Source organism: Pipistrellus kuhlii, unplaced genomic scaffold, assembly GCF_014108245.1.
Source record: "Pipistrellus kuhlii isolate mPipKuh1 unplaced genomic scaffold, mPipKuh1.p scaffold_m20_p_11, whole genome shotgun sequence".
In the NCBI taxonomy this organism is placed as follows: Eukaryota; Metazoa; Chordata; class Mammalia; order Chiroptera; family Vespertilionidae; genus Pipistrellus; species Pipistrellus kuhlii.
The window spans coordinates 15,600,505-15,738,714 of NW_023425416.1; the positions used below are offsets into that span (position 1 = coordinate 15,600,505).

The window sequence follows — 138,210 nt, forward strand, 5'->3', positions numbered from 1 at the left end:
GAAGCAGGTGCCGCGTCAGTCTCCGACCTCGCCGGGCAGGAGCTCGGAGAGAGCTCGCTGGCAGCCTCGGTCCCGGCGCCGGGGCGATGCAGGCTGCGGGAAGGAAGCAAGGAAGCGCCGGGGGCCCCTGCCTGCCAGCTCCACCGTGTGGCCGCGGGCGCCGACCCGGCTCTGAGATCTAACGACGCCGGAACCCCGGTGCCTTGGATGTGGGCGCCGCGGAGCGTGATAGCTGACGGACCGCCCGGCCCGGAGGCCCCGCGGAGAGGCGGAAGTTGACGGCGCAGACTCTGCTGGGGGAACTTTTGCTGCGATGGCACCTTCCTGTTCTCGACTCCGCCCCGTCCAGAGGGGCTCGGCTGGAGAGTTTCAAGATGGAGTCGCTGAGTCGAGCTGGGCAGGAGATGAGCTTAGCGGCTCTGAAGCAGCACGACCCCTACATCACCAGCATCGCAGACCTCACGGGCCAGGTGGCTCTGTACACCTTCTGCCCCAAGGCCAACCAGTGGGTGAGTGCCCCCGGAGCCCTGAGGTCTGCCGCCGGGCCGCCGCCTCTTAAAGGGGCCGCGCGGGCCGCCCTGGGTGGGAGGGAGGTGATGCAGGAGGCCAGGGCGGCAGAGACGGGGCCAAGGACTGGAGAACCTGACAGGCGCCTGAGGAGTGTCGGGGACTCGGGATTGGGAAAGAGGAGCCGAAGGAATAGGCCCAAGAAGCCGACCGAGGGGAAGGCTGTAGGAGGATCAGTGCCTTGAGGTCGGGACCGGGGAGATGGGTGATCTGCCTTCTTTGCTGATGTGTAAGGGATATGAGACCTGTGAGGTCAGAAAGGTACCTGAAAGATGGAGGATTATCAGATAAATTACATAGACATAATCTACGAGTTAAACGCTTCTCCTCCTCCTCCTCCCTGCAACAGACGTAAATAGGAGCCCCCTTCGCAGAGGTCATTTGGATTTAAAGATTGAAACCCAGTAAGTTTCAGTTCTTGGAAGAGAGGTGTGGAAGAGCCCCGCTTTTATCGATCGACATTAGATTTCCAGAGGTTTGGAAAAGATTTCAAGGCACTTCAAAGGGCTTATCTGTTCATGAAATTACCTTGAAGTCTTTGGAAAACAGTGGCTGTACATGTGTCTCCTTCCAGCTGTGCTGCTCGTGATGTCATCCCTGAATGCTCCCATCAGACTAAATACTTTTTGGGTTTTATTTGTTTGTTTTCCCACGGTGGGGGGGGGGGGGGGGGGCGTCCGAAGAAGTTACATTCAGTCTGTTTACTGGCTTGGTCCCTGTTTGAAGCTTCCTTCATTGCTTTAATTACATAATTTCCCCTTTTCTAGTAATTGTCCTTCTTAATTAATGCATTCAACCATAGGTATTATCTACACTTAAAACAATAATCTGTAAATGTTTGATGAATTGGATTTATAAATTACTGATGTTCACACTTCAGTAAGAAATATACTAGCAAAACAGTGAAAGATTATCATCATAGCACATTCCTTACAATATTATACAGGTATAAGTTATATGTAACCAGTAATTTTGTGAAAAGCATTTGGTATTTATAAAGTTAATTCAGATGAAAACAGATGTCAGCCAAGACCGGTTTGGCTCAATGGATAGAGCGTTGGCTTTGGGACTGAAAGGTCCCAGGTTCGATTCCGGTCAAGGGCATGTACCTTGGTTGCCGGCATATCCCCAGTAGGGGGTGTGCAAGAGGCAGCTGATCGATGACTCTCATCGATGTTTCTAACTATCTCTCTCCCTTCCTCTCTGTACAAAATCAATAAAATATATTTTAAAAAAGAAAAAAAGAAAAGAAAACAGATGTCAAAATTATCTTGCTTTAGATCTTTAATTCGCCTCCTTGAAGAGGAGGACGTATAGGAAGCCACAAAGAACAAAATTATAGATTTTTTAAAAGTGGAACTGTTTTAGAAAACATTGGCTTAGTTTGTAATAGTTCTGAATAGTAAATTATAAATTTGTGAAATATGGATTGCAGACACATGTTAAAGACTTGGAATAGCATTTGAAAGTCAAGAAGTACAAGTTCCCTGATGATATTTAAGCTAAGGCAATCAAGATGATAAATATTTTTTTAAAAAAAGAAAAAAATGGCCCTAACTGGTTTGGCTCGGTGGATAGAGAGTCAGCCATTGGACTCCAGGGTCCCAGGTACGATTCCGGTCAAGGGCATGTACCTTGGTTGCAGGCACATTCCCGGTAGGGGGTGTGCAGGAGGCAGCTGATTGATGTTTCTCTCTCTTAAGTGTTTCTAACTCTCTCTCTCTCTCTCTCTTTCTCTCTCTCTCTCTCTCTCTCTCTCTCGCTTCCTCTCTGTAAAAAATTACTGAAATATATATTTTTTAAAGAAGAAAAAATGCTGCAGATTTTGGCATGTTGCCGAATTGAACATTGCATATACATTAATATGCATCAATAGCATAGAAAGGATACAAAAGAAATTGCTAAAAGTAGTTGGTGGAGTGAGAGGGTTAACTTGACCTGTTCAAAAGTTATTAATTTTAAAATAAATAAATTATCTTAAACATGAAGTATTTCTCCTTTGGAATATTTGGGATTGCATTATGAGGAAAAATTAATTGTTTAATTGTCTATTATAGGAGAAGACTGATATAGAAGGGACCTTATTTGTATATCGAAGGTAAGTTTTTTTTAAAAAGGTACATATTTTTAAATCCCATGGTGAACAAGTGTCACATGAAGTGGTTCAACCCTGTTGTACATTTGTCTTTGGAACCTTCCTGCTTGAATCTTCAAGTACTCATTCATCTCTAGCTGTGAGAGTCTCAAGTTATGTCTCGTCTTTGAGCCTTCCTGTGATTCAGAACAAACAGAACTAGACCTTATTTAGGAGCCTGGCAAAGTCATCTTAAGCAGAAAACATTTTATAATAATGAATGATTCTTAAAACACCTCTATTAAAAAAGATACATAGTTGAAATAAGTATAATACATTTCCTTAGCTCCATAAAATCATATAGTTGAAGATGAGTCCTGCTGCTCTGTAGTTACTAAATGAGAGATTATCTTCTGTTACTCTAGTTCTCCCCCCTTTTCTACTCTCTCCCTAAAAGTGCTGGATTGTGTACAATGTCTTTTATAATATGTATTTTTTAAAATATTTTTTTTATTGATTTTAATGAGAAAGGGAGGAGAGAGCTATAGAAACATCAATGATGAGAGAGAACCATTGATCCCATGTACTGAAATCACCCTGGAATGGGAGCCAAAGACATTTCTTACTGTAGGATTTGAGGCATTTTCTATCTAACTCAGGACTACTATGGAAAGACCTCTTTGGTACAAGAAAAATCATTATTGTATTGTCAAGTGATCCAGGCAGAGAGAAGTATTTAGGGAGAGTGGCAAGATGCTCATTGTGGCTGCAGCAGGAAGAGCAAAAGAGGCAAAGGAAACTGAGTGGGTAAAGGGGTGGACAACATTTCACCTAAGGCCTTATGGCCTTAATAATAAGGACTTTGGCCTTTACTCGGAGGGACTGAGTCCTTGGGAGCTTCTGAGAGGAAGAGGGTTATGATCTGACTTAAATTTTTTTGTTTACTATTGTAAATGCTAATATTGTGTAATGCGATAATATGTTCATTCTTAGAAACTGAAATAAATAACATTTCTGCAAACTAACAGTGACTATAGATTATTATTTTTCTTCTATTAAATCTAAGGTCAGCTTCACCTTACCATGGTTTTACCATTGTGAATCGATTGAATATGCACAATCTTGTTGAACCAGTGAATAAAGATTTGGAATTTCAGCTCCATGAACCATTTCTTCTGTATAGAAATGCAAGCTGTGAGTATATCTCTTTGTGTTTTTGTGTCTGTGTGGTTTTTTTTTTTTTTTTAATATTTTTATTGATTTTAAAGAGAAGGGAGAGGGAAAGAGAAAAACACCAGTGATGAAAATCATTGATTGGCTGCTTCCTGCACACCCTCTACTGGGATCCAGTCCCACAACCCGGGCATGTACTGTGACTTTCTGGTTCATAGGTTGATGCTCAACCATTGAGCACACTGGTCAGGCGAGTATGTCTGTTTTATTGTAGTTCATATATTTACAATTCAAGTTGGGTGACTTTATTATTTTATTTTTGGAATTTTAAGTTATAAAAAAGTTTGGTCTATACTCTTTTATAGTTATAAATCAGTCTCAGGTCAAATCTTTTAAATTGGGCTTCTAAAATTAAAATACTTTTGTATACAATAACTTATGTTATTTTAGTTTAACTAAACTATTCAATATAATGGTATTCCATTATATTCCCATTGTTTGAAGGTAAGTTTCACCCTTTGTTTTTCATGTGACACTGAATTATTGGCTGCTCATGCCCTTGAGCAATAGGACTTAGTTTGAGAGACATAGGATGTGGACAGACTGATATTTCTGTCCACAAAAAAGTACCATCTTTGCCCTGAGAGTGGTATTTTTCAATCTGTTTGTTTAGTTGAGTGTCTGCTGGGTGCAAGTGGTATTATACATTAATGTTGAGGTTACAATATCCTGTGTAGGGTAGGCAAGCAGTTAAGTCAACTGAGACTCAGAGTTGAGTGGTAGGTACTTAGTTTGGGGGGGGGCTTCATAGTATAGAGTCCTTTCAGGCATTTTATAGACACTTAACAGTGGATATAGTCGGCAAAACTAGGATGGTCCATTCAAGATGTAATGTACTAAAAAGTATGCAGTGCGTGGTTTCTGTATTTCAATATGGGTAATGAACGTATGAGTGAGGACAGAAGGTTATGCTGTAATTAACATCTAAGGAAATTGCTGGAGAGAAATGTTGCTTCTGACTTAAAAGTAAAAGTTACCTCACTTGACTTGGAGGTAACTAGAACTGGGGGAATGCCTTCTGTACAGAATATAAAAAGCTACTAGAAATTATGCATCTTTTCATTTCCTGAATGAGAAACAATGAGGTATATTTTGAAGCTAAACACCCCAAATTCTTCTTCCTAACTCACTTAGATTCCATCTAAGTAAAGTGGAATCTATCTCTTTTTAATAAACTATTTGTCCAGGTACTTGAATTACCTTTGAGATTTTAATTTCTGTGGACATACTAGACATGCCTTTTAATACCTAATAGTTCTGATGGATTTATTTAAACTAATGTTAACAGTAGGGTTATTTCAGATGGCTGTTTTCTTTGTGTTGAAAATTCTGTTAAAGGGGAAATTCTGCACAAGAACACATCCAATTTTTTAAAAAATGAGAAATTGATTTAATTCTGCTCTTTACTACCTGAAAACTTTATTTAGCTATTGCTTCTAAGAACAGATTGATCATTAAAATAATCAGTAGGAAATATTATCAGAGGCCCAAGGACTCAGTTACCATTCAGTTTAAGCCTCAAGTGAATGGCATTAGATTTCTTTCACAAGTAAAGTTTCCTTTAAAGTTGAAAGTGCAACTTAACACACATATAATGAAACCATGATTAACCAAAAGTAACTAATCAGAGCTTCAGTTATCTGGAAATATTTCTATGCCCATGTGTGGAAGAAATGAAGGCAAATTATAAGAAAGCAAGCAGGGCCCTAACAGGTTTGGCTCAGTGGCGAGAGTATCAGCCTGCGGACTGAAGGGTCCTAGCTCGATTTTGATCAAGGGCACACGCCCGGGTTACAGGCTTGATCCCACTGTGGGGCGAGCAGGAGGCAGCCAATCAATGATTCTCTCTCATCGTTGATGTTTCTATCTCTTCCTCTCCCTTCCTCTCTGAAATCAATTTTTTTTTAAATATTTTTTTTTTAAAGAAAGCAAGGTAATGTTAGATTTTTATTTTGTGAAAGTCTAGCAAATAAGTGTAATCTGGGGTCAGTATAAAAATACTATATCCTATAACTTTAAACCCAGCATAGTATCAGTATCATAGGTTAATTTGCTGTAATGTTAAGATCTTAAATTATCAGTAGTGTTTATTAGAGTATTCTTGAGCAGAAAACTGCACTGATGCATTTTGTTTTAGAGATTTTCAACTAAAGAGATGGAAACAAAGGTTTTCCTAGTTAAACAGAAAACTCACTTAACCAGATCATTTCACTTCCCATTTAATAGGACTCTGAGTCATCTCCTATCGGCCTTACAGTTTCTGAAATTGCTAATTAGAATTTCAGGAACACGTCAGCTTGTTTTCAGACTAGAGGAAGGCTGAAAAGGTCAAGTACAACACTGTGGGTATATTAGAAAGTCTAGAAAAGGAGCTTGGGGAATATTTAAAGGAATAGCTGTAACGAGGAAAAGTGACAGGATAGCATAAAGTGATTTGGGAGTGTAAGGCCTCTCTTCAGTAGTGTGTATCTTGTCTGTCTCACCTTAAGAGTAGAAGGTAGTCTTGTCAAGTCAGCAAACTGTTGAGTTGTTCAGGGATTTGTTCTTTAAATAAAAAGTTAATTAGTGTCTGATTGTATGTATAGGTAATTACACCTGATTCTGTAGCTGCTCTTCTGTCATTTTCCTGTGGGATATACCACCAAGACACCTGACCCATTTCATTTAGGTTACACCTTCAGATCCTGCTTCTTTCACTCAAGTCAGTTTTTATAGAGTTAATGTAATAGAAAATTGAACTATAATTTTTTCTAATTCCAAATTGTTTTTTTGTTTTTTGTTTTCATTTATATGTAATGCTCACCACCACCATCACACACCCCAGAAAGAAGATAAAAATCTCACAAAGAAAATGCTAACCCTATTCAAGGACTTGGGTTTGGTAATTGTCTTGAATCTGTCAGAATCAGTATGTTTTTATATACTGTGCTAGGGCCTTTTGGGAACCACAGAATCCCAGTGGGGCTGCAGTGAGGGCTGGGGAGACTGCAGAATCTGAAGTTACTAAGCAAAAATGATATTCCAAGCACCTTATTTCTGATTACTGACTTACAGATGGGGAAACAAGTCCAAGAAAAGTTAGGAAACTCACTCTAGTCACAAAGTTTATAAGTGATGGAGGCAGAATTCAAATCTAAGTCTGTCAAACAGACCTAGAACAAAGAAATTACTAAATAGAACAAAGCCAAAGTTCGTTCTATCCCCCTGCAGCAATGAAATTGCATCCTGGAGCAGCAGTCGCCAACCGTTGGTCCATGGACCACTGGTGGTCCGTGGGATGGGAAAGGTTTGCCACCGCTGTCCTAGAGCATAGCTATCCAGTAGATCTCTGATGTTCTATATCAATTCTGTCCCTCACAGCCACCACCAGCCACATGTGACTGTTGGGCATTTGCAATGTGGCTAGTGCAACAAAGGAAATTTTTTTCTTTAGTTTATTTACTTGAATCAATTTGCATTTAAATAGTCATGAGGTTAGTGACTGCCATATTGGACAGTGGAAATCTAAAGCAAGAATCCATGTATAGCCACATCCTTTTGTTCCCATATCTGAATTGAACAAGCACTTGCGAAGCTTTGGATTAGATTTTTATGCTTCCATTTAGTCATTTCTTTTTTTCTTTTTTTTAATATATTTTTTATTGATTTTACACAGAGAGGAAGGGAGAGGGATAGAGAGCCAGAAACATCGATGGGAGAGATACATCGACCAGCTGCCTCCTGCACACCCCCCACCAGGGATGTGCCCACAACCAAGGCACATGCCCTTGACCGGAATTGAACCTGGGACCCTCCAGTCCACAGACTAACGTTCTATCCACTGAGCCAAACTGGTTTCGGCATTTAGTCTTTTTTTTTTTTTTTTTTTTAATAAATGATTTCTAGATACAAAGACTGCAGAAGATATTCCTGAGGGTGGCTTTGCCATGGTAACACTCTTGGCATTGGATTTAGTTTGCAGACAAGAATTCTATTCTAGGCTTTGCTATTTTACCAATTGTAAACATGGATAAATCACTTAAACCACTGTTCTGTCCTGCTTATCTGAAAAGGGCATCATATATGTGAAGGTACTTTGTCAAGCACTTACATATATAAAATATAGACTGTGTCTCCATCTTTGACTCAAGCCAAATGATCTCATTAGTGGAAGTGTCATAAAGACTTTGATATTAGGTTCTTTTATCACCCAGGCCCATAGTATGCTTCTTCCCATCCCTTCTGATCTGCACCCTGACAAGCTGGGACTCTGCTTATCTTTACAGATATTCTTTTCAGATATTGTAGGGACCATTACTAGACAGCCTGAGCTATAACAAGCTGAAAATATAAATGTTTTAATGAATAATATAAAATATATTTTTATATAATATAAATATGTTATCTACACTAATAAAAGAGAATCATGCAAATTGACTGTACCTCCACTATGCCTACAAGCTATGCCCACAAGCCAATCAAGAGCAAGTATGCAAATTAACCCAACCAAGATGGCTGCGGCCACGGAGCGAGCAGGAGGCTTCGGTTTCCCCAGTGATAGAGGAAGCCAAGCTTCCTGGTCAGCTCTGGCCTCCGCTCAAGGCTACAAAGTTTCAATTAAAGAAGATAAATAAATCCCAGATACCAGGGCCTCTCCTTGGGTCACCAGGTGGCGTGGCTGGCCTGCAAACCACCACAGGCCCCTCACCCAGGTCACTCCACCCTGATCCGGGACACCCTTCAGGGCAAACTAGCTGACCCCCACCCGTGCACCAGGCCTCTAGCCGCCCTATCTAATAAGAGAGTAATATGCAAATTGACCATCACTCCAACACACAAATGTGGTCAAAGATGGCTGCCTCCATGTGGACACAAGATGGCCAGCAGGGTAGGGTAGTTGGGAAGTACCAGGCCTGCAGGGGAGGGCAGTTAAGGGTGACCAGGCCTGCAGGGGAAAGCAGTTGGGGAACTAGGCCTGCAGGGGAGGGTAGTTAGGGGCAATCATGCTGGCAGGGGAGGGTGGTTGGGGCAGGCTGGCAGGCAGAAGCAGTTAGGGGCAATCAGGAAGGCAAGCAGGCAAGCAGTTGGGAGCCAGCAGTCATGGATTGTGAGAAGGTGCAGGCTGGGCTGAAGGACACACACACCCTGTGCATGAATTTTATGCACTGGGCCTCTAGTATAATATAAACAAAAATGGAAAATCTTGGGACAAATTTTTTAAAACTCTTAGAAGAAGCATTTGAATTACAGTGGACATACAATATTAAATTAGTCTCAGGTATACAACATAGTGACTAGACAGTTATATAACTTATGAAATTATCACCTTAATAAGTCTAGTACCCATCTGAATGGTATTCATTTTTGTCAGAATACTGGGACACAACAGCCTCCTGGCTAAAACTTTATATTGTAACTAAAGGCCCTGTGCACGGGGGTGGGGGTCCCTCAGCCCAGCGTGTGCCCTCTCACAGTCTGGACCTTTTGCTCCTTACCGCCCCCCCTGCTCACTGCTCCTTACTGCTCAGCTCGCTGATCCTTAGCACTGCCACAGAGGTGGGAGAGGCCACCGCCACTGCACTCGCCAGCTATTAGCCCGGCTTCCGGCCGAGTGGCACTGCCCCTGTGGGAGTGGACTGACCGCCAGGGGGCAGCTCCTGCATTGAGCATCTGCTCCCTGGTGGCCGGTGCACATCATAGCAACGAGTTATTCTAGTCATTCTGTCGTAACAGTCACTTAGGCTTTTATTATATAGGTAGATGTTTTAATCTCCTTTAAAAAACATTGATGAGAGTTCTTATCTATGATTAGTTTGAAAAAACAACATAGTTCCTTTGCTGTGTGAACATGTGCATTGCTACCAATCTGCTGATCTGTGTTCATTTGTAAACAGTTCATACTACCTGGATTGTAAAATCATTCTTTGTAGATTCTGAACCTCTAGGAGTTCTGTGGCATAAGTATGTCAAGGAAAGTGTCCTTCAACTTCTGTCCAGCAATAGAAGGACATGAAATCTTCCTATAAACATTTAGAAATACTGTATAAAATATTAAATGCATAGTTTAGCCAAAAAGGAAATAGCGGTCATTGCAGTGGGCTAGCATCAAAGTGAAGACTGAAAGCTGAACTGGAAAGCCTGTGGCCTGACACTGGCTGCCAGCTGTTCAGGGTGCTTGGAGATGGGGAGCTGTACTTCAAATAAGGACTGCATTATAATTATATGGGATCAGAAGACAAGACCTTGAGGCCTAACGAGGTGCAGAGTTGGAGTTGAGACCCATATACAAGCCTATAGCCAGGTCCCCTAATAAGCTACATACGTAATAATAAAATAGAAAGAAATTGGCCCACCAATCTAGGGAGATGACAGGCAGATTTATCTCTCAGTCTGGACTGTGAGTCTCATGGACACATGTCTCTAAAAATAGTAACCATGAGACTCCTCTCATTCAGATTTGGAGTTTAAATTTTATCATTCATTTGGTGTAATTTCTTACCCAGGCCAAAAAATTAACATACAATTAATCCTCAACTGGTGATTCTAGGACACCTGACCAAAGCAAATGCAAAACCCTTCTGGACGGACACATCCTTAACCCAAATTGCCAAGGGGTCTCATTGATAAGTTTCATGGTCCAAAGTTACTACTAAATTTACAAGGAAATAATTCACAGTCAATGAGAGGTAGGATACAACAAACAACAAGATTGGCCAACCCTTCCCAAAAACTTCAGTTATTGAAATGGTCGGCCCTGGCCAGTGTGGCTCAAAGAGCATTGTCCCGTATATCAAAAGGCTTTGGGTTCAATCTCCAGTCAGGGTGCGTACTGATCAGGGAGGCAACTGATCAATATTTCTCTCTCATTTTGATGTTTCTCTCTCTCAACCTTCCTCTCTCTCTAAAATCATTGAAATGATCAGATAGAGACTTTAATGTCAGGTGTAGATTATAAAGTAACATGACAGGTATATGTAAAATATAACCAAGTAGAAGTTCTAGAAATAAAATTTTTAATTATTGAAATAAATTCTCTACCTGGACTCAACAATTGGAAAGAATATTGGGAAATTAGAGACATTGAAGGATAGTATCCAGAATGCATCTATAGTAGGAAAGAAATGAAAATTTTGATAGAGAAAATAGAATTAGAAAGTCTGACTGATGAGAGAGAAGAATTTCAGAATAATAAACTCTAGAGAAAGGTAGTATTTGAAGAGTGGAAATTTTCCAGAATCTAGAAATACCGTATTTTTCGGACCATAAGACGCACTTTTTTCCCCCCAGAAGTGGGGGGGAGGAAAGTCCCTGCGTCTTATGGTCCAAATATAGCCTACAAATATACTTTTTTAAAAAAGTTTTTTTACTTGCCCGGCTCTGTGTGGTCTCTGTGTGCTTGCCCGGCTCTAAAATGGTTCTAAATGCTGCTGTTTACTTTACAGGGTTGATTACTTGTGTTTATGACTGTGATGTTGGGTTTTAATGCACATAAAATATTTTAGGACACTATTTGTTTCAGAATCTTTTTTTCTTCATTTCCCTTCTCTAAAAACTGGTGCGTCTTATGGTCCGGAGCATCTTATGGTCCGAAAAATACGGTATATAAATTTCAGATGTAGGCAGTAGATTAAATCTCCAAACATAATAAATAGAAATAAATACAAACCTGAGCACATGGTAAATCATCAAAGGCAAAGAGACAGCAGCAACCAAAGGCTGTCTGAGGTTGATTATTTACCAAAGAGCAACACCCAGATAGACTAGTTAGTTGCAGCTACTGAATTTGGAAGACAAAGGAATAATCAGAGTATTGAGGAAGGAAAAATCAATCAACAATTTAGTAATTCAAGAGAACAAAGTGGCCTTGGCTGGTTAGCTCAAGGTTGGTTAAAAACATCACCCCTATATACCAACCAAGCTTGAAGGTTCAATCCCTGATTAGAGCACATGCAATTAGTCAATTAACCAATTAATGCATAAATAAGTGGAACAGAAAATCAGTGTTTCTCTCATTAAAAAAAAATTATATTTAAAATAATAGAACAAAATAAAGATTTTTTTTTTTTTTTTTTCAATAAAACAGAACTGTCTCCAACAGACCTGCAGAAGTCACTTGTAAAGCAGTGCTGTCTAGTATGGTAGCATTTAGTCACATGTTGCTTTTGGGCATTTGAAATGTGCCTAGTGGAACTGAATTTGTGATTGTATATAATTTAAATTGAATGGTACAGTTATAAAGGCTGTAGTTTAAAAGTAAAAAAGCTGAGCACAGGAATCGGAAATGAAATTTAAGAAATAATAATGAGCAATGAGAAGGAAGTACTGGTAAGTCAAAATAAACAGTAACTGTATAAAGCAATAAAAGCACTAGGTTGAATCGAGGTAATACAAAGGTGAAACAAAAATACTAAATAACAACAACAAAAAAGCTGTTGAAATCTAAAGCATAACAAAACTGAAGTGAAATAAATTAATCATAGACTTTTAAGTCAAGCTATATGTGTTCAAATGATTCAGGGTAACCACTGCATAATAAAAATAGGATGTCTTGACTTTTAAACCAGTACAAACCCAAATTGGAAAAAAAATAATAGACACTTGGGAAATGGCCCAAAATTAAATGGCTAAAATAAATGAATCAGTAATTAGAACAAATGTTAAGTGAACTAAACCTACCAGTTAAAAGACATTGGATAAAGATACAGAATTTGCCATTTTTACTACTTTTTTAAATCTTACAACTCGAAAACCTAGAAAAGTTGAAAGGTGAGGGATAGAATGAGGTATGTCAGGCAACTATTAACCAACCAAACACGGCTGATGTAGACATGATAGATTCTAAAATAAAAACACCAGGGATAAAATTTACCACTTAATGATAACAGGAGTAATTTTCTAGAAGATAAAATAATTCCAAACTGGTATATACCTACTATATGTCAGAAATAAATATGGAATGTTAAAAATATATAATTATAGTTGGCTATTTTAACAGGCCACCTTAGTAATTGACAGATAAAGTAGACAACTCAGTAAGGTTATGGTATATTTAAACTTAATCTAATGGATATGTACAGAATCCTGCTTCCAGGAATTCAAGAATGTGCATTTTATTCCAAGTACATATTAGAATTTTATAAAAATTATAGGCCATGTAGGCCACCCAGCCCAAGAAGTTAGAGAGGAAAAAGAGAAATCTGAGTTAAATTGAAGGAAAATATAAATGAGTAGAAATTAGTGGAAAATGTAGAAATTTCAATAGAAAAAATATTTAAAAATATTTTTTTTTAAACTTTCTGGCCCTGACTGGGTAGCTAAGTTGGTTAGAGCATTGTCCCATATGCCAAGGTTGTGAGTTTGATCCTTGGTCGGAGCACATATAAGGGCATAAATAAGTAGATAACAAATTGATGGTCTCTCTCTCTCTCAAAGTCAATAAATTAAATTAAATAAAAACTCTCCCCTATAACATGATTGATCCAATAGCAACAAAAAGAGTGAGGGGGGCATATAAGGCATATTAGGAATTTTACTATTGAAACTAAAGGTAGAAAACACCTAATTTTTTTAAAAAACAAAAACCACTATGAAGATTTTTTTTTTTTTTTCTGAAAGTTTAAAATTAGATTACATGGACAGTTTCCTGGGAACTCCAGTGTAGTAAAACTTACTCATGAATAAATAAGTCTGAATGGAGTCATGAACAACAACAACAACAAAAAATTGGGTCAGTAGTTTAAAATCTCTCCCATCATAATGAAAAAATGCTGAGAGTAATGTTCTCTTCAGTAAATGGTATTGGGACAGTTAGTTCTCCATAGAGAGGCCAGCCTCTGAAAAAGCAGATATAAGATCTGTACATTCTGACCTTATCATAGGACATGTATCTCCACAGACCACTTTTCTGCAGGGAAGAAATGATACTTCTATTTTCCACTATTCTTCAGCATTTGGTGAGCACCTGCTATAAGTAACATACCCCACTAATATGTTTCTCTGGAAAGTTGCTTTCCCCCAAAACCCGTCAGGGGTCCCTTGATTTCCATTTCTGTGGGCACCTTTCAGAATGGAAAGGGTGACCTGGAATCTGTGTTTATGAAGCACGTACTCACAACTTAATTATGAAGTGCCCCAAGCATATTTTTGTATAGTGGGTTCTGAGCAATTATTTTAAAATCCAAAATTTAGTGTTTGCATTATTAAAAAGGTAAAAGCAAGTAAAATTGGTATTTTTGTTACAACTAAACAGTTTACAATATAACTTGCTTAATTGAAAATATTAAGATAAAGGTTTTTGGTACTGTTAAGCTCTGCAAAATCAATTCTGTCATTTAATGATTTTCTTTGCAAAAACTATTTCAGTATTGTCTTTTACTTTGGTTTTAAACAAGTTGATTATAACTGTTGTGTGTGTGTTTTGTTTTGTTTTTTAATTTTTTAAGGAGAGAGAGTAACATCAATTTGTTGTTTTGGTTTTGGTTGATTCTTGTATGTCCCCTGGCTCAGTATGAAACCCACAACCTTGGCGTATAAGGACAATGCTCTAACCAACGGGCCTTCCCAGCCAAGGAGGAAATCTATAACTAACTGTGATCAATTAATTCTAGACACCACTACACTCAGACCAGCCTTAAAGAATTTTATTTGTCCTTTGGTTCTATTGTATTTTCTTTAAAAATTATTAGCAGAAGTCATAAAACTGGTTAAAAGTTTCAGTGTCAAACTCTGCCTTTCTGATAAGGGTCAGCATTCTTAATGAAATACACTACTGTATTAATCCCAGTGCTATGCTTATTTCTAAAACAATCCAATTAATTGAGATCTGTGATTTGAGAATTTTCCATTGTAAATCTGAATGATTAGGCTAATAATAATGAAAATCTGGTCCACCAGAGAGACAAGGACAGCTCTCCATGTTTCTCCCACCCAACACCTACGGCGTGATCGCCCACTGAATGCCACTTTTTGTATTTTAAAATGTTTTCTGAAACCCAGAAGTACTTTTGGGAAAATGAACAATGTATGTTGTTCCATAATCTGCTTAACAACAACAGAAAATCACCATAGCAAGAACAATTAAAAATAAAAATATTACTGCTTTTTAATATTTTTAAGAACTTACCTCCAAATGGCTGTGAGAAGTACCCCTTAGTTTCCGCTTCACTTACAACTTTTCCTTTATATCGGCCATCAGTCTCTTGATACAGAGCATTTTTAATTAAAATTAGATCACTGGCAAAAGCAGGGAGATTCATTTCCATGGTGTTGAAAATGCAGCTGCCAGATGGAAAGTTTTAACAGAAGAAATACTGTAGTGTGTGCCCTTTTTTTCTCTCTCTGCTTGTCCTTTCTCAGTTCAAGGGTAAGACTCAGAACGGTAAAGATGATAGGTGGCTGTTGGCATTTGGCATGAATCTTCACAGATTTAAAGCACAGTGCAGGAAATTTCCTTGCAAGAGAAGTTTATAATTTGTCAAGTCAAAAAGTGTGAGTTCTCCCTCCGAACTGAAAGAAATTTATAAACAATTTTAAAAGTTTCCCAGTTCGTTCTTTATGATCTTTGAATTCAGCACGGGACTTGTTACTGAGCCTGAGGAAAGGCCTGTCTTCCACCCTCAGCCGCAGCTCTGCTTGTGGTGGGTATGACTCTGTAATCGGTGAAGGAGAAAGGAGCTGTGGCAACTGCATTAGTCTGGCCTTCTGGGCCAAGATAAGGAAAGAGCCTTGCTGTTGCCACATTTGTAGATTGAAGAGGTAAAAACACCATGAAAAGGTAGAGAGACTTCGACTCCCAGGCTGACCTGCTGACACTGTTAGGTCAGACATTTCAGAAATGTGTATTGCTTTATATCTGCTATAGACTGTCGCTTAGTGTGCCTGGAGAGCCTCCACCAGGGGCCTTTTGTTAACTTTGTGAGTCCATCAACATTATAGAATTTCCCAAGCAGGTTTTCTTTTCGTTGTGCCTCATAATTACTGGCTTTTTTCCTCCCCTAAGGTAGTGTTGTCAAGTAAAAAGCAATTTTTAAAAAAAAAATTGTGGTCTTTCCTTAATTGTAAAGATTTTAGAAGTTAACCATGCTGCACCATTTATCTCTAATATTAGAGGCCCAGTGCACGGGTAGGTCCTTAGGTGTGGTCAGCATTCAGAGCCAATTGGGGCCTTCCTTCCCCCAGCTGCCACCTACCAGCCAAGGCCCTCCTTTGTTCTGCACTGCCCCCTGGTGGTCAGCGCACATCATAGCAAGTGGTCGAACTCCTGGCAGGTCAAACTCCCGAGGGGACAATTTGCATATTAGCCTTTTATTGTATAGGATTTTCTCTTTAGGAACTCACAAAGGAAAGCAACAATTACTTATTGCTGCCCTAAACAGTTAGGCTCAGTGGATAGAGCATTGGCCTGCAGACTGAAAGGTCCCAGGTTCGATTCCTGTCAAGGGCATGTACCTTGGTTGCAGCTCTCCCTTTTCTTACACCACTGTCTGACCTAACTGTTTTCCGAAGCCCAGGAAATAGGAACTCAACTCCATGGACACCAAGAGCCATACTTCCCACCATTTGTTGTCCCTTGTGATACATAAAAATTGGTATATTTGAGTGGGACACCGGAATGAATAGACCACCAGTGGTGGTTGGATGGCTCCAATATTTGGGCACATCCATTATCAATTACAGCGTCACTTAGCAGAGGTCAGCAAACTCACTAGTCAGCAGAGCTAAATATCAATAGTACAACAACTGAAATTCCTTTTGAGAGCCAAATTTATTAAACTTAAACTTCTTCTAACACCACTTCTTCAAAATAGACTCGCCATGGTATTTTGTAGAAGAGCCACACTCAAGGGGCCAAAGAGCCGCATGTGGCTCACAAGCCGCAGTTTGCTGACCATGAACTTAGGGGACACTCTCCTGATTTAGGCAGTGGCAAATACTATGTGGCAATAATGGTAGGAAATCCGAATAGAGAGAAAACCCTCATGTGATTCACTGTTTTATTTGGGTTTGCCTACCATTTAAGAATAAAAGTTTAGCCCTGGCCAGTTTGGTTCAGTGGATAGAGCGTAGACTTGCAGACTGAAGGGTCCCAGGTTTGATTCTGGCCAAGGGCGCATGCCTGGGTGGCAGGCTCGATCCCCAGTAGAGAGTGTGTAGGAAGCAGCCAAGCAATGATTCTCTCTCATCATTGATGTTTCTCTCTCTCCCTCTCCCTTCCTCTGAAATCAGTAAAGAAATATATATTTTTTTAAAAAAAGAATAAAAGTTTATAAATATAAATAGGAGTGATTAGTTGTGATATTATTAGGTTTATTTTCTTATCCCTAAAAAAAGTTCATTGGTTCCTTCATATGTCTGGATCCTATACTGAGTTTATATTAACAGGTACTGTAGAAGCAATATTGCTGGTAAATATTTTTTTACTTGATTTGATTTAGAGAGGGGTACCAAATTTCAAAATAATAAACCAAAGAGTTTGCAGAATAGCATTTTAAATTACCCGGCCCAAGTCGTTAATCAGTGTTCAATGAATATTTATTTGCAATTTAAATATTTTAAACTGGGCTCTATCTTCACCATCTTAGTATTCAGTGTTTTGTGTTTGTGTTTTTTTATTTTTATTTTTTTATTGATATTTTACAGAGAGGAAGAGAAAGGGATAGAGAGTTAGAAACATCGATGAGAGAGAATCATCGATCAGCTGCCTCTTGCGCACCCCCTAATTGGGATGTTCCCCAACCAAGGTACATGCCCTTGACTGGAATCGAACCCAGGACCTTTCAGTCCGCAGGCCGACGCTCTATCCACTGAGCCAAACCGGTTTCGGCATTGTGTTTTGGGTTGTTTTTTTTTAAATGAGTGTTATTTTGGCCAAAAGGAGTAAGCTACTAAGGTCATTGAAGAATACCTACCAGCCTTTCTTATATCGAATAGATAGACTAAAAGCACAGTGCACGAAATTCATGCACTTGACAGGCAGGGGGTCCCCAGCCTGGCCTGTGCCCTCTCACAGTGCAGGAGCCCTGTGATCAATCTCCCCAAAGAGGTAGGCCCTGCCCACACATCCAGGGCTCCTCAATGGATTGCTCTCAAAGAGTTAGGCCAGAGCCGCTGGGACCTGCCTCCACGCTGCACATGCAGCTTCAAGTCCCTGCCCACCCGGGTGCTCCTTCTGTGCACGCAGCTTCCTGGTGATGGATTGTTATGGTGTGAAGGTATCATGGCGTGAGGGTGTGGTGACCACAGCCTTTAATTAGTATAGATATACGGCCCCTCCTTGCCTGCCTGCTTGCCACCTGCCAGTCTCCCGTATGTGTGTGTTCTTACCTTACCTCAGAGCCTTTCTTTCCAACCTTTTGATGTTGATGTGGAACCACCAGGCTTATTCTTGTCTTAAATGGTCTGTCAAGGTAGTGGCATTTGATGTTTCACTCACCAGGGCAGGCTTGTGTCCCAATCTTACACTGTTTTTATAATCAGAAAGGTCGTATGTCGAGTAAATGGTCTGGCTGTGTTCAGAGTCCCTTTTCTTGTTTCCTTGTAGGGGTTTTGGTCAGTATCATCTTTAGAAATTTTGTTACTCTGAACTCCTTTGCCAAAAAGCTTTATCAAATCCCTTTTTCTGCTTGGCACCATACTGAGAAAATCTCCAGCCTCCTCAAATCCTTTTAGAATAGGTAAAAACTAAATAATAAATGAATCAAAACGACAACATGAGAGTGATTCTCAGCTCTGTTTTTGTGACATTTCACAGGATCGCTAGAAGTCTAAAGAGATTTTATAAAGGCTCCAAATTAATTTGGAATTTTTTTTTTTTTTTTTTTTACCTTGTGTATGCCATATAACACTCCAGATGAGCAGCAGAGTGAAGGATCACGTGAAATCACACTGGGCTTCTGGATCTTTAAACAGGCTCTCGAAAATTGAAACCTCTTGCCCCTCAGCTTTTAAAATATTCTCAATATTAAATAATCTAGATACTTTTCATCTTTGTCAGTTTTATTTTTCACACTTTCAAAAGAAAAGGAAACATTTAACTTTGGATATTTTTTCTGTATCTTGCTATTTTTCATGGAAGAACAAGCTAAAGGTCCTGTCACACTTCCTAACTCTTCAGTGATTTGCCTGTGCAGCATAACTTACCTGGGACAATAATTAGTTTCAATAATTAGTTTGCTCTTATCTTGAGAAAAGCCATATATAATACAGCCTGCCATTATTATTTGCCATAGAAAAGTAGTACTACCGTATTTTTCGGACCATAAGACACACCAGTTTTTAGAGAAGGGAAATGAAGAAAAAAAGATTCTGAAACAAATAGTGTCCTAAAATATTTTATGTGCATTAAAACCCAACATCACAGTCATAAACACATGTAATCAACCCTGTAAAATAAACAGCAGCATTTAGAACCATTTTAGAGCCGGGCAAGCACACAGAGACCACACAGAGCCGGGCAAGTAAAAAAACTTTTTTTTTAAAGTATATGTGTAGGCTATATTTGGACCATAAGACGCAGGGACTTTTTCCCCCCACTTCTGGGGGGAAAAAAGTGCATCTTATGGTCCGAAAAAATACGGTATATTGCCAAATCCCTAAATCCTCTGATATAGTTAATCAAGGGATATTATTTCAGTGGTTTCAGGCCCAATATATATTGTTGACAGAATATATTGGGCCTTACAGTGTAACTTCTCTTGGAAGAATACTCAGCTTTGGTTTGGAGACAGTGTTAGCTATCTGGCCAACTTGTCTGTCTTGCCTCACTAGTGACAGTGACAGGCTTAGTGGCAGGTCTTTGGACCTTCTTGCTAGTTGCATGCACTGAGTTGATACATTGGCAGACAGAACTGATTCTTGGATGCTTGTCTGAACCTCTACAGGTCTGCTTTTGGCAGAATCAAGTGTGACTGTTATCCCTTACCCATTAAGCTATCGTTACGGCTCCTTATCTTTATTTCTTCAGCAAACATGCCTTTGAAAGTGTTTGGCTCTTTCTGGCAGTTTACTTGATAATGTACAAGAGCGGAAGGCATGGGTCTTATTTCTAAATTATAGTGTATTTCTTCAAAGGAAAAGGGGAGGCCTAAGTGAAGATTTGTCTTAAGCTGACAGCTCTGATGGATTTATTTTGATTATTAATATGGAATTCTTTCCTAAGGTTTTGGTTTACAGTCTCCTATGAAAACATATTTAAATGCCTCCGCTTAACTAAAAAACACACACTCAAAAAGAGTTCCTCTTTGAGCCTGATGTATTGCATACCATAAACTTTTTCTCATCACTATCAGTTGTACGGGGGTATGCATTAGAGGAAAACTAGAATCATTTGTAGTTTGGATGTTCTTTAGCCAAAATTGGAGGAGACATATTTAAAGAAAGGCAGGTGCCTGTAATTGCCATATATGGAGTCTTTTCAAAGCCCACTCTGATTTACTCTATGTTGGAGCAGTCTTTAGCTTCTAAAAACATAGATAATACTTAGTAATTATCTCCTCTATGACAAGGCTGTTTCTGTGCTCCTCTATTGGGCTGTCAAAGCTAAATTTAATCTATGGATTTATATCATGTAAAATATTTCAAAATTACTTATTCATTGGATGTGATTCTGTTTGAAGCATCAGTAGTGTTTTAAAGTTCTGTGAACAGAAGAGGGACTACGAAAGTGGATTACAACAGCAGCCTCAGCTGCCTCATGGTAGCATGCAGTCACCTACAGGACACATAGCCAGACCTGGGGCCGGACAATTTAGGACAGTTTTAGTGTAACTGGGGGGTTTCCCTGCTAAAGAAGCCCCTTGTGAAAAGGGTAGGGAAAAATTCCCATTTGTACTCTTAATTCATTAAAATGATGCCATTCACTCTCTCTGTATATCGATAATGTTTTAATTCACTCTACAGTGAATCCAGTTAATTTTTTTTTCATTTAAAAGGGAATTTTGAAAGTTGTGATTGACCATGAAGTCTTGTAGAGAAATACAATTACCTTAATAGATGGTTTTAGATATTATCATCAGATCTCATTGTGCCTGAAATGCCATTAATTGTTAAATGAATTATTTTATGTATTATAAGTGACAACAATTAAACTAAGAATCAATATTGACAAGATACATTCCAAATAGAAAAAAGGGTCTTAATTATTGAAAACCAAGTTTACCGGCTAACTGAACACTAAAGCCTTTGTCTTTGCAACTGAAAATACAGAATATATGTCACAGCAAAAACTATTTTTGCAGGGGTTTTTTCTTGATTAATTTTTTAGAGAGAGGAAGAGTGGGAAGAGAGAGAGAGAGGAACATCAATTTTTGTTCCACTTATTTTTGCATTCATTGGCTACTTCGTGTATGTGCCCTGACCAGGAATCAAACCTGAAATCTTGGTGTATTGGGACAACACTCGAACCAACTGAGCTACCCTGCAGGTTTTGCACTTTTCATTTGAATAGTTTACCTATTCTATTTTTATTAAACATTTAGAGGAACCTTTAACAAGTTGAGAATTTGATGAAAAACGTTGTGGCATTCCATGGTAATACTGTGTTACTTACATATATGTTGAAACCTCATTTCCTCTTTTTTTCTTTTCTTTGTTTTTCAAGTGTCAATATACAGTATCTGGTTTTATGACAAGAATGACTGTCACCGAATAGCGAAACTCATGTCTGAGTAAGTATATTACTACACAGATTTATTAATGGCATAGGAGAGATGAAAAATTACTTTTCTCCTTACTTCCCTTTGTTACTAGAGTGTACTAATCTCCCTCTAATTATGTATTTCCTTCTAAAAATTACTTTTCTCCCTACTTCGCTTTGTTACTAAAGTGTACCAATCTCCCTCTAATTATGTATTTCCTTCTAACTTTCTGTTTATTCTCAAAATACAAATTGTCTTGGTAGCATTATCCATTTTCAGATTTCTTTACCATTTAGTTGACTGATTTTAAGATACTTAAAAAAAGAGAGAGATAATTTAGCAGAGCTTTTCCCCCCCATCGGGCAGGGCAAACTTCTAATTACTAAACATTTGCTCTTTTTACTGCCCTGCAGTGACCCTTTGAAGCCCCAGCGCACTTTACCTCATCCTTAGCTCCGAATGCTATATGTGTTTAATTTTTAACTTTCTATTCTTGAACCTCTCATGTATGTAGGATCTCTGACTTTCTCGTGTGTGCAGGGCTCCTATACATGATACATGTAATTAAATTTGCTGACTTTCTGTTGTTGATCGGTCTCAGGTCTTTATTATTGGAGCCAAAGAATTCTGAGGGCAGAGGAAAGTCTCTTCCTCCCACACACCTTCATACTTTCTGTGCTTTGGAGTTAAAAATTTGTTTTTGCAGATAGGGAAGCAAAATTTGCCACTGCAGAATGTATTACTTCGGCATGATAACTGTTTTAAGGAACAGTAGACTTAGAAGCTTTGGCCTTCCTTCCCACAAATTGCCTAAAAGAATTTAAGATAGAAGGCCTGCTCTGCAAGGAACTGTCACCATAGATGACTGCAGTCTGTGAACTGGTTGGGGCAGACAAATAGCAAAACCTATTTGATCAAAGTCCTTCTTGGAACTCATTGTCTTTAGAGGGCCCAGCAAATATTTATTTATTAAACATTAACTCATTTCCCTGTGAATTGCCTTACTTTCCTTTGAAGTCCCAGACCTTTACTTCCTTCTATTTAGGCCAAAATGACATATCTACCCCATTTTGCCTACTATTTTTAGAATTCGTCATGCTTATGTGAATCCCCCCATGCATATGTATTAAATCTGATTTCCTCCTGTTAATCTGAGTTGATGTAAGAACTATCCAAACCTGTGGAGAATATGTATATGAGTTTATTTGAACCAGACTGACAATATATGCCAGGGAGCAAGATCTCAAATGCTCTGCATAGAATTTTAATGTACCTATTTTTAACAATGCTGGTATGGAATTCTGTATTTTTTCCTCCTCACAGTGAAATATATTGGTTGGCAATGCTGTACCATAAATAAAATGATGAATTGGTCAGTCATATATTCCAGGGTGAGGTAACCAAGGCTCTGTTTTGTTTTGTATTGTGAGGACATTGTGATGGGGACATTTTCCCTGTACTCTTGGAAAATGACCCAGAAGAGTTCTTGGGTCAGAATGTGTTTTAACAGGTGTTTCTAAAGCCTGATTCTCATCTTGTAGGGTGGTAGAAGAGGAGACACGGCGCTCCCAGCAAGCTGCGCGGGATAAGCAGAGCCCCAGCCAGGCCAATGGCTGCAATGACCACAGGCCCATTGACATCTTGGAGATGCTCAGCCGAGCCAAGGATGAGTATGAGAGGGTGAGGCCGCATGCTCCTGGGAGGACCAAAGGGGAGGAGACTTGCAGGCGGCTCATGGACTGGGGAAGTCACCTCCAGGGCCAGCAGAAATAATTCAAAAAGAAAACCTGTCTTTTAGTTTTAAGCCTAAGAGATAATAAATTTGCTTACCTTATAGTCTTTGAATTGGCATGAAAATTGAGAATTTTCTCCCTATTCCTGTAAAAAAAATTTTTTTATATATTTTATTGATTTCTTACAGAGAGGAAGGGAGAGAGATAGAGAGCTAGAAACGTCGATGAGAGAGAAACATCGACCAGCTGCCTCTTGCACACCCTCTACCGGGGATGTGCCGGCAACCACTATACATGCCCTTAACCGGAATAGAACCTGGGACCTTTCAGTCCGCAGACTGACGCTCTACCACTGAGCCAAACCGGTTTCGGCCTATTCCTGTAAAATTACTATGGGAGAAAGTGACTGCAGAATGCAGAAGTTAGCTGCAACAGGTATTTCTGGAAAAGCTTCATGCCTCGTCTTCACCTCTGCAGCCTCTGCTAGGTCTTGGGAATGTATGTTTATTCAGTCTGTTATTGGTAGCAAGTGCGCTGCCTTCATTAAGTATCATTTGGAATTTTACCCAAATTGAGAAGCTTTTCTAGAATTTTTTTCTTTGTGTTTTGTATTTTAGTTTAAAAGTTAACTGATAACATTTTCTTCCCAAACTTGAATGAAGTACAAGCTGTAGGCATTGGTTAGTTTATTCAGTACTTATTTATGAGCTGTCCGTGTTGTACCAAGCAGTAGACATTTCCCCCGAGGTCCTCAGACCTTGTAGCTTTGGAACTCTTGACATCAGCATTTAAAAGCCCCGCGCTGTAAGGAGTGATACTAAAGGCTTCCACTTGGTTTCAGCAGAATTATAATTGTCACCTTATTCTACTAACATTGAGTTAAGCACTTTTTCTCATTTCTTGTTTAATCCTCACCAAAAGATCAGGGAACAAAATGTAAAAAGCACTGTCTAAACTATATTTCCCAGTTCTACTCTTAACACTGGCCTCTACGTCTTAACAGGCATTCCTTGAGGAGAGGTTCCAATTGTTCCAGTGAGTTAAAAACATGGTTAGCATGGCTCTTTTTTATAGGGCTCTTAAGTACTCAAGACTCTGAGAGGTCTTTGCAATAAGTAAAGCCGTGACACCAGTTTCCAAGTTGATTTGACGATAGCACCATCTTTCACATACTAACCTTTGAGAATCTAGAGGTCAAGGAACAGTGCTCTGGGAGGCAGTAGTTTCCACCATAAACTACAACAAACCAGCATTCAGCACCAAAGAAAGTCCCCCTTCCTGGGTAGAAAACTATACATTCGAGCCCATGAGAAGTTTCAAGTTGTACCAAACTCCTCAATGTCTCAGAGAGAATTAGGAGGAACCTATACATCTGTGAAGATTAATATAGGAAAGGCAGTCTTCTCTAAATGAATTCAGTGATTCTTAGGAAACTGGATGGAGAATAAATTTCTAGAGCCATTTTCTAAACTTTTAAGTTATCTTATATCCCCCAAATTTCCTTTCATATCCTTAATGAGGTCTATGTTATCTACATAGATGCCTTGTTCTGTTTTTATAGAGGGCTTTTAGGATTGTGGGGAGAACAGAAATTACTGTTGTAAGAAAATTCTTCCATGGTATGAAAGACGTAAAATGTTGTCTATGATTAGATTAAAACTAAATCTTTGGGTATTTAGTTAAAACTTTAATATTTACTTTTTAATATGTTCTGTTTTTTAAAATGCCTACAAATAGGTAGAGCTTCCATTAATGACAGTTTTGGTTTTTGTCTGTATTTGACCTATCATCTAACCAAATGGAGTTGGTGTTAGCAGTGACCTCTGAATTCATATCTTAGTGTTTGGATGGGTTCCCCTCAGCTGCCACATGGTTCCAGATGGCCCCTTTATTTATCTTTAAGGAGAGACTTGGAAGATTGTCACAAACAAGGGCAGGAGTACAAGCTAGGCCTCAGTGATAGAATTTAATCCCAATTCTAAATCTCTCCTGTTCGGTGTATATAATACAGTGAATGAAATTTCAGACTTTAAAAAAAAAAAACTTTTTATTTTTTTAATATATATATTTTATTGATTTTTTATAGAGAGGAAGGGAGAGGGGTAGAGAATTAGAAACTTGGATGAGAGAGGAACATCAATCAGCTGTTCCTGCACACCCCCTACTGGGGATGTGCCCTCAACCAGTGTACATGCCCTTGACCGGAATCGAATGTGGGACCCTTCAGTCCACAGGCCGAGGTTCTATTCACTGAGCCAAACCAGTTTCAGCAATTTCAGACTTTTTAGTGAGGTATTTATAATAGAGACTCTTTAAAATAAACATTTTCTCCTCAAGTTCTATAGTTAGTTTTAATCAACTTTTCTACTTTTAATGTAAAAAAAGATAGCTGAAATCAGTCTGTACATTTGGCCCAATCTGGGTTGCTCCTAGTCTGGATTTGTAATCCTGTATTTTGGCAGAGGTTATTTGTTTATTTTGTTTTAATTGAAATGCAAATGTCTTTTAAGTCCAAACTTTTTTGTTCTTGAAAAAATAGGAGCATCATTATTTTTCTTGTTATTAGCAGTACATATTAATTACAGAAACTTTTATATTTACAAGTTACAATAAAAGAAAAAAATTATAACCCTAGCCAGTTTGGCCCAGTGGATAGAGCATCAGCCTTCGAACTGGCAGGTCCCAGGTTCGATTCTGCTCAAGGGCACATGCCCGGGTAGTGAGCCCGATGCCCTGTAGGGGACTTGCAGGAGGCAACTGATCCATGATTCTCTCTCTCATGGATGTTTCTATCTCTCTCTCCCTCTCCCTTCCTCTTCGAAATCAATAAAAATATATTTTTAAAAAATTATAATTTCATCATTTAAAAATAACCACTGTTAATGCCTTGTTTATCCTTCCAGAAATATATATAAATATGCCCCAGTGTGTGTGGTATATTTGTGTATTCTAGCTTTATTAACTAATTTTATTATTATTTTTTTTTAATATATTTTATTGATTTTTCACAGAGAGGAAGAGAGAGGGATAGAGAGTTAGAAACATCGATGAGAGAGAATCATCGATCAGCTGCCTGTTGCACACCCTCTACTGGGGATGTGCCCGCAACCAAGGTACATGCTCTTGACCGGAATCGAACCCAGGACCTTTCAGTCCGCAGAGCGACGCTCTATCCACTGAGCCAAACCGGTCCCGACGTATTAACTAATTTTAAAAGTAGTTTTTATTAACTTTTGTAACCTGTTTTTCCCCCCAAAGAACAATATTTTGCATATTTAATTATTTATTTATTTATTTACTTTTCCCCAGAGAGGAAGGGAAGGGGAAAAAGAGATAGAAGCATCAGTGATGAGAAAAAAAATCATTGATCGCTCCTTCCTACATGCTTTGCACTGGGGGATCGAGCTATGGCCTCCTTGTTCATAGGTTGACACTCAACCACTGAGCCACCCCTGCCTGGCAGGACAATACATTTTTATGATAGTAATTACATAGGGAATCCCTGTGAGATTTCATTTGATAGAATGACAACTTAAAAAAAAAAAAAAAAAAGCTGAAACTGGTTTGGCTCAGTGGATAGAACATCGGCCTGCGGAACTAAGGGTCCTGGGTTCAATTCCAGTCAAGGTGATGTACATTGGTTGCAGGCACATCCCCAGTTGGGGGTGTGCAGGAGGCAGCTGGTCGATGTATCTCTCTCATCTATGTTTCTAGCTCTCTCTCCCTCTCCCTTCCTCTCTGTGAAAAATCAATAAAATATATTATATTAAAAAAAAAAAGAATTGTGGTGTTAATAGCCGTATATTTTTCTTCTGTTGTCTTATATGAACAAGAAGTTTAATTTTTACCATATATTAAAAATAAAGCAAAAAAGACCTTTTCTTTTCTTTCTATTGTACTTATATGAGAAGGTGGATGTTAGCTAAACCTGTTGTGATGATCACTTCACATTATGTGTAAATCAAGCCATCATGTTGTATGCCTTAAACTTACACAATGATATATGTCAATTATTATATTTCTCAGTAAAATTGGGGGAAATGTTTTTTAACTAAAAATAAAATATATGATGAAATAAAGCCATTGGTTTTTTCTTAAGAGAGTTATAAAAATAACAGTTGTTGCCAACCTTATTGTCTAAACTGAAGTGCTCAACTTGCTAGAAATTGTATAAGTTACATGAGAATCCAAAGCAAAACATTTGTTTGGTATGTGTTTTTTGTGCTTGTTTTTTAAAATAGCACATCTGATAACCTCTATTACTATTGTGTGAGCCAAATAATAGCACACTTTTTCACATGATATACTTTTCCTTTTAATTTAAGAATCAAATGGGCGACTCGAATATCTCCAGTCCTGGGCTACAGCCAAGCACTCAGCTCTCCAATCTGGGAAGCACCGAGACTCTAGAAGAGACGCCATCCGGGTTACAAGATAAGGTGTGTACAGCTAAAGCCCCAGCTTTGTCCAAGATAACAAAACACAGAGTAGCAATTTGTAAGGACTTTAATGCAGTACAAGTTTGAAATGTCATTTATCTTCAGTGCACGTATGAGCAGTGCATAGTGATATTCACTCATGTCATTTCCCCTCATCCACATAACCGTCCTTTATCTGGATTTTATAGTAGCCTGTCTGGTTTCCAGCTTTTGCCCTTGTCACTCTCTTACCTATTCTTAACCCAGCTGCCAGCATAATCCTGGCAAAAAAGTTAGATCATGGCACTCCTCTGCTTAAAACTCTCCAGTGGTATCCATCTCTCTCAAAAGCCAAGGTCGTGGCAGTGGCCCACAAGGCCCTATTTGATCTGGCCCCACACCCTGGTCTCATTATGTATCTCTGCCCTGCTCACTTGACCCCAGCCTTGCTGGCTCTTTTGCCTTCCCACAATGTGCCAGACTTGCTCCTGCCTCAGACAGGCCTTTGCACTTGTTGTTCTCTTGGCCTGGAATACTTTCCTTCTTTGTATGGCTTACTCCCTTTCTTCCTTCAGGTCTCAAGTATCCTCTATATAGATGAAGCCTTCTCTGACCTCTCTATTTTAAATAACAATCCTTCCCTACCCCTGTCCTGTGCTCTATTTTCTCCCAAGGACTTCTATCCTACTAATATGGTTGTGGTTTTCATATACATTCATTGTCTCCTCCCCACCAAAATGTAAGCTCCATGGGGGCAGGCCGTTAGGTCTGCCTTGTTCAGCATCTATTCTATCAGCATCTAGCATTGTAAACATCTGTTGACTGAGTTAGTTTTCTTTATAACTGATGGCTTGATAAATGAACAAATATCAACTAAAACCCATAGTTTTTTCATTAAACTTTTTATTTTGAGGTAATTATAGATTCATATGTAGTTATAAGAAATGATCCAGAAAGATCCCATGTAGCCTCCCCCATCCCCCATTGTTATCAGCTTGCAGAATATAGTCCATTATCACAACTAGGATGGGACACAGTCTACCATCTTCTTCGTATTTTCTCAGTTTTATTTGTATTCATTTGTGTGTGTGTGTGTGTGTGTGTGTGTGTGTGTGTGTGTACATATTTAGTTCCATGCAATTCTATCTAGTTTATTGCTTTGTGTATCTACCACCACCGTGAAGATACAGAAACGTCCATCACCACAAGGATTCTTTGTGTTGCCCTTTTATTATCATATGGACTTCCCTGTCATTTGGACTTCCTGCCTCCCCCCTCCTCATCCTTAACCCTAAACAGCCACTAATCTATCTCCAGTTCTATCGTGTTGTGATTTTAGGAATGGATAATGGATTAAATCCATAATCAGCCCCTACATGGAAATAGTACATCTCTTTGGTAACACTGCCATCTAGTGCTGAGGAGCAAGGAATGCTCTCAAGCCTTAATAGTATTAAATTCCCTGTTTCATAATTCATTTATTAGAATTCCTTTGGGACTGTTTTCCTAGTTGGTTTGGTTTGGTTTGGTTTTTATTCCTATGTTGGGAGTAATGCATACCTTCTTGTGTGCTCAGTTTACTGACCAGGTAGGAAATCTGACATGGACACAACAGAGCTAAACAAATACGAAATTCTCTAAACAGAGAGCTGTGGGGTGAGGAAAGAACAGTGTAAAACCTGATACAGTATATTAAAATTTTGCCATGTACCATATATGTTGTTCACTGAATTCCATCTCCCAAGGGAAATGGTCAGACTGACACTTGATTTAAGTGAAGCGTTATAAAACTCAGAATCCAAACCTGAAGCATATTCAGACATGAGGAAAGAGGAAGATTTAACCTTTTCTTGGGTCACGGAAGAGGAGTCCATGACTAAATAAGCCCAGTTTCTATAGGAGCCAATTTTTCTTGTCATGGGGTCCTCTCAGGCACAGAGACTGTAGAGCTGTTGGGAGCTTGTGTGGAGAAGCAGACTCTGCTTATAAAGTTCGGCCTCTGTGACTGATTCACCAGTTATCTATTCCATTAGTTGGTACATCTTGACCCGTAGCCACCTCTTAGTTCTTCAACCTTTAGCTTCACCTTTGTTTTCCAAGGGTTAATATTACTGTTCAGTTGGTTAGGTAACCTGTAGTCTGCTTAATTGATACCTCAGTGTGGTGGCATAATGGTAAGAATGTGAACTAAGTTAGAACTATATTAGAGACTGGTTATGTTGTACTTGGGCATCACCTGTAAAATGGCAGCAATAATAGTAATGCCCTACAGATTAACAGAGTAATGCACGCGTGTTAGAATCTGTTTCTGGACTGGCAGAAGTTACAGGGAGGCAGCACTGAGAAATCTGGAAACTTTCTGTTTCTTTTGTAGTCCAGGTTCAAAGTTTCGCCATATATTTTTATTTTTTAATATGAAGTAGGTTTTAAACCATTAGGAATAGCTATTTTTAGGTGTAAGTGTAGAAACATTCCGAATGTAAATACAAGTTATTTTAGTTCCAAAGTTGATTGATGTTCCACCAGGCAGGTAAAAATTGCTGCCTGGATCCTGACATTCTTGGAAGGTGTTTTTCATGCTGAGGCTTCTCCATGTCCTATTGTTTGTTCCTTTTCTTATAACATAAAAATGGTATTCCTTTTCTTATGACATAAAAATTGATTTTTAAAAGACATGTAGTCTTTTTTCTTTTCTTTTTAATTTTTTTTTATTTCAGAGAGGGAGAGAGAGAGAAACATCAGTGATGATAGAGAATGATTGGCTGCCTCCTAAATACCCCCTACTGGGGATCGAGCCTGAAACTTGGGAATGTACCCTAACCCAGAATAGAATCGTGACCTGGTTCATGGGTCAGTGGTTGAAATGACCCACACTGGCGGTCTTAATTTTCTTGTTTTCAGACTCCATCCATCCTTGCTTCTGCAAACTGTTTTTGACTGATGAAAAAGTGTAGTTACACTGGTTTGCAAGAGATGTCTTTCATTGGGTGGTTTTATTTGTTTTCCAGTCTGCTCCATCAGGACACAAACACCTGACAGTGGAAGAATTATTTGGAACTTCTTTGCCAAAGGAACAGCCAACAGTTGTGGGTCTGGATTCAGAAGAAGTGGAGAAGCTGCCAGGAGATGCCCCTCAGAAGGAACTCAGCTCATTCCTACCATTTTCCTTTGAGCAGTCAGGAGGGACTCCTCGGTCAGAAAACCTGGGTGTCCACCCTGCTGCCCACCACTCAGCCCAACCTGAAGTCAGCGCCCCGGTGCTAATCACTCCTACCTCCATCTCACAGCCCAGCGAAAAGCAGGTCTCAAGCTATGCGATCCTGTTGCACCCTGGGCTCAGTCCCACTCTACCAGCAGAAGCTCCTACTGTACAGGTCCCCCCCTGCTTACCCCGAAACACCACCATGATGCAGGCAGTGAAGACCACATCCAGACAGCGGTCTCCACTCCTGGGTCAGTCAGTCCCTGAGCTGAGCCATGCCAGTCTGACTGCCAGCCAGAGCCCCTTCAGGGCCCCACTGAGTGTGACAAACACTGCTGGTACAACCGTCCCAAGTGTTGATCTTCTCCAAAAACTCAGGTTGACCCAACAGCATGACCAAATACAGACACAGTCGCTTGGGAAGGGCGCCGTGGCACCCAGCTTTCCTCCGGCAGCAGGCCAGCTGGCCACCCCTGAGAGCTTCATAGAGCCTCCCCCCAAGACCGCAGCAGCAAGAGCCTCCACCGCCCTGAGCAACATGGTGCTTGCTCCCCCTCAGGTACTGGCAGGAGGGTGGGTGCTTGAACTGAGTGGGGGGAATTGGAAAGACCATATGCTTTTATCGATTTTAGAGGGAGAGGGATAGAGAGAGAGAAGCATTGATTGGCTGCCTCATGCAGGCCCCACACTGGGAGTTGAGCCTGGGCATGTGTTCTGATCAGGAATCAAACTGGTGACCCCTTGGTTCATGAGTCCATGCTCAACCACTGGCCGGGCAAGGCAGTAATTCATTTCATTTTTTCTCTTAAGTACACATTTTTATTGATTTTGGAGAGGAAGGGCGAGGGAGAGAGGGAGACGAGATGAGAATCAGAGATGAGAATCATTGATGGGCTGCCTCCTGCATGCCCCACATGGGATCGAGCTCCCAACCCGGGCATATGCCCTGACTTGGAGTCAAACGTGACCTCCTGGTTCATAAGTTGACACTCAATCACTGAGCCACACCAGCAGAGCAAGACAGTCATTTTGTTTATTTTTAATTTTCACCCAAGGATATTTTCCCATTGATTTTTAGAGAGGGAAAGACAGAAATATTGCTGTGAAAGAAACGCACTGATTTATTGCCTCCTGCACAGGCCCTGAACAGGGCCTGGGTCAGGGAGGAGCCTGCAACCAAGGTATATGTTCTTGGCCAGAATCGAACCTGGGACCCTTAGGGCCACAGGCCGACGCTCTGTCCACTGAGCCAAACTTTCTAGGGCCGCACCCAGCATAACTTAAACATACTATGTTCTTTTGAAAATGGGAGCTCTTACCAGGATGGCACTGGATAACGCCTTTGGCAGTTTCAGGATTCTGGTTTTGCTGCACAGACCAATGTTTAAAGAGAGAGATGAACAGATGTAGCACATTTCATTAAGGATTTCCTAGTTACTGAGGAAAAATGTAGGTTAGCAATAGGAAACATTAGCAACTAGTCCTAGATTCCTGAGCGAAGAGGCTGACAGGAACATGACAATGCAGCTGATGGTGCAACAGGATGAGAGCTTCAAGACAGATTCTGACCCTCTTCACTCAACAAGGAGGTGTGTGCAAAGCCTTAACTGTGTCTCTGAGGAAAAAACTGAAACCTGTGGCTTTTGTAAGAGCTGGGGCAGCCCAAGCATGTTGTTGCTGTTGAGTCTGCAGAGGCGCAAGGTCCTGGCAGCACACCTCTGGATAAGGCGCTTTCAACTTTGGACCGATAGCACTACACAGCCTTCATCCAGAGTCATGCTTACACATGCAAAACCTTATCCTCATTCACTGGGAGAGAAAGAACTTCCAGTTGTAGAGCACACACACTAGAACTCAATGGAGCCCCGGGCCCTAAAATTCGATACTGCCAGGTAATTGAGAGCGTGCACTTACATACGCTGCCCTTGAAAGGAGGCATTCAGATTGATGGCTGCACTCCCACAGCAACAGGAAGAGTGGCAGCAAATGCATTTAGGGCACAAATGTTACAAAGAACACGCTCCTTCCTCTTTGTGCTAGAGAGAACCCCAAGAGAATTGGCCCCAAGTGACAGTTTATTAAGTTCCAAACCTGGGATGCTTCTACTGAATGCTTCTCTGAACTCCAAATTGTTAGCGTTGGACTCTGTTCCAGTCTCCTTCTGCTTATCGGGTTATCAGGTGTTGCTTATTTTGAGCCTGGCTGCTGGCTTCTGCACTTTGATACAGAAATGACCATTGTTCCCCTGCAGGCTGTAGGTCCCCCGCTGGTTCCTGCAACAACCGCTGTAGTGTCTTCAGTGCTGCTGTCCCCGAGTGTTTTCCAGCAGACAATGACCAGGGCTACAGACCTGGAGAGGAAAGCAAGCTCCCCTTCGCCTCTGACTGTTGGCACGTCGGAAAATCAGAGAAAGCCTTCCATCATTCTCAGCAAGTCTCAGCTCCAGGATACATTAATACATCTAATAAAGGTATGTAGTCTTTGAATTTTCATTCTTTAATTTTAAAAAAATTACAAGTTGTTAGAAATTAGGTCAGTAAGTTAATTCAGGACTAGATAGGGGTAATGTTATTTTCTTCCTGAGCTTATAGGTGAAAAAAATACCTGGGTGAATTCCAAATTATTAATCATGGTCATTTCTGGGTGGTAAGATTCTATGAGTAACTAGTTATACAAATCATTTATACAGCTTTTTCCTAAGCTGTTATCAAGGATGTGAGTTCTGCCCTGGCTGGTGTGACTCAATTGGTTGAGCATCATATCATGCACCAAGATGTTGCAACCTGGTCAAAGCACAGGCCCAGGTTCCTGGTTGGTCCCTAGTAGTGGTTATGTAGGAGGCAACTAATTGTTTCTCTTCCTCTCCCTTTCTTTCTCTAAAAATCAATACAAACATATTTTTTAAAACATAATACGTGAGCTCTGATGCAGTAACTGACATCACCATCTCTTCCAGAATGACTCCGGCTTCCTCAGTACACTTCATGAAGTCTACTTGCAGGTTCTGACCAAGAATAAGGACAACCACAACCTATGACTGTAGCAGAAACCAGCCTGAAAACAGAATGTCAACCTCAGAAACATATAGGCCTCACCATGAGAACTTCTGAACAGAACATTGAGTTTCTAGAATCCTGAAATTGAGCCTATGAGAAAGAGACTCATTCCTTAAGAATGTTTTCCAAGTGACGTTCTCAGTGATAATGGAGGTTTCACTGTGAAGCATCACCAGCAGACCTTTGTTTTGAAAAAAAAAAAAAAAAAAAAGGCCATTGTGTTAAGTTGTGTGGGTGTTTAATCAGCTGTAAGCACCGGTGTGAATAAGGAGTCTGAGTTTCAACTGCTTTCGCTTTCGAGGTCTTAGAGAGGAGGGTCCCCAGCCTTGCTGCAGGCAGAGTTCAGCCCAGCCTGTTCCCTGCCCTCCCTTTCCCCCCAGGAACGTGAGCATTAGGCTGAGAGTCAAGTTTGAGCAGCGCAGGAGTCAGCTCTGTGCAATGTCGCTTCCAGTTGTAAGGATCAGAATTTAAATGGGCAAGTTAGGACTGGTTTGTTCAAACGAAGTATATTTTATATGAGTGCGCCATTTGGGCCTTTAAAGTTCTGAAAATGGTGTTTTGATTTTAAGGGTCCTTAGTGCTGACATGCAGCAGGTTCATTCCCATATGGTGGCGTGAGAGCAGGCACATCACGCCTCTGAAGCAAAGGCTGAGGCTGGTAAAGCTCAAATTCTATCAGAAATCTTCACTTTAAGTTAAACTCTCCAGTGGTTTTGAAAACATTACATTTGAGTGTGAAGCATAGCCTTATTTTCCTTTTCTGTGTAAGCACAGAAGTCTTTGTTGATTGTTTTCCTTAACATTTTGACAAAGAACCAGTGGACCAATCTGACAAAGCCATTCTGGTTCCATTCCTCAAGTCTACTGAGAATAAATTTGAAGCTATGCAGAAAAGGGAGCTGTTACTCACACTGCCCTTACCTTATTGTAGTATATGGAGTTCAAGCAAAGCGAATTTAGAACTTTACCAACGTATTCAGGCTGTGAGTACTTTTGCAGCCAAAGTGTGAAAATATGTAAAGATGCTTTGTTATGCTGCTATTAATCTGCCATGACTCATATTTATTCTTTTATGGCATGTAATGGTGACTAGTAATATTTTAATGTAGATTTCGGTTTATTTCAGCAATAGTAATTTTAAGATATTCTTTGAATGAAAGTGTCTTTGTTTCTATGATACAGGTCATTTTGTAGTATTTAACAAATTAAGATGCACTGCTTACTTTTCTGAGCACTATTTAATGATTGGGTAAAAACCCAAGTGGCTCAACCAGCTAGCATAAAGATTAGCTGTGAATATGCTGACAGATGTGATGGTTCCTCGGGAACAATCAGTTAAGCTTTAATGGTAACTCAGTCATAAGTCCATGGATTTTGTTTCCTAGTTGAGATTTTAGAAAATTGCCTGTGAATTACATATTTGTTTTAGTTTGGTCTTAGTTTTTTAGCATAAAGAATGCTTTGTTTGATTGGCTTTATTCATCTAAACTTGCTTCTCTGGCAACTTTTCTGCTTCTCAGTTTAGTGTCTTCTATTGTGTCTACCTAGTTACTTGTGAATTGTGCAAAAGTCAGGAAACCTTATAAATTCTCAATTAGGGATAGTTTGTTTTCAAAGGTAGTGTGTATATTCAGCAACCAAAAATAAATTGCTGGTGTATCACAGGGAAAGGGAGAGTTACAATAAGGTACAGAGAGTTACTGACACCAGGAGACTGTCCACGGAGCCACACGGCTGTTCTCAGAAAACAGTAGCACCAGTAGGTTTGATCACACACAAGAGTAATTTCAGTGGGCTTTGGTAAGCAAAGAATCAAGGAATTCTTGTTATGATTAATAGACATTTGAATTGATATGGTGATTTGAGTATGTATTAGAGAGTTAAGAGAGAATATACTAAGAGGGTCTATAATCAAATCTGTTAATTTTCTCCCTTTAATCTAAAGGAATAAATATGATAGATGGAAAAGAGAATCTGTAATAAGGTTTCCTTAATGTGAAGGTAAATTTTAAGTGCCCAAGTCACGGAGATTTGAAAAGGTGATGCCTGTTTCAACTCTCAAATTTAAATATTCAAAGCATGTATTTAAAGTTCAGAAGCCAGAACTTCACCATTATGATTACCTGGAAGTTTGGGCCAGAATGAGTTCCTAAGAAAGTCAGGCCAAGCCTGGATAGTTGCAGTTGGATGATCCTGGCCCGGAAGTCCATTCAGTTGCCTTATTCCTTTCAGGCTCACTGTGCAGACCTCATGCTAGCTTGGGTTGCATGTTTACATTGCTGCCGTGTCTTTTCTGGAACCTTAGTTGAATCATAATGGACACCAAAACAGAGAGGCTTCTTGCTGGGTTTTGCAGGGGGTGACACTCTTCTGTGGTAGTTAATGTGCTGTTTCTGAATGGACTCCTGCACCTCCCAGACGACCTTTATTCCTTTAGGCAGAAGCGCCTCCTCACTGTGCATCTCCTGAGATTTGTAAGGTGTGACTTTGAATCCTATGTTTTCAAATGACTGTCAGTGTCAGGAGAAGCATTCGTGCTGTCTGCATGTGGGTGTCCACACCTTTCCTTCCGAGGCTTTGGGTCACCGTCAGGCTGTTTTAAGAGCCTGAGGTGACCTGAGTCCTCTGCTGCCTGAAGATGGTGCAGGCTTCGTGTTGGCTATGTCTGACCCAATTTTGCATGTCAAGCATATGTTCTTTTTCCACCTGTTTTCCTGTAAAAATTGTAAACCCCATCAAATCCTCTAGTTAAATATTTTTAAACAATGCAGCTTTATTACTCTCCTCCCCAAAGAATGTAGTTTGAAATTTTCCCATTTTGGTAGTAGAGGCCATAACTGCCATTGTATTACTAATAATGCAACATGAAATTGAAGGTGCCTAACTGCTTAAAGAAACAAAATCAGCCATCATACTGTAACTCTGGGCAAATGCAGAAACACGGAGAAAGGAGAGGTGGTGCAGACACGCGTGGGCCCAGTCCGTGTGCGTGAGGACAAGGAACCACAGGGACGTGCGTTCTTACCGCACATTCGCTGTTGAGCGTGTGTTTCTCTCTCACCTGTTTTTTGGTTTTCTTTGCTTGTATTCTAAGTACCTTGCGCCCTGTGTTTTCAGGTGTCTAACGTATTAAGATCTGCACCAAGTAAAGCAGCTAACACTGGGCTTTTGAAAGCTGTGTCCCTGAGTGTGGTGGGGCCTCAAGGAGCCTGTTTCTCAGCAAGAGAGATGTGTGCAATGTTTCACTTGGTTTTATATTTGATTTGATATCTTCATTAAATGCTGAGATGCAATATCGTTCACTTTGAGCGGGGAAGATGCAAGATTGTGCTTCCCTTTTATCTGTGTGATTCTGTGTTCTAAATGGTTTTTATTCTGTACCACCGCTTTGGCCACGTGGCTCTCGTGACATTCGGTGTCCCAGAGTCCCAGCTCCCCCGAAACACAGGGAGGAGGAGCTCTGGAATTACAGTGAGATTTTTGTTCCATGAGGGCAATACTGCATCATTAACATTTTTAATGGTATGAATTTTATACCATCTGTGTATGTTTGCAAATATTAAGTTATTACATGTTTTCAAATGAGCATTTTTCATCCTAAATTTTATATGTTTGCAAATATATTTTTTTAATAAAAGTTTGAAACCAAGTTTTACCACCTAATAAATTTGAGTTGTGTTTTTATTTAATTTGTAGAAATGGAATCTTTTGAATGAGTTGCTCCACTTTGCTAGAGCCTAATTTTGGTGAGATGGGGTGGGGCGAGAGAACAAAAGTGACAAATCCTTTGTCTACCTGCTTCCACCCTGTTCCAGCCGGCTGGATTGCAGGCCACATGATTCCCAGGTCAGAAGCCGTGAATAGGTGGCCTTCCAAAGAATTCCATCTCCTCCTCTGAGGTTTCCCCACATGGAGGATACAGTGCTAATCACCACCAGAAACACAGTTTATAAGAAGCTTTACAGTCTGGGTCATTGTTTCCCAAAGTCATTGTTTCATGTGTATTGAGCCGTCAATGTGTGCCAGGTGTCTAGGAAGGTAAGGAAAGAAAGAAGTGAGGAAAGTAAAATGTGATCATCGTGGGAAATAAAAGTTTAGCTGGTTTGGCTCAGGGGATAGAGCATCGGCCTGCGGACTGAAGGATCCCAGGTTCAGTTCTGGTCAAGGGCATGTGCCTTGGTTGCAGGCACATCCCCAGTAGGGGGTATGCAGGAGGCAGCAGATCTATTTCTAACTCTCTATCCCTCTCCCTTCCTCTCAGTAAAAAATCAATAAAATATTTTATTTTTTTAAAAAGGAAGAGTTTAGGGGGAAAAAATGGTTGAGCCCTGCCATGTGGCTTGGTTGGAACATTGTCCTGTGCACCAAAAGGTTGTGAATTTGATCCCTGGTCAGATCTCATTGCATTTGGGATCTGACATCAATGTTTTTCTCCCTTCAACTGTCTCTCAAAGTCGATAAACATATCCTCAGGTGAGGATTAAAAAATATGATAATCGCTGAAACCGGTTTGGCACAGTGGTAGAGCATCGGTCCGAGGACTGAAAGGTCCCAGGTTCGATTCCAGTCAAGGGCATGTACATTGGTTGCGGGCATATCCCCAGTAGGGATTGTGCAGGAGGCAGCTGGTCGATGTTTCTCTCATCAACGTTTCTAACTCTCTCTCCCTCTCCCTTCCTCTCTGTAAAAAATCAATAAAATATCTTTTTTTTTTTAAATGTGATAATCATATATCCCCCTAATAATTGTTAACATTTAATGTTTCCAAATAAAATTCTTCCTAAAATGTTTGCTACACCTTCCTGCTTTCTTGGAGCAGAGCATATACTAACTTGCCTTATAACTATTTTTTATAAAAACACACCAGGCATCATTAATGTTGCATCCTTATTCAACAGGTAAGGATTGCTGTCTCATTATTTTCTTTTGATTTGTTGGGTGGTTGGTTTTTGTTTTTGTTATTTTTCACATTATTTTCTTGATCTGCACAATAACTCATTTTAGGGAGAAAAAAGTGGAAGATGAGAGTGATGGAGGTGTATGCCAAAGGTGAGTCAAGGACCTGAAGCCAAGCAAACTAGAGAGCTGGTCTAGAATTCCTTTTTTAAAAAATATATATATTTATTGATTTCAGAGAGGAAGGGGAAGGGGAAGAGAAAGAGAGAGAGAAACATTGGTGAGAGAAAATCATTGATCACTGCCTCCTGCACACCCCCTACTGGGAATTGAGCCCACAATCGGGACATGTGCCCTATCAGGGAATCAAATTGTGACCTTCTGGGAACCTCTGAGCAACATCGGCCAGGTGGTTTCTGGTTGTTTCTAATAATGTTTTCACTCACTGTTTAGGGATCCTGGATCATAGAGTAAATGTTGCTAAAAACTTAATCTTTAAGTAAGGAGGCTGAATAAGAGATTACTGAGGCTTCTGGGGAACTGTCTCAGAGAACTATCAGGAACCAGCCTGCCTGTCTTACTGATGAAGAACTAGAACTTGGATCGCTGGGTGGTCCCTGAGGAAAGCCCACCTTCAGACAAAAGCAGGTCCTCGGAAGGCGAAAAGAAGAGCAGAAATGGTCCTTCCAACAATCCCTGAAGCCCAGCTACCTCTCCACCTTTCAGACAGCTACCACGTGCCATGGGAACAGGCCTAACAGGTTCCCAAGGAGCTGAGCTCAAGACAAGATTCTAACCGCTACCTCTCAGAGTTGGCTAAATGGAGTTGGGCAAGAAGCCAGCTGCCACACAGGACTGGCAGTGAACCTCGCTGTCCACACACTGGCAGGAGGAGGGCAGGGCTCCCAGCCCCAGACAATCCTTACCCACAACTCTTTGGGGGCCCCATGGAACTTAGCTAGAAGTAAAGATGACTAGTACAAGATTTAGCCACCAGAAGTAGAATAGCTTGAATCGAGATAATACAGTGTGACATTCATTCATATCATGGATGCATTCTTATTTAACCCTCTCCACAGCCCTGAGGTGGAGGGGTGTGGAGACCCCAATATACAACACCAACTTCCCATCACCCAGGGAGGGGTCAGAGGCACTGGCCCTGGTTAGATTGGTGTCAGTCCATCCCATTGAAAAGGGCCCCAGAATATGGAGCAAGAAAGCAGCCACAGTTCACAGGGACTATTTTCTTACCAGGTCATTGTTACCCCAGAAAGATGGGTCAGGTGCTACCCGAGTCCCTGAAAAGCTCTAGGAGGCACCCTCAGCAAGCCACCTCTCACTTCCTATGGACTCCCTGGATGCTGGCAATGGTGCCCTGGCTTCTGAGGCAAGTACAAAACACGTTTTGCCACCCAGACCCCATTTTGTTGTTCCTATCTCTAATGTGTTTCTGCCCCCAGACATTGCCCTTCCCAGGCCTCTCCCAGGCCTGGTTCTTCCCCCAAATATCGCTAATAGAGAGGTTCCCACCCTGCCAGCACTGAGAAGAGCCCTGGCCCCTGTTTGACCTCCACTCCCCGACCTAGGCACTCCTGATGGGAAGGGGGACTCTAGCAATGGTGTGCAGTCAATGGCCTCCACTTCCCATGTGGTCTGCACCAGGAGCCTCCATCCCAGCAGGCACCTTGTCCCCTTTTAAACAAATACTTTGTAATTTCACCTTTATTATCCTGAGCTGGAATTTATAGAGAATGTTATCTATGCCTGCACATACAACTTTAATATGCCCTACATGGAATATAAAGAAGAAATTTAAGAGTACTTTATAACGAAATGCTCCATATTAAATACATAAACAGACACAACTGCAGAAATTCTCAACATGCCCCAGGAGAGAAGCCCTGGTCTTCACTGACACTTGTCCCCACCATACCCAAAATATGGCTGCTGTCCCACCAAGGGCCTGTCCAGGGCCCAACGTCCCAGTGAATCAGCTTCCCCCGCCCGCCGTGGCCCACAGCCCTGGATCGCGGCACTCACTGCCTGACTCACTGGGCTCCCGTCCAAAAGGAGACAGGAGTACTGTTTGCACTCCAGCCCAAGACGTGAGGTTATTAATTAATGCTCCCAAAGGACTTTGGAGTCCTTAAACGATGGCTCAGTGGATGCTGGAGGCTCAGTTCCTGGGTCAGCCAGCCTCTCAGGGAGAGGGCAGAGCAAGGTGGGCTGGAAGGAGGAAGGAGACCATGCAGGTGCTACCCGTTAATCTTCATCTGAACCTTGGGCTGGAGCAGCAGTTGTTCTGTCCCAGACAGTGTGCTTAACACCACACCTCACACACACACACACACATGCACACACACACATTTAAAGGGTTCCCATTAAATTGTGACCCCAGGGGGAACCGGAACTGCTTTTGCCCCTTTGTATTCCCAGTGTGTACAAGTAGAGGTGCCTGTCACTACTTGTGGAACAGAGTGAATTTCAACATCACGACCACCTGTGGTTCAGATGAGGGAACTGATGATTAACTTGCCAAAGGCAGTCAGTCCAAGTTCACCCAGACAGAGCCCAGCAGCGGGGAGAGCTGAACGGGGCTTGTTCAGGCCGCCTCCCTCTGGGCTTGCGGAAGGTGGAGGAAGCCTCTAGGTCCCTGGAGAATGAGGAAGAGCGTTTGTGAAATGGCAGCAGCATTGCTCCACGTGATGGGGCAACTGACTGGTTCACAGCTGCTACGCCTGTTGTGATTATTCCCAGTTACCCCTCGCAGGTGTGGGTTTCAGAGGACTTTCTCAGCCCTAGACCAGAGGAGGGCAAAGGAGGCTCAGAGGTGCCCTGCCAGGACACAGACCAAGCAGAGAAACTGAGGCCCAGGGTAGGAGGTGGGTGTGGACCCAGCACCCTTTACCCCACTACAGCTGTTGCTGCTCTCCAACTCAGTGTTTTCCAATTTGAAAAGGACTCACTGTCTCAGTCCCCCTCACCCATGCCAGCCTGCGAGGTACGGTTTTGTTGCAGGGAATACTATTATTTCACAACTTACTATCCATGGCCACCTCTGCCTTAGAGCCTTCTGATCTGCAGCCTCAGCAGGCAGTGCTTCTGCACAGATTGCAGCAGGAAATTCTTTTGTACACACAGCCCCTGCCAGCCCGTGACCTTTGACCTCTGCAGGGCCAAGAACCCAAAGGATGGTCCTTCCTGAGCCTCTGGCACAGCACCAGCACATGGGCCTTGGTAAACGGAACAAGCGGATGAATGGGTGAGTGAGTCAAAGGGTCCATGACGGCAAAACCATCCCGCTGTCCTGACTGGTGACCAGCAGCAGCAGCAGCAGCAGCAGCAGCAGCGCCTTTCTGTTTTGCACGGTAGACAGAGCAATGCTTCACCAGGCCTGGTCCAAGACCCCCGAACAGGAGGCCAGCTGGATTCTCTTGCTCATTCTGGGGTGGGGGTAGGGAGAGAGAGAGTAAAAGCCATTGTGTTCAGAAGGCAAGTAACTAACCTGGATTTGGGACCTTTTGTATCTCCTGACTAACCCTCCCACCCTTACTGGCTCCGTGTTTCCCTGGAGGAGCTGTTGCTGGGGACAATGAAACAGCCTCCCTATGTACCTTTCTCCAGAGCGCGTTAGTCCACCCTCAACTATCAGCATCCACCCAGAGAAAGCTCACTTCATCTCCCCACAACAAAACATGAGCATCTTCAATGTCCTCGGGGACAAAGGAGCCACTCGCCGCCCCGGCTTGCTTAGGGAAACTCAGGCGCTAGAAGAAAAGGGGACAAGGGTGAGGACCTCTCCCCACCCCACCCTGCAGACCACGCAAGGTGGGGCCCAACCGCCCTAAAAGTGCCTTGTCAATGGCATTGCCTGGCACAGCGCCCCTGGGAAGGAGCTGGCAGGGGCTGTTGAGGCGGCTCCCCGCTCCCCGCCCAGGGAGGTGCCCAGGCTCCACTGCTCAAGTTGCAAGCTACAATGACTAGGCACCTTTTCTTTATGCATGAGGAAAGAAGGCCTGGCAGGGCGGGGCCGGGCCAGATACTGGTGCTCACCTTTCCGGAATACCAAGGCCACCCAGCTCCAGGCCTTCTGGGGTGACCTGGGGGGCCTACCACCCAGTCTGGTCCTGGGATTGGCCAAGGACACACAGTGTCACCTGGGGAAAAGCCCTCTCTCCGGGAAGCCGGGCTGGCTGGAGTGCAAGCCCAAGTTTTGTTTGTTACGGGAGAAATGGAGAAAGGCAACAAACGTCCAGCCAGAGGGGAACAGCTACAAGAATAATCCAGGGGGAGGAAAGCATGCAGACTCTGTGGGGGAGGATTTAAGACCCACAGTGATGTAAACAGAAGCAAGACAAGCAGAGGATTCATGGCCTTACTTATATGTATGTTCATGGATAGAAGGGGAGAGAAAAAAAACGACTGGAAAGAAATACCAAAAAGTTGTTCATGGTGAACTCCGGATGGCGGGGAGGATTGACTTTTTCTGCTTTGTGTGCGTATCAGCCAGGGTTCAACCAGACAAGCAGAAGCCATAGGTCTATGTTAGGAGGTTTGCTGCAGGGAATTGCCAAGTCACAGACCTGCGGGGCAGGCTGTCAGGAAGGGGACGCTGGGCTCTCGGCATAGGCCACAGCTGCCAATCCAAATCGCTCTTCTGTTTTTAAATCGTCACCCGAGGATATGTTTTCATGGATATTTAATTATTTTTCAAACCATGGTTTGTTTGTTTTGTATGCATGTTTCTGGTTAATCCTCACTGGATATTTTTTCCCGTTTATTTTATTTTATTTTATTTTATTTTATTTTATTTTATTTTATTTTATTTTTGTAAAAATATATTGTATTGATTTCAGAGAGGAAGGGACAGGGAGAGAGAGAGGTAGAGATATCAATGATGAGAGGTAATCTTTGATCAGCTGCTTCCTGCACGCCCCCCATCAGGGATCCAGCCTGCAACCTGAGCATGTGTCCTGATTGGGAATTGAATGGTGATCTCCTGGTGCATAGGTCAACACTCAACCACTGAGCCACACCAGCTGAGGTTCCATTGATTGTGGAGAGTGGAAGGGAGTGGGAGAGAGGCGAGAGAGAGAAACATCAATGTGAAAGGGCCACATCAATTGGTAGCCCTGGGCATGAGTCAAGGAAAGGGCTCTGAGAAGTCAGGCTGGAACACTGGCTCTCTGCAAGCCCTGTGCTGGCCGGTAGCCCATAATGCTGTGGACAAAGGGGGCCACATGCTGACCTGACCAGCTCAAGCGAGGCCTGCATGGCAGTCTTGCAAACTCAGAAGACCTAAAGGAACCACAAAGGATGGTCTGAAATTAAACTTGAACTAAACGCAGTTATGGTGGGCAGTTATGTCCTAGACCAGTATCTTCACTGACAAGGTCAACCTTTACCTAACTGAGCCTATCTGTCTTTTTGCATCTATGATAACACACCCTTGAAATGTCTGGGTAAGTTGTAACTTCCCTTTTTCTGGAGCCCCTGGGGCACAACCTAATGTGATGGGCACCAGGACAGATGCCACAAATTCCTTCATTATCATGTTCATTGTTCCTGCACCCACCTAAGTGTGCGTCCATCATTTTACTTTTTATCCAATCCCAGGGGTTTCCCACTGATTTGCTTTATCCCACCTCCTTAATCTATCACCCAATTAATTTTATGTAACCTACCTATGTCCCTCTTTTGATTTGCAATGTATAAATACAAATGTAACCCGTCATTCTCCAGAGCATTAACTCAATTCTTTGAGGTTTTGCTTCCCGGCATATGTCGACAGTTTGGCTCAAATAAACTCACAAAAATTCTTTGCAGGCTTCAGTGTTTGTTTGTTTTGTGTGTGTTTTTTACGTTAACAAAGTGTACCAGGAGCACACAGAGAGGCTGACCCTGCCAAAGCGATGCCCAGCGCTGTCACTCAGGAACGCAGCTGCTCGGGGCCTGTGCACGCCTCATTGGTGCCCACTCTGTGGACATGCAGGAGACATCAGGACAGCTCCGTCCTGAGCTCCATGCGGATCGCAAAACAAGGGCAGGAGGAGCCCTCACTCACGGGCTTGTTCCCAACCCCAAAGCACGCATAAGCAGCCTGGCTTGTGAATCACAGGGGCAGCTTTACATAACCATGAGAAGTCAGGAAAGAAAGTGCATTCACAAATATGCATCAGGCCTCCCCAGTCTCAGCAGTATTTTTTTTTTTCTTTTTATTTTTTTTTAAATATATTTTATTGATTTTTGTACAGAAAGGAAGGGAGAGAGATAGAGAGTTAGAAACATCAATGAGAGTCCATCGATCAGCTGCCTCTTGCATACCCCCTACTGGGGATATGCCCGCAACCAAGGTACATGCCCTTGACCGGAATCGAACCCGGGGCCCTTCAATCCCAGAGCTGACGCTCTATCCATTGAGCCAAACCGGTCCCGGCAGCAGTATTTTTTTATTTTTTTTTCAAGATGGAACCTTGGTTTTACTTTTTTCGAAGTATGTTCACTGGCAAAAGTCATGCTCATTGGCACTAAGTTCCAACAAAAGAGAAATGTGTAAAATAGCGACTGAAAGTCCCCCTCAGCCTCAGCCGCACAGCTTGGAGCCTGCCCTTGTGTCCTTTCTGCTTTGCCCGTGCAAACACAGCCCACACACACACACACACACACACACACACAAGCACACACCTGCTTTTATTTATTTTTGGCAGAAATAGGATCACGCTCCCTCCTGTTTTATTTTTTTTTAATATATATTTTTATTGATTTCAGAGAGGAGAGGAGGGGGAAAGAGAGAGAGAGAGAGAGAGAGAGAGAGAGAGAGAGAGAGAGAGAGAAAGAAACATCATTGATGAGAGAGACCCATTGATTGGCTGCTTCCTACATGCTGCTTACTGGGGAGTGAGCCTGCAATCCAGGCATTGACTAGAATCGAACCTGGGATCCCTCAGTTCGAAGGCCAATACCCCATCCACTGAGTCAAACCAGTTGGGGCCTCCCTGGTGTTTTTTTGGTGATTTTTGTTAAATATGTTTTATTGATTTTTACAGAGAGGAAGAGAGAGGGGCAGAGAGAGAGAAACATCAATCAGCCACCTCCTGCACACCTACTGGGGTTGTGCCCGCAACCAAGGTATAGGCCACAATTGAACCTGGGACCTTTCAGTCCACAGGCCGGCACTCTACCCACTGAGCCAAACCAGCTAGGGCTCCCTGGTGTTTTATACCTTGCTTTTACCCTGTTGACAACAGATCACATCTTCCCACCATGCACTGGACTTTCAGTGCTTTCCCTGCCACACTGCACTCAGCCCCGTGGGGCACCCAGGGGGGCATGAATTCAGGTCCTAAGGGTCTCCCAGTGTTTTCCTCTGGAAAGTTCTCAGAACCTGCAACAAATCTGCCTGAGGGTCTTCTTCGCAAGGCAGAGTCCTGGGCTCTACCCCAGAGGTTTTGGTTCAGAAGGTTGGATATGCTGCCCCAGGATCTGTGTGTTTAACAATTGCTCAGGCAGTTCTGTGGTCATTGGGACTATTAAGGATCTGCATTTCCTCTCTCCCCAATCAATTTCTATCTCCAAGAGCAAGACCACTTCTCAGTTGTTTTGCTCTTCACACTGATGGGGTAAAAGACTGCTCAGGACCCCGCCAGCCTCTGCCCTCTGCTACTGTGGACATGTTCGCAGGCGGAGCTTCCCTTGGGATCACCTCAGAATTCCCCGTCGAAGGGCATGCGCATTGTGGGGGCCTTCAGGTCCGAAGGTCTGGCGGGGTGCCCAGGGCTGAGCAGCAGGAGGAGCTGGGCCGTGGCTCGCCCTGTGCTCTGGCTAAGGCACACAGGCTTTGCTGCAGGCCCAGCAGGTGCCATGGTGATGCCACCCTGCACTTTCCAGGATGGGCTGGGTCTCATTCATTTGGAACCCTGAGATGAGAAAAAGCTCCCCCAGGAGTCCCTAGAGCCCCTGGTATGGCTGATGAAAGAACATTTTTTTTTAATATATATATATTTTATTGATTTTGTACAGAGAGGAAGGGAGAGAGACAGAGAGTTAGAAACATCAATGAGAGAGAGTCATCGATCAGCTGCCTCCTGCACACCCCCCACTGGGGATATGCCCGCAACCAAGGTACATGCCCTTGACCGGAATCGAACCCGGGACCCTTCAGTCCCCAAGCCGACGCTCTATCCATTGAGCCAAACTGGTCTCAGCTGAAAGGACATTTTCTTTCCACCACAATGGGTCCCCAGAGCCACAGCGAGCCCCATGCCACCATCGAAGCGTGGGTGCGAGGGGAAAGGTAAGTCCAGTCAGGCAGATGGGGAAATGGAGGTTTGGAGAAGGAACCACTGCTCCGCGCGCTGCAGAGCTGGAAGGCATGGAGCTTCCAGGTGGTTTCCCAGGCGTGTCCTCTTCTCAGCCTGTGAGCAGCTTGAGAGCAGAGGTGGCATCCCCAGGGCTACCTCACTCTGATCCTGGCCGGCGGTGCTGGCCAGCGCGGGGGGCCAACCTCTGACGGCTGGGCCAGCAGGAGCCAAGTGCTGGAGGATGCCACACATGGGATCTGGCTGGGCATCTGGGAGCCAGGCCAGCAGGGAGAAGCTGAGGAGCGCCGAGGGGTGGGGTAGTTGTTCCAGAGCTCTGAGTGTGGGCGATGCAAAGGGCACAGAGGGAACACTGGCCGGGTTGGGCCACGGGTGCCTCCCAGGGCTTTCTCAGGGGCTCAGCGTGAAACCGATCTGGTGCAGGCCCCTGCTCAGGCACCGGTTTGAGGAGCCTACCTCTATCTCTCTCCCTATATCAGAGCTTCCTCCTGTGTAAGATATGGTATTGACCTCGTGGGGCATGAGGGGTAGACAGTGTCTGTGATGAAGGTCCCCTTCCTTTCCCCTCTCTGAGGACTCCCGTGGCAACAGCAGAGGTGGGTGGTACTGTCCCTACAGACTTGGGACCAGACCCTAAGGGTCAGCCGTGTTATTAGGCCCTAATAACTTGTGAAGGGCCTGCCGCTAGGGCGTTCTCAGTTAACATTAGCTGGCATGATCATTACTATTACTATTACTCTCATTGTCATAATCCCCATCCCCTTACAGGCCCCTCCAGTCCTGGCTCATTCTCTTGGGGCCAGTGCTTAAGGACGGGGCTGGTCGGCCAGGACAGAGCCCCACACCCACCAGCCCTGTGACCCCTTGGCTTTGCCAGTCTCCATTTGCTCACATGTAGCACATGGATTCCCAAGAAGCTTCCCTGCTCTATTCTACCCAGGGCCGGGCGGAGGAAGGAGGAAGACAGAGTGGTCTGCCATGAACAGGCGAACTCTGAGCCAAGCCTGGAACCTGGAATTCTTTTTATTTGTGTTTGATTAAGACCACAAAGCAGCCAAAAACGGTTTGGCTCAGTGGATAGAGCGTAGGTCTGTGGACTGAAGGGTCCCGGGTTCGATTCAGGTCAGGGGCATGTACTTTGGTTGCCTGCACACCCCCAGTGGGATTGTGCAGGAGGCAGCTGATTGATGTTTCTTTCTCATCGATGTTTCTAGCTCTCTATCCCTCTCTCTTCCTCTCTGTAAAAAAATCAATAAAATATATTCTTAAAAAAATAAACAAAAAGAAAAAAGAAAAAGAACTATATCAAGTTAAAAAAAAAAAAAAAAAAAGACCACAAAGCAGAGCCGCCTGAGTCACAGGAGCCTGGCAGCCCCCAGCTGCCAGCAAATGTGGGAGCTGGAGGAGGCGGAGGTCAGGCTGGAGGATAGCGCCCGGCCGGGTGTCCAGGTGACCCCACTAACCGGGGCTTCAGATCCCAGATCGGAGCCTGAGAGCTGAGCGCAGGCGGCGGGCGGGGCTGCGGACGCCGGGCCTGGGGTGATGCGGCGCCCCGCCCCCGGGGGCGGGCCAGGGGCGGGCCGGAGTCTTAACGCGCCCCCGCGCGGCGCCGGGCCCGGCCGCTGCCTGTCCGCCGGAGAAGCCGTGCAGCCCCGTCTTCCGCCTCCCAGCCTCAGCTCGCCGGCCGCGCCATGGACGGGTACCACAAGCCAGACCAGCAGAAGCTGCAGGCCCTCAAGGACACGGCCAACCGCCTGCGCATCAGCTCCATCCAGGCCACCACGGCGGCCGGCTCGGGGTGAGCGGGGGCGCGGGCCGGGCCGGGGGGCCGTGCTCTGCGGTCGCGGGCGCCCCGGGCACGCGGGCCCCGTGCACGAAGCCGCCGCGGGGGAGGCGGCCGCGCCCGGCCAGGGAGCGGAGACGCGCGCCGCGCCCGGAGCGCCGCGCCAGGAGCGGACCGGAGGCCCCTTTCTGCCCGCCGCGCCGGCGGCCTGGCTTCCGCCCTGCGGGCCGTGGCTCCCCTGGCGCCTCCGGGCGGCTCCTGCCCGGCAGGACTCCGGCTGCCCGGTGCGCTGCGGCGCCGGGGACGCGACCCTTTGGCGGCGAGGCCACCATTGCCGCGCGGTCGCGGAGAACCGGACCCTGTGCCCTGCGTCCTGCGCGCGCGGCCTCGGGGACCCTTTCCACCACCTGATGGGGAAACCGAGGCTCGGACTTAAGTCATTTGCCCAAGGTCACACGTGGTGAGAGCCGGAATTTGAACCCGACCTGCCCAACGTGAGAGTATCTTGCAGGGATCCTCCGGCCTGGCCTGCTCTCCTCCGCACACTGTTCCCCTTCCCAGCGCCACCTTCCACTCCTGCCACCGAGGTGGAGGGTCCGACTTTGCAGCAGGGGACTGCTGGGGCCCGGGGCTGGCGAGTGGGATTGGGGGAGAGTGGGGAGGAATGCGGCCACGTGGATGCAGAGCCCTGGCGCCCATTGTGAAGGGGAGGGAGGTCTTGGGTCGGACTTGGCGGGAGGTGGGGATAGGGTTGGGGAAGAGAGACTTCCAAGGCTAAGAGAACGGAGGCCTAGGCCCAGGGCCAGCAGCCAGATGCTGGGCCAGCCCTGGAGGTGGAGAAAGACTGTTGATCCCAAGAAACCTGCAAGGTAAGTGGCTAGTAACAGGGACAGTGATCATAACGGGGCCTCTATTCAGCTGGAGGCATTCAGTGGGATAGTTTCTCCTACTCTGAAATGGGAACAATAGTCGCTCCTACACACTGGGTGGTTTCAAGTATTCCAGCCGCTCCCTGGGGGCCTGGCGTGAGGTTGCAGAAACAGCAAAGTGCAGGGTTCATGAAATGAATTTGGGCCTGGGGGGAGGTGATTGCCAAGAACCATCCCGACCAAGATGTGTGCTTAGAACAAAGACAAGATTCCAGTTTCGGGCCCATTTTATACAGGCTACAATATTAATAAGTACACTTTTTTTTCCCCTCCTTAACCTTAAGGGTGAGTATGTGCCTTTAAGACACCCAGTTCTCTGAGGGATTAGACCTCTCTTGGCAGGCCCTTTCCTTCCACCCCACCCCCATGCACACTTTGGACCTATTATCTGCTTTGGGTTTATATGGGTCTTACCCATTGTGTGGAAGTGCCTGCCCAGGCAGGGTCCCAGCGTGGTCTCCAGGCCCCCTTCCCGGCCTGGCACACAGTAGGTCTGCACACTGCATTGCTTGCTGGATACAACAGATCCCTTCCCTTGGCCATTTCAGGGAGTGATTTGACCTGCATGGCCTTGTTAAGCCCTACTGTGTGCTAGGGGCTCTCTCGCCAGCCAGAGGTCTAGCTGGAGAGACATAGCAGTTACCATCTAAATAGTGTTACACTTTGAACATATTAACAGGGCCAGATGAGCCCTGTGGACAATTATAGGATTACTGAGCCAACTTGGTGTCCCTGGTGTGACACAGAGCATTCTTTATGGCTAATAGTGTCATACATTCTGAGAATGACCCTGTGAGAGAGAGATGCTATTGCAGATTTTATAGATGAGGAAACTGTGGCTAGTATATTAACTTGAGTTGCCTAAGCTGGTCGTTGGTAGCTGTTCCATGCTGCCCAGTGAGGGGCTTGCAGGATCAGGATGACTTCTTAGGCAGGTAGGAGAATGGAGAGAAATTGGAAATGGGAAGATCATGTGGTTTGATGGTAGATATCTCTACCATTTCTTGGGTCTTTGTTCGGTAATTAAACTCTTGATTTCTATGGGGGATGAGGGGGAGGGGGAAATACTATGTAGCAACTGAGACCCAGGTTTACATTGCAGTCTTAGGGAGGAACTCACTGAACTCTAAAGGTCCCTGTGCAAAAAGGAAAAAAAAAAAAAAAGTATAAAAGACAGGGATTTCTTAATGTGTGTGAGTGTGGTGAAAACTGCAGGAAGGAAATACTTAGCGAAAAACGTATTTTGAAGACGGAAGTAACATTGCTATGCAACCCCTGCCACAGAGGTTTTGAAAGGTGTTTAACAAGAGCTGTGTGTGTGTGTGTGTGTGTGTGTGTGTGTGTGTGAGTGAGTTTGGGGAGACTTGAGATGAGAGGAGGGCTCTGGTCACCAGATGTTTGTGTTGGAGCTCACTATTAACTCACCGAAGTGAGGGAGTGAGTGAGTGAGTGAGTTCCATCAAGTGAGGGCTCAGTCCTGAGGCCTTGGCCCAGTGTGGGCGGCAGTCACAGGATCTCCCTGTCGGGGTGCCCCTTTTCTGGGGGGCTAGTCAAGTCTTTCCTGGACCCACACAGGCGGGACTCAGACAGTCTATGTATCAGTGAGGACCCAGGCTGCAGGTTCAGAATTCGGGGAGGTCCTGCTTTCTCAGTTGCTTTCCCGTTCCTGTGCCATCCCTGGCCCTTGTCCGGGGACCTCACCAGGGCCCGGGGAGCGAGGACACTGGCTTCTGTGTCAGGGGAGCTGAGCGACAGAGGGCTCTTTGTGCGGGCAGCACCCACAGCGGCCCCGGCCTCTCCGGGGTCATCTTCCTCCACGCGCTGAGGGAGCTGAGGCCAGGGTCCAGCTCACCGGGGTTTAAAAAAACGAAATACTATGTAGCAACTGAGAGGGGCCTGGCTGCTGTGCTGGTGGGAATGCTTTTGTCGTTTTTTTGTAGTTCTCGCTGACCAGGGTGAGACTGTGGCATTGTCCAAGCAGGGCTAAGTGCCATCCGAGGGCAGCAGCGGTCCTGAGTCGGGAGGTGTGGGCTGTGCTTTAAACGCGTCCCCAGGGCTCTGAGCCACGGCCTGTGGGAGGGTACTTGGGTGCTAATGTCTGGTGGACCTGGCTATGGGCTTGAGACAGGAATCTAACCCCGGCTCCAGCTCCATTCTGAGGGGGCTATGCCTTCCATCCAGGGCCTTGATTTCCCCACCTTTACAGGAGAAGTTCATAGGTAGGTGGTTTTCAAACGGGGTCCATCCGGAGTGTGACAGGGGGAACAGAGTGAGCGAGATTGGAGTCCTGTCCCCTGCCTGTTGTAGGTTTCATTCTTTTTTTTTTTTTTTTTAATATATTTTATTGATTTTTTTACAGAGAGGAAGGGAGAGAGATAGAGAGCTAGAAACATCGATGAGAGAGAAACATCGACCAGCTGCCTCTTGCACACCCCCTACCGGGGATGTACCCGCAACCAACGTACATGCCTCTGATTGGAATTGAACCTGGGACCTTTCAGTCCGAAGACCGACGCTCTACCACTGAGCCAAACCGGTTTCAGCAGGTTTCATTCTTTTTATTTTAATATATTTTTACTGATTTCAGAGAGGAAGGGAGAGGGGGAGAGAGAGAGAGAGATCCATGATGAGAAAGAATCATTGATCGACGGCCTCCTGCACGCCCCATGCTGGGAATCGAGCTCCCAACTCTGTAACCTGACCGGGAATCGAACCGTGACCTGGTTCATAGGTTGATGCCACTGAGCCACACCTACCAGACTTGCAGGTGTCACATCTTGGTGACCCATGTGACTTGGAAGTGGCTGGAAGTAGGTCCCTGTAAAAGCTCCGGCATTCAGAGGTGCTTTGGCTGAGTGCCCAGAGCACCCCTTCCTGGCCCAGGCCCCTTCAGGTCTCTGGACAGAAAACCATTCGGGGGGTGGGGGTGAGGGGGTGGAGGCTGCTTCTCCATTCTGGCTGCCTTGCCCCCATCCTGAGTGAGGCAAGAGTGAAGCCCGTTGAGATTGCTCCAGCAGCAGCATTTCCCAACCTGTGTGAAGGTACCGGGCTGTCCTGCAGCTGACCACACTCTGGCCCTGTCACAGCTCTGACCCCTAGACTTCGCTGCTTTCGGCAGCCTGTTGTCCCTAGAGCCTGCTCCCACAAGGCCCGGGACTCCCCATGCCGCAGACCAGAGCCCGTCCTTCTGCAGACTCTGCTCTTATCCTAAGTCATGAGGTGGAGTCCGCTCAGGGGTGGGCCGGTGGGAGTCGGGGTGACCTGGCTCACACTGCAGTTTGGGCTCCCTGCTCACAAGCAGTGGCACCCATGGCCTGATGTAACTCCTGAAGGCTGCACAACTGGGCAGAGGGGTTGGGAACTCGAGAATTTTCTCGGCTGGGCTCTCAGCACCTTTTTCTTTTTAAAAACAAATCTTTAACAGCTCTATTAAGGTCTGATTTGCAGGTCATAGCACTTTAAGTTTACAGTTCAGTGGCTGTAGTAAGTAAACCGATTTTTACAGACGTTTTAGTGAATTTACCACGTCTAATTTTAGGGCACGTTATAACTCAAAGATCCCTTTGTGCTCATGTGTTGTCACTCCCCATCCCCACCTTCAATCCCAGCCCCCAGGCAACCACTCGTCTCCTTTCTGTCTCTAAGTGGAACTCTTCCGGACATTGCGTGTACATGCACTCAGGCAGAATGTGGTCCTGGGGACCTGGCCTCTTCCATTGAGCATGACGTTTGGACGGTCACACACACATGCCGTAGCATGAATCCGCACTTCGGTTCTTTTGATTGCCAAATTCTCCCCTGTGTGGATATGCCACATTTTGTTTGTCCATTCCTCAGTTCCTCCTTTTGCTCTTGACCTAGCTCTTCTGCGGGCAGACTGTGTGACCTTGGGCACGCCAGTTCCCTTCTGAGGCCCTTACAGGGCCCATCCTCCAAATGAGGAGGTTCTGTTTCATCTCCGGAATGTGAGGAGCTAATATTGACTGAGCAGCTGCCATTTGCCTGGGCACTGTGCCAAGCTCCTTACCCACACAACCTCCTCCAGGCAGATTCGATGAAGGTCTCCATTTTACCGGAGGAAACCGAGGCTCCTGGAGGCCACGCCCCTAGGGTCTGAGTTACATCATCCATTCCTTCGTGCACTTTGTGCAGGTGCTGTTAAAGAGACAGCCGTGAAAAGGCTCAAAGGCCCTGCCCTCTTGGACTCCAGTTGCAGGAGGATAGAAGGACAGCGAGTAGCCACATAAGGTCAGGTGCTGGCAAGTGTGTGAGGCAGTGCGGTCAAGGAGGGCTTCCTGGAGGAGGTGGCACGGGGCCGAGCTCTGAAGAAACCTCCTGAGGTATGGAGGCGGAGTTTTCCCAGGCAGAAGTCAGGGCATTTCAAAGACCAAGGACTGCTTCTGAGGTTCACTTCCTCCCTGGCAGCCTGGGACTCTAGCCTGAGAGAGAGAGAGAGTGTGTGTGTGTGTGTGTGTTTAATCAATGTATGCATTAAATATGTAATATGAATACTGTACATGTATCATAAATAATGAACCTGTGTGTACCTACCACCAGGCTTAAGAACTAGGACGTTACCGCCCTGGCTGGGTGGCTCAGTTGGCTGGAGCATCAACCCATATACCAAAAAAGTGCAGTTTGATGCCCTGTTGGGGCGCATACAGGAGGCAGCCGATTGATGGTTCTCTTTCTTTCTCTCTCTCTGAAAATCCATAAACACGCACCCTCAGGTTAAAAAAGAGAAGGAGTTAGGACAGTACTGAGGAACTCCTGCGCGGGCACCCTCCTCCCCCAGAATGAATTACACCCTGGATTCTGCATCATCAGTCCTTTTGTTTTCCTTTTTTATTTTTATTTTTTTATTTTTTCAGAGAGGAAGGGAGAGGGACAGAGAGTTAGAAACATCGATGAGAGAAACATCTGCCTCCTGTACACCTCCTACTGGGGATGTGCCCGCAACTAAGGCACGTGCCCTTGACCGGAATCGAACCTGGGACCTTTCAGTCCGCATGCCGACGCTCTATCCACTGAGCCAAACCGGTTTCGGCTGTTTTCCTTTTTTATAACATTTGTACATATTCCTGCTACACAGATCCTTCTCCAGTACACGTTGTTCACATTTATTTGCGGGATGTAGTGTTTGCTGTTGAATATATTGTGACGATTATTCTGTTGGTGGACAGTGGTGGTTTCTGGCCGTCACGCCCCGGGCAGGGACCTTCCTGTGCGTCTCTCACAGCCGCGTGACACACAGTCCAAGAGCTGCATTGCTGGGCCTTAGGGAATGTGCATCTGTAGCCCTTGGTTTGGTTTCATTTTAACGGTTAAAAAAGATTACTCAGGTTTTTTTTTCTTGAGTCAGTTTTGGAAACTTATTTTTTCCTTTTTTACATTTTTTTTTAATCAGGTTGTTCAGAGTATTTTATCGCCTATTCTTATGCTCTCTCTTCCATTTCTGACATTGCCTTTTTCTTTTTCTGGATCCTGCTTTATCAGATGTTTGATAAATTTTAGTGTGTTTTTTAATTTTTATTTATTTATTTTTAAATATATTTTATTGAGTTTTTTACAGAGAGGAAGGGAGAGGAATAGAGAATCAGAAACATCGATGAGAGACTAACATCAATCAGCTGCCTCTTGCACACTCCCTACTGAGGAGGTGCCCGCACCCCAGGTACATGCCCTTGACTGGAATCGAACCCGGGACCCTTGAGTCCGCAGGCCAACGCTCTATCCATTGAGCCAAACCGGTTTCGGCACTTGTAATACATTTTTATAATACATTTACAAGTTCCCTTTCTGTCCTTGGTCAGATTTAATTTCTCTTTTCTATTATATTGTTATACCTACTTTAGAGCTTTTTGTTGTCTGAGCTACATTATAATTATATGTGATTTCCCCCCCAGATATTAGCACTACATTTAGTCAGTTTTGTAAATGCAGCTAATGCATTTCAAATAGCTAGTATTTTTTCAATTGGATTATTATAAATAGTATGTTATACTTAAAAACAAACAAACTGCATTTTCTGTATGCTCAACACTTGACAGTTTATCGAGCCCTGTCTCAATCCTTGGCTCATTTCTTCTTTCCTGCCTGCCCCCCGGTGGGGGGCGGGGGGGGGTTCACAGTCCCAGCCTGCAGACGAGGAGCCTCTGAGAGGTTTGGCATCTGGTCCTCCAGCCGACGTGGAGACTGGTGAACCTGGGCATTCTCTTATTGGACTCCTGGACGCCCCCCCACCCCCACCCATTTTCTCTCTCTCTCTCTCTCTCTTTCTCTCTCTCTCACACACACACACACACACACACACACACACACACATCACTGCCCCATTTACAAGTGAGGAAGCTGAGCCTTGGGGAGGTGAGGCACTTGCTCAGGTCACACGGCTCACACTGCACTGGGACCCTTTGCAGAGGAAGGTCCCTGAAAGAGGGAGGCCCCTAAGGACCCTTTATTCCGTAAGTTTGTACCTGGTGGGTGTGAAGCAGCGTGGCCAGATGCAGGCTTCAGAAGGAAAAAAATACTGCAGCTCGCTCCCGCCACGTGCAGCAAGTGCTTGTATCTCCATTTATCTTTTTTTTCTTTTAATGTTTTTATTCATTTCAGAGAGAGGAAGGGAAAGGGGGAGAGAGAGAGAGAGAGACATCAGTGATGAGAGAGAATCACTGACCGGCTGCCCATCCCCCACTGGGGATCGAGCCCTCACCTGGGGCACGTGCCCTGACCGAGAATCGAACCGACCACCTCCTGGTTCATAGGTCAGTGCTCAACCGCCGAGCTACGCCCGCCGGGCTCGCCGTGTATCTCGGACAGCAGCAGGGCCGTCACTCTGGGATCCCCTGTGGACAGAGCCGCTCGCCTGCCTTGCTTTCTCCTCGGAGCTGTTTGGCCCTCTGTCTGCCCACATCCTTCCCCCGCTGCTCTCGTAACGGGATTCCTCAGGGGCAGGGCTGCCCGTGGAGGCAGGAAGGGCAGGGGGTCAGCCTGGCTGGCGTTGACCGCGATGTCCTCCCGCTGAGGTTGGGCACGGGGGACGGACAAGGAAGTTGGGTCCCTGCCAGGCAGAGAAGCTTCTCGTTTACCTTTCCTCACCTCCCTCTTTCAGGTCTAGTGTCTTTTCCCCACGACCAAGGAGCTCGTAGAAATGGTGAAGTATAAGAATGTGGGTACTAAACCAGCATGGACGGTTCCGAATTTCTCTACTAATGTGTCTGCGCTGGGAGTGACACTCACCCCTAATCCGGTGGCAGGGGTGGGGGCGGGGGGAGCGATTGGCAGGGGAGGAGGGAGGCATATGTGAGCTCCAGATGGTGCATGTGCCCTTGGGTTTGGCATCGGGCGTGTTTTAACGTGTGAGACCTCAGAGCATTGTCAGGGCCGCGTTGAGCTGCACGGTGGAGTGATGTGGAGGCATGTTCCCTCAACGAAACGGGGGGGCAGGAAGGCTTCAGGCAGGGTTAGGCAGGGATCACCCTAACTGCTGGCCCCATTCCTGGGGACAGGGACTAGCGTAGCCAAGTGGGTCCTGAGAGACCTGAACCTGACTGAACAAGTCTCATCCTAGGGTGTAATGCTTGCACTTTATATTGTTAATTCCTTTGCTCAGTAGCCATTCAAATAACTGTGCAATTAATAGGGTGCAAGGGGGATCCCGTAAGCCCCCCTCTCGGGCCTGGAAGGGGCAGCCCCACCTCAGCTCATGTCACAGGCAGAAGGGGTTTTTATATTTTTATGATTGTACAATAGCTTTGGCAGATAAGGTCGTGTGTCTTGCCTTTTAAGTTCTGCACGAAAGCATGATTCCTAATGGCCACACCAGCCCTCAGAGCTGGCGGAGCAGCCCAATGATGCTATCGGAGAGCCTAGAGCCCGAGTTGTCAGACTACCAGCCCCGGAGGCTGCTGGGAGGTTTGTGGTCATTCCATGAGCCTCAGGGCCTAACCCCTTGCCTGTGGCCTCGGGACCAGCAGCCCTGGCCTTGGGGGAGGGCAGCGTAATGGGCAGTCCCGCTGGGATGTAGCTGCCTGGTTAGTCACAGAGGGAGCACACTTCCTCATCGGCGGAGTCCTGGCTCCTGCTGGGAGCCACGAGGCCAGAATGGGTCTTCTCTGCCACAGTGCCGCCTTGCACGGGGTCTGTGCCAGCCGGCCCAGTCTCCTGGGTCCTCCTTGCTCCAGTCCAGCCCCGGACGCTTTCAGTTGTGTGACTCTGAGGGTGTGAAGTGCTGTCCCTGGGAGGGTGCAGCCCCCAGGCTGCCCGCAGCGGCCTCCCGGAGGCCGTGTGTAACCCTCCAGGGGGCAGGAGCACGTGGCTGTCCGTGACTCCCTGGGTCCTGCACCCCCGGGGCCTCTCACCTGGGGCGGGGCGAGCCCTGCAGGTCGGGGTCCGGGCCATAATGCTCTCTCCCCGGCCACAGCCACCCCACGTCGTGCTGCAGCGCCGCGGAGATCATGGCCGTGCTCTTCTTCCACACGATGCGCTACAAGTCCCAGGACCCGCGGAGCCCCCACAACGACCGCTTCGTGCTCTCCAAGGTAGGAGCCCGGCGGCGCCTCCCCCGGTCCCCGGGCGGGCGGGTGTGGGCTCTGGGCCCCGAGAAGGTGCCGGCAGGGAGCCATCGCCCCCACGTACGCCGGCCCTGGCCCACCCTCTCCCCTCACGGCAGCCCCAGCCCTCCCCTCGGGGTCCTGCGCTGTGCAGGCCCAGCTGGCAGACGTGGCCCACGTGAAGGAATAAGTGACTGGATTCACAGGGGACCGTGGGAACGGTCTGCCCGGTGCTGTGCCTGCTTGCTGCCTGCAGGCCTCGAGTCCAGGTCTGGGTGAGCCTTGTGGCTTTTCTTTTTTTTTTTAAAATATATTTTTACTAGAGGCCCTATGCACGAAAGTCATGCAGGGGGATTGGCCCTCACAGCCCCGACTTCCTCCGGGAAGGTTGGCCGGACAGTCGGTTGTCTGGATGGTGGTTCTGCTGTTCAGTCTAATTAGCACATTAGCTCTTTATTATGTAGGATTGATTGCAGAGAGGAAGAGAGAAGGAGATAGAAACATCGATGATGAGAGAGAATCGTTGATGGGCTGCCCCTTCCTGCACACCCTCAACTGGGAATTGAGCCTGCCACCCGGGCACGTACCTTTGACCGGAATCGAACCCGGGACCCGTCATTCGCAGGCTGACGCTCTGTCCACTGAGCCAAACCGACTAGGGCTTGTGGCTTTTTGCACGCGTTTTGGTTTTGTGTGTGTGTGTGGGTGTGTGTGTGTGTGCGCGCGCTGTCCCAGCACCCTTGGACCACAGCCTGCTCCCTCAGGAGTGATGGTGCGTTGCAGCAGGGTTTGGGATAGGCCACCTGGTCCTGCCCCCCCTGCATGAGAATCTCAGCGATACCACAGACCCTGGAATTCACCAGTGCCCAGGCCCAGCTCTGTGGCCTCATCTCTCGGGGCCTCCTAGCTTAGAAGTCTGTCCAAGCCTGCTCTCGTGCCAGAGACCAGGGATTAGGGCGGCGGGCTGCCTGCTGGGGTTTTGGCTGCTGCCGGCCTCACAGCTGTGCTCTCCCTGCACCTGTCCCGGGGCCTGTGCGGCCTTGGCTGGGGAGGCGGCCTGCACGTGGCTCCTTCCTGGAAATGGATCCCCGGGCGGGCAGGCTCTCCATGCCCCGGTTCTGAGTGTGGTGGGCACGGCTCCCCCTCTGACCCTCCCGCCCCGTCCCTCCCCGGCAGGGCCACGCAGCGCCCATCCTGTACGCCGTCTGGGCTGAAGCCGGCTTCCTGCCTGAGGCAGAGCTGCTGAACCTGAGGAAGATCACCTCCGACTTGGACGGGCACCCCGTGCCGGTGAGCGCACCCCGCCCGGAGCCGCACGGGCCTCTGTCTCCACTCCCTGCTTCCCGGGGCATGTGGGGAGGGGGCTGGGGTGCCCCCTGAAGAACCGGGGGTATTGAAAGGCAGAGAAGGGGGCATTGATAGGAGGAAGGCAAGAAGCGGGTGTTTCGAGGCTCGCTCCATTCACCCCAAGCTGGTGCTGAGGGGTGAGGCCTCTCGAGGCGCTCGGGGTCGACTGCAGAGATAAATTCTCCTAAAGCACCAAGCGCCCAGCCTCCCCTCCCCGCGGGGCCTCCCTGACCGTAGACACAGGCGGGAGAAGAGGTTCCCGGTGCCGGGAAGGGGGTTGCAGGTTCACCAGGGAAGGGACCCAGTTTGCTCCTCAGGGTGCTAATCCCTGCAGGTGTTTGGAGTTCATGGGTTACCATGGAAACTCACTCCTCCCGCCCCCAGTCTAGGCACCCACCAGGGCCATGCATTCTGACAGGGTTTTTTTTTTTGTTTTTTTTCTTTTTAAATATATTTTATTGATTTTCTACAGAGAGGGATAGAGAGTTAGAAACATCAACGAGAGAGAAACATTGATCAGCTGCCTCTTGCACACCCCCCACTGGGGATGTGCCCACAACCAGGGCACATGCCCTTGACTGGAATCGAACCCGGGACCTTTCAGTCTGCAGACCGACGCTCTATCCACTGAGCCAAACCGGTTTCTGTGCATTCTGTCAGCTTTGCCCTGCATTCTGGCCGCTGTGTGAGCTGGACAGTATGAGCTCCCTTTACAGCCGAGGGAACGGAGGCCCAGAGAGGTCCAGTCTCTGGCCTGAGGCCACGCCTCCCTGGTGGGCAGAGCCTCCTGCGGCCCCGGGCGCACGGCTCAGTCTGGGTGGGCGCGTGGCTGTCAGGCAGGCTCTCCGGGACCCCGGGGGGTGAGCTGCGGGCTTCCCTCCCCGGTGAGTGACCGTGGCTCTCTGTTACCACAGAAACAAGCGTTCACCGATGTGGCCACGGGCTCCCTGGGCCAGGGCCTGGGGGCCGCCTGCGGGATGGCCTACACCGGCAAATACTTCGACAAAGCCAGGTAACGCTCCCGCTCCCCACCCCCACCCCACCCTCGGCGGTTCTGGGAGGGGTTCCTCCCTCACTGCTGCCACCTGAATCGGAGCTGAGTAATAACAGTGTGTGTGTGGCTCAAGGCTGGCCCAGGACCAGAGGAGGAAATAGGCTCAGAGGAGTGAAGGAAACGCCCTCGGTCCCTCGATGGTGACTGGTGGGGCCGGAACTGAGCCCAGAGTCCGTGCTCCTGGCCACGTGCTCTTTGTCCAAAGGGCTTAGGCTGGCGAGTTCCTGTGTCACCCCCAAGCCTGGTTCTTGGACCCTGAAAGTCTCCGGGGGTCCCACCCTCCAGTGTCTGTCCACAAGCTCGGGCCCTGCTGCTTGCCTTTGCATTGGGAGGGAGAAGGTGGTGGATTTGGGGGGCTCTGGGCATCTCTGGCCCCCCCTGTCAGCCAGGGAAGACACACGTTGGAGAAGGTGACCCGATCACACAGACTTGCTGCTTCAGTGCCAGGTGGTGGAAGCAGATGTCAGCCACCAGGCTACCTGTCCCCATGTTTCTGCAGCCGGGCCTCTATGGCGGGCGGGGGAAGTGTTGGCCGCAGGCTTTAAGGAGATCACCTGCCAGCTGGTTTCTACACCGTTTCCGTCTGGGGCCTCTCACTCGGTGCTCAGAGCTTGGTAGGTTTTCACCTTGATTAGTACCCCCCTACGGGCTGAGTGGTGACTGAGCACAGTTCCTCCTCCCACCGAGGAGGACACTGAGGCAGGATGTGGTGGAGGCTGGGCTTAAACCCAGGGCATGCACCCGTGCATCCTGAGTCCATACTCAGAGTCCTCAGACTGTTCTGGGGGGCCTGGGCAGAGCCCAGGTGGCTCAGGGAGCCCTGTGGGTGGGACACTCCCTAGAGGAGGGGCTGATGGAGCCTGGCCTGCAGCCATGGCTTCCCCAGTGCCCTCCAGTCCGCCCCTGGCAGTGGGAGGGTGGTGGTGACTGCAGCCCACCAAGGACAGGTGGCTGCAGGGAGCCTGGCTGGATGCCACCCTGCGGGGAGCACCTGCTGCGTGCAGGGGGAGGGGGTCCTGAGACTGCTCTTCAGGAAGCGGCTGGGGCTGCGAGGTGTCCCAGACCCGCCCAGGCCAGTGTCGCCTGGCAGCACCGCATTTGCCTTCGGTCCCCAGAAATGGTTCACTGTGAAGTGAAGAGAATCAGAGATGTTCAGGAGTATTTTATTTGGCTCAGAACCAGAGATGCGAGCTAATTAGTCCCAGACGTTGTTGAAGTAATTCCCTGTGAAGGGTCTTTTCCTCGCCCTCGCCTAATGGAATGAGCCAGGGTAGGGAGAAGGGGTTCGGCCGGGTTCCCAGCAGCAGGGCTGGCTCAGGCTGGGCCTCGGACTGTACGTGGAGGGAGGGAGGGGGCAAGGGGGAGATAAGAGTCCCAAGGGGTTATCGGGCCATGCCAGGCTCCCGGAGGTGGCGTCCTGATAGAGCACACCTGGCCTCCAAGCATGTGGCCCAGCCACCACCAGGGACCACACATCAAATGGACTCCCATTTCTTTTTTGACAATTTCGTTTTGTTTCGATTAAACGGCTCATTTGAAAAATACAGACATTAAAAAGAAACGGACATTTTCCTTACTATTTTTAAAAATGTTTTGATTTTAGAGAGAGAGAAAGTAGAAGAGAGAGAGAATCATTGATCGGCTGCCTCCTGCTCACCCCCTACTGGGGATTGAGCCCACAGCCAGGCCTGTGCCCTGACCGGGAATCCACTGGTGACCTTTGGTGCATGGGTGGACCCTCCGTCTCTGAACCACGCCTGCCCTTGACCGGAATCGAACCCAGGTCCCTTCAGTCCCCAAGCCAACGCTCTATCCATTGAGCCAAACCGGTCTCAGTCCCCCCTTTAAATCTCAGTGTATCATAGTTCCTCCTCATCATCGTGAGAAGAAACTCACAATGCGCAGTCCCATACACAACTCTGAACGTTGTGAGCCTTTTCTCACAGTGATAGCTTGACGTTGGCGTTGTGTGACGGGCCTGCTGAGCCCGTTCGGCAGTGCTCTGGCCGGACGTGTGGGGAGGTTTGCAGACCCTCTGCCTTCCGTTGGCCTCTGTGGAGGGTCCCTGCCCTGTATGGTGGTCACTCCGAGCTTGGGGTGAGCCTGACTTCTGTGGGGCTCCAGTGTCTCCCCAGGACCCCGGATGCCCTCCTGACCTAAGCCTCTGAGCCGGTCGGATTCCTTGGAAGTGGGTGTGGGCTGGGAAAGCAGCCCGCCTGCCTCCCTGGAGTCCCTTTCTGGGAAGTGGTTCCTGCAGGCCTCTGGCTCCGCCCGTCAGGCTGGAGGCTTCTGGAGCTGCTGACCCGCAGGCGCGGCTTCAGATACGCCCCTGAGGGTGGGCCCCGGGACCTTCTTCCCGGTGGTGACCTGGCCTGTTGGAAGCCACAGAAGGGGAAAATGGGGGCTCCTCCTTAACCCGCTGGCCTGCGGAGGTGCTGAGTCATGCTGACAGTGCCATGGCGTCGCCGCCCCTTCTCTGGCTCCAGACCGGGTTCCTGCTGCCGGAACAGGGCAGCTGCGTCCCCTCTGAGCCCAGCCCGGCACCAGCCTCCCTCCCTGGGCAAGTCCTGCTGCCCCTCCCGCCGGGCCTGCCTTCCTGGACAGCAAGGAGTGGACAGTCAGGCCTGGGTTCAAATCCCTGTGTAGCTGCTCCCAGCTGCATTACCTTCACACGAGTCCCTTCACATTTGAGCCTATTTCCTTGTCTGTGTGTTCTGGGAATAACAACTGCATTCCCATTCCCTGCAGGATGAGTGAGTACAGGGCCCAGCACCTCGCTAGAGCCCCCTAGGGGCCCCACACGCTACGTGCCGGCCTGCGGGTGGGGTTCCTGCTTCTGTGCCTGTGGCTGCTGCTCCTCAGCCATTCCCTCACCTCTGGGGGATGCTGGGACCGGGAAGGGCGAGGCCAGATCCCTGAACTGGTCTTCCTACCTCTAGCCTCACCCCGTTGGTCCAGGGAAGGTTCGGTCAGCCGGGTAATGCCCAGCTTAGTGCTCTTGACCATGCCGCTCTGCCTTTGAAAAGACCGTGGTTGTCTATGTTAAGGGCAGGAGAGGCCCTGGGGTGGAGAAAGCGCAGGCCGAGCCCCTCTTGTCTTGGGCAGGAACCAGCCTCGACGCTTGGGGAGAGGCCACGGGTAGCGCCTGTCACAGCAGGAGTCCCCTCGGGAGCTGGTCCCGTTCTTTCCCTGAGGCCTCCCTCTAGGGTGCTGCTTGACACACCTCGGCCCCCCTCCCCCCAGTCCAGTTCAGCTTCTTAGAGCAGAAAGGCCCTTGTTCCCTCTGGCCCTCCAGCGAGCCCAGGGCTCCCCAGCCCTCCTGCTGATGGGAGGGAGGGAGGTGGGTGCCCCCTGCAGCAGGCCGTGGAAGGCCCTCCTGCCCGTGGGAGTCCTGGGCCCTGTGAACATTCCTTTTCCTGGTGCCCTGACGACCCCGATGCTCTGCTCTTACCAACCAGACTGAGCCTCCGGGAGCTCTGTCTCGGCAGCCAGCTCCTGACAGCGTCCTCCACAGCCATTTCCTCACGGTGCAGACTTGGCGCAGACTTTAGCGTGAGCGTCAGGCACCTGCCGGCATGATCGGACATCATGGGGAGCCGGGGAAAGGCTCCTTGGAAGGGACAGGCCTGGAGTGTGGTGGCCCGGGGCAGGGGCCAGTCTCATCCCCACCGTCTGTCTGTCTGTCTGTCTGCAGCTACCGTGTCTACTGCCTGCTGGGCGACGGGGAGCTGTCGGAGGGCTCCGTGTGGGAGGCCATGGCCTTTGCCGGCATCTACAAGCTGGACAACCTCGTCGCCATCCTTGACATCAACCGCCTGGGCCAGAGCGACCCGGCCCCGCTGCAGCACCAGCTGGACGTCTACCAGAAGCGCTGCGAGGCCTTCGGGTGCGTACGGGCCGCGGCCGGGCACCCCGGCCTGGGAGCCATGGGGCCGGGAGCGGGCAGGGGCAGGGCAGGGGCCGGAAGTGAATGAGTCCCTTTTTCAGGGTTTGACACCATTTCAGGCTCTGGGCATTTGGGCTTAACGTGGCAGCCCAGGCCACCACAGGCTGTGTCGGCTATGGCCCTGTTTTTTTTTTGGTGTGTGTGTATGTGTTTTTTTAATATATTATATTGATTTTGTACAGAGAAGAAGGGAGAGATAGAGAGAGCTAGAAACATCGATGAGAGAGAGTCATCGATCAGCTGCCTCTTGCACACCCCCTACTGGGGATGTGCCCACAACCAAGGTACATGCCCTTGACTGGAATCGAACCCGGGGCCCTTCAGTCCCCAAGCCGATGCTCTATCCACTGAGCCAAACCGGTCTCGGCTACGGCCCTGTTTTAAGTGAGTTGCTCTGTGTGGCCCGATAGGTAGTTCTCAGAGACGGCACATCACGCCTCACCCATGCTCACTTTGTTCCCGGGGGATGGGGGCGGGGGCCGGGGGCCAACGTCACGCTATCGCTGTGAGAAAAGGCTCACAACGTTCAGAGCAAGTTCTTACTTGCTCGTGAGGCTAAGGGGCATGAAGGGGTCTGAACGAACCTTGGTCCCCGGGCTGCCTCCTGTGCCCAGCTTCAGCCAGCCCCCTCTCCTGGTGAAATGGGAGGAAGGGTATGTGGATTCCGTCACGTGTTGCAAAGCAGGGAAGGCCATGTGGGTGGGTGTCAGCCAGCGGGACTCTCACCTCAGATACAAGCCACTCTGCAGTGGGAGCTCGGAGGGCCCAGGGCCAAGGCTCAGTCCAGGCTGAGGAGCCTGGAGGCCTCTGGGCGGGGCTGTGCAGGGCTCGGGCTGAGGGCCCTGTGTGGATGCATTTAAAAAATTCCACTACCGCCGGGACCGGTTTGGTTCAGTGGATAGAGCGTCGGCCTGCGGACTGAAAGGTCCCAGGTTCGATTCCGGTCAAGGGCATGTACCTTGGTTGCGGGCACATCCCCAGTGGGGAGTATGCAGGAGGCAGCTGGTGAATGTTTCTCTCTCATCGACGTTTCTAACTCTCTGTCCCTCTCAATTCCTCTCTGTGTAAAATCAATAAAATATTTTTTAAAAAAAATCTTTGTCTTTAAAAAAAAAAAATTAAAATAAATAAAAAATTCCACTACCTGTGGAGTGATCAAACAAATGAAAATTAGGCCAAAAAAAACCTCATTAAGAATCTAATGAATTCCACACCCAGTGCCTCGTCCCAAAAGCAGCTTTCAGTAGGAAATGAGTAGATCAGGAACAGAGGAGGCAACAAGTGAACTAAGCTTTGGATGACGTAGGAGGAGAATCTGTACAAAGGGAACAAGCGGAAGGGAAAGGATGTGAAGAGAAAACGGTGTTTTAGGCTCCCCGGCTCCTGCAGGCCTTCCCCAGGAGCCCGCTGGTGCTGAGCACTGGTCCTCGCCCCTCACCGCCCCCTCTCCGTCCCCAGCTGGCATGCCGTCATCGTGAACGGACACAGCGTGGAGGAGCTCTGCAAGGCCTTCAGCCAGGCCAAGAACCAGCCGACGGCCATCATCGCCAAGACCTTCAAGGGCCGAGGGATCTCGGGTCCGTACGCGCGGGTCTCCCTGCCGCCGCCCCTGGGAGGGGGCCCTGTGGCTGACGGAGCGGGTGGGGGTTCTCCTGAAAGGGGGGCATTTCTCCACGATCATGTGTCCGGGGAGGCTGTGGTAGTGAGTGCACCCTGGCTGGGGTTCGGTGGTCGGCATGGCTGAGTTAGGATTCACATCCAGGCCAGGCTGCCCTTGGCTGAGGGCATGTGTAGGCTGAAGGAGAGGAGGGACAGGGAGGGCCTGTGGATAAGGGGAAAGGAGACCATCTTACCTCCTCTCCCTGGCTGGCATGGCCCCAGCTGTCTGCCCTGAGCTGATGGGCCAGCAGGTCCCTGGGGGCCTGGGTTCCCCCCATGAGGGGTGGGCAGCCCTCCAGCAGTAGGAAGGGCTGAGCAGAGGCCTCTGCGGGTGGAGAGGGGGGGATCTGGAAGGCGGTTCCTGCGCCAGGCGGGCATGTTGCTCCTAGCACCCGGGTGGGAGATGGGGCTGGAGGTGGTCGGGGAATTGAGTGTGTGAGTGTGCACACGGGGAGTCTGTGGCCCCGGGGCCTGACTGCGGGCTCTGAGCTGGCTGCCTGTGGCAGGTGCCCTGGCTGTGCCCCCGTCTGCGTGGGGGCGCGTGGCTCCCTCTGCCTTAGTGGGCATTGAGGGCATCACCGCTGTCTGGAGAGGGGGTGGGGCTTCTGGGAGGTCACAACCTCGGTGCTACTGCCTGACCCTCCTCGGGTGTCTTTACCGGGTGGGATCTGGAAACCTCGAAGCTTCTGGGGGGAGACCTGGGGGTCCGTGGGGCTGCTGAGTGCTGCCTCGGAGGGTCAGTCCGAGGCCCCGCCCAGCAGAGGTGACCTCGGAGGTCCCCGCAGGGCAGTGCCCGGTGGTTCTGGTGGTTCTGGTGGGCCTGCTCTGTGGCTCTCAGGTGTGTCAGGGGACCGGGCAATGCTTGCCCTGCTCTGGGCCTCAGCATTCCCTCCTGATGGCCAGGATCCCAGCCCGGCCCAGAAACAGAGTAGCATCTCTACCGCACACGCCTCTGTGGGCGCGGGCTGGGGAGGTGACCCGGAAGCGGATGGGACAGGGCCCTCTGCCCGTGCCTGCGCCCTCCCCGTCTGGCTGTGAGCTGCCGGAGGAGGGGGTGTCTGGTCCGTGGGGTTGAGGCACGTAGAGTCCTGACTCTCGTGGTGCCCGGCTCAGGGCTCAGCTGGACTGCGATGACACTATTCCTCCCTCTCCCCTGACTGTCCCTCGATGGGTGGGGGCCAGGCCCCACGGGGTAGCTTCCTGGCCCTCGGGAATACCCGTCTTACCTGGCCCTCTGCCCTCCTCCATGGCACCCGCAGGGGTAGAAGACAAGGAGTCTTGGCATGGGAAGCCCCTCCCCAAAAACATGGCGGACCAGGTCGTCCAGGAAATCCAGAGCCTGATCCAGAACAAAAAGAAGATCCTGGCGACACCCCCGCAGGAGGACGCCCCCTCGGTGGACATCACCAACATCCGCATGCCCACCCCGCCCAGCTACAAAGCTGGGGACAAGGTAGAGTCCGGCTTCCCTTTTCCAGACGGGCGGGGTGGGGCGGCCGTGGTTCTCTGGCTCCCCGAGGTGGGGCCAAGATGGATCTGACCTAGGGGACTGGGGAAGGGAGAAAAGGGGTGATTTCAGGGGGAGGAGGACCCTGAGTGGTTGCTCCTGCCAATCCTTTCATGGAAACAACCAGCTCAGGAATCCTTTCCCTGCAGAGGCTCAGAGAGGGCAAGGGACTTGCCCACAGTCACACAGCAAGCTGCTGATACCCCGGGGGTCAAAGCATGCAGCTCCCGAGTCCCCCATCCCTGGCCCTCAGCCTTGCCTGAGCTCAGGACTGGCAAAGGCTGGGGAGGCCTGCCCTGCTCTGAGGCCTCCCGGGGGAGGGTAGGGGGGGGGGAGTGCATCTGTGCAGCTGGCCTCGGGCTTTCTGACCCCCACCTCAGTGCATTCCTGCACAGAGTGGGGCAAGTTCACGGTCTCCCTCATGTGCAGGGGGTGCTGTTAGGACATCTTCTGTAGCTCAAACCCCCTCGGCCAGCCCAGGGGTCGCCCAAGTTCATTGTATTGTACAAGTTAACTTTTCACAGGGTCGTGTGTTGTCGATCATCCTTTTTCCGCCCCAATTTTTCTTCTTTTCCTCCCGAAAAGGTGTCCTGTCGTCGTCATCGTGTGTCGTCCCCCACCCCCGGTCTGTGCTGGGCTCTAAGCTGCACCTCCCAGGGGCCCGGGCGGCGCTCAGCCTTCCCGCTCTCTCCCCACAGATAGCCACCCGCAAGGCCTACGGGCAGGCCCTGGCCAAGCTGGGCCACGCCAGCGACCGCGTCATCGCTCTGGACGGGGACACCAAGAACTCCACCTTCTCGGACCTCTTCAAAAAGGAGCACCCCGACCGCTTCATCGAGTGCTACATTGCCGAGCAGAACATGGTGGGTGCCGGGGCGGGCCGGTGGGCGCAGGGCCGGCCACCGCCTCAGGGGAGGGGTCTGAGGGGGGCAGGGGCAGGGCTACTGCCTTGTCTGTGCCAGGCGCCTCCTAGGTACCCAGAGAGACCTCAGAACAACTAGGACTCAGCACTGACCTTGACTTCAAGTAGTCACACTTGGTGGGGAGTGTAAGTGTCCTGGGTGAGTGTGTGGAGAGCTGGGTGGGCTGCAGGCCCACAGGAGCTCTGCACGTGAGCCGGGTGGGGTGGGTGGGCTCTGGGGGCAAAGGGCCTTCCCAGGGGAAGGTGGGCTGGAACACGAGGGGCCCACCAGCCACGTCTGCTGAGCCCTTTACGCTCAGGCTCTGGGCCCCTGCCATGCACCGTTGGGTTAGCAGCGCCTTATCAGGAACTGAGGTGGTAAAACGGGGCGGCTGTTTTGTCCTGTTTGTCAAAATACCCGCTTCTCCTGGCCAAGCAGCCCAGCCGGGCCTGCAGGCCTTTGGGGACCGAGAGCTCCTTCCACTGGAGGCCACTGGCTCTCACACGTACAAGGACTTCCCAGCGGAACCCGGATTCTCTCTGTGTGGCTTCTGGCCTTGGCTGCTGGCCCGGCCTAGGCTGGCAGGATGCGGAGGCTGAGGGGCCCCAGGATCTGGGGAGGAGGGTTTCCGAGCTGTGGGGGGACAGCCAGCCTGGAACCAGGGCCTGTATTGCTGCTGGGCCCGGTGGGAGGACTTGTCTCTGCAGAGGCCTTGGGGTTGGCCAGGAGGTGGGGGAGGGGGTTGCATAGGTTGGGAAGATGGGCCATCTGCACCCAGCTTAACTAGCCTGCTCTGTGAGCGGCTTTGCTTGCTGCTTGGGGGGGGGGGAATGTTCCCCAGGGCAGTCATTTTCAGGGAACTTCTGAAATGGTTATTTTCAGCCCTGGCTGGTGTGGTTTGGTTGGTTGGTTGCAGTGCCATCCAGGGCATCGAAAGGTTGCCGGTGCGAGTCCCTGTCCTGGCACATGCCCAGGTTGTGGGGAGGGGTTCGTACAGGAGGCAACCATCAATGCTCTCTCTCTCCCTTCTCTCTCAACTCAATAAAATAGATCCTGATGAGGATTTAAAAAAATTTTATTTTTTATTTTTAAAAAGACAACATGGTTATTTCAAGTGGAAGGAGTCCAGTGTTTGGAAACAGCCTGGAGCCCCTGGTGTGCAGGCCTCACTGGGATGACAGAACCCCCGCCACCCTCTCCCTGCTCTGCCCCCAGGTGAGCATCGCCGTGGGCTGTGCCACACGCAGCAGGACCGTGCCCTTCTGCAGCACCTTCGCCGCCTTCTACACGCGGGCCTTCGACCAGATCCGCATGGCGGCCATCTCCGAGAGCAACATCAACCTCTGCGGCTCCCACTGCGGCGTGTCCATCGGTGCGTTGAACCGGGGCCAGGTGGTCGGGGGGCCGGCGGGTCCACAGGGGGGGGGCCTTGCTTCAGCCCGTCCCTTCCCCCTTCCCAGGGGAAGACGGGCCCTCTCAGATGGCCCTGGAAGACCTGGCCATGTTCCGGTCAGTCCCCATGTCAACCGTCTTCTACCCCAGTGATGGGGTGTCTACGGAGAAGGCGGTGGAACTGGCAGCCAATACAAAGGTGGGTCACATTCCGTTCTGTTTTCTGAGAGGGATGGGGCCGGAGGGGAGGGGGGGAGGGGGAGAGGGGGAGGCCAGCCTGGGCGCACAGTGCTGGTCGTTTGCTGCCCTGGAGCGGTGTCTCCTGACCCTCCCCTGGTGTCGGTAGCTTGCAGGAGTTAGACTAGGGAAGTGAAGCACACGCCCTCCTTCCTGCCACTGGGCAGGTGTTGCTCCTTCTGCACCGAGACTCTGGCAGCCCTGCCAGTGTGGCAGGTGATGCCCGGCTTGCCCCCCCGAGTTGGAGTCACCAAGACATACTGAGGCCCTGACTGATTTGGCTCAGTGGATAGTGTGTTGGCCTGCGGACTCAGGGGGTCCCAGGTTCGATTCCAGTTGGGGCATGTACCTTGGTTATGGGCACATCCCCAGTGGGTGTGTGTGTGTGTGTGTGCGCGCGCAGGGGACAGTTGGTTGATGTTTCTCTCCCATTGATGTTTCTAGCTCTCTATCCCTCTCCCTTCCTCTCTGTAAAAAATCAATAAAATATATTTTATTAAAAAGAGAGAGAGAGAGAGAGAGACAGACACATAATGAGCTTGCTATGGTCCCGACCAAGGGCCGAGGGCCGGGCACCGGGAAGCATCCCAGGGAGCAGCCCCATGTGGTGGCCACTCTGCCTGATGGAAAACTCGGTTTCCGTCTGGGGCGTGGGGCTGGCAGAGTTGTTGGCCACTGTCCCTGGGAAGAGTGCGTGGAGAGGTGCAGGCTGCGGCGGGAAGAGTCCCCTCCCGCCAAGGGAGGAGCCGCCCGAGGCCTCTGACAGCTGCATGGGGATGGCGGGTGGGGACCTGTGCGGGTGGGAGGTGACAGCCTTCTAGAACAACCTCGCTATTTGAGGCGGGATGTCCTGCGTCCTGTCATCCTCGGTTACTGTTTCATCCCAGGGCATCTGCTTCATCCGCACCAGCCGCCCCGAAAACGCCATCATCTACAGCAACAACGAGGATTTCCAAATCGGACAAGCCAAGGTCAGTGTGGTTCGTGCCCGGTGAGACGCCCTGGGGCGCGCCCGAGGCCAGGGCCCACCAGTCCCCGAGCCTCACGGGCCCCGTGTCACCCCCAGGTGGTCCTGAAGAGCCAGGATGACCAGGTGACCGTGATCGGAGCCGGGGTGACCCTGCACGAGGCCTTGGCTGCTGCTGACCTGCTGAAGAAAGGTGAGGAGGGGGGACCCAAAGAGTTAAATCGGGCACCCACTGCGTACTAGGTCTCGGGGGTGGGGATTAATTTCGTCCAGTTAAATGGTAATCGCTACCCCGCCAGCACTTGCTGTGTGCCCGGCCTGGTGCTCAGTTCTGGGCTGCAGTGGCCACAGTCCCTGCCCGGTGGCCCTGGCGTGGAGGTGCCCAGCACAGTAGTGAGATCAGAGGCCCCCGGGCCTGCCAGTGGGGTTGAATCGCCACTCCTCTGGGCGCTAGTTAATAAGTTATTAAGCCTTGTTGTGCCTCCGTTTTCTCATCCGTGACATTGAAATACTGTAACCTTCCCCATGGGGCTGTCTTGGGATTCAGCAAATAATAACCTTGGTGGTATTATTATATTTTTGTTAATTTCAGAGAGGAAGAGAGAGGGAAAGAGATAGTAATATCAATGATGAGAGAGAATCGTTGATCAGCTGCCTCCCGCATGCCCCCTGCTGGGCACGTACCCTAACCAGGAACCAAACTGTGACCTCCTGGTTCATAGATCGACGCTCAGCCACTGAGCCACGTCAGCCGGGCCTCTCGTTGTCATCATCCAGAGCTTGAAAATGTTAGCTACTGCCGAAACCGGTTTGGCTCAGTGGTAGAGCGTCGGTCTGCGGACTGAAGGGTCCCAGGTTCGATTCCGGTCAAGGGCATGTACCTGGGCTAAGAGGCAGCTGGCCGATGTTTCTCATCGACATTTCTAGCTCTTTGTATCTCTCCCTTCCTCTCTGTAAAAAATCAATAAAATATATTTTTTTTAAAAAGAAAAAAAAAAGAAAACGTTAGCTACTGTAACGTAGGGGAGACAGGAATAGCTTCCCCTGCAACAGAACCGCTGTAGGTGTCTCTCAGCCGTGCAGAGCATGCAGGAGAGGCCAGATACGGGCATCCTCAGGGCAGTGACCTCAAATGCGATAGGACCGATGAGCCGATGGGTGAAGAGGCCCGGGCAGAAGGAGCTGCATGTACAGGGCTCAGAGGAGCTGGAGGAAGGCGGGGGCAGGTGGACTGGAGAAGCCGGGGGAAGCCCGGGGTGGAAGTCCAGGGCGAGGTGTGACGGAGGCGTGGCGGAGCTGGACTTGTCCTCCTGAGGCCGTTCTGCTGGCCGTCACCCCACCTGACACCCGCCGCCTGCCTGCAGTCACAGCTGCCGTCCCCGTCATCCCCTGAGTACACGGCTTATCCCGGACCAGGCTCCGGGAGCCCTCTGGCTTCCCCTCCATCCTCAAAGGCGTCTGGGAGGAGGAGGAGGAGGAGGAAGGAAAGCTCTGCGGGCCCCACACTTGCCACTCGGTGCTCTTTGAGCCAGAATCTCAGGAGTGTGTAGAAGCCCCCTGACGGTCCAGAGGCCGAGATCCTCTGGCCCCGGGCGTGAGGGAAGAGGGACCAGATGCTCCTGGACCAGCTGGGAAGGCTCCCCGGAGGAGGGGTGGGTGCAGGATGCTGGGGTGCCTGGGCACCACATGCCAGCAGAGGAGGGGGGCGAGCCTCTGGTGGCAAACATAAACAGTGGGAACAGGACCGCTGGCCCCCCAGGACTCCCCGGCCAGCCCCTCTCCCAGGGGCTCCTCAAGGGCAGACCCCCAGGACCCAGCCCGTCCCCCTCAGCACGTCCCTGCATCTTCCGCCCTCACAGAGAAGATCAACATTCGCGTGTTGGACCCTTTCACCATCAAGCCCCTGGACCGGAAACTCATTCTTGACAGTGCCCGGGCCACCAAGGGCAGGATCCTCACCGTGGAGGACCACTACTACGAAGGTGAGGGCCGCACCAGGGCCGCTGGGGCAGGGGGACCGGGCGCAGCTGGGCACCCCTCCTTTACCCCAGCCCTGGGAGGACTCCTGTGGCTCAGAGGCCCCGAGCTGTCCTCGGAGCAGCTGGGCCTGGAGACCCAGCAAGCTCTCAGCTGCTGGGATCGCCCCGCAGAGGCCCTGCCACCCAGGAAGCCGGTGGGGAGTCCCATCTCCCTGCTAAGAGTGGGAAAAGGTGGCTTGTGGCCCAGAAGTAGTTACCGCGTAGAATCAGACTGGGAGAGCCACACACAGTATCTGTCCCCGAGTCCTCGCAGAGCAGTCCTCCACGGCCCACACCACCTTCCCCCGCTGGAGAGGAGCTGGGCCCAGACTCTGGGGACAAGGGCAGAGGCCAGTCCGTTGGTGACAGCCGCCCAGATGATGTTGTTAAGATGGCTCGGATGCCCCATTTGGGCTTGTGAAGAGAAAATACAGGGGTTCATTCGTGAAGTCTGTTACAGCTTACTTGAGGGGCAAAGGGGTCATGTATAAGCCATCTCTGTCGTCGTTGGGTGTTTCCCAAACTTTTGACATATGTGTACCCCTTCTATAATTTTCGTAACGCTGAGTACCCCTCATACTCGTGAGAACGTAGAATTAGGCGCAGCTAAGCACGGTGCAGTGCGTACCCCCACCAAACTCTTCCCGTACCCCTGGGGGTACGCGTACCACACTTTGGGAAACACTGGTAGGGAATACACTCGGGCTGGCAGAGGGCCAGGGGGCCCCACCCTCTGCTCACCCCGAGACCGAATCACCTGAGCCCTTTCCCTCCCTCTGCCCAGGCGGCATAGGCGAGGCGGTGTCCTCCGCCGTCGTGGGCGAGCCGGGCGTCACCGTCACCCGCCTGGCTGTCAGCCAGGTTCCCAGGAGCGGGAAGCCGACCGAGCTGCTGAAGATGTTCGGCATCGACAGGGACGCCATCGCACAGGCTGTGAAGGGCCTTGTCACCAAGGCCTAGGAGGGGCTTCTACACATTCCTGAGAGATTCTGCCAGCTGCCCCGAGAGGTCCTGAGAGGAGTGGCAAATAAATCTTTTGTGGGAAATCAGTCTGCCTCTGAAATCTTTTCTTTCTGGATGCAGCCAGTGCTGCTGGTTCTGGGGAAGAAGGGAAGGGGAGGGAGGGAGGGGGGCGTAGAGGTTGGCACCCCTGGCTCTGGGCCAGGACCTGGAGTCCCAAGGCCTTCTGCAATCACCTACCTAGCACCCGCCTTACTCGCCACAGCTGCTGCCGCCCACCCAAGCACCACCAGGTGACAGTGGGCTGCAATCTGCCTTCTGACCCAGAGGTTGCAACCTGAACCACTCACACTCAGCTGCCTGCTCCAGGGGGCTGGGAGCTGCCACAGGCCCGAGCTGTCCAGGGTGCCTTCGGGCACCTCACCTTCCCCGGGGACCTACTACCCTGCAATCAGAGGTCTCCATAGAAGAGTAAGGAAATGCACAAAGGTCTGTAGGCAGCAGTCCTGGGAGCGGGAGCCAGAGTGCCACCTGGTGGTCTCTCCTGGTACTGCAATGCCTGGAACAGCGCCGCCGCTGCCTCCTTCCCTCAGTGGAGCTGAGAGGTCAGTGAGGAGGGGCTATTGTCAGGACTGGGCTGCAGCCAGCGGGGAACAGAGCAGCAGGACTGGGAGGTGAAGGTGACATGACTGAACACCTGCAAGCCAGTGCTTTTGGGCACACGTCTTATTTAGTCCTCACACCAGAATCCCCATTTTACAGATGAGCTAGAACTGAGGCTCAGGAGATACCCGTTACCCCAGCACAGTAAGGGATGGAGCTGGGATTAAAACTCAGGTCTCTATTACCCCCAGAGGGACCAGCCTCTTTACCCTACTGCCCCTGGGACCCCTGCAGAAGGGGTTGTGCAGCAGGCCCCCTGAAGAAGGGCCTTTGGGCCTACAGGGTAAGGGCGTGGGCAGGGAATGTGGAGGGAGCTCAGATCCTGTGCAGGTCCATCAGGCAAGTCGCCTGTGGTCCCCAGAGCCTCCAGGCCCTCGCAGAGGAGCAGGTGGGATAAGGCACCTGAACCGTGGGCATAGCGCCTGGTCTGCATGGAGGGAGGGTGGGCCTGCCGGGCCTATGTCCCCTGGGCAGCCATGGTCCCCAGGACTTGGGCAGGAGGGGCAGCTGTCCTCACACCAGCCTGCCCCCCTCATAGGCCCACACAGTCAGCTGGGCCCTCATGGGAGTTCGAGGAACCTATCCTTTCTCCCTGAGCAGGGAAGCCAGGACAGAGTGCCCGAGGCTCTGCATTGCCTGATGCTCAGCTAGGCCTCAGGGCTGAAGCTGCTGAGTGGGAGGTCAGCATGGCCCAGCGACAGCCTCAGGACAAACTTTCCTGGTCCCAAAGAAAGGCCCTCCCTACTCAGTGGGAAGGAGGGGAGGCCAGAGACCACTTTTTCTCACACCTCCACACAGCTGAGCCTGTGACGTGGCGATGAAGGTGTGGGTGTGGGCACCCTGGTCACTGCTCACAGCCCCAAGCCACTCAGGGGAGGCTGAGCCCAGCACGGAGCAGGAAGGGAGTCAGGCAGCGCTGGAGTCACCGCACAAAGCTCCACAGACCAAAACTCTAAGGAGTAACAGAGCCCTGATCCCACCATCACTGTTCCATCCTGTGTCACTGGGGGAGATCTGTTCCCAATCCTCAGTTTCCTCATCTCTCACTATTGTCATGCTATGAGGATTACATAAGGCATGTAGCAATGTTAGTAGGGAGATGAGGGCTGGGAAGACAGTTGTAGTGCCTAACACGTCTCAGGCAAGGGCACCTGGCAGGGCTGGTGGCTCTCAGCACCGGGCTCCGAGTGACCACAATCAATACCCAGGAAGCATGGGACTGGACTGCAGCAGCTCGGAATGCTGCTTAACAACTGTGGTTTCTGTGTTTTTGTTAATCCTCACCTACGGAAGATTGGGAAGGATGCAGCATGGAAGGGAGAGAGAGAAAAAAAAAGGGAGGGGGGGGAGAGAGAGAAAGAGAGAGAGATTGGTTGCCTCCTGCATGGACCCCAACCACGACCAGGGATTAAACTTGCAACCCAGGTACGTGCCCTTGACCAGGAATCAAACCCATGGCAATCCTGTGCATGGGCCCACGTTCCAACCACTGGTCCACACAGGCCAGGGCAACCGCTGTTGTTTTTTTAACAGCTTTGTTGAGAGGGAATTCGCTTACTATAAGAGCACAATTAAGTTTTGTGGACGAAAGGGGCCACATGCTGGCCTGACCAGCTCAGGGGAGGCCTGCATGGCAGTCTTGCAAACTCAGAGACCTAAAGGAACCACAAAGGATGGTCTGAAATTAAACTTGAATTAAACGCAGTTATGGTGGGCAGATATTGTACATCCTAGGTCAGTATCTTCACTGACAAGGTCAACCTTTACCTTAACTGAGCCTATCTGTCTTTTTGCATTTATGATAACACACCCTTGAAATGTCGGGGTAACTTGTAACTTCCCTTTTCTGGAGCCCATGGGGCACAACCTAATGTGGTGGGTGCCAGGACAGATGCCACAAATTCCTTCATTATCATGTTCATTGTTCCTGCACCCACCTAAGTGTGTGTCCATCATTCTACTTTTTATCCAATCCCAGGGGTTTCCCACTGATTTGCTTTATCCCACCTCCTTAATCCATCACCAATGAATTTCATGTAACCCACCTATGTCCCTCCTTTGATTGCAATGTTTAAATACAAGTGTAACCCGCCATTCTCCAGAGCATTATCTCAATTCGTGGAGGTTCTACTTCCTGGCATATGTCCACAATTTGGCTCAAAAAAACTCACAAAAATTCTTTACAGGTTTCAGTGTTGTTATTTTTTATGTTAACAGTTTAAACTCCACCAAAAATTTCATTTCAGCTAATCTCAGGGACATAGACCTCAACAATTAACTAGTCTCTTCATCATCCTCAGAGGCCTGAGTTGCAGTGGGCAGTGGCCCCTGTGGAGGAGAAACCTACACCCATGCCTGTAGGGCTAGGGACAGGTGGACTCATGGACCTGAGACCCTGGGCTGCCATCACCCAGCAGGGACATTGCTGAAATATGGTAGCAACCACACTTGGGTAAAAACCGCTGTTTGAATTTTAACCCTGCTATTCTGGCTTCAGCACTCGCTTACTTGCTTAAACAACATGGGTAGTTTGCCTCAGCTTCCAGATTGAGACCTGGAGGCTAAGGCAGTTTTCCTGTGCCTGTGGACCCACTGACTCAGTAGCTTCAGGAGTAGAAACTGTAGATAACCGTTAGAGATTAACCGCTGAGCTCTGCTTCTGAACTATCTGCTTTCTCGCAAGATTAGGGCCATATTCCAATGTCCAGGAGAATGTGGCTGGGAACGACCCTGCGGGCTGTTCCCAGCCTTTAGAATTCAGAATTCAGAACAAAGGGAAATTCTTGTGGTTTAGGCCTTTGAAAGGACTGCCTGCACCTGCAGCAGTGCGGTCCTGAGTGTGGCCACCTGCGTGTGGTGCTCTCGAGGCCGTCCTGGCCAGTTCAATAAATCCTTGCCTGCTTTTTTTTTTTTTTTTTTAAATAAATCATCAGCCTTCGGTGGTCTTATTTTGAACCCAGGGTTCGACCCCACAACAATTGCAACATGCAGTTACCCTTGAGCTACCGGACAGGGCTCTTCCCCAACCAGGTCCTGTAGATTTTACTTCCTAAACCATCCCAAATGGGCCCCCTCCTGCCCGCATCTCTGTGCATACCCCGGCACCTGCCTCTGCACGGAGCAGCAGTTAATGGCCTCCAGCTGCCTCTTGACCGCGCCCATTCTCTCCACAGCAGCCCCAGGGACCTGAGAACCTGACACACGCTCTCTCCTGTTCACACACACTCCCTCCCCCTGACTCACTGGATTAAGCCCAATCTCTGCTGAGGTCTTGAGTGGCCTCCTGCCCCCTCTGGTCTCAGCTTGCCGTAAAGGCCCCGGCCAGCTTCTTTCAGTTCCTCCTCGAATCTCCTACTTCCTCCTCTGCCTCCTATCCCTCCCCAGTCTGGGCTGGCGGTTGAACCCTTAGGAAGAAAACACGGGGCAGCTTGGCAATAGGAAGAAAATGGGGACCGAGGGGGAGGAGGGAGCTGGATGGTGGTGGCGGGGGAGGGGATCAAAAGAGGCTCTGGGAGAAGAGGGCCTCTAGGCCAAGCCTTTGGGTGTACACTGCGTTTTAATTTGTTTTTGTTTGTTTTTTTAATTGATTTGAGAGAGGGGGGAGGGAGGAGGGGAGTGGGAGAGAGAAATAGAAGCATCAATGATGAGAGAGAATCATTGATCAGCTGCCTCCTGCACGCTCCCCACTGGGGATCAAGCCCACAACCTGGGCATGAGCTCTGACCTGGAATCAAACCGGCGACCTCCTGGTTCACAAGACAATACTCAACCACTGAGCCACACCGGCTGGGCTGGGTTGTGACCAGGGTAAGCTGTAGGAGGGTGGGCAGCAGGCCAGGGCCTCCAGGAGGAGGGCACAGCTCCCTGGGCGACAGTGCACCTCTAGTTACACTGAGAGCACTGTGGGGGCTGGGGTGGTGCTTACGTCATCACTTAGGCCCCAGCTGTGCCTGGAAAGACTTTCATTTTCATTTTTGCAGGAAGAGGAGCTTCTCTTTTTCCTTTTCTGACTAACATTTTATCGAACGCTTCCCACTGCCCAGGCCGAGGAATCCAAAGACCAACCCAGCCCTAATTCATATCCTCCAGGCCCAGGGTGTCCCCGACCGGGCTGAGGACCAGAGCGGGAGATGGTCACGGGTGCCAATCCCCACCTTCCTGTGGCTTTTCTTAGCCAAGACAAGAAGGGCTAGAATCCTCCAAGAAGGGTCTCCTAAGCCAGTGTTTTTCAACCTTTTTTGGGCAAAGGCACACTTGTTTCATGAAAAAAATCACGAGGCACACCACCATTAGAAAATGTTAAAAAATTTAACTCTGTGCCTATATTGACTATATATAAAGTAATTCTCTTGAATAGGAATCAAATAAACACAAAGAAAGTATTTTATAATTACTTTATTATGAAATATTAAGTAAACAAAATAGTGAAAAATTATAAAATTCTTGTCTTGTCTGCACCTATGGCACACCAGGCAACATCTCGCGGCACACTAGTGTGCCGCGGAACAGTGGTTGAAAAACGCTGTCCTAAGCCAAGAGCAAACAAAGGAAACTGATAGGTCCTCCCTTCTCCAGCTGATGGACAGACATAAACCCCACCTGCAGCCAGACATTCCTGAGCCCTGAACCACCAATCAGCACCTGCCAAATACCCTAAGCCCCCTCCCCCATTCCTAAGTCTCTAGTTCCCTAATCATAGGCCTTACATGAAACCACCAATCAGCATGTGCTGAGTGCCCTAAGCCCTATCCCCTCTCCTCCTCTTAAAAGTATAATAAGTACATGGACCTGGCCCTCTCCCTCTTGCGCGCTCTCTCTGGAAGCAGCCAGCAGTGGTACTCTTCTCTTCAGTAAAGCCTGTGCCCTGGCATCCCTGTCTCCGGCCTCTCTCTGTTTCATCTTTCAGAAATCAGCTCCTAGAGTACTTGACATAGAAAGGCAGCCAGACTTTCTGCAGGTTCCTAGGCCCCCCTCTCAAACAGAAATCATCGCTTTTCTGTCCCGTCCGCTGAGAAATCTGCCTGCAAGCCCAGGGCATTCACAGTCTCCGAGGCCACCACCTTTAGCCACTCCCCGAGATGGTTCATCTAGACCCGTGGTCAGCAAACTCATTAGTCAACAGAGCCAAATATCAACAGGACAACGACTGAAATTTCTTTTGAGCCGAAACCGGTTTGGCTCAGTGGATAGAGCGTCGGCTTGCCGACTGAAGGGTCTCGGGTTCGATTCCGGTCAAGGGCATGTACCTTGATTGCGGGCACATCCCCAGTGGGGGGTGTGCAAGAGGCAGCTAATTGATGATTCTTTCGCATCGATGTTTCTAACTCTCTATCCCTCCCTCTTCCTCTCTGTAAAAAAATCAATAAAATATATATTTTTTTAAAGAAATTTCTTTTGAGCCAAAACCAGTTTAGCTCAGTGGATAGAGTGTCGGTCTGCTGGATCGATTCCGGTCAAGGGCATGTACCTTGGTTGCGGGCACATCCCCAGTAGGGGGTGTGCAAGAGGCAGCTGATTGATGACTCTCTCTCATTGATGTTTCTAACTCTCTATCCCTCTCCCTTCCTCTCTGTAAAAAGTCAATAAAATATACATTTAAAAAAAAAAAAAGAAAGAAAGAAATTTCTTTTGAGAGCCTAATTTTTGAAACTTAAAACTTCTTCTAACGCCACTTCTTCAAAATAGACTCGCCCGGGCCGTGGTATTTTGTGGAAGAGCCACACTCAAGGGGCCAAAGAGCTGCATGTGGCTCGCGAGCCTCGGTTTGCTGACCACGGATCTATCATAGACCAAGCATGTCTCACTCGCGGCCGGCGGGCCGCGTGCTTTACAGCCCGTCACATCCTAGGATCTGTGCTCTGTCTTCCCTCTCCCTCGCTCCAGTTTCAAACACAGCAGAGTAACAGAAAGGGGGAGGAAGTAGAATTTTTAATATTATAACCAGAAATTGAATATATCTGTATTGATTTCACAGAGGAAGGGAAAGAGAGATAGAAACATCAATAATCAATAATGAGCCCTAACCAGTTTGGCTCAGTGGATACAACGTCGGCTTGTGGACTCAAGACTCCCAGGTTGGATTCCGGTCAAGGGCCTGTACCTTGGTTGCGGGCACATCCCCAGTGGGTAGTGTGCAGGAGGCAGATGATCGATGTTTCTCTCTCATTAATGTTTCTGGCTCTCTATCCCTCTCCCTTTCTCTCTGGGGAAAAAAAAATCAATATATTTAAAAACACACACAACATCAACAATGAGAGAAAAATCATTGCTCAGCTGCCTTCTACACGCCCCCTGACAGGGAATTGAACTGGAGACCTGGGCAGAGGCTCAGATCTGGATGCTCAATGACAGCCCTGCCGATGGGCCAGAAATGTAACAGTATAATTAGAAGTTGCCAACAAATGATAACTAAGATGCAGCCTTTCTTCCTACATATTTCTACATTCTCATGCTTTGAAGGCTCACAGAGAAATGGCCCTCCTTGGATCTAATTGAGAGAAGTCTCGTGTGTGTGTGTGTGTGTGTGTGTGTGTGTGTCTTTCTTCCCTAAGGCAATTGTACCTATCACCTTCTGCACGGCAATTCACTGCAGATGGTGAAATCTTCGCTTTCTGGCGCATCTTGATGTCTGCACAGCCATCACCAGGCAGCCCCGCAAGTGGCCACTGAGACAGGCAGTGCGCTAAGCGGAGGAAGCTGCCTTCTGGAGGCTGAGAAAGTCCTGGCCCGGCCACACACATGCACTGCTGAAGATTTCCCGCATTTCGTTATCGCCACAGCAGCATTTTCCTGCCTGTGGCCACCCCCAGGGCAGTCATGACATTTACTTTTTTTTTTTAAGGAATGTCCCCCATGTGACCTCTGGACTTCTGTCTGCGGCTGGCCCCTACCATTCCAGATAAGACTTCTCCCTACAGCCCTGACTGGTTTGGCTCAGATCAGCCTATGGACTGAAGGGTCTCAGGTTCGATTCCGGTCAAGGGCATGTACCTTGGTTGCGGGCGCATCCCTAGTAGGGGGTGTGCAGGAGGCAGCTGATGTTTCTAACTCTCTATCCCTCTCTGTAAAAAATCTATAAAATGTATTAAAAAAAAAAAAGAGTTCACCTGCAGCGTCTGGTGCTTTAGGTCCTTAGAGTACATCTGCATTTACATCTGTGATAGTTTTCCTTCTGCCTGAAGGACTTCCTTTAACATTTTCTATAGGTGCTGGAAATGAGTTATCTCAGGTGTAGACGTCTGAAAAACTCGGACACCCCTGTTGGCTGTAGCATTCTGGATTGGCTCTGTGTATTTTTCCTTTCAGTGTTTTAAAGATTTGCCAACGGGATGTCAATTGTGTTGTTTCAAAAGAAAAATCTGTTGTCATTCTTAGTTTTGTTCCTCTGTCACGTGTTTTCCTTTGGTTCTTCTAAGCTTTTCTCTTTATCACTATGTTTTTGTTTGTTTTAGCAACTTAATTATGATGTGCTATGTAGTTATTCCTTGTGCTATTATGTTTACAATTCATTGAGCTTCTTCAACCTATACTATAGGTTTTTTGTTGTGTTTTTTAAAAATATATTTTATTGATTTTTACAAAGAGAAAGGGAGAGGGACAGAGTTAGAAACATCGATGAGAGAGAATCAGCTGCCTCCTGCACATGCCCTACTGGGGATGTGCCCACAACCTGGGACTCTTGAGTCTGCAGGCTGACACTATCCACTGAACCAAACCGGTTAGGGCTATACTATAGGTTTTATAGTTTTCATCAAATTTAGAAATTTGTCTTCCATTATTTCTTCCAGTATTTTTTGTGTACCATCATCTCCTCTGCCTAGAGATTCCACCTATATATTACAATGCTAAAAATTGTACCACAATTTACGGGTGCTCTGTTCTTTTTTTTTTTTTTTTAATTATTTTTTCCCTCTGGGTTCCATTTTGAATACTATTTATTGCCATCTACGAGCTGACTAATCTTATCTGTAATGTCTACTAGTAATCTGCTGCTAACCCTATCTAACATATTTTTCATCTCAGACATAGTTTTCATCTTTAGAAGTGTGATTGGGATTTTTATATCTTCTTTTCACTGCTTAACTTAAGGGGGAAAAAAAAAAAAGACTCTAGACCTGGCTGGTGTGGTTCAGATGGTTGAGCATCATCCCATGTATGGAAAGGCTGCTAGTTTGATACCCAATCAGGGCACATGCCCAAGTTTCCAGCTCAATCCCTGCAGTAGGCAGATAATTGATTTATCTCTCATTGATTTTTTTCTCTCGCTTTCTCCTTTCCTCACTCTAAAAAAAGAAAAAAAATCAATAAAAATACAGGCTCTATTTTTTAGAGCAGAGTTGGTTCATGGCAAATTGAGTGGAAGGTAGAGTTCCTATATATCTCCTGTCCCCACACATGCATAATGTCCCCGTTATTAACACCCCTCACCAGAGCGGTACATTTGTTACAACTGACGAACCTACACTGACCCGTCATCATTCCCCAAAGCCCATGGTCCACATGAGGGTTGACTGTTAGTGTTGTACATTCTCTGGATTTGGACACATGTATAACGACCTTTATCCACCACTATATGCCCACCGCATGATATGAAATACCGTTTTTTTTCGGACCACACAAGACGCACTTTTTTCCCCCCAGAAGTGGGGGGAAAAAGTCCCTGCGTCTTATGGTCCAAATATAGCCTACACATATACTTTAAAAAAAAAGTTTTTTTACTTGCCCGGCTCTGTGTGGTCTCTGTGTGCTTGCCCGGCTCTAAAATGGTTCTAAATGCTGCTGTTTACTTTACAGGGTTGATTACTTGTGTTTATGACTGTGATGTTGGGTTTTAATGCACATAAAATATTTTAGGACACTTTTTGTTTCAGAATCTTTTTTTCTTCATTTCCCTTCTCTAAAAACTGGTGCGTCTTATGGTCCGGAGCGTCTTATGGTCCGAAAAATACGGTAGTTTCCCTGCGCTAAAAACCCCGTTTCCCCCTTTGTCACTCTGCTTAGCTCTTTGAGTATATGGAATACAGTTGTAATCACAGTTTTGATGTCCTTGCCTGCTAATTTTAATATTTGTGTTGGCACTGGGTCAGTTTTAATGGGCTGATATTTCTCCAGTTTCTCTTTATGCCTGGTAATTTTTTAAATATCTTTTTAAAAAATATATTTTGATTTTTTTACAGAGAGGAAGGGAGAGAAATAGAGAGTTAGAAACATCGACCAGCTGCCTCCTGCACACTCCCTACTGGGGATGTACCCACAACTAAGATACATGCCCTTGACCGGAATCGAACCTGGGACCCTTCAGTCTGCAGGCCGACGCTCTATTCACTGAGCCAAACCGGTTTCGGCAAAAGTTTTCTCAATAAGAGCACTCAGCCTTTCCCCTGGCGTCCATCCCCGCCTTCCCTGGGCCGCACAGGGCCCGCTGAGGACAACGTCCAACTGCAGATGCAGAAAGCACGCCAGACTGCTTTAGGAGCAACTTCCAGAAGCTGGTTTGGAGCCCGTCCCATAAAAACTCACCTTCCCCAGCCCCCTCGCCCATGCTGGGCCGCCCCCTATCTTCAAAAGCCCGGAAAGCCTACCGGCGGCTCCCTCTGTGTCCGGTCCACTGCAGGCCACGCCGCTCCCTCCTTCCGGCCGCTGTCACAGCCTCGCCGCTGCCGCCTTGGGCTCCCCATTAGCGCTCCACTCCTGCAGCTTCCAACGAGCAATGCCCGACTCTAAACACCCCCACCTGCAGGCGCACAGCCAAACCCGGACCACGCCCATCCCTCTCACCTCCTGTGAGAACTCACTTTCTACCAGCCTCACCTGGCTTTGGGCCAGAGCGGAGCAGAGAGCCTGTCCCAGGTGACAGGCCAGAAGCACAGAGCCTGACCCCTGACCCCTGACCCCTGACCCCAGGCAGGCCAGGGCTGGGAGCAGGGTCGCCCTCGGGGGACCACATCCCTGGGCTCCAGCTCCCAGGAGCCTGCACTCTGGGCTTCGCCGCCGGCTCCCAGGCCTTGCCGCCTGCTCCTTCCTCTGCCGGGGACGCTGCCCCGACCCCAGCCTCCCGCCTACTCATTCCTTTGAACTTCTAAAAACGGTGACGTGCCACCTCCACAAAGAAAGCACGCAGAACACACGGGCAGGGTAACAAAGCATTTTAAAGGGACACTGGGTACCCAGCATTCAGGTCAAGGGACAGAACGCCTCCTTGCTCTTTAAAAAACACTTTTTAAAAGTTAGGAAACATTTTGAACATAAAGCACGAAGATGAAAACAAGCATCCAAGACCACTCCACCCTCCATCTCCTGCCGAGCCTATGAACCTCTAATGGCTTCCCTTACCTTCTTCAGAGTTTGCCAAAGAGGCAAAACTTTCCAGGTAGAACGTCTGCGCCCTGCAGGTCTGGGCACTCCACCGGAGTTTGCTCCCCAGCACAGACCGGGCACTTGTGCAGGAAGGAATGTGTGAATTGGGGAACAGAGCCCAGCACGGCTGCCCCACCCACAGCCCGCACGCCTGCCGCCACAGGTGAAACCAACAGAAGCCACACGCCCCACTCAGACGGAAAAGGAGAAACATCTCCTGAGCAGCAGATAGGAGGGCCTTCAGGTCGCGTGCTTCAAGCAGGAAAAGAGAGGCTGGGTCTTCTAAGGCGCTTAGGAAGCTCGATTTGGGGGCTGCATTAAACATCCAAAGCCCTAACTTGCTGAGGCTCCAGTTAGTGAGCCTTGAATTCCATCGCAGGAAAGACCCGTGCCTCAGGCCTGCCTCACACGTTTGGGAGACTTTCTTGCCCCCTGCCCCTTCTTTGCTACCAGATTCCCTGTTTTCAGTTGTGTGCCTCTCTCCCCTCCCCAGCCCCAAGGAGATGAGGTGCCTGGGAGGGAGGTTGAGACTCACACAGGGCCCTATGTAAGATCACAGTCAGGATGGAGGAGGAGGAGAAAGAGGAGGAGGAGGTGGGGGAGGGAGGAGGAGGAGGAGGTAGATGCCTGCTGGGCTGCAGAAGTATAAACCCCCAGCCCGCAGGAGTGAGGCCAAGGGCGTTAGTGGCAGTCCTGAGCCCCTCCCACCCAGGCAAATGCCGCACACCCCTTACTTCCTGCCATTAAAACCAGCAGAAAACAGGGACCTCCCAGCTCATATCAGTTATTCCCACCTTAAGAAAGAAAAGGTTACGGAAGTGCGACTATAATGTTGGGTGAGTGCCAGAGAACAGGGTTGGGATATGGACTAGCCCGGAGAGCCTTTCAGTGGTGGGGGAGCTGTCTAGATGTGTAACCTCCGTGTCTCTAAGTTTCTGCAGCATGGCCCTCCAGCAGTTCCTTGCAGGAGCTTTCCCCAGGGACTAATGACAGGAGATAGATGGAAACCCCAGCCCTATTCCTGTGCAGAGGGAGTCCTCCGGGGTCTGCGTCCTCCAACCACCAGAGGGTGCTGCAGCCTGGCCCAGCCCCCTCTCACCAATCTTGGGCTAGTGGCCAGCCTAGGGCAGGGGGCCTCTACAGGTTACATCCTGCCCAGCACAGGGGCTGGGTGGTGATCTTGCCTTCCAGGCTGGGGCCTGCTCAGAGCAGGATTCCTGGCTTCCCCTGGATGGATGTCTGGGCAACATGCAGATTCTCAATGTCACCCAACTGGTGCCCAATCCTGGCCAGATTGGACCCTCCCCGGAGATTTAAAAAATACTGATTCCCCCTTCAGAGATCACCATGTTATTAGACCTGTGACACCTGGGCACTGAGTTCCAATGAACAGTCGGGGCTGAGTCCTGCTGGTGAGAACCTGGCAGAGGGGACATGTCCGTGATGCTTTGCTTGGCACAAATTCCAATGGGGTGGGATGCTCCCAGCAGCCCTGCAGAGGGTCAAACTCACGGCTCTTTCCCAGTACCTACGTGGCAGGTGGGGCAGGGCAGGGCAGGCCCGCCTGCTTCCGGACCTCCGATCCCAGTGAAAGTGTGGCTCTGAGCCAAGCCATGAGAAGCATTTCCTGAGGCAGACGGTCAGGCTTGGCACCTGCCCAACTCTGGGAACAGGCCTGGAGCCTCGCAGACAGCTGCTTCCCCAGCCCGGGCTGCTGGAAGCGCCTCTCAGGCCCAGCCTCCGGCCTTCCCTGGGCTCTGCCATGCACCAGAGGGTGCCCAGCATCAGGCCTGATGGGCTCCCAGAGCCAGGCGCTCCGCAAGCAAGCAGGGATTCATGATCCTGTTTTACAAATGAGGAACCTGAGGCCCGGTGAAGACACAGATGGAGGCCCTAGCTCAGTGGTTGGCAAACTCATTAGTCAACGGAGCCAACCATCAACAGTACGACGATTGAAATTTCTTTTGAGAGCCAAAAACCGACTTTTGCGTATGGGCCACGAAGTTTTAATTGCACTGTTCGTGTGCGCCAGCAAGTGGTATTTTGTGGAAGAGCCACATTCAAGGGGCCAAAGAGCCGCATGTGGCTCGCGAGCCGTGGTTTGCCAACCACTGCCTAGCTGGTTTGGCTTGTGGATAGAGCGTCAGCCTGGGAACCGAAGGGTCCCAGGTTTGACTTCTGGTCAAACCTCGGTTGCAGGCTCCTCCCTGGCCTGGGCCCTGGTCAGGGAGCATGCAGGAGGCAGCCAATCCATGTGTTTCTCTCACATCGGTATTTCTCTGCCTTTCCCTCAAATCAGTGGTTCTCAACCTTTCTAATGCCACGACCCTTTAATACAGTTCCTCATGTTGTGGTGACCCCCAACCATAAAATTATTTTCGTGGCTACTTCCTAACTGTCATTTTGCTACTGTTATGAATCGTAATGTAAGTATCTGTGTTTTCCGATGGTCTTAGGCGACCCACAGGTTGAGAACCGCTGCTGTAGAGCCTAAGACCATCGGAAAACACAGATACTTACATTACGATTCATGAACAGTAGCAAAATGACAGTTAGGAAGTAGCCACGAAAGTAATTTTATGGCTGGGGTCACCACAACATGAGGAACTGTATCAAAGGGTCGTGGCATTAGGAAGGTTGAGAACCACTGCTCCAAATAAATAAATAAATAAATAAATAAATAAATAAATAAAATCAATGGAAAAATATCCTTGGGTGAGGATTAAAAGAAAAGAGAGAGAAATGTACGGAGGTTCCATGGGATGTGAGTGACAGAGTGGAGCTCAAACCGCCAGCCCCTGATTCCAGCACCATGTTCTCCCCACCCCACCCCCCCCACTACCTCTGGCTGATGTCTTATTTCCCTGTTCTTCCCGGGAGGAGGCTGGGGCTTGGTGCAAAGCTCTGCCTCGGAGCTGGGTGGTGAGAGGCTCTGAGGACAAACACCCTGTATTTCTGTTCTAAACTCACCCTGGACAGCCTGTGTGTGTGAGGGGGTGGGGGCTGTGTGTGCTGCAGCACAGGACGGGAACGGGGGTCCAGGTGCCTCCTCTGGGCTCCCCCAGTCCCAGTCCCAGCATCCCCCAGGCCATGTGTTTGTATTTATGCTGCATTCCCTGAGGCCTGCGCTGCTCTTTGCACAGCAGGGATTCGACCCATGTTTCCCAGAGGATGGTGGGTGAAGAGGGGAGGGGGACATTTGATCTCTGGGGAGAATTGGGCTCCCTCATCCTCAGCCAACACCAACCCCAATTCATCCGGCTCCTCTCCAGCTGTGGAAACTTGTACCTCAGCCCAGAAAAGGGAACTTGCTGGAAGTCAGCTGTTTGCTGCTCGGGCCAGCCAATCAGGCGCAGGGAGGGGGCGGGCACCTCGGCCACCTCTAAGGACAAAGGGCTGAGGGCTGGACTAGAGGGGCTGGGGGAGGAGGGCGCTGTCCCAAGGCCTATGCCCCAGAGACAGAAGAGGGAGCAGAGGGAGAGAGGCGGAGAGAAGTAGGACGCAGGAGAGGGGGGACACTGAGGTGGTCGGAGGGAACCTGTAGGCCAGGAGACACGGGAGCATGGCTCTCAGCCTCGGCCCAGCCACTTGGCATTTCCTCACCTTTTCCTCCTACCCTGCTCCCCTCCCCTCCTCCAGGTAGGCAAGGGCTCCCGAGTGGTCGCTTCTACAACTCAGACACAGGATCCTCTGTGGTAAGGACAGGGATAAACAGCAACGTGATGGGAGTTACATCTGACATCACATGGCCTTGTCCCCACTTTACAGATGAGGATACAGGCTTAAAATGATTGACATGCCGACATCTTTTGGCCACTCTGCAATTTGAACCCGGGCCTGCTTGAAGCTTGAGCTGCATTAACTTTCTCTTCTCTGTCCTTCTTTCTAGTCCGGCTGCCTCTAGGCCTTGGCTCACGCCTTCCGGCCAGGCCTCCACCTCTTGCTTTTCCAGAATGACCCCCACCCTCCTAAGACACTGCAGCTGGAAGCACCTCCTCCCATCACCCCACAGAGTCACCTGGGGCTCTGTGAGCCACTGAGAACCCAGGGCCCTAGAGCCAGAGGAAACCCATAAATACAAACACATTTGCATGAAAGCACAGGGGTGTGTGCCTGCAGCTCTCAGCTCAGTTAGCTTCCGGGACACAGCAGCCAAAAGTGGAAGCCGCCACCAGCTTCCTGGGACAACCAGCCAGGTCGGTACCATTTGGTGTTTATTTAGACACACAAACAAAAGAACCTGGTGGTTCCAACAGATTGTGCTCCCTTTTCTTTTTTTCTTGTCATATATATATATATTTTAAAAGATCAACACATTACCCCAAGTTATTTTTCTCTACTGAGCAATATATACAGCTTGTTATATATGTGTGTGAGCGTATACATATATATATATATATGCGTATATATAATACATCTTTTCAATAGATAACTACATTCAAGTAATGAAACACAGGATTTACAGTTTCCCTCCCGAGGGCAGAGGAAAAGCAAATTCACACTCAGTTCACAGAAGAAGTACCATTAAGAGCCCAGACAGACAGGAGCCGAGGCCCTCCTGGGTGTGAGGGGGTGAGCAGCAGCTGAACTCACCAGTCACAGTGCTGCTTAAGGGGGGGGGGAGACAGGGGGGGGGTGGCAGGTGCTGATGCAGGGGACCAAGCCTGCTCTGCCCGGGCTGGGTGGGCAGGCAGTGCTGACGGACGCAGGCTCCATGGCTGGGATGGGTTGGGGTGGCGTGTCTGGGAACCTCAGTTTTCCAAGAGCCTCTCGAATTTGGGATTGATGAAGGAGAAGCCATCGAATGCCGTTTGGTCCATGGAGTCGATGAGGTTCTTGTCACTGTAGGACAGGCGTGGCTTCTCATTCAGGAAGTCCTGGTCGAAGTTGCTGAAGTCTCCAGGGGACTTCTGTGGGCACAAGGTAGGGCGGGTGAGCAGGGCCCGAGGGGCAGCCTTCCGAGGTTCCCACACACCCCAGACCCCGTCGGGCTGGGCAGGCCAGCGCCGTCCTTAGCGGGACCAGAAAAGGGAGTCCTTCCCGCCAGCCTGACAGAGGTCCCGCCAGAAGTGGCCGCGGTCTCCGAGGGGAAGGGAGGCCAGTGGGGAACCAATGCTGGGGCAGGGAAAGGGCAGCAGGTCCTGAGCAGCGTCTGGCAAACTGCAGCTCAGGGCCGGACCCCGTCCGCCACCTGTTTCTTAGCTTGTGTTAGTCCCACAAGCTAAGACTGGCTTTTATAGTTTTCCATGTCTAGGAAAAAGCCAAAAGCAGAATACTATTTCATGATATGAAAATGAAATGAAATTCACATTTCAGTGTGCATGAAGTTTTCTGCTTTTTAAAAATAGGTTTTTATTGACTTTGAGAGAGAGGAAGGGAGAAGGAGACAGAGAGAAACATCGATGCATCAACATCAACCAGCTACCTATTGCATGCCCCCTGCTGGGGACTGAGCCCACAAATCTGGACACGTGTCCTGAATGGGAATTGAATCCGGGACCTCTTAGTGCATGGGTCAATGCTCAACAACTGAGCCATACCGGCCAGGCAATAAAGTTTTATTAGTACATGCCCATACCTACTCGTCGACATATCACTTAAGGCTGCTTTGAGACCATGTGGCCTGCAAAGCCTAGAGCAGCAGCTGCCAACCTTCTGGACCTCACGGACCACCAGAGGTCCACAGACCATCGGTTGGTGACCACTGGCCTAGGGTATTTACTGTGGGGCTGGTCACAGGAAAAGCTCGCCAGTTCTGCCTCTGAGGACACAGTGAAATAGTGACAGAGATCTTAAGCCGGTGGCCTCAGGCCAAACCGAGCTGGCAAGTACATAATTTTGACTAGCAGTGGGTTTTCATGGCATCTGAGCCAGAATTTTAAAACTGGGCCATTTGACATAAGAACCCAGATTTCTGGTCTTTTGGCCCCATGTCCTGGCTCATCTGCTTCTGGCACTGAAGCCTGCTTGGGCCACGGGCCACAGGCCCACTCTGCCCACTGGCCAGCTGCCGCTCAGCACCCTGCCTGCAATCTGTAGGCCCGTCCCTCTTTCTGTCACAGTGAGTCTGAGAGCCGCTGTGGATTCTCCTGCAGCCGGCCTCGCCTGGGGGTGAGTGCCCAGCCCGGGAGGCGTCACTGAGCAGTAAAAGTGCTCTGCGACCTCCGGGCACAATGATGGACACATCACGGCACCCAGGCTGCCCGGTGGGACAGCGTGTCCTGGCGGAGGAGGGGACACAGAGAGAAAGGGAATGGGAAGGCGGAACTGTGATCAGGGAAGGGCCATTGAGTCCAACTTCCGGGATTAAAAAGAATTCTGGCCCCAGCCTTTCTCCGCTCTCCCGCTGGCTCCTTGGTGGCCTCGGTGGATTCTGGGCCTTCGTGTGAATCACCCCTCCTCTAACTGAACCGCCTCCCAGACACCCCCCCCTCTCCCCCCGCCGCCCTGCCCATGTCCCACTTCCTCTCAGATGCACCCCTTTGATGCCTTCTGGGCTCCTGCTCATCATGTGTGGCCTTGTAACAGCTCTTGTCCTGTTGTGTCATATCAAGAATGGTTATCTGTGTTCAAGTTTCTTATCTCTGTGGAGCTGGGCCTCCTCCAGCTCTGGGCCTGGGCCTCCTGAGCAGCTCAGCACAGTGTGCACCCTACAGACACTCAGCGTTTCCAACACTGATTGGGAAGTGGACTGGAGGGACGGAGGGAGCACCGTCCCCTGCACACAGCGGCACTGAGAAATGTAGGTAACTGGCTGGATCCAGAGTTCCTGGGGTTGGTTGTATGACTGAGTGAGGGGAGGGAGGGTGAGGCTATCAGGGGAGAGCCTGTGCCTGAAAGAGCCAAGGGAGTGGGTGGGGAAGCAGGTTTGCTGGAAGGAGGGAAGGAGAAAGCATGCGAACGACACCTCAGAGAGGCAGCGGACAACTCGGAGTGCGTGGCCCCTGCGGAGGGAAGCTGGGTCACATACCACTTTGGGCTTGAAGGGCGGCTCCACCTGACGCTTCTCCAGCTGGGTCCAGTTGATGGTCTTGAAGAAGGGGTGGGTTTTGATGTTCCCAGTCACCCCCAGCCTCTTGTCTGGGTCTCTTTCAAGCAGCTGCAAACCAGAAGGGGCCCCGGTTAGCACCCAAGGGCTGTAGGGAAATGGACCCTCAGCACACACCCAAGCAGACCCAGGGCACCCAGGCGGGGAGGCTCAGCCCAGGGCCGCTGCCCAGGCCGCTGGAGCTGAGGGCCTGGTGTCTGGCGCACTGTGCTCCCAGGTCCCCCCAGAGACCACAGGTCACGGATGGGGGGGGGGCGGGGGCGGGCATGGACTCGAGTAAAAGCAGGGGCTGTTTACTGAGGGTTTGCTGTCTGCCTGGCACAGACGGGAGCACCACACATTTATGATTTCTTCCCAGCAACTCGGGTGCCTGCACAGCTCCTCTGTGTAGATAAGGAGGCAGACTGAGCGCTTAGCCTCAGGTCTGTCTGGGTCCTGACCTAACCCACAGTCACCATGACGGGCCGATTCAGTGCCGGCTACTCGGACAGGAGCTCCTGCAACTGCGGCGAGAGAGCAACCCCCCAACATGTCAGGACCGGGGTGTCTGGGGGCTGCTGTTCCAGAGGCTCCTGGCATTCCCACGCCCCCGTATTTACCGCTTCCTGCCCCTAGCCAGCCCAGCCCAGGCCGCCCACCTTCTCCAGGATATCCTTGGACTCCTTGGTGATCCAGCGGGGATAATGCGGCGTGTCCACTCGGATGGACTCGAAAAGCTCGTCCTCGTCGTCGCCGTGGAAGGGGGACTGGCCAATGAGCATCTCGTAGAGGAGGACTCCGAAGGACCACCAGTCCACGGAGAAGGAGTACTTCTGGCCCTGCAGGATCTGAGGCAGGAGAAGGAGCGGGAGCTGAGCGGGGTGGGAGCACAAGCCGGGCAGGGCCTCCTCGCCCTCCTGGCTGGTGCAGACATCCCTGTCTCCGGGAGGCCCTCCTGGGTCCCCCCTGCTGAGCGAGCTGTCTGCCTGGGCTGGAGGCGGGGCGGGCGGGGGCTAGCTCACCTCGGGGGCAATGTAGTCAGGGGTACCGCAGAAGGTGCTGGCCTTCGTATCCTCGAATATGTTCTCTTTGCACATCCCGAAGTCGGCGATCTTGATGTGGCCGTTCTGGTCCAGCATCACGTTGTCCAGCTTGAGGTCCCTGAGGGGGAAGGAGAGGGAGGGGTCTTCAGGAGCCAATTCCGCCCCTGACCCAGCCCCGGTTTCCAGTCCCGTAAGTCTAGAACTCTCCCCCCGTGGGCCAGGGGAGGAGGAAAAGAGAGGGCAGCAGGAGAGAAAGAGGCACCAAGATAGGTGCTTCAGGGGAGCCACCCACTGGGTGTTACAGCTGGGCACACGCCGATCTGCTCTCCAAGCCCCAGAGGAAGCTCCGAGAGGCGATGTCGCTGGCCCAGGTCACCCTGCTGGCCGCCATGGAAGTGGCCCTGGGTTCAGCTCTGTGCGACTCCACAAGGGCAGGGACCGTGCCTACTTTATGTAGTCGTCGTTTGACCAGATAATTTATGCACATGGTAACAAGTACCAGAAAAGGGCCAACAGCACATACGCAGACCACCCTCCACTCACCTCGATGGTCTGGCCCTCCCCAGAGTCAGTCTAGGTGTGGACAAAGCTCATAACAAACCTCACTGGTTTGGCTCAGCGGATAGTGTTGGCCTGAGAACTGAAAGGTCCCGGGTTTGATTCCAATCAAAGGCACATGCCGGGCTTGTGGGTCAATCCCCAAGAGGGACGTTCAGGAGGCAGCCAATCAATGATTCTCTCATCACTGATGTTTCTTTCTTTCTTTCTTTTTTTAAAACATATTTTATTAATTTTTTACAGAGAGGGCAGGAGAGGGATAGTTAGAAACATCAATGAGAGAAAAACATCGATCAGCTACCTCCCGCACACTCCCCACTGGGGATGTGCCCACAACTGAGGTACATGCCCTTGACCGGAATCGAACCTGGGACCTTTCAGTCCACAGGCTGACGCTCTATCCACTCAGCCACCGGCCCAGCGGCTTCAGGCATTTTGATGAGTGCACAGTAAAATGCTGTCGGATGGGACAGTATTTATTGGGTGGGAATTTACGGAGCCAGTTCCTGTTGGTGGAAGCTGAGAATGCTCCGATGGCTTCAGCATGGGAGTGACTGCACCGAGGGAGACACTGTGCCACTCGGTGCCACACTCCCGCCAATGGGCTGTGTACGAGGTGGGCAGTGAGTTCCAGCCTCTGGAGCAATGCCAGCCTCCGCCGAGGGGCCACCCAGGAATCCTAGCAATGGAGTAGGAGGTTGAGGCAAATATCCAACTAAACTCTGACTCCCAGTGGAGATGGGGCCACAGCTGGGTGGGCTCCACTCAGAGCATTTCAAAGGATGTGATGGGTTTGAGCTTCCCTTCCTGAAAGCTGCCCACACCCCCACCTCCGTCCCCGCCTCTCTACCACCCCGTACCTGTAAATGATCCCTTTGCTGTGTAGAAACTGCAGTCCACAGATGATCTCAGCAGCATAAAACCTGGACATGAGAGAGAGAGAGAGAGAGAGAGAGAGAGAGAGACAAAGTGTTCTGGGATTTCTGCTGACCAGCCCTCGCTTCTCCCTGGTCCCTCATCCCCACCTCCAGGGGCAGGAAATGCTGCAGATGACACGGGCCTGGTCAAGCACTTCTTGTATCAGGCAAGCAGAGGCTACCAGCCAAGGCAGCAAAGAAAATTATGAAGAAAATGCTCCAAATAAGACAATTTTCTATTGTAAGAGTGCAGGCATTTATATTGATGTACAAACACACACACACACACACACACACACACACACGCACGCACGCACAGTTAGAGAGTGCATGCTAGCCTGGGGGTCACACCGGGTCCTATGTTGTGCAGGATCATCGTGTGTGAGGCTGCCCTGGCTGAGGTCCCAGGACGGGTACATGAGCCAGCACGTCTGTGCTGTGCCCCCAGCCAGAGCTCACCCACCACCCAGGTGTCCCATACGGTGGGACCCGGCCGGCTCTAGCCCAGCGTGGCTTCTCCAGGGAGAGGGAAAGGTGAACAGAGGGCTCCTCCCCCGGCAGGGCCCGTACTCACATGGCCCGGTACAGCTCAAAGCGGCCCTTGTCCTGGATGTGGTACATCAGGTCCCCGCCGTTGAGGAACTCCATCACGAAGAACAGGTGGTCCTGGGGCGGGAGGGGGGTGAGCAGAGGCACAGGAAGGGGAGGGCCGCCGCCTGGGGGACGTGGGGGGGGTGGGGGGGACACGGCCCTGCCCGGGGAGTACGAGGCGGGGACACAGCCCTGGCCTCAGTGGTCTGAGCGGGAGGCCGAGGGGAGCTAGCTGTGGCTCCTGGGGCAGTGGCGGTGGGAAGGTCCGCCCGCACCTTGGTCTGGAAGGTGCAGTAGAGGTGGGTGAGGAAGGGGTTCTCCCAGGCGAGCGCCAGCACCCGCTTCTCCACCATGGTGCACTCCACGTCGTCGTCGATCAGGACCACGTCCTTCTTGAGGGCCTTGATGGCGAAGAACTCCTTTTTGCCCTTCAGCTCCCCGAGCAGCACCTGGCGGGCGGGCGGGCGGGCGAGTGGGGCTGCTGAGCGGGACAGGCCCGGGCCGAGGGCCAGGGCGCCGGAGCCCCCACCCAGCCAGGCCCCCGGGGCTGCCTCAGGGCCGGCGGCCCCTCACCTTCCCGAAGCTGCCTTTGCCCAGGACCTTGTGGAAGGTGAAGTGCTCGATTTTGCACTTGGAGGTGCCCTCCCAGATCTTGCCGTAAGTCCCAGAGTCCGCTGGAGAGATGGAGACGGCACTTCAGACTCAGGTCTCGGCTGCAGAGTCCTCTCCCCTGGGACCCAGGGGCAGGCTGGGGTGGGGCCCTCAGAGAGGAAGGGGCTCCTTTCCCAGGGTGGCCGGCCCCCATCCTCGGCCCTAGTGGGAAGTAGGGACTTTCCGGGGGGAAACAGACCTTTATCTAGGGAAAAATTTCCCAAGAATCCTAGTTTTTTCTCAAAATGCTGGTAGATCCCAAAAGGCTCCGCAGGCTCCGCCTCTGATTTTCGGGGGGCTTTCTGGAAAAGGGGTGGCGGGTGAGGGGCCAGACGGTTGGCCACACCAATGCAAGACCCCCCCAAGCAGTGCACGCGTGCACACACACACACACACACACACACACGCTCTCTCTCTGCCAGCGGCACAGAAACGCTGGGTGGTCTGGAAAGCAGATTACAAATTACAAACAAAAGTTTTGCAAACTGGATACCACCTTCCCAACCAGTTATTCAACAGATGTTTGTGTTGCCTCCACTTGTGATTGATTCTAGAGTTTCACCTTAAAGTTTTGTGCCTTCCCTTGAGCCCCACCACACCCAACATACGTGAAAACACACACACACAAAGGCTTTTAGTTTCAAGTGCTTCAACCTTGCACCACGCTGACCCTCCCAGATTCACACTCAAGCACAGAACTGCTGGAATAACTAATTCCTAGGGGGGTAAGCCCACCTCCCTCTGCTGCCCTAATCCTTGAGCTGGACCTTCCAGAAGTGGGGTCTTGGGTATAACGCCCCCCCACTGTGGCTCCCCAGGTGTGGGGGTGAGCCCTGACCCCCAACCCCATGGCCCTCTGTCCCGGTTCCCGCGGTGCTGCCCACCTGGCTGACTTGGTTCAATGCCTCAGCCAAGAGCTTCTGGTTGATGCCACAGAGGTTGGCGACCTTCTTCTGGCACTTGTGGTGCACGTTCATGCCGCAGTCTGCGGGGAGGGAGAAGCAGGCCCGTCAGGCCCCTGTCCGGGCAGGGCAGCCAGCGGGCCCAGCCCAGGGCAGGGAGGGGTGGAGGAGAGGACGGGGGGGGGGGGGGGGAGGAAGGGGGGAGGAGGAGAGCTTTGGTGGGGGCTGCTGGGTTTTCCGTCTTCAGAGGAAAATGTATCTGAAGCCACTTCCAATCCTTCATTATTTAAAGAAGAAGAAGTCAAAGATATGGGACGTAATTCTGACCCTCCAGAGAATGTGCGGGCCACATTCCTGCGGTGGTCCCTGTTTCTCCTCTGCATTTGGGGAGCACCTGCTCTGTGCAGTAGCGACTATGGGTCTTAACTCTACGCTGAGCCACTGAGCCCAAGGTCTGCAGAGCTCACAGAGGTGGGGCCTCCTGCCCAGGGGTCACACAGCAGGGAAACGGCAGAGCCATCGGGCCAGTGGGAAGGCTCCCCGAGGCCTCCCCAGCGTGCGGGCACAGGCAGCATCAGTGGAGCTCCGGGGTCCAGTGGGTAGGCACAGTGGGGAGTACCCCTGTTCCTCCTCCCAGCCCAAGAGCTTTGCACTCGGATCCTTTCCCACGCACCTTCACACTTTAATCCCTGCTTCACCAGCCCCCAGAGCAGGCTGCCACAGTGGTCACAGAAGGTGGGGCTCATGTAGTTGTAAACCTTGAATCGGTGCGGCATGTCGATGTTGAAACGTTCTTTCTGGAACTGGGGTGGAGGGATCACAGGCCGAGGGTCACAGGGCAGCTCCAGCCCCTTCCTCAACCCCTCGCTCTCCCCCAACCCCATGCACGGCAAGAAGCCAATAGGACTTCACCGGGGACTGGGCAACCCTGAGATCCAAGGAAGGAACAAGAAAAACGGGGGGGGGATGGGTGAGCCCCACAAGGAAGAGGGAGGGAGAGCCCAAACCCTTCCCACCAGGCCAGCCCCCGGGTCCCCGGGCCCCGCCCCGGACCCAGCCTCACGATGGTGTCCCGGCTATTGGTGGCGGTGCCGGTGCACCGGCCGATGATCTTGTCGATGCATTTCTTGTGGATGGCGGCGTTGCATTCTTGGGGAGGCGCAGGCCCAGGAGGGGGATGGGAAGGCACCGGGAAGGGCAGAGTCTGTGAGCAGGCCCAGTCCAGCCCCCGACACAAAGCCACTGTTCTCCCAACCGCCCACACCCTCACCCCACAGAGGCCTCGGCCCAGAGCTTGATTTTTCCTCTCTTCCTGCCAGCCCTCGGAGGAGGGGCCTGAGAAGGAAGGGGCAGGAGGACAGGCCGGTCTGGCGGCTCTCTGAGTTTAGGAAAGGGTTAAGGAGTCCCGGTGGGCAGGGAGGGGGCAGGAGTGAGGGGCCTGGGGTACTGCAGTGAGAGAACTGGAGGCAAGGGAGCCTCTTCTGTGCCCCGGGACAGCAAATGGCTCCTAAGCACTCTCTCGCGCCCATGCACACACAGACAGATGCACCCTAACTTAGACATACAAACACACACACACAGCATGTGCGATCATGACACGGCTTCTTACATAGAATGCTTACCAATGTGCCAACCACACTGAAAACACAGCTCTACATATTTTAGCCCTCTTGATCGCCACAGTGGCACTATTATCCCTATTTTACAGATGAGAAAACTGAGGCCCAGAGAGGTTAAGTAACTTTGCCTAAGGCCCCACAGTGAGGAAACGGTACAGCCAGATTCAAACCCAGGCAGTCTGGCCCCAGAGCCTGTGCTCATAGCGGCCAGCCCGCACTGCCTGGTGTAGGACCCTCGTGGACTCGTCCTTGGGCACCGAGATGCACACGCATCTAACAGAGGCACACACACAGGCAGGGGCGTGCCGGTCGAGGCCTGACAGCCTCTCTGGGGGAAGGGGCCAGACTTCTCTGTGAATTCTCCACTGTGACCTATTCCAGGCCACCAATGTGATGTCACATTGCGAAGAGTTAGGAAGAGGGAGGCATGCAGAACGGGCTTCCTGAACCGCCCTCCCTCCTGCCCTCACGGACCACAGCCACCGTTCACACATGCACTCTGGTGTGGGAAACCTCCCGTGCACACGCTGGAGACACAGGCGCTGCCAGGCACACACGCATGCACACACATGTGCATACGAACCAGGTTGTGGAGACACTTACGCCTACACTTGTAGCCTTGCTTGTTGAGACCCCTGAAAGGCAAATCCCAGGCAGGGTGAGAAGGGGCGGCTCCGGGGGTGGCCCCCTCCCCCGGCCCCCTGGCGGGCACGGCCGGCCCTCACCAGACGAACTCTTTGCACACGGAACAGAAGGTGGGCTGCCTGAAGAAGGTGGCGATGAACTCGTGGTTCTTGATGTAGTGAATCTTGGCCTGTTTGATGGCTCCACGGCGGTTCATCGTTGGGAACGCGGACTCGTCTTCACCCCGCAGAGACTGCTTGCAATCTGGGGGCCAAGGGAGGGTGAGGTCAGCCACAGGGGACAGCCCGCAGTCCCTCCCCGGTGGCTGCTTCCGTACACCTCAGTCCTGGCTCTGGCCTCCGAACCCAGGTCCCCAGCCCAGGTAGGGCAAGTCTTACCTCCGTCTTCCAGGAAATACTGCACAGACATCAACACCTTGGCTTGGGGTTGCAGGTCCAGCTGCGGGGGTGAGGGTGTGGGGGGTCAGTGAGGGCGGGCCCGGGGCCCAGCCCGACTCGGAACCCGCCCCCATGGCCGGACCCCCAAGGCCATGGGAGTCTGGGCAGCCTCGCGGGGCACCTGTCTGCCTGGTGTGGGCAGGGACAGGCCCCGCCCTGGAGCCCCGCCCCCACCCCCCACTCGGGGGTATTATTACATTTGGGGAAGTGAAAGGATCCACCCCACACCCAGCCTGGCCGTGTGGCCTGGGAACAGAGTGGGGAAGGGAAACTCCCCGCCCTCAACACCGCTGCCCCTTCACAGGGATATCAGAACCGAGGCCCCGTGTCCCCCTGCACCAGCGGAGGCACCGACACCGCCTACTTCCACAGGTGCTGGCTTTCTGACTGTCAGGGCTTCCGTGTGTCTGTCTCCTCGACAGACTGGCTGGTTCTAAGGGCAGGAGCCTCCCCTTCCAGGAGCCCCCCCTCCCAGGAGCCCAGGCCTGGTGACTGACATTGTGCCTTGGGGTAGTGGACAGAGAGGTCAGCAAGGGCCGCTGCCTGACTGACCAAGGGCCAAGTGCAGCCCTGAGCCAACTCTCTTGGCCCAATGCCTTCAGCCCTTCCTGGGGGCTGATGGTCACAAGTCTTGTCTAGCGGGGACATCTTGGCTGCAGGAGACCACATGTGACCCTGGGGGGTGGGGCTTCTCTGCCAGTGCTGGCAGCTGTGGCCACATGTGTGGTTTGGCAGGTGAGTGACGGGCCATCCGCCTTCCCCTTCTCGCTGTGGGGAAGATCACAGCTGCCGTTCCCGAGTGCCTGCCTGGGCCTGGACTCTCTGCAGCGATTCCCAACGGCACTGGGGACAGTGGGTGCCTCTGAGAAGGGAGCCCTGGGCCGGGGGTTAGGGCCAGACTCGCTTTTACATACAGTGCGGAATGTTTTCCTATGGGCACACCCTACCTTTACAAAACCAAAAGGGAAAAAAGGTGGTTTCAACAACAAGGCTGGCTCTCTTTAGCTCCCACCCTGTGCCGGTTCTGCAATCAGCCCTTTACACCCAGCCACTCATTTCATCTGAGCGACCAACACTGAGGTAGGGTCTTTTAGCAGCTTCTCCTTTTTATGGAAAAGCCAGGATTTGGTACATTGCAGCACTGAGATTCGGACTCAGCTGTTTCAGCTACAAAGCTGCACCCAACAGCCAAGCTCACTCCCCGTGTGCACACGCACGCACGCACAGGCATACAGGACAGCGGCTCACGCGCCCTCACCCAGAACTCGGCCTTGCCGTTGTTCTTCTTGCAGCGCTCGGCCAGCACGGACACGCCCACCGTCACCTCGGAAATGGGGTCCTCGGCTGCCCGCATCAGCACGATCTGGATGACGCGGCCCTCGTAGATGTGGGCGTCGAACGTGGACTTCCACTCGGGGTACATGGTGGGCTTCTTCTGCACCAGCGTCTTCCCGCGCTCTGCAGCGAGGGCCGAGCCAGTCACATCAGGCGAGGGCCCCTCTGTCCCCCCCTTTCCAGACTTCCCACAGGCTTCAGCTCGGACAGAATCCACCCGGCTCTCTCCCGATGGCCCATGTGACTGACTGAGTCCCGCCGTTCAGCCTGTGCGACTGTGCTCTGCTCACCTCACCAGCCTCCTCCTCTCACAACACACGCCCGGACACAGAACCGTGGCGGCTCCCCGAGGGTCCTGCCAGGTCCCATCACCAGGTCTTTGCCCCTGCTGTTCCCTCTTCTTCCAGTCCCACCCAGATGCCCCCTTCCCTATGCACTGACTCAGTGAACCTGTGCTGAGAGCTGCCCCATGCCAGCCACTGTATGGGAGGCAAGGAAAGTGGCAGAATGAAAAGTTACACCTGGGTGCCTGCCCTCCTGGCGCCTCAGTCACCGGCAGAGACATGGGGAGCTGGTGCCCCCAATAAATGTTAAATCCTAGCTGTCCTGAAATTGGGGTGGGCAAGGCCAGTTCCAGACCCACCCATGACGGGGGCCAGCCCCGGCCTAAGGGGTGGGAAAGCTCCCGGAAGAGACAGCTCAGCTGAGACCTAGAAGATGAGCCAGGGTTCACCAGAGGAAGGCAGAAGCAAGAAGGAATGGCCTGCCCTCCCAGGACCACGTCCCTGACTCCAGCCTGGGAGCGTGCCTACTCTCAGCGTCCCTTTCACAGGACTCATCGTCTGGCTCCCCCACCTGACGAAACGCCCCCCGAGGGCAGGGCCAGGCCGTCCCTGGAGCACTGTGGTGTCCTCGGTGCCCAGCACAGGGCCTGGCACATGGACATGTGGAAACTGTTGGGTGAGGAGGAGCCAGAGCCTCCAGCCCCAGGGAGGGCTCCATGCAGCTGGTAGCTGTCCGGCCTCCATAGCTGGGCTGGGCAGGGAGACGAGGTTGAGGAAGGATCCCTCAGAGGTTCTGGGGGCACAAGGCTGGGCCCCGCCTTTGCCCCCCACTAGGCCCAGGCTCCCAGCTCCCCTGGCTGCTGCGCCTCCCAGGGTCCAGCCTCCAGCACTACCTGTGCTGAGTGCCTCCTTCATCTTCACAGCGCAGAAGGGCTGGCTCGCCTCGTCCGCGGCCTGCAGGGAGCCCAGCTCATAAGAGTTGAAGGCGATGCGCAGGAACGGTGCCATGTTGGGGCCTGTGATGGGGCAGGGGAGGGAGAATGGGTGAAGCAGGCTGGCAGGGCAGGGCCAGCGGGAACGGGTCAGTAGCCACTCCCCACAGAGCTCTCACAGAACTGAGTTTGGTCCACACGGTGCTTAAAATGTTGAAGTTGAAAAGTTTTAGGCAAGTCAAGCTTTGTGGCATCCCTGGCAAACCTAGAAGATGGAACAGCAGGTGAAAGCTGGCTGGCACGGCCCCCTTGGTTGGGGACCCCGACTCCAGGCGGGAACCCCCCTACAAAACCACCTGTAAAGTCATTCCGTGCCTCCTCTAATGCCCCGCTGAGCACACCTACTGCTCCGTGCCTGGCACCCAGCCTGTGCGGGCCGAGATGTGAAGGACAGCGCCCCTTCCCCCCACACCCTGCCCACTCAGCCCTTCTTGGGTTTTCAAAAATATCTGCTCCTAAACGCCCGGGAAGACACGCCGGGCCAAAATGACCACATCCACTTTTCAAATGGGGAAACGGACGCTGGGAAGCCACGCCAGGACCTAAACTTGGAGTTCCACTGACGAGCGCCCGCTGCATTCCGAGGCCAGGGCGGTGCGCGGCCCCGCCCACCGCCGTGGCCTGACCCTTCTGAGCCCGAGCCCCCGAGGATCGGGGCCTCTCGCCTTCACTTTCAAACAAATTATTTCCTAAATATAAAACGATTTTAATGCTCAATGCAACGCTGAATCTGCTTTTTAGACCGCACCAGTTCGCCCCACACTCCTCCATTCCTCACATTCCTCACATCAAGGCTCACTGCAGGAGAAGACCCTGGGGGTCTTCCGGGCTGTATTTCGTGAGGAATGCTCACCTGTGCAAGCCCGTGCATGCACACTCACACACCTGCTTGGACCCTGGCTTGGGGTTTAGGCGCCACATAGGTTGAAGGGACACACACTCATGTGTATGCACATACATATGTACTCCTCCTCCATCCTGAACTCAGGCCGCAGAGTGGCGGGCTCAGACACTGACCCCTCCCCTGCACACGTATGTGTACACATGCAGCAGCCACCCTGCCCAGGGAAGGATCCCTTGGCTCCTCCATAGGCAGCCAGAGCACAGCGGGTCTGCTGGGAGCTCCCAGCCAGATGAGCTCACAGGAAACACTGACCTCAGCCTGCAGTCCAGCCCAACAGCCTGGCCAGTCCTCTGAGGCCAGCAGCCAGAGCAGAGAAGAGGGGCCGGCGGGGATGGGGGGGCGGGCAGACACTGTCATGTCCCCTGCCTGGGACTGGCTCCTACTCAGCGTGAGTGAGGTGGGGGGGAGGGGTGTGAACTCACATCTGAGCCCAGGCCCCAAAGCCTTCATCCTGAGTCCAGCCAGGCCAGCCACCAGGACCTCCCAGTAGAAGGGAGGAGAGCCAACTGTGGGCTGAGTGTGCGTGAGTGTGCGAGTTAGAGTGTGTGAGGAGATGTGTGTGCCTGCGAGGACATGGAGTGGGCGGCAGGTGGTGGGCACTCAGGTGATGTTGACGTGAGGACTGAGCTGCATGGGTCTGACTGGGAGTGGCTGTGAGAGTCTGGGTGAGCGTCCCAAACCTCCTGGCAGAAAGGACATCATGCCTGCCACCTTGCCCGGCCCAGCATCCAATGCCTGGAGCAGCCAGATGAGTGCTCCCTGAGAGTCCAGAAGAAGCGGCAGGGCTCCTCCCTGCACAGCACACACTGCTACATGTCTGCCCCCACTTCTCTGGGTCTGAGCCCAGCAGACATGGCTCAGCCGCATGCTTCCTCACAAGACAATCGAGAACAGGGGCAATAACCTGGAGATGCAGCTGGGACAATACACCTGGAGCAATAACCTGGAGACCAGCTGGGGCAACGCTGGACTTTCTGAGAGACACAGGGAATGAGGGTTGAGTGGGAGGTGGGGAGGGACAAAGGTGCTTGGCTCCTGGGGGAGAGGAGGCCAGGGCAGGCCCTGGGGGCAAAATAATGGTCAAGCTGCCCAGTGGCAACACCCTAACTCCAATGCTGCCCTGGCTGTGGGACTCCACGCAGGGTTCTTGGCCCCCATTCCCAGATAACGAGGGTCCCTTAGTGCAGGCCCATCGTGACAAGAACTTGTGTTGGACAAGAGCCAACATCAACCCCACAGGCCTGAGGTGGGGTTAATGCTACCACTACTTCTGGCCTCAGCACCCATTTCTCACCCGTGCACCTCCCTTCTCGGTGCATAAAGCATCCTCGCCCCCCCCCCCCACCACATCTATTTCACCCACCGCCCGCCTGGGATGACAGTCCTGATAGCTGAGCCCCCTTCTCAGTCAGGGCAGCCAAGTCTCTGGAACACACCTGCTGGCGGCTCCTCCTCTCCTGCCTCCCCGTGGGGCCCAGCCCAGACGGCCCACGGACTCCATGCCTCCCTGGCCTCCAGTGGCCCGCCGGGAGCTGTCCATGGAGACCACCCAGTCACAAGGAGGGGAGAACGGGGGTGTCAGAGCCCGGGCTGAGCCTCCAGCTCTTTGCCGCCACTCTCAGAGCAGCTGCTGGCTCACAGTTAGCTAGAAGCCACCAGGGGAAAACCACAACCACAGTGGGCCCTGGCCCCAAACCTGTACCGCCAGGCCACAGGGCCACAGGGAGGGAGACCTCGCCCTGATTCCTAGGTCTAAAACCAGAGCGTGGGTCCTGCCAGGCTCTATCACCTCCTCTACCCCAACTGTACTGCCCGGACCCCAGGAGGGAGAGAGACCCCGTGAGCCGGCATCTCCTTCCACCACTGTGTGCCTCTGAGAGACCCCGGGTCCCTGCACACCAGGCCCCCACTGCTCAGCGGAGCCAGGGCTGCCCACTCACCTCATAGGACGTCTGCACACTGGCGGGAAGGCCAGGAGGTGAAATAACGGCACAAAAGCAAGGTGTGCCAACTATTTATAGCCCCATGCAAATAGGCCCAGGCTCAGCCTCATCACTGCTCTGCAGGGCCATGGAGGTGGCAGGGGCTGGACCCTACCCAGGGTTCCATGGGGCTATCTCCTTGGAGCCAGCTGAGGCCAGCCCAGCTGCCTGTGGGCTCCGAGTCTCTATGCTGCTGCTTCGCTAACCTGAAGTGAAGGCAGCCCAATGAAACACAGAGCACTGGACCTGGACTCAAAGGGCCTGGGTGCAACTATCAGAGCCCCCGAAGGACTGTCATTTTCTGAGGCTGTGTAACTGCATTAGCACATTCTATCCCTGTGCAGGTCCGGAAGGTGGGTATTTTACTGACGAAAAAACAGGCTCAGAGAGGCTAAGTGATTTGCCTCAGATCACCCGGACAGTACATGGTGGAAGAAGGACTTGAATCCAGGCCTGCCATGTCAGAAAGAGGAGATGAAGGGGAAGAGGGGGCAGAGGCAGAGAAAAAAATGGGCCAGGAGCAGCACACACAGCACACTCGTGAGGACAGAGAAAGCAAACAGAGAGGGAGGATGGCAGGAGACAGGTGCTTGTGCTTGATCAGGGCCTATCCACACAGCCCCCTGCAGGCTGATCCTAGGCTGACCCTGAGAACTACCCCTTCTGTACACACACAGACCCTGAACCGCTGCCTTCCCTCTCGTCCCAGCTGCTTGGGCCAGCGTCCGGTTTTCCAAACAGGGGAGGCTTGGCAATGCTGGGCTCCAGTCCCAGGGGAAAGGGCCCTCACCCTGCCATAGACCAGCACCAGAGAGAAGAGGCGGTGCTCGGCCAGGCCAGAGCAGGCACCTCCTCGGGGTGGCGGAAACCTGCTCCCAGCCAGTCTGGGGCAATGGGAGCACCCGGACACAGAGGACAAATATGCATGTTAAACATCCACGCGCGTGCACATCAGTGTGTCCCAGCAAAGGAGGCATGGAGGGGACACAGCCTGAGGAGTGGCACCACCAGAAACAGGAATGCATTTTCTAATTTTTCTACAATCGTGTGTGAATTGTTTGATAACGACTTTTGTTAAAGGGGAAAAATACAACCCAGCAAGCCAAACTGTCTCCAAGAGAAGGGCCTTTAGTGACTGATGGGAACGTATAGACAGGGAAACCGAAGATAATGAGAGTCCCCGGCCCGCAGAGCTGACCTGGCCCCTCCACCCCAGCCCTTCCCTGGCATTTGATTCTGCCTCACAGGCCACGGGGTGATACCACTGGACAGAGGGGCAAAGGGGGCCCTGAGGAGAAAGGCTTTGGAGTGTGTGTGAACCTGGAGGGAGGTCCCTGAGAAAGTGTGCCAGGCATGCGAGAGGCGGCCTGCAGAGCTCCAGCACACCGGGGTGAGGAGACATCAGCCGAGGCCACCCGGTGGGTCTGAGGTCTGCTCCCTTACACAGACCCCTGAGGAGCAGAGGAGCCCCTCTGACGCAGCCCTCTCCTGCCCAGCCGTGGGGCGGCACCTGCTGCCTGCCCAGAGACAGCAGCACCAAGGCGGGGTGGCGATGGTGTCAGACTAGGCCCCCCTAGAGATGCAGACCCCGCTTGGACCTACGAAGTGCAGCCCACAAAGGCCTTGAAGGTTGAATGAAGGAGGCGGGGGGCACGTGAGGCCCAGGCGGAGGAAGGGAGGAGGAGTGAGGGCAGTGTGATCCGCAGCAGGGAGCGGGGCTGGCCCTGGCGGAGTTGCAACAGGGCAGGGGCCGGGTGTGGCGGAAGCTGCCAAGCTGGGCAGGCGGGTAGCAGCCTGGCTGGGAGGACGGCCTCCCCAGGCGGCCTTCCCCTGCGGAAGCAAGCTGAGGAGGCCACAAGGGTTTCACAACCCAGGAAACGGGCCCAGGAAGAAGAGCAGGGGGTGGGGAGGAAGGGTTAGCAAGACCTTTCAAGGCCCCCCAGCCGGGCCTGTATGCCAGCCTCTACGTGCCCTGTCCTGTCCTGGGAGGAGGACCAGCTATGGTCCCAGAACAAGGGGTGCTCCCTACACCTGCTCCTCCCCAGGACAGGAGCCTCGGCCACAAGGCTCCTTCTCATCCCCTCCCTCACCTCCCCCACACACCAGCCACTGCCTAGACTCTCCTCCCTTTCCCTTTCCCCAGAAACCTCTCCCCCCTGCCACCACTCCTGGCTCCTCTCTATTCATTCTCCCCACAGCTTGGAAGCTCCTGGCTCCCACTGACCTTGGAGAAAGCCATTGCCTCAGCCTGTGCCCCACTTTCAAGCTTCCCTGTTTTTGCAAATGCAGTTCCTCAGAATGTCCTCCTGAATTCCTACGAATCCTTCCAGACAGTTCTAAAGGTTAGCCCTGGATCCTTCCCCACTCCCCAGGAAGCCAGCTGCTCCCTGGCACCATGCCCACCCCCCTCTACCCCCCACACACACCCACCCACTCATCCCAGCAGGTACCCTGTGCAGGTGTCTGGGACCCTGCTCCTGCGGAGAACTTGGGTCTGTTGTGCAGGCAGTGCCTCTGCCTCCAGCTCACCCTTCTCAGCCCTTATGGAACACCTAACTGTCCCAGGACGTTCAAAAAGCCCGCTGCTGGCCCGGCCACTGGAATTAGAGGGGAATGGGGAATCTGTGGAGAGTCGTGGGCAGCGTGGCTGACACTTGCAGTTGCAAAAGGGGTGACTATATCTTAAGAGCCAATGAAAGACCTGGGCCCTCTTCCCCAGAAAACACATGCATGCGATACCTGCACATGATGGGGTGCAGCCCACTCCAGCCCCAGGTCACCCCCAGCTCTCCTCATTACAGTGACAAGGCATGCCAGACTCATAGACTCATAGCTTGGTGGAGTCAGTCACATAAATATGTGCTCAGAGGAGGCTCTGACCACTGCTCAGGCAGTGACAGGATGAAGGGAGGGAGCGGGGCTAGGGGTGGGAGCTGGAGGTCCTGTTGGCTGGGGGTCAAGGAGAGCTTCAGTCTGAGGATGAGCAGAGGTGCCATGGGCCTGCCCAGCCAGAGGGTCTGGAAGAGTCTGAGAAGCAGGACTTGGAACGCTGGTTGGCATCGGCTCACACCTGCTCTTGCCAGCATGTGTGTGTGTGTGAGTGGTGGGGGGAGGGGGAGAGAAGGACCTTCTCGGGGTCACTGGCCACACCAGGCACAGGTTCTGAGTCCCCCAGCTGGCTGCAGGATTGGGAAGCCCTTGGCTCAGCCCCAGGGAGAAAGGAAGAAAGGGCCCTTCATGGCAGGGCTGAGGACAAGGGGCCTCTGTGAGGAGCCAGGGTGGGGGTATGTCGGGACCTCTCCCAGAATAACCACACACACGGCACTCCCCCAACCCAAACACACTCACACAGGAGGAGCCTGCCTGCAGTTGGACACAGACAGCTGCAGCCACAGGCATATACACGCTCCTATGACAACGCCAGTGACACACACACTGAGAAACACACCCCGACTCACTGGCTCTCGGGTGTCGACAGACAGCCAGGCCCACGCAGACCACACAGGGCATCACTGCCCTCGTGCGTTTATCGGCACGGAGACCCGCATGCTCAAAGGGAACACAAGTCTTGAAGGACCCGCGCGTGTCTGGCTAGGATCTGGCCCAGGAAAGTCCAAATGCAGCTGTTTCTAAGGCAGCTCCGGGGCACATGGCTGGGAGAAGGGAAGGCGGCCTGCTGTCGGGCAGGGGAAAGTCCCTCCTGGCCCCGACAAAGTCCAAAGTTCAGGGAAGGGTCAGGGAAGGAGTGGGAGGGTCAGGGAAGGAGTGGGAGGGTCGGGCTCATTGCTGGGCAGGCTCTTCTTGCCCACCTGTCTGAGGGGAAGTCAGCAGAGGCTGGAGGATGAGGATGAGGCAGTCTCAGGCCTGGCACTCAGAAGGGAGGGCTTGAACCTGTGCAGGCACAATGGCTATGCCAGGCACCCACACATGACCTTCCCTGGACAGAAACTGACCAAGAGAGGTGGAACAATTCACACAAAGCCAACAGGACTGCGCCTGGGAGAGGCAGAGAGGACCTTCTGGTTCTCTAGCCCCAGCACCGTCCACCCGGCCTCCGGTGGGGCAAGGGCATGTGCCTGCGGTTGGGGAGGGAACGGCTCCTCCACGGCCCCCCAAGGGGGACAGGCCCAAGTCTACCCCTCAGCCCTTCTCTCCGCACCCTCAGAGGCGCCATGGTTTTCCTGCTGGTTGACAATCATCTTTGTGTTTGGGAGAAGGAGAGATGGCCCCCGAAGGCTTTTGTTGTCAATCCCCACAAAAGTGGGGATTGGGCCAATCTGGGATTGGGCCCAGATGATGTCTCCACACTTCAGGGATCAGAAGAAAGCTGGAGAGGCAGGGCCATCCCATGGCAGGGGGGGGGGGGGGGGGGGGGGGGGGGTGGTTGGGAGGGGGGACCAGGGTGTGGGCTGGGCAGGTCTAGCTCAGATCTGGTCTGCGCTGAGTGCCCCGAGAGCTTGGCCATGGCGCTCTGGCATCATCTGGAGAAGGGAAGGATGCAGCCCAGGAGGCTGTGCTGAGTGCAGCTCCCAGCCCCATTGCCAGGAGCCTCCAAACTTCTTTGGATCCGGAGGTAATGGGCTCTCAAGCCACCCAGCCCTGCAGGGACCGGCTTTGGTCTGCTGCTCTGGGAAGAGACTGGGCTGGGCAAAGGAAGCCCGAGTCAACTGGCAGGCCCCAGGCCAGCTGCTGTCCCTCTCAGGGCCTCCGTTTCCCTGTCCTGACAATGAATACCTCTAAGCTTTCTCCAGCCCTGATACTCTAAGACCCTGCAATCCTCCTGTCTTCCCCCACCCACCACCCCCAACACCCACAGCCCACAGCAAGCAGACATCTGAGCCAGCCTGGGGCCTCGTCGACTGGCTGCTCCGCTGCACCTGTTTACCCAACAGAGCCACAGACTGATCCAAAGCTTCCGGGGCTGTTGTGAAAACAGCAGCTCAGCCACCACAAGCCTGCCCTCCCGGGCACCTTGGCAGGGACCTTCAAAGGACAGTCACCTGGACCCGTACCCAGAGCCTCCACCAAAGGCCCACGGAACCCTGTCTCCCCCCACCCCCACCCCCCCAGCCTGGGCTGTACATGCTACCTCTTGGCTTTCAGCCCAGGCCTTCCTGAGCCACCTGCCTCCCTGACCTCACCACACTCTAGAGCTACTCAGATACGTCCAAAATAGACCTGCCGACATCCCCCACCCAGCTGCCCCCACCTCCCAGCAGCTCCAGTGCCTGCCCAGTAGATCAGGCCAGACACCTGGGGGTCGTTTTCCTCCCCCCACCTTCCTGCCTACACGGCAACACCATCATTTCCGCCTCTGCAGTCTATCCTGAAGTCCATTCTCCTCTCTGCCTGCTGTCCCCATCCAGGCACCCCCACCGCCCCAGGCCCTGCACCTGCCTGCTCACTGCTCTCCGCCCTCTGGCCTGCCCCCCCCCAGTCTTCTGCCTCGGTAATTAAGTGGATCTTTTAGGATCTCACCCCCCCCTAAGTCCCCATGTTTCCCATTTCCCCTCTGACAAACCCAGACCCCTCTCCTCCCTGACCTGCCCCATCCAACCTCCCTCATCACCCCCCTGATCTCCTCAGACACTGCCTACCTTTACTCCTCTGTCCCAGTCACAATGACCCATCTCACAGATGAGGCAACTGAGGCGCCAAGCAGTACACAGCCAGTACACAGCCAGCAAGAATTTGAACCCAGGTCTGTCTGATGCCTGCAGAGGTCTTGCCCCTAAACCTTCAGGGTGCCCTCACACTCTTAACCTGGGGAAATGCTAATCTCCAGCCCTCTAGCCTCCCAGCGCCTGCCAACTCCACCATCATTACCATCCCACACCTGAGGTCCCAAGCCTCTTGGCGCCGGAAAGCAAAGGCCAAAGCTCGGCTCAACCTTGTCTGAGAGACAGGCAGGGCTCCACCATCCACTGGCATTTGTCAAGGATGTGTGTGTGTGTGTGTGTGTGTGTGTGTGTGTGTCGGGTATTTCTAGCTCTCCCCACTCCCTCTAGCTGCCATCAGCCCCAGAGGTCCGCCTCCAACCCCAGCCCAAAGACTGACTCCAGGGGTCTGAAATGTAGGCAGGCTGGCAGGAGGGCTCACCATCCACCCCCTCATTGCCAGCCTCAGCTTCTCCAAGCCCAATGTCCTGGGGGGGGGGGGGGCGAAATAAGGGGGAGGGGGTGCCAAGAGAGGCCTGAGGGGGCGGCAGCAGCTTTGGACTACCTTTCCCTTCTATTTGTCATGAGATCTATTCTTCTCTCTTTGAAAGAAAGCGAAGGGGAGCAGAGCAGGAGGGAGCTGGGCCGCTGCGTGGGCACAGCTCTTCACCCTGGAGCTCCTCTTCTCGGAGGACATAGGACCTATTGAACCCACGGAACCCTCCCCGCCCTGCAGCGTGGCCTCTGAAGGCAGAACCCAGGGGGCATGAGGGAGCCAGAGGCCCGGCTTCTCAGCCACCTGGCCCCGTGACGCTGGGCCAGTGCCCAGGCCATCTGACATAATGGCCCCAGCAAGTGCCACTTGCTGTGTTTTGAACAGTTCCATGAACCGGGGTACTGAGTGCTTTACATAACTACTAACAATGTGCCAGGCACAGTGCTAGCCACTTTGCATACATTATCTGTTGTTTCTGGCACACCACCACAAAGCCAAATGCTATCGTTCTCTCATTTGTCAGAGGGGGAAACTGAGGCACTGGGCATCAAAGCCACTTGCCAGGGTTCATTCATACAGCTGCCTGGAGCCTCCTCAGCCCAGGGATGCAGCCCAGCCATGGCCACTCACACACAGGGGGCCCAGCCCACGGATCTAACGCTCTGAGCCTTGGCTTGGAGCAAGCGTGAAGCCAGGATCGTGGAGGGTTTCATGGCGGAGGGCTCCCCGAGCCTCCATCAAGGCCTGGCCAGCCCTGGCTCTGGATAGCCTGGTCAGTCGGCCTAATCCCCTGGCCAAATGCAACTTCCCTCACAGACAAGCCTCAGATGGCAGGCTGGTCAGTCCTGCTGTGAAACCACATCCTGGGCAGCCCAGGGGAAGTGAGCCTCCGGAAACACCTCGGACAGACGGGCCTCCCCCCGTGGGCCCCAGTCCTTGGAAAGTGCCCAGACCGCCCAAGACAAGGATCCTTTCTGCATCCCCGCCCTCCACTTCCACCAGGCGTGCACCTCGGGACGCTGAAGGGCGGTGGGACCCCTCCCGCCCCCCAGCCTGTGAGCACCGTGGCCCAATGACCACAGGCAGCCCACTTCCTCCTCTGTGGCAGCAGCCACAAACGGTGCCGGCACAGCTGACACGGCCCTCCCCCACACCCCTGCTCCCCCAACTCCATGGCCAAGCCCTCCGCAGCCTGGAGGACCGGGCCAGCTGGGCAGGACAGCTAGCGAATGCCTGGGCAGGGCCTATATTCCATTGTGTGCCAGCCCCCGGAGCACCTGTGGTCACGGCCACCCTCAAACCTCACACTCGGCACCAGACACAAGCGGGGCTGTGACTCTGGCCAAGGACCCCCCCTTCCTGACCCAGAATGGGCACAGTGTGGTGTGTGTGGGCAGACATCTGAGAGCACGGGGACCGGGTGAGCATCTGTGTGCATGTTGGAGCATGCCTGTGGGCGAGTGCATGTGAACACCTGTGTACATGTGCGCACGTGCATGTGCAGGCACTTGTGGGCATGGGTGCCAAGTGCAGCCTCAGTTTTTTGTGAGTATATGTCTATGCCAACTAGGTCAGCAATAGTTTATTTTATTTTATTTTTTAAAACATTTTTTTTCATTGATTTCAGAGAGAAACAGAGAGGGAGATAGAAACATCAATGATCGGCTGCCTCCTGCACACCCCCTACTGGGAGTTGAGCCCACAACCTAGGCACATGCCCTTGACCAGACTCAGTCCACCGGCTGACGCTCTATCCACTGAGCAACACCAGCTAGGGCTAGGTCGGTAATATTTTAGAGCTGAAAATGGGCTGGCTCTGCCCTGGCTGGTGTGGTTCAGTTGGCTGAACTTCATCCTGTGCACCAAAGGATTGCTGGTGTGATTCCAGTCAGGGTGCATGCCTGGGCTTCGGGCTTGAGGCCCAGTGTAGGAGGCAGATGATTGATATTTCGCTCTCCCATTGATGTTTCTCTCTCTCCCTCTCCCTTTCTCTTCTAAAAATCAATTAAAAATACATTTAAAAAAGAAAGTGGTCTGGCTCCAAGGCTAATTAATTGAACTTCTTAGGGAATGAGGCTCAGTGCTGGGGGGAGGGGGAGAAGAAAGGGTGCCCTGAACTCTGATAGCATAGGCTCAGCAGCCAAGAGCACATCACCTCCTCCCCACCAGGTTTGCAGGTAGGTCGAATAAACAGAAGACCCAGTGGAGACCCTGGTTTGTTTAGCTCCCACTCCCACCCCTGCACCCCAAACCCTAGTAAGGCCCACTTGTCTACTGACCCCCAAGACTTGTAGGCGCTTGACAGCCAGAGGGGTGGGAATGCGGCAATGATCAGGAAGGACTCCAGGAGAAAAGACCACCTTTCCACCCCTCCCCACTGTCACTCCTAGGTTCTGTGCTCTCAGAATCTCCCACTATGCCCCAGAACCCTGCTCACTGGGCTCTGACACGTAATGGTAAGCTCCCAGGACTGTTCCTCACAATGGGGACTGAAGGGGGCAAGGCCGGCCGCAGAGAAAAGAATCTCTAACTTTGTAGAAGGCCTCAGAGATGGCAGCCTTCCCCATTTCCCCTCAATGACTCTGCCCAGCTGGTCCTCAATCTGAAGGCTGGGAAGGGAGATCTGGAATCCCTCCTCCGGCCCCAGAGAGGCTGGGGAAATGTAGGAATGGGTGTAGAAGAGAGCTCATTGTACCAGGAGCTGGGAGACTTCGTTCCATTCCCAGGGCAAACCTCAGTTTCCCTGTGTGACTGTGAGAACAGCCTGGAGCAGAGATAAGCGACCATGGAAAAGCTGGTACACCCAACTGCACCCCCTGGCTCACACACACCTTCTCTCTGACCAGCGAAGTGTCACTACTCCTCACCCCAAACTACTGCGGGGCCCCAGGCCTATGAGCTCCAAGGTCAAAACCTTTGCTGGGCCAGAAGCCAGTTCCAGGCAAACTGCTGCCCTCTCTGGGCACCCAGGGCCCACACCCAGACCATGGACTCCGTGTGCTGCCCCACCGAGTTGGGTGCCAGGGCGGAAGGGGAGGAACCCAAAGAAGAAGTCCACCCTGTCCACTGTCCATCTGTCTCAGAGGATCTAGTCTTACCTGGGGCTCCTGGCTCCCCTTTGCCTTTAGTCCTGGCTCCTGCTGCCACCGCCACCACACAACCACCACCAGGAGAAGTAGGCCTGCTGCCCGCACCTGGGCCAGTTCCAGTAGACCTGCAGGAACAAGAGGAAAGAGCTGAGCGGGGAAGTGTCACCAAACAGGCTCTCCCCAGCAAAACCGACACACGCCTCGCTCAGCCTGGTCTGACTTTAAGACGTCAGGTCTCTTTGAACTTGACTTTCTCTCCTGTGAAACAGGGTGTTGGGCCCAGCTATTCCAGGGCACGGGGTATGTATTCGCTCCATGCTAGGGGTTGGGATGCTGTCTCAGACCTCTGTGCCTTTCCGGGCTACATACAGAAAAGCAAGAATTCTTGTTCCTGATCCTCCTGTCTGCGAGAGGTTGCCCTGAGGGCCTGGGAGGAGTAGGGTGCAATCAATTACCACCACTTTGTGGCCTGGGGAATTCCTTTGGGCCTCAGTTTGTCTCATCCTTCAAACCGGGAGAAGACATCTCCCCACATGGTTCTGAGGCTCCGATGATGTGATATGCCAGCGGCTGTGCTGGACTCAAATTGGGAGTGATGAATGAATAGTGACATGATTTTGGTCCTTGTTTTGCACATTCTAGTTGAGGTGATTCTCATATTACTGCTGTGCCTGTTATACAGCAAAAACAAAACAAATCAGATAAAAAAACGAGTCTCGGAGAGATTCTCGAAGGAAAGAATGGTGAAGGCAACAAGGTCCCTGGTGCCGGAGTACTTTTCCTCCACAAAAGATTCCCCTCCCCAGATAGGGACCCCTCTTCCGGCTGAAGACCCCCAAAACCACTCCCTGGGGGCTGAGGCATCCTTCCTTATCTTTTTGTTTGTACGTTAAGTTATTTCTAATTTTAATTTAAACTCCAATTAGCTGTGCCAGCTAAATGGTGTCAGTGCCCTGGAGCCACAGCTCCAAGTCACCGCCCCTCCTTTCCCCCCACCACTACTGCTGGGGGGGGGGGGGGTAGGTCTCAGCTGTCTTCCCTCCCACAAGCAGTCTAGTCAAGGGAATGGTAGGGGAGCAACAGATACCTCGCCAGCAAGAAACGAGGTTGGGGCACTATCTAGGCTTTTTAGCCCCAGCTCCCAAGAGAATGGAGACCATCTAGCTGGAGGAAAGTAAGTGGTCGCCAAATAAGACTTACTGAGCATGTGCTGAGCACTCAGTATGGGCCACGCAGTGCCAAAGGACCTTTGACTCAGGCCTCTTGACCTCACAACTTTCTCCCTTCCGAGGGTAAGGAAACAGCCTTAGGGAGGCCTAGCTCCGGTCTCTTGCTCTTAACAGGCAGTGACTTTTGTGCCCAAGTCTTTCCTGGATCCAGAGTCCAAGGTCTTAGTCAACAACCCTACAAACCCCCAAGCCTTGCCCTCTGGTGTCTTTCAACCTGGGGATAGGTGAGCGATGGGAGCCTCCCCCTCCCCAGGAGCCAGGGCTGGGCTTGATGTGCTGCCTGCACACCCAAACGCTCACAGCCTCCCACACACACACACACACACACACACACACACACACACACACACACACACACTGGCGCTCTCACCTTCCCTCACCCCAGGGCGCAGGCACCACACACCTTGTTTCATCCCCTCCTGCTCCTGACACCCACGCCCAGGCACTCTCAGTTCCCCACAATCAGTTACTCCCCGAGCTCACACACTCAGTTTCATACAGTCAGACTGTGAGTCTCCCACCAGTCATAGGCCCCCACCGCCAGTCCCACCCCCAGCCCAGGCCTGTCACACACCAGATCCCTTACACCACCTCCCTATAGCCAGATAAAGCTGTCCAAACACCTCCACAACTAACTCTCTCACTTCCCCCCTTCCCCCTCTCCAGCTGCCCTCTGCTGGTCTGTCCACCACAATCCAGCTCAGTCCACAGTAAGAAGGAGGAAACTCGAGGGACCAGTCTCCTCCCTTGGTGCACACACTTACACACACTCAAACAGATCTACTCACACATGAGCCTGGTGAGCAGGTACCCTGACACCATGGACTCCCACAATTAACAGCTTAAATGTACTCATGGCTAGTGGGTCACCATGACACACCCAGTGTGCAACAAAGGACCTTCCAGATGCACAGGCATGCACATATGCAGGCACACAAAGACACTCACACACACACACACACCAACCCCCAGAGGGGAGTCTGGTGATAAAGAACACACTAAGACAGCACACACACACACAGCACACACAGCCTCAGAACACCCAAACAGATAAACATACATACACATCCAGATAGTGACAAAGAACACCCAAGCACACACAGGTACACAACACACCCACAAGCCCTGCTACAGAGGAATCAGCTCCAGGAGACAGGATCCAGGCATGCAAGGCAGGGGACAGCATCCCACCCTGAGCGAGTCTGTCTGATGCGGTTTCTGTGGGGGGCTCAGCGGAGGGTTTGGGGAAGTGGAGCAGTGCTGACGGGGCTCCCCTCCCGCCTTTGCACCCTGGCTCTCCCCACCACCTCCCCTCACCTGGCTGGGCCCCCGCGGGCGTGGGGTCCGGGCTGGGGAGAGGCCGGGGCAGGCAGGTCCTGGAAGGGGCTCCGAGGAGCAGAAGAGCAGGCGAGGCGGGAAGGGGAGGTGGCGGAGACGAGAGCCACGCCCAGCCGGGAGACAGATGGAGGGAGAGACCGAGACTCCGAGACCGAGAGGAGATAGAGCGAGGAGAGGAGGCGGCGCCGCGCGGGCCGGGCAGGGACGCAGGGGCGGGAGGCGAGGCCTGAGCCCCCGGTGGAAGGAGAGACGGCGGGACAGGCCGGGGGCGAGCGGGGCCAGGGGCGCGGTTCGCGGGGAGCAGGATCTAGGGGCGGTGGGAGGTGGACTGGAGGGGCCGAGGGGGCACGCGGAGGGCGGAGGACAGACGGACAGGCGGACAGGGGAACACAGAGAAGTTGGGGACAGAGGGACGGAGAGAAGATCCCGGGGATTCGGAAGGGACGGGAGGGCGCTCGGCGGAGCTGGGGCGCAGACGGGCAGAAGGGCCAGGAGCAGACGGACGCGCTGGCCTCGACCCCTGAGACCGATCGGAGGGACAGACAGACGGGGAGACGGGGACACCGGCGGGTCCCGGAGCGCGGCGCCTGGCCGCCGCGGTTGTTTCTCAGTTTCGGAAACGGGAACGGAGCGGGGAGCGGGGAGCGGGGAGCGGGGAGGGGGCAGGGAGGGAGGGAGGGGCGGCGCGCCCTCGGGGTGGCCCGGGTCCCTCGAAGGGCTCGGCCCTCACTCACCTCCGGGCGCGGGGCCAGGCGCCTGGGGGCGCGGCGGCGGGGGTCCGGCTCCCCGCCGGCTCCGGGGCGGGGCGTGCGCGCGGGCGGGAGTCGGGGGCCACCGACCGGGACGGCCCGGCGGCTGGGGAAGCGTCCCCCCCGGGCCTCGGCGCGGCGGCGGCGGCGGCGGCGGCGGGTGCGGTGGTCGCTCTGGGGACCCCGGGGCAGCACCTCCCTCCCGGGCCGCTGCACACGGAAGTACGGAGGGGCGGGGCGGCGCAACCTCACCCAGGTGCCGGCCGGCCCCGCCCCGCCCAGCAGGCCCCCGGCCTCCCCCGTCTCGCAGTCCCCGCCCCCGGCCCCTCCCGCCCCGAGCCGAGGGTCCGCGCCTCCCTCTCGGCGCGGATCACTCAGTCCCGGCCTCTCGGTCCTCCTGGCACACCTCGCCCCCAGCCCCCATCGGTGCGTGCAGCAGCCCTTGGATTAAGGAACCCCCTTTTACAGCGGACGCGGAGGCCCCAGGACGGGGGACGCTGCCCCCAGCCCCTGCCCCACGCACCCAGGCCGGGAGGCGCCGGCTGGGGTTCCCCCGATCCCGGCGCCCACGCCTGGGACTCCCCGCCGGCCAGCTGGCCCGCCTCGCCTGGCCGCTCTCTTTCTCTTCCTGTTGGCTGGAGCGTGGACGAGGCCGGGCTCGGTGCCCGCCGCCCAGCCGGCTGTCTGAGCCCGGCTCCTAGACGAGCTGGGGCGACTCCAGGGCGGGAGGTTCTAGCTGGTCCGCCGCCTGGCCAGGCGATTCTGAGAGCAGCCCCTACCCGATGGATCCCCCGCTCTTCCACGCTCCTGGCCAGGATTTCCAGAGCTCCCCATCGCCCCTAGCAGGCGCTAAGCTTCCTTCCCTGGCTTGGAACTTGGATGTCGCGCATAACTCATTCATTCATTCATTCATTCATTCACTGAGTATTCTCTTGACTGAAGTATGGGGCCCAGGGCATCCATTCCTCTGTCCCCAGAACTCAGAAAGTCAAGACTTGGCTCTTTTCTACACTCCGAAGAAATGTCACTTTCCAGAGGCAAAGACGAGGGTTCCAGGTCCCAAGGGATGCAAATGGGAGCAATCCTGGGGAGGCCTGAGCTGATGGAGGGGGCCATGGCTGAGACAGGCCATGACTAGAACTTTGGTCTTCTCAAGGAGCAGATGGTGGCAGCTGTTACAAAGGAATGGGGTTCTGGGAGGATGGATGAAGCAGAGGGGCAGGACAAAAGAGGGGCTGGATGGTGCAGAAGGGCTGTTCAGATGAGAGAACCTGGGTACCTGGTAAGAAGGGTAGGTTATGGGGGACGGGTGATGAGGAGGGGGTGGTGTTTGAGGATGTCCAGTGTGACTCCCAGAGATGTGGATCATGGAATTCTGGTGTGTGTGTGTGTGTGTGGTGTGTTGGGAGGATGGGGTGAGAGGGTGGTGGGAGGTAGTAGTAGTGTCTGGATTTCAAAGAGAAAAACTGCAGTGACTCTTCCCACCAGAGAGAGAGGGACTCTGATGTCCTAGCAAGGAGGTATACCTAGGAAGGAGGACCTCGTCTGAAAATGGTGAATGTTGCCTGTCCCCCACTCAGTTGGGGTAAGCTCTTTTTGCCAAGCTGGACCCTCCTAGCCACACTGGACTACCATTTGGGAAACAGGCCTTATGCCTTCCTTCTCACAACCAGACCTTTGGACATGCTGCTCCCGAAGCCAGGATGCCATTTCGCACTCGTACCCGTGTCTCTACCTGTCTGGGTTGTGTTCACTGACCTGCCACTCCTCCATAAGCCCGGCTATGAATGCATGGAGGGTCGCTGAGCTAAGGGGCCTTATTTTGTATGTATTCATCCTGGTCCCTCCCCAAATTCCACCCCATGGCTTTCCTGGGAAGAGGGAGCAAGATGAGTTTCAACTGACCTTTGCCCTCCTGAGATCACGTTTCCCTTCTGGCTCCTCCCTCCAGCCTCTCCCACAATATCCACAATAAGCTCACCATGGAGAGAGGGCTGGCTGGTGAGAGGTCCAGGTCCAGCCATCAGACCTTTGCTCCCATAACCTGGGTTCACCTTGGAAAATGAAAATAATGGCTGTCGGTGACAGAGCATCCCCCATGCCAGGCCTGTGCTCGATACTCAATGTGTGTTATCTGTTTAGTCCTCAGATCCCCTTAAAATGCAGGCAGCCACTTTTGGTGAAGGGCAAATTGACAATCACCAGAGACAGGTAAAGCCACTTGGCAAAGGGTACACAGCTAGTAAGTGGCAGAGACAGGATTCAAACCAAGGTCTGCCTGGCTCCCAAGCCCATGCTTTACTTCGGGGTTTCTCAGTCGCAGAACTGCTGAACTTCTGGCTGGGTAATTCTTGGTTGTGGGGGCTGTCCGGTGCATTGTAGGGGCTGGTATTGCAGGAGCAAGATTAAGCTAGGCTAGAGACACCAGGAAGCACACTCTTGGCCCTCAGGATTGTGCAGACCACAGAGGAGGAGGCAGGTGGGCTTTCCTCCAGAGACAGATCCTGGGGCGAGGGCCACAGGGAGAACCTGCTTTTGTGGGGTCCAGGAAGTCCAGGCCAAGCCCAGATAGGGCCACTCTGTAGGCTAGTACTGCTCTTGTGTACCACATTGGCTGGGTCAGTGCAGGAGGATGCAGATAAGCTTGCCTCTGTCCCCCCATAACCTGCCTGAACCAACCTTGGAAGGGCCTGTTAAGGCCTGGCAGCAAGCCCTGGCTGTGTCATGTGCTCATTATATGATCCCGAGCAGGCGATCGCACGTCTCCGATCCTAGATCCTCTCTCGTGAAAGGGACGGAAGGCAGACCCATGCCTGGGGCTGAGTGAGGTTTAGGTGAGATGTGTGTGGAGCCCCGGCCAGCGTGCTGGTCAGGGATTCAGGTATGGTCACTTTGCTGAGTCACAGGCTGTCAGCCTGGGAAGAGCCCTTGATGGCCTCTCGTGACACGGTGCCTAAATCTCCCAGCAGGGCTGGGCTCATGGCAGCCACCCGAAAGTGGTACTTTCCCTTTCTCTTCCTCCAGGTTTGCAGCCAAAGAAATGGGCCCGCCCATCAGGGAGAGCACTGAGCAGTGTCCAGACTCCAATCCCTAACACTCGCCCAGAGCATTCCCCTGCGGACTCCCTGAAGGGTTTGTTCAGAGAAGGACCAACCTGACCCCTGCCGCCCCTACCCCACCCAGGGGCCATGACTTTGGAGGCCCCAGCCCCCTCCGTAGGAAGTCCAGGACTCAGCCCGCCCAGCACACAGAAAAGGCCTAGACCTCCCTCTGTCCCTGAAACCCACCCAGCTATGGGCAGGATGAGGTTCCTCACTTGATGCCTGTGAAGAGTTGGCCCATGTCCTGGCCTTGCCCCTCTCCCTTCCTGTCTGTTTCTGCTTCTCTGTATCACCATCCCTGGCCCTGAAACTGGCTGCCAGGGCCATTCCCATCACACCCAAAGGACTGGCCTGGCCAAGGGAGGAAGGGCTCGTGTTTCCTCAATGAGAGGCCCGGGCTAGCAGGCAGGGATGGTGTTCCTGAGCAACTGGAACTGGGGATGGCAGAGCTTTGGAGGGTTCCATTGAGGATAGAGCAGGTAAGAAGGGCACTTGGGCCATGCCTCAGGTCCCAAGATGGTCATGAGCAGGGATTTCAGCCTCAGGCACTGGGTAGGTGGACAATCAGGGCCGTGGCCTTGGGGGCAGAGCCACATGGTAGGGAAGCCTCATTCCAGCTCTGCCCTGGACCTGGGACTTAACTGTCTCAGCGTCTCCATCTGTGGAATGGAGATAACAGAATATTGGCCTGATGGGCTGTTAAGAGGATAGAAGAGATCAAGGCCCAATCTATTTTGGTGTTGACCACCAAAGAGTTGGTGAGGACCATAACCGGTTTGGCTCAGTGGATAAGAGTGTCAGCCTGCAGACTGAAAGGTCCCAGGTTCGATTCCGGTCAGGGGCACGTGCCTTGGTTGCGGGCACATCCCCGGTGGGAGGTGTGCAAGAGGCAGTTGGTCGATGTTCCTCTCTCATCAATGTTTCTAGCTCTCTATCCCTCTCCCTTCCTCTCTGTGAAAAAATCAATAAAATATATTGGGGAAAAAAGAAGAAGAAAAGTTGGTGAGGTCTGGCTTATCACAGTCCCCAAATTCAGTTCTCAGTACATCTGTGTTTGGGTGGAACTTGAGAAATACTTGGGGTACACAAGGGAAAGGTGCTTTCTGGGAGTGCAGGGCACAGGGCTCTCCTGGGGCTCTCACAGGGTGTGCAGCCCCTAGACTGCCCCAGTCCTACAGTGACAACTGCACAGCCCCTGTCCTGTGAGTCCCCTCTTCAGGTTGCCCTACTCCACCGCCCCCTCCCCACAAAGGGGTGTGGAGGGGAGTCAGTTTGGGTGTCGGGGTTGCTAGGGTCAGTCACTGAGCGACAGCTCTTCCCTCACACACAGACCTAGAGGGGCCCCCAAGCAACAGCATTCCCTCTGCTCAGATCTACCAGGTCTCACCTAGGTCTGACCTCTGGGAGCAGAAGGCTCTGTCACCGGTAGGGCTGGGAGGCCTGCGCGCGCCTCTCGCCTTCTCACCAGTGTGAGCCTCAGTCTCCCTCCAGGGCTGGAAGCTCACCGAGCCCAGGCTGGCCCGTGGGAAACGGAGCTGGAGCGGGGCTGTGCTAAAGAGTGGCCCCAACGGTGGGGAGGATGGGGGAATAGGGGGGGACCGTAGGCGCACCAGCTGCGCACACACCCCGTCCCGCTCCGCTCGCCCGGGAACTGCAGGCCAGTGGCCCCGCCCACCAGCCTCAGCCGGGGGCGGAGGCCCCGCCCAGTCACGTGGTAGAGGCCCGGCTATAAAAGGCCCGGCTCTATTCCCGGTTGGGCAGCCACCTAAAGGCCCAACTTGGCTCCGGCACCTGCGCTAGGGCGCGCCAGGTGGCACGTTCTCCTTCTCGTCCTTCCCAGCTGCGGGCTCTGTCCAGGAAAGCGAGGGAGACTTACACCCGCCCATTTCATAAATGATGCAACCGAGGTCCTGGGTGTGAGTGACACCCAAGGCACTGCAGCCTGTCCCCTAGCTGGGAACCTCTGAGATGAAGGTGGTGGTGGGAGGGCTGCAGAGGGGATGAGGATGGGGAGGGAGAGTTACAGAAACCTAGAAGAATAATGACACACAAAGGCTGTGCTCAGAAAACAACAACAACAACAAAAAACAACACACCAGCAAATAAGGAAAACAAAGACAGGTTTACAGAGGAAAGTAAACATCTCCCATAATTTCATCTCCCCAGACAGACCTCCCCTCCACACTGTCAATGTTGTGCTGGAGGGCATAATCAAGACAGGCTTTCTGAAGAGGGTAGCAGAGCAGTCTGGGGCTCAAGACCCCTTAATCATTCTGCCCTGGGACCAGAATGAGAGGGGGTTGTCTTGGTTCCTGACCAAGAAAGACCTCACTCAGGGTTTGTCAACAACTCTTGGCAGGGCTGTGAGCAGGGGCTGTGAGCAGCGCCTGGAGAGAAGTGGTTGGGCCAGTTGGACCAGCAGAGCCTGAGCAAGGTGCCCACATAGCCAGCACCCTCAGTCCCAGGTCCTCCGGGGGTATGAGAGGCCCTGGGGCACTAGGACACCCCTGCCAACCCACCTCTCATCCTCCCACGCGGCTCAGCAAGGTCCCTGCTTCTACTCTGGCTGAGAATGCCTTTCCATCAAGCTCTTAGCCATCTAACAAGGCCCCTCTTCCAGGTCGCCTGCCCCTAACCAAGGGGGCCCTTTGCTTCCTATGAGCCCCTCTCCTCAGTTTAACCCCATCCCCACTCACACTGTCCAGGGCCTCTCCCGAGAAACCGACAACTTGGTATAGAAGCACCTCCACACTAACTGGCTGTGTGACCTTGAGCAAGTGCCAGCCCTCTCTGAGCCTGTTCCCTTCCTTGGGGCTGCTCTGCAGATGGACTGAAATGTTGCGCGCAGTGTGCCTAGCCCTGTGCTCAGCACTAGAAACAGTGTTCATCTCCCGCAATGAGCTCCCTGGGCAGAGACACGCCTCCTCCTCGATGCCCGGCAGCCTGTGGTGGGCAGGGGTAGAGGCAGAGGCTGGACGGGGTGGAGCCTCCACAGGGAGCTGACACTCACCCTCAGGCTACTGCCCACCCCACCACCTTCACACGCCTGGGCCCTGCCTCTGCCCACAGGCTTCTGCGGTCTGAGTCTATGGCCAAGATGGCCACAGTAGCTAGGCAGACAGCCAGGCTGCCGGGCAGGTCAGAGGAGCAGGAATGGTGAGCCCTTGGGGCCAGAAACACAGCCAGTTCCCAGGCCAGCCCCTCAGGGCCCTAGGGCATGGGGCAGTCATCTCAAGGCAGCAGAGGGAGGGGAGGAAGAAGACTGGGATTTCTGGAATTTCTGGAGAACATTTGGCTCAGGGTCTGAGACACACAATCTAAGCCCTCCGTGGGCCCTTTGCATCCCTACTTTAGGCCAGGGGGGAGGACTCAGGCCAGCTGAGGCCAGCGGCACAGGCTTCCCCAGCGTGGAACCGAGGCCTTGGCTTCAGGAACTGTGCCCAGGGTCACAGGAGCTGTCAGGTGTGGGGACATGATGGGACTCTGCTGGGGGGCTTGCACAGAAGATGAACTAGACTTTCAACCGGGCCTCGGGTTTCACAGCCTGGAGCCTGGGATGTTCATGTGATGTCTGCTCTAGTTCCTTTCCTTCATGTTGCAGCACCACCGTGGAGGGTAGCTCCCGTGTGGGGGCCACTCCTAGCCCCGAGGGCATCTCTCTGGAGGGAAAGCTGGGAGGTTGGAGAGGGAACTTGGGGGAAGTCTGAGTTGGCCGCAGTGGGAGCTTTCTGTGGAATCTGACTTTGGATTCTCATGTGTGCACCCAGGTGCCATCTCTTGTATATACGTGTGGGGGGGGTGGGGGTGGGAGGAGGGGAGAGGAGGAAAGAAGGGGGTGGCAGAAATGCCCAGTCTTCCCCTACTGTTCCCCAAGCCCTTCCTTCTGCACCACCCACATGAAGCCACTGGAAGCTAGAGGAGAAGGCTCCAAGGAAGCCTCACTACCCTCTCCCCACCCCCGGCTTTCAACCAACCACAGCCACTGTGGGGGTGCTGTGGGGTACAGTTATGATACAAAGGAATAAAAAGGAACTTTCTTCTCTCAGGCAGAAGCAATGCCCCAAGGGTGGGGGAAGGATTCCCAGCCCCTGGGCTGGTCCAAGCAGACTGGGCTTCTGCCCTGTCCCCACGTTCAACTCCCCACACCCCACTCAGGCCCAGGTTACTGTGGAAGCTTGTACAGGTCTTTGTCCCCCGAGCGCCTCAGTCGTCCCACTCGGACTTCCCCATCCATTTGTCCCCACCCTGGTCTGGGCCACTGGGGTCTCTTGTCTGGCTATCTGCGGTCACCCCTACTCAGGACCCCACACTTCACCCCTAATAATTCTTTCTCTTCACAGCAGCGACACAATCCTTTTAAAGTGTCAAGGACTGGTCACTCCCAGCCCTGAAGCTGATCATCGGTCTCTCAGGATAAAGGATAAAGTCAGGCCGAGTGTGGCTTAGCCCCTGCCCCAGGCAGCTCACCAGGGAGAACTCCTTTCAGTTCCTACCAGACCACGTCCTGCAATTTCCCACCTCTGGGCCTTTGCCCATGCGGCTCCCTTTGCTTGGGACATCATGCCCGCTAACTCCTCAGTCTTCAGGGAGCTCCTCACTTAGTTGCCACCTCCTCTGGGAAGCCTACCCTCATCCCTGTACAGGGTTGGGTAGACCTCAGGGCAGCGTGGGCCCTCTGTCCTGGGGAACAACACCCCCAGGCCCAGGGCGGCCTCCTCACCCGTCCCTGTCCAGCTGCCAAGCCCCAGCACGATGCTCCCCTCCGGCCTCTGAGGAAGAGAGAACAGGGCGATCCGGAAGCTCTGAGGCCTCCCCTGGGAGCTGGCACCACCAACTGTCCCTTTCATCTGCCTCCCCCGGGGTTCACAGGGCTCAGGTTCCTGGACCCTCAGGGCACCTCTGCCAACCCATCTCCCATCTCCCACGCCGTTCATTTTTTTTTTTTTTTTTGGAGAAGTTGTCTTGACCATGCCCTTGTCAGAAGTGACTGGCAGGCAGCTAAGCTGACGGTCCCCCACCCCCCACCCCCCATCATAGCTATGGGGTTCCCAGCCCGCAAGGCAGCCCTGGCTCCTAAGCCTGAGCCTCCTGAGAGTCAGGAACAAACCCAGTCACACTTCCCCACGGACCCAAGTCTCCTAGTTGAGCCCCAGCTTGGAGGGAACCTAGTAGCTAGGGGAGGCCTAGCGTTCTGGGTCTTGTCTGGGACTATTGATAGCCCCTCAGAGGCTCAGGGAATGTAGACAAGAGGAAAGTCTGGTGCAGCGCCTGGATCAGAGTGAGCTCTCAATTGATGACTGCTATTTGTTTTATGAGTTAACTTTGTTATCACCAGGGTGTGTTTGGGGATGGAACAAGGAAGCTTACATGGCCTGAAGCCCTCTGCAAACCTGAAGGCTCAAAGCATCTCACCCAACTCACCATTGCAGAGGTGAGAGACTAAGGCCCCACGAGGCAAAGTGACTTGCCCAGGTTAGCAGCAATAGACTCCAACAGAGCCAGGAATAGAAGTCGTTGTTCTTTCCCTCCTGCAAGCTTTTAACCGGCACCAGCTGTGTGCTAGACCCTGTGCTGGAGCTGAGGAGCCAGGGAAGCCTCCACTGCAAAGGTGGCCCTGGCCCTGGCCTGCGCCAGGACAGGGAATTCCTTCTTGGGCAGTGGTGGGAAGGCAGCAAAGGTACTCCAGGCAGAAGGAACAGCCAGAGCAAAGACTTGGAGCTAATGAACCCATGATGCCCAAGACCAGTTCTAAGGAACAGCAAGAGGCTAGAACATGGGGTTTCACAGGGGACCCCAGGGACCAACGGGATTCACATTCTCAGTGGACAAGGATGTCATGCAAAGCCCTGGGCCTGCATTTGGGCCTGTGGTGGAGAGAGGAAATGCAGCCTCGGAAAGAGGGTTTTCCAGGCAGAAACTCGAGAGGACAGATCAGGAGAACAGGCCTTCTGGGCAGAGGCAACAGCAAGAGCAAAGGCCTGAGGCAGGAATAACTACAACAAGCGGCCTAAAAGAATGGATAAATGAAGGCATGACCTTTATTATTCATATTAATGCTGCCTGGGTTTCCTCGGGCCAATAGGGCAGGCCGTGCAGGGGTGGAGGCGCAGAGCCAGAGATCTCCACCTGCCCACATACCCAGCTTCCTCCCGCAAGGCAGTGCCCGGGGCTGGTTACAGCCTGCTCCCTGAGCACAAGGTCTGCCTGCATGAGAGGGTACACATAGCTGTGAGTCCAGGGCAGCTTTAATCTTCGCCCTCTGTGAGCCTGGCGCCCCAGCCTTTGATGATGAGCGCAGGAACTCTGACCAGCAGACGCATGGGTGAGCGTGTACGTGTGTGCAGGGTGCTCCTGGACCACCTCAAAGACCCTTCCTTTCCCTCACTGTAGATTCTGGAACTTTTGCCTATGGGTCTCTGGGCTCCCTGGTGCCATGGCTCTGGCACATGTCTTCCTGTGGGGTTGAGCCTTAGACCCTGTATGTCTTTGTTCCTTCCCTAGTTGTAGGGTCACCCCCTTAGGGGCCATATTCTCTCCTTCTGATCACTCCTTCTGCCACCACATATATATGGCCCCCACTCTGTGATGGCCAGTTACACCATAGGCATTTAGTAACGACTGGCTTTCCCTCGGTGGTACCCCTGTGCCCACTGCATGTGTATTGGCTTCCCTAGAACTCTGAGCCTTCTCGTGGCAAAGGCAGAGGAACGCCAGCTCTATCAAGCTCAAGCTCAAGCTCAAGCGGGCTGGGGGTGGCCTGAGCCTGTGGGCTCCCTGTGCTGCGCTGCTGCACCATGGAGCTGGCAGGCCCTGCTCTGCAAGCCCCTCTGGGGTTGCATGACATCCTTGTCCACTGAGAATGTGAATCCCGCTGGCCCCTGGGGTCCCCTGTGAAACCCCATGTTCTAGCCTCTTGCTCCTCCCCTAGCTCTGCCCTGGGGAGTCAGATGCAGTGGGTGGGGGTGTGCCCAAAATAATCGGGGGGAGCAGCAGCACATGGTTAAGCAGCTTGGGGGCAGACTCAACTGTGGTAATGTCAGCGCACTGATGCATTCGGGATTCTCTCCCCACCTGGAGGCTGACTGACTCTCAAGTGCCCCCTTCTCGCTGCTTCAAGATGGGGGAGTTCGGGTAGAAAGTCATCATCACTTCCTTCATCATCACCTTGGCAGTCCCGGACATGAATGAGGATGCAAGAATGTGTGTGTACATGCATTCCTTTGTGTGAGAGGCCTGGAGTAGGGGCAGCAGGTGGGAGAGCATGAGCGTGCAATGTCACTGGGAGGGCGGGAGGAGGGCCAGGTTCAAGCAAGCAAGGGTGTGTGGCCTCCAGAGACAGCTCAGGCTCAGGGTCTGCCTTGAGACATCCTTGCTCCAAGCCACCCCAGTGGAAGTCATGCCAGCTTCCTCTCACATAAGATCAAGGGAAGCGGGCAGAAGGGAGGAAGTCAAGGATGGAGAGCCCACTCTGAGTTTCCTGGGGCCTTCTGCCTGCTTGCCATCCTGGCTCCACACTGAGTCCAAGAGGCTCCGGAGAGCTCCCATCAGCTTCCCCAGCTGCGCCAGGTTCCCAAAAGCATCCTCTGCCCCCCGTGCCTGGCAAAGGTGGGTCCGTGGAGACCATGGGACCCTGAACCCTTGGACCTTGTACTCAGAGGTCAATCTCTAGGGCAGGGCCTCCTCCCCCCAAAACTCGACCTTCATCCATGTCTGGCAGAGGCACTGTCTGGGTATCAAAATAAAACCTGACAATTGCTGCCTCCGCCCAGTGCCACAGAGCTCTGCCGGAAGGTAATTATAGGTGGCCTGGGATGGCCGACTCTGCCCACAGCCCGGAGCTCAGCAGCCCAGGATCCGCAGGGCTGCAGGGAGCCCCCGTGCTCCCCGTCTTGCCCGGCCCCAGGTTCAGAGCATCTCATCCCCAGCTCCAGGGCGCTCCACCAACCCACATGCCTAGCAACCTCGGAAGGGGTTCCTTGGGAGTCTGGGTGAAACCTGGACTCTGCCAAGGAAGTAGAATGCATGAACTTGGTCTCAGAATCATAATAAGCACAGTAATTCCCGCCCCTACATATCAAGCACTCACTGCCTAGCAGGTCCCTAGACGCCCGATGTCACACGGCAGGACAGTGGCCAAACTGAGCCTCACATCTCAGACGGCTGTGAATTCCAGGCCAGAGTTCACCGTCACTAGGTCAAGCTGCCCCTGAGCCACAGGAGCAGGGGTGGGACAGCTGGTGACTGGCCTGGGTGGAGTCAGACAAGTACTGGAAACGAGGCTTGGGCTGCTGGCAGGGGAAGGACAGACTTCCTCTTCCGGAGGCACGTTCCTTACTGCGAGAGCTCATGTAGACCCTGCTGGCATGGACTTCCCAGTTGGATGTCCAAGGGGCAGTGAGAGGCTGGGAGAGACTGACTCTGGCTGCCTCCCAGCTCTCTCAGCCCTGCCACTGCCTTCTGGCCTTCCCAGATTTCCTCAGCCCAGAGGGAGACCTGCCTGTCCCTGCCCACTCCGGTCCCCACAAGTTTCTCTGGGGTCTCACGCAGGAGCTCCACCCAGGACCGCCTGGGCCCTGGGGATGTCTGAGTCGCTGTGCAGAGAAGGCTTGAGCCCAGCCTCCTCCAGCACAAGGCACCACCACCTGGGCCCCTGCCAACATTTATCTGTGGAATTTGCCTTGGAAAACTCCTGCTTCCTGCTGACAGGGGAGGGCAGAGCTGTGGCTGCCTTTGTCCTCGGACTTGGGGCTCAGTCCACACTGCCAGGAGGTCCTCATGGGCATCTCACATCTCACCTGCCGTCCATCATGCTCTCCCCTCCTCTTCTCCCCATTCCCTTTCCGGCGTCTGCAGATCACCTAGCAGAGAGGCCGTGTGTTCATGTTTCTCATCTCCACAAATAGAAACTCCAAATGACTTCTGCACTGACCTTGTTAGCAATCAACAAAGAACCCACAAACCTTTATTTAATCTCGACTCTGTGCCGAGAGCCGGGGAGAGATGAGAGGGTGGCAAATTTGGAGATGGGTTACTTTGCCCACCTCTGTGCTGGAGGCAGGTGCCACTAACTGATCCCAGCACTTTCTGTGGAGCCTGGAGGGATCCAGCTCAGAACCCTTCTCAACAAAGCCCCGGGGAGCCTTGGCAACCAGCTGGAATAGACACATCGGCTGAAACCCCTTGAACCTCCCTTCGGCAGCCCATCTGCAGAGAATCGAGGCCAGGGTCAAGCCAGGCCTTCTTGCGCAAAGCTGTCCTCATCCCGTCTCACCTCACACTGCCTGTGCCCTGATTTCTTTGTCCTTGTTCTCAGCGCCTGACACAGGATGGGGAGAAGGCAGACAGGATCATCTGTCTCTGTGTCTCAGATTCCTGTGAGGCTGCGATGGCCTGGTTAGGGACTTGGCCCCAAAGTGGCATAGTACCTTTGGACGGAAGGCATCTGGGCTGCTGCATTCAAGCACCTTCCACAGCTGCCTCCCCCTGGGACCTGAGACCCTCCCCATACACATGTCTTCTCAGAGCTACCCTGGCGCTGGGGATCACAGGTCCCCTCACCCCACCTCCTGCTCCCGTTGAAATGAGCTCACTGTGCATACCTTTCTAGGTCAAGGACAAAGTCCCGACCGCTGCCTTGCCTTTTACAATCATTCACACCCACAGATGAGCACTCACCGGGTGCTGGAGCTTGTGGCAGGGATCAAGGGCCTCCCTGAGCCGAAACAGAGGATCACTGAGGGACCTTGATCAGGGGAAAGAGGCACGTTCTCAGATGGGCTATTGAGAAAGCATTAGACTCAGGACTAGGGAGCCAGAGGGTCAATCCCAGCCCTGCCATTGGCCTCGGCTTCTCGTGTGTAAAATAAGGATAATAGTAACAACACAAGAACGCCTGCCTCACAGACCTTTTTTTAAGGATTAAACAAGAGAATTTATCCCATCCTTCAACATTAGCTGCTGAGCACCTACTATATGCTCAGCTCTGCACTCAACTCCAGGGATATGGTTGCTCTCTGGGAGCTGACAGTCAGAGGGGGAGCAGACGGGTCACCAGGAAATGACTACATAGAGTGCAGAGCCCAGATGGGGGAAGCTCAGGCAATGTGAGAGCCAGACTCTGAGCCCATCCAGAAAATCAAAGAAGGCTTCGTGGAGGAAGTGACTCCTCAGGAAGCCAGGCTTCAGGGGGGGGGAGGGGGGGGCGGGGAGGCAGACCCAGACAGCGGGAAAAGGTGTTTGAGGCAGAGGAAGCAGCCTGAGGGAAGGCTCGGCAGCTCAAAGACGGTGCCTGTGAAAGTGCCCGGCACCGGGCCTCGGCCTTTGCTTAAAAAGTACAAAGCAGGAGAGGGGCCTGGATGGACTGGCCTAGGTGCTGGAAGTGGGGCACATGAATTGGACTGGGTCTGGCCGGAGAGCTGCATTATTTACTGACGCAGCTATAAAATATTTACCTGGGCTTCCTGATGATTTATGGTGTTTGCTTCCCTATCTCCGGGCTCCTGGCAGGTGAACCATGTGCCCTGCGGCTCACCCCTGGGAGGAGTCCCGGGGCGCTGGCGCCAAGCGCCTGAGCCAGGAGGAGGGCTCGGTCTAGCAGGCCGGGCCCTTTGGCAGCTCTGGGCTCTTCTAATGAGGCCCGAGCACCGTGGCCTGAAGGCCCCTCCCCGGAGTCCCTAGGGCAGAGCCAGGAATCTAGGGTGACAGAGGCCCAGGCTGTGGGGAGAGGCGGATCCAGACAGTGGCCCTGGGCTCACTAGCTGTGCGGTCTTAGATGCGGTGCTGAACCTCTCTTATCCTGTTTTCTCCCCCGTAAAACGGGATTAATAGCAGTACAGTGTTTTGAGGAGTAGATTGGAATGAGCTCAGTGACAGGGAGCTTGAAATTCCTACATGTCTCATTAAATGTCTGCAAAATACAATATTAGGGCAGCCTGCCCGTGTAGCACACCCCGACTCGTATGAAGCGCTTGAAAAGCGGTCTGTGTGGGCAGTGGGTGTGTTTTAAACCTGCTGGGGCTGAGAGCCAAGAGCCTGCAGAAACCTTAGAAGGGCCTGACCTCAGCCTCCATGGGAAGGCAGCCAGTCCTCCCCTCTGCTCAACACCTCTTTCAGAGTCTTTCTAGAAAGCGTTCTTGTTATCTTTCCAGAAGCTGGCCCGGTTTCCTGCTTGTTTCTGGAGAGGAAGAAAGGAATAGCCCTGAACAAAGGGAGAGAATAGAGTAGGGGGCTCACGTGGGCCTCTGCCAGGCCAGGTGGTGCCTCCTTAGGCAGGAGCCCTCAGCAGCTGGAATCACGCCCCACCTCATGGAGTGGGAGGTCTGGGCCCATGGCTGACGGACTCTCGGGCGCTTGAAGGTAAGGCTACTGGGTCCGTGCAGCCTGGGACAGCAGGCTGGAAAGACTTCTGATGGGCAGGGATAGTGAGTCAGTGGATTTCTGAGAAGAGATTCTGCAGAATTTTGGCTTATGTGGGTGAGAGACCAGCCTGCGCACCCAGGTTTTTCTTCTGAGGCCTCTGGACCAGCATGACCAACCGCTCCATGGAGCAGATGGCCACACTGACACCAGAGTGAGGAGGGGTCAGAAGGCCACACAAGATGAGAACTGGGAGCCCTGGGGGACAGGTGGAGGGAGAAAAGAACAAAGACACCTTAGGTGATATTTCCAGCTGGGGTTGAACCTCCTCTGTGGTCTCGAATCTCCCTAGACAGGCCCAATGAGGTTCTAGCTTCTTCCGGGTGGCCCAAGTACCCATCAGTTATATTTTAGTGAAAATCCACTGGTACGTTTCCTTAAGTACTGCATTTCCAGACAGCCCTCCACAAAGCAGAGGGAAGCTGGCACAGAGCGAGGGCGAGAAAGGCAGATCTCCAAAGGGAGAGGGGGCTGCGGGGGCAGAGGATGAATGCCACAGGCAAGCCTAAGTGGCCTCACCTCTCTGGGCTTCAGAGTTAGACAGGAAAAGAGAAGCCACTCAAGGTGTGTCGAACAGAGTGAATGAAATCCAGGGGATCCAGGGCACAGGTGGTAAACAAAAGTGGAGAAGCTATAGAGAAAAGCAGCCTAGAGCAGTGGTCGTCAAACTGCGGCTCTCGAGCCACATGTGGCTTCCACAATGTGCCGCTCTGTTGACTGAGTTTGCCAACTACTATTATATACTACCTTTTACCTCTTTGCACACAATATGCCACAATTTCCTAATCCTCACAGCTTCCAACTACACGGTAACATTCAGTCTAGTCCAGTGGTCAGCAAACTCATTAGTCAACAGAGTGGCAAACCATGGCTCGAGAGCCACATGTGGCTCAGGAGCCCCGGTTTGCCGACCACTGGCCTAGAGTAACACCAGCAAGAAGCCACTCCCCTCCCCGGCTCAAGGCACAAAGGAGGAGGGAGTGATGCTTGTGTGCCGCCCCTGGAGATCCCCTTCCCCAGAGCCCAGCAGGCTGGTGGATTTTCCCCACCGTGTTTCTCAAGTGGGTGTTTGTGGCAGCAACTTCCCCACTGAGCACACACTTCCCTTCCTGGGCGGCAGCTCTGGGACACACAGCTGTATGGAAAACCTGCTGTTTCCTCTGCTGGGCTTGTTTGTGCACAGGAGAGGCTGAGGCCTGCACCCCACCCCTCTTCCCTCACCCCAGAGGGAGAGCCAGGCCTGCTGGGCCCAAACAGCAGGCACTTGGGAAGAGAGCTAAGGTCTGAGACCCTCTGAGCAAGTCCTTGGAAACCTGGGAAGTTGAAATCTCCACCCTACCATCTAAGCTCCACGCAGCCTGTCAGAGTCAGAGACCAACATTCAGCCAAACAATGGACCCACAAATCTTTCCTAAGGCACCATTTAGTCAACTTGGCTTTACCGGATTCCAAACCTGTGAGGTATTATTATTTATAAAAGCCCATTTTATAGGTGGGGACATTGAGGCTCTGAAGGGTTAAGTCTCTTGCCCAGGGTCCCTACACTAAAATGGGGCTACGTTATTTTACATTTATTCCCTCACGGCTCTGAGGTATAGACGTGGAGAACTCTTGACATTCACCATTTCATCATTAGGAGCTTCAAGTCTTTGAGAGTGACCACAAAGATTGGGGATTTTCTGTCATTTGCAACATTGCTGAAGCAAGAATGTGAACCCTTCATAGGTCAAGGATGATGATGAGAGGGAGTCACTGATCTTGCCTCTTAAAAGAAGTGAAGCAGAGCGAAGCAGGCTGAGCTCTTTGCCAACACCCTGTGGGAAGGCCTGGGGCCATCAGGCTCTAGGGTGGGGTTACTCTCCCCCCTCCTACAGCTGCCTGACCTTGAGCCAGTCCTCAGCAGTAAGATGACCTTGAAGGGTTCTTTTGAAGTCTGCGATCACACATGTAAAGTCCAATGTTCCTGGCACACAGTAGGGTTCTGTTAGAAGAATGATGTTGGTCGTGGCCTTGCCGATGGCATAATTCAGGGCTGCATGGCAGATCACAAGGCCTGAGTCCAAGGAGCTCTGAGAACAGGCTGGGCGGTCCCAGGGGACCAGGGCAGCGAGGAGGATCCTCATCAGGGAGATGTGAGGTCAGGCTGGAGGAGAGCGGGGCTGTGGCTCAGGGGCTTGGCCTTTGGAGTCACATGGCCCTGGGTGTAAATGGCAGCTCTGCCCCTTCCTGGTAGTGTGAGTTCCTTCAATAGGGCCTCCCTTTCTGCACCTATAAACTGGGGGTGACATCAATACCCATCTCCTAAGGGATGTTGAAGAAGTTAAATGCAAACGTACACCTGAAATGCCTGTATACACATATTCACACACCCAAGCTCACATGCATTCATATGTGCACTCACACACTATTTCACCTTCATGTACAACCTCATGAACTCTTGCTCACACGCATACACCACACACCATAGGTGAACACACTTGTGTACATATACTCATATTCTCACTCAGACACTCTCACTTACACAGAGACTTACACATTTACACATCCACACTAGAATGAACACAGTCACATATGGTTGCATTCATTCATGCTTACACACTCATTTGCACACTGTCATATATGCACTTACTTGCACCACTCACACATGGACTCACATGATGTTAACATACACACACACACTCATACATGTTCACATACTTTCACTGATGCACAGATACACTACACAGTCTCTAACACATATACTCACACACTCAACCTGCATACACACATGCAAGCACACTAGCACACATTCACATGTACTCACACTCACACCCGCATACTCATGCACGTACACTTACTGTCATACATGCTCACTCATGCAGTCATGCACAAACTCATTCAGTCCCACACACTCACACTCACACACACATTTACATATATCCTTCATTTTTCTGTTGCACAAGCCCAACCCCCACCTGTCTGGCAGTTTATGCCTCCAGAACAGCCCAGGCCTGGTCTCATCTGATGTGTTTTTGCTCTGTTTTCCCTCTTGGTTCTATTTATTTTTCTTAGCCACGATGAGCATATTTGGAGAAGGATCTATTTTCACCCTATCTGGAAACACATTTCCCCTCAGCCATGAGCTGGACAGATCAGTGAGGAGGCTCCTGGGCCACTGTCACATGGACTGGGAAGGCTGAGACAAAGCCAGGATGGAGACAAGAGAGCCCTAAGGCCAGAGGCTTCCTGAAGTGGTCTGCTGCCTTCTTGGGTAACCCTGAACTCAGGGTGACTGCTCCCATAAAGACCGCTGAGGTTGAAAGAGTCTGGTATCCCTCTTTGCTCTTTCCATCTGCCCCTGGCTTCTACAATCTCTCTTCCTATAAGGGAGTTTGGCCTTTATAGATCACCTTGTTCTTATCAGTTTTCTGATGACAATAAAATAATATAATGAGATAAAATAAAATAAAAAATAAATACTGTGTTATATTTAGTGAACATTTCTTCTGTCCCCAACCTGTGTAAAGTCCTCTGCAAGCATTCCATTTCAGCTTCATAATCACATTAAGAGACTGTACTAATATTCTCCCATTTCACAGAAAAGAGAACTGAAGTTTAGAGAGGTCAAGGGACATACGTAAGACATACTCTAGTATGACAGCCTGGGAGGTGGAGCAAGGCAAGCCTCACGCCTCAAGCAGAGTCCCTGAGCCTGTGTGTCCCTTCCCATCCCCCAGTATGTCAGCACATAGTAGTTGCTCAGTAAGTGTTGGCTAAAATAAAAAGAATTTTAAAATGGGCAAAGGATTCCCATAGACACATCTACAAAAATATATACACAAATGGCCAATAAGCACATGAAAAGCACATCATTAAGCACACAATAGCACATCATTAGTCATTAGGGAAATGCAGATCAAAACCACAATGAGATACCACTTCGTAACCACTAGGATGGCTATGATAAAAAACATGATAGAGTATTGGTGAGGATGTGGAGAAACTGGAACCCTCCTACCCTGCTGGTAGGAATGCAAAATGACACAGCCCCTGGAAAGCACTCCAGCAATTTCTCAAACGTTTTAACACGGAATTACCACAAGACCCAGAAATCCGGCTTCTCTTCAAACCCCCAAAAATGGGAAATGTGTCCACACAAAAATCTGTACACAAATATTCATAATAGCATAGTTCATAATCACCAAACCATGGAAACAATCAAAGGTACATCAGATGATGAACAAAATGTGGTATATCCACACAATGGAACATTGTTCAACCCTAAAAAGGAACACATGATACATGCTATGACATGGATGACTCTCAAACACTTTATTCTAAATGGAATAATCCAGATGCTAAAAAAACTCATTCTGTATGATTCCGTTTATATAAAATATCCAGAACAGGCCAATCCAAAGAGACACAGAGTAGATAAGTGGTTGTCAGGAGCTAACACTGTCCATTCTTCCTGGCCCAGAATTTCCCCAAGCCCTTCACACAGGCACTGCCTCCAGCCCCTGCTGCCCTGAGCGCTGACCCACAGCTTAATCCTAAAAACAAGACCCCTGGCAGCTGGATAGGCCTGGGGCAGATCTCAGGACCTGCTTTGCCTGCCTTAAGTAGACAGATTCTTCCAGCTCAGAGAAGGGGGCAGATTTCCCAAGGTGCCTGAAGATCTATCTGCCTGTAGGCAGTGCTCCTCACAGTCTGGTCCACTGTATCAGAACTACACAGGGCGTGGGTGAATGCAGATTCCCAGGAACACCCAGTCTTCCTGAGTCAGAGCTGCTGAGGTGGAGCCAAGGAATCAGATTATCAAGCCCTAACTGGTTTGGCTCAGTGGATAGAATGTCGGCCTGCGGACTGAAAGGTCCCAGGTTCGATTCTGGTCAAGGGCATGTACCTTGGTTGCAGGAGGCAGCTGATTGATGTTTCTCTCTCATCGATGTTTCTAACTCTATTTCTCCCTCTCCCTTCCTCTCTGTAAAAAATCAATAGTAAGAATTGATTATCAATAAACACTCTGGTTCATTCCTGGTTAAGGGTCTGAGAGCCACACTGCCCAGTGCAAATGCTGGCACCAACATTTGTTAGCCTTTAGGCATGCATATCCTTTAACCTCACTGAGCCTCAGTTTCCTGGTCTTTAAAATGGGGATAATAATGGCTTATGCCTCTTGGGCCTGCTCTTTTTTCTTTTTAATCCTTACCCAAGGAAATGTTTATTGATGAGAGAGAGGGAGAGAGGGGCGGGGGAAGAAAGAGAGATTAACATGAGAAGAAAACTATGATCAGTTGCCCAATTGGGAATAGAACCTACAACATTTTGGTGTATGGGACAATCATCCAACCAACTGAACCACCTGGCCAGGGCTCATGGGCCTGCTCTTGGAGTAAAATGAGATCATGAAGGTGAAGTGCCCGGCACAGTACCTGTACACATTCATCAAATGTGGGCTAATAGTAGCACAACCGTGTTCTCGTGCCCAGGGACTTCTGAGTGAGGGACAGAGCCTTGAGGTTCTCTTGCATGGATGGACCTCCATCCTCCAGAGGTCCTCCACCTGGTGGGCAGCAGAAAGCCTTGGTGGGGCAGGACCCTCACGCCAAATTCCTCACCTCCTGGTGGCTGCCCTGCTCTCCTGCCTCCACCCAGATGAGGTTCAAGGCATCACTTGCCCTAGCTTTTACCCTGCCTCCTCGCCTGCTGGCAGCCGCCCTGACTGCCCCACTGCCCTGGGAGCCTAACTGGCTTGGCGCCAGCCCTGGCACTCCCTTCAGCTGGGTAATAAAATAGCCAGCTCGGGTCAGCTTTCCTTGGCAAGGAGGCCCCTGGCAGAGAGGGCTGGAGGGAGGGGCGAGCCTGGGGAAACGGCTCCTTCAGTGA

The 138,210-nt window shown here is 51.7% G+C and overlaps 3 protein-coding genes across 10 annotated transcripts; 2 read left to right on the forward strand and 1 right to left on the reverse strand.

The window, feature by feature from the left end:
• Positions 1-219: 219 nt before the first annotated feature.
• DCP1A (decapping mRNA 1A) lies at positions 220-37,562 on the forward strand. Of its 3 annotated transcripts, XM_036430862.2 has the most exons (10): positions 392-509; positions 1,370-1,513; positions 2,625-2,665; positions 3,708-3,835; positions 21,450-21,516; positions 23,028-23,166; positions 27,545-27,658; positions 30,646-31,398; positions 33,091-33,309; positions 33,796-37,562. In XM_036430862.2, the coding sequence occupies exons 4-10, from the start codon at positions 3,754-3,756 to the stop codon at positions 33,874-33,876; spliced, it is 1,455 nt and encodes a 484-aa protein (XP_036286755.1). In that variant the 5' UTR covers positions 392-509; positions 1,370-1,513; positions 2,625-2,665; positions 3,708-3,753; the 3' UTR covers positions 33,877-37,562. The 3 variants fall into 3 exon arrangements, with proteins under 3 accessions (XP_036286756.1, XP_036286754.1, XP_036286755.1); XM_036430861.2 differs by lacking the exon at positions 1,370-1,513 and having other exon boundaries at positions 235-509; XM_036430863.2 differs by lacking the exons at positions 1,370-1,513; positions 30,646-31,398 and having other exon boundaries at positions 220-509.
• An 11,141-nt stretch (positions 37,563-48,703) lies between these two features.
• TKT (transketolase) lies at positions 48,704-74,443 on the forward strand. The gene is made up of 14 exons (XM_036430860.2): positions 48,704-48,907; positions 58,244-58,361; positions 59,550-59,663; positions 60,635-60,732; positions 64,469-64,660; positions 66,179-66,297; positions 67,639-67,832; positions 68,585-68,749; positions 70,004-70,160; positions 70,249-70,379; positions 71,305-71,388; positions 71,484-71,577; positions 73,244-73,366; positions 74,187-74,443. The coding sequence occupies exons 1-14, from the start codon at positions 48,801-48,803 to the stop codon at positions 74,360-74,362; spliced, it is 1,872 nt and encodes a 623-aa protein (XP_036286753.1). The 5' UTR covers positions 48,704-48,800; the 3' UTR covers positions 74,363-74,443.
• A 15,137-nt stretch (positions 74,444-89,580) lies between these two features.
• PRKCD (protein kinase C delta) lies at positions 89,581-118,065 on the reverse strand. Of its 6 annotated transcripts, XM_045579051.1 has the most exons (19): positions 117,812-118,060; positions 114,520-114,635; positions 102,284-102,406; positions 101,030-101,229; positions 99,712-99,772; positions 99,415-99,577; positions 99,293-99,324; positions 98,134-98,219; positions 97,744-97,873; positions 97,053-97,153; positions 96,368-96,470; positions 96,091-96,191; positions 95,793-95,966; positions 95,501-95,592; positions 94,870-94,932; positions 93,431-93,569; positions 93,068-93,256; positions 92,352-92,480; positions 89,581-90,291 (listed from the first exon to the last, which is right to left on the reverse strand). In XM_045579051.1, the coding sequence occupies exons 3-19, from the start codon at positions 102,396-102,398 to the stop codon at positions 90,133-90,135; spliced, it is 2,037 nt and encodes a 678-aa protein (XP_045435007.1). In that variant the 5' UTR covers positions 102,399-102,406; positions 114,520-114,635; positions 117,812-118,060; the 3' UTR covers positions 89,581-90,132. The 6 variants fall into 6 exon arrangements, with proteins under 6 accessions (XP_045435007.1, XP_045435008.1, XP_045435005.1 ...); XM_045579052.1 differs by lacking the exon at positions 114,520-114,635 and having other exon boundaries at positions 117,812-118,065; XM_045579049.1 differs by lacking the exon at positions 117,812-118,060 and having other exon boundaries at positions 114,616-114,635.
• Between the last annotated feature and the right edge of the window lie 20,145 nt (positions 118,066-138,210).

Bases quoted from the DNA above. Each gene is read 5' to 3' on its own strand.
- DCP1A (XM_036430861.2), top strand. From the start codon at position 375: ATGGAGTCGCTGAGTCGAGCTGGGCAGGAGATGAGCTTAGCGGCTCTG. The intron at 3,836-21,449 runs GTGAGTATATCT...TTGTTTTTCAAG, and splicing joins TCTGTATAGAAATGCAAGCT to TGTCAATATACAGTATCTGG. The intron at 31,399-33,090 runs GTACTGGCAGGA...GTTCCCCTGCAG, and splicing joins TGGTGCTTGCTCCCCCTCAG to GCTGTAGGTCCCCCGCTGGT.
- TKT (XM_036430860.2), top strand. From the start codon at position 48,801: ATGGACGGGTACCACAAGCCAGACCAGCAGAAGCTGCAGGCCCTCAAG. The intron at 59,664-60,634 runs GTGAGCGCACCC...CTGTTACCACAG, and splicing joins TGGACGGGCACCCCGTGCCG to AAACAAGCGTTCACCGATGT. The intron at 66,298-67,638 runs GTCCGTACGCGC...TGGCACCCGCAG, and splicing joins CAAGGGCCGAGGGATCTCGG to GGGTAGAAGACAAGGAGTCT.
- PRKCD (XM_045579052.1), bottom strand. From the start codon at position 102,398: ATGGCACCGTTCCTGCGCATCGCCTTCAACTCTTATGAGCTGGGCTCC. The intron at 99,325-99,414 runs GTGAGGGCCGGC...TTTGCCTTTCAG, and splicing joins GTGTGCAAAGAGTTCGTCTG to GGGTCTCAACAAGCAAGGCT. The intron at 93,570-94,869 runs GTACGGGGTGGT...CTTCCCCCTCAG, and splicing joins AGCAAAGGGATCATTTACAG to GGACCTCAAGCTGGACAACG.